The sequence below is a fragment of the Sturnira hondurensis genome, unplaced genomic scaffold (assembly GCF_014824575.4).
Source record: "Sturnira hondurensis isolate 20B ecotype Veracruz unplaced genomic scaffold, ASM1482457v3 Scaffold0020119, whole genome shotgun sequence".
Taxonomy (NCBI): domain Eukaryota; kingdom Metazoa; phylum Chordata; class Mammalia; order Chiroptera; family Phyllostomidae; genus Sturnira; species Sturnira hondurensis.
The window spans coordinates 158,138-302,316 of record NW_028092750.1 but is presented as its reverse complement, the minus strand read 5'-3'; the positions used below and the strand labels follow the sequence as shown (position 1 = coordinate 302,316).

General features: G+C 40.2%; 2 protein-coding genes and 2 pseudogenes across 8 annotated transcripts; 2 read left to right on the top strand and 2 right to left on the bottom strand.

Annotated features, from left to right (window-relative positions):
* Nucleotides 1-27,208: 27,208 nt before the first annotated feature.
* On the bottom strand, nt 27,209-37,603 carry LOC118975033 (ferritin light chain-like; annotated as a pseudogene).
* A 13,137-nt stretch (nt 37,604-50,740) lies between these two features.
* On the top strand, nt 50,741-102,806 carry ADAM28 (ADAM metallopeptidase domain 28). 6 transcript variants are annotated; one of them, XM_037028827.1, is made up of 20 exons: nt 50,742-50,901; nt 54,796-54,899; nt 60,587-60,663; nt 62,161-62,239; nt 63,383-63,459; nt 65,494-65,671; nt 68,429-68,500; nt 69,331-69,402; nt 74,122-74,291; nt 78,195-78,276; nt 79,507-79,637; nt 80,613-80,790; nt 82,114-82,203; nt 84,434-84,629; nt 94,687-94,789; nt 96,877-97,063; nt 97,686-97,766; nt 98,089-98,171; nt 101,708-101,787; nt 101,959-102,806. In XM_037028827.1, exons 1-20 carry the CDS (start codon nt 50,850-50,852, stop codon nt 102,129-102,131), a joined length of 2,265 nt encoding a protein of 754 aa, XP_036884722.1. In that variant the 5' UTR covers nt 50,742-50,849; the 3' UTR covers nt 102,132-102,806. The 6 variants fall into 6 exon arrangements, with proteins under 6 accessions (XP_036884727.1, XP_036884722.1, XP_036884726.1 ...); XM_037028828.1 differs by having other exon boundaries at nt 50,743-50,901; nt 96,904-97,063; XM_037028830.1 differs by having other exon boundaries at nt 50,743-50,901; nt 98,089-98,167; nt 101,959-101,986.
* Nucleotides 102,807-108,435: 5,629 nt separating this feature from the next.
* On the bottom strand, nt 108,436-109,650 carry LOC118975146 (annexin A2-like; annotated as a pseudogene).
* A 5,520-nt stretch (nt 109,651-115,170) lies between these two features.
* Nucleotides 115,171-131,583, top strand: ADAMDEC1 (ADAM like decysin 1). Of its 2 annotated transcripts, none has more exons than XM_037028848.1 (14): nt 115,171-115,313; nt 117,118-117,200; nt 118,376-118,449; nt 119,268-119,346; nt 120,873-120,949; nt 122,358-122,544; nt 122,770-122,832; nt 123,489-123,560; nt 123,842-124,011; nt 124,374-124,455; nt 125,152-125,282; nt 125,953-126,130; nt 129,242-129,327; nt 130,892-131,583. In XM_037028848.1, the coding sequence occupies exons 1-14, from the start codon at nt 115,226-115,228 to the stop codon at nt 130,896-130,898; spliced, it is 1,377 nt and encodes a 458-aa protein (XP_036884743.1). In that variant the 5' UTR covers nt 115,171-115,225; the 3' UTR covers nt 130,899-131,583. The 2 variants fall into 2 exon arrangements, with proteins under 2 accessions (XP_036884743.1, XP_036884741.1); XM_037028846.1 differs by having other exon boundaries at nt 115,172-115,313; nt 117,118-117,227.
* Nucleotides 131,584-144,179: the final 12,596 nt, after the last annotated feature.

Here is a 144,179-nt window from a genome sequence, read left to right as displayed (position 1 = left end):
CACACACACACACACACACATTCAGGAGAGAACGGGTTAAATGTGCTTCTTTTCTATCTCTTTTCATGCTTAGTTGGAGATGGCATGTGAAACTGATTCAACAGCCATCCTACCACTTTCAGGAGAAGGTGGACAAAGTTTCAAAGATGACAAGCCTGTATCCTGATACTTGTTGAGCTCCCAAACCCGTCCTGGAATTGCCTGCTTCCAGACTCCTCATCGTGTAAGGAAATGAATTGCCTGGAAATTATTATTAGTTGCTAACTATTCTATTAGTGAGCAAAAATATCTTAATGTGTCAACTTGGGCCCCGATGCTTATCACCTGCCAGCAGATGCTGTTGTCTGCTGGGTCCCTACCCATCCTGTCTCTCCTTCCTCCTGTCTAATGGGAGGAAGAGCCCTTGGCAAAATCAACTCAGTTATCTGTCAGAGTGCACCAGCTCGTCCCTGCTCCCGGAAACTGTTCCATCAATCCTCTGCGCTACCTAAACCTTTCATCCTTCTGCTTCATCTACCTCCTCTTCACGTCTACCTCCTCCACCCTATGGGTATGGGGATGGCCAAACACACAACACTGACACTGTACAGACAAGCCTGATAACCATTTATTAGTCACATCTACTCACGACCCAGAGGGGAAAGACAGCACTCGAGACTCATGGTCATAAGGGGTTGCACTCAGAACAGAGCAGACAGCCAGATGCTGTGGGAGGCAGGCTTTGTAGTATTGAGAGGGTGGCTGGACCCATGCTTCCGTAAAGGTGTGGCTGGCTTGCCTCAGTATTTCTGAGGGCTGGTAGGGAGCTCAAGCCCGCTGCTCAGAGACAAGGAGAGCTGTGCCTGGTGCCTGTGACAAGGAGGGCTGTTTGGCTAGGGAAGTTTATCCAAAAAACAAAGGTGAACGACATGGCATTTTTTCCTAGGAAGGTATAAATATAAACTTAAAATACATTATTCATAAATTTTAAACTTCTTTTATAATTGTGTAGATACTTTTATTCATTTAAGATTTACATATATATCACACATACAGTGCATTTTTATGATTATGCAATATTTACCCGAAGGCCAAAATTTACATATGCTACTTGTTTCTCGTGATATGCTTGTAATATATATATTTTCTTGTTTGAATATTACTATGGCTAGATCTTTACATGTATAAATCATATTTTTTTCCTTTGGATAAATTCTAAGAAATAGAAACTGTCAGAGTTTACAAAAAGCATTAACTACATACTTTCAATTGTCATACAAAAAGTTTATCCTGATTTGTACTGCTGAAAATGTTTTGGAAAGCACATTTCCAAGTACTTTTGATAACAGTACTTTAATTACACTATTTTAACTTACTCCAATGTGATTTGAAATTGCCATTTTTTAAATCTTCATTTCTCTATGTGTTGATTGGCTATTTATATTTCTTCTTTCATAAACTAACAATATTATTTCCCATTTTTTCTATGTAAGTGTTCAGATTACTTTCTAGTTGTATACTTATAGAATATTTTATTCTAAAAATACATTTTAATATTTCTCCATAATATATGTCTAGTAATAAAATATTGCTGGATAGGAGTATTTTTTCATTAAAATTACCTGGTTTTTCATGAGGAGAACTTTGTGTATAAATATGAACAATTTTTTTAATTTAGAGCAATTTTCCTCTTTTTTTCTTTATTATGCCATTTCCTCATTCCCTCCTTCTGAAATTTCTAATATGACTGTATTTGCTAGCCCTATTCTGTTAACTATATTTCTGATCATTTTCTTTTAACCTTATGTCTTTATTGTCTCACTCTGATTTTTCTAAGAAACTTATTAAATGTCCTGTAATTGATATTTTTTCTTCTAAGCAGTTCACTGCCTCCATTGCACTTTTTCTGATTGGCCATCATGTTGTAACTTTTTTGTTGTGAGTTTTCCCCTCCTTTTTAAATTTCATAGATGCAACGTCCTCTGAGATTGGTTTGAAAGCTAAATTCAAGATGTTCTAGAGTTTTCTTTATTTTCCGTAGCTATATTTCATAAGATGTATTTACTTACTGTTTTCTCCTCTGATTTATAGTGGCTTCCATTTACTAATTTTATAGAAATAAATCAAAGGTATTTTTATGTTATAGAGTTGAAATTGGGGCTTTTGGACATCACGCAGGCCTCAGTTTAAGACACTGATACTGTACAGGATGTGGAGGAGCTGAGACTTATTAGAGTTTAACATTGCCAGATCCTATGTCTGAGACCTTCGGAAGACAGAGGGCTGTGCCCCATGTAGGCAGGTTTGCCGCTGTGCTGAAACGCCTCTTGTACATGCTGTCGTTGTAGTCTAAGTGTGACTCGACCAGTGACCTCTTCTCTACCTTCATTAATGGCAAGTGGAATATTACCCCCATTTTATTTAGTTTGCTCTCAGCAGCTCATGGGGATAACTTCAAAAGAAGAGTCTCTACTTCCCCAGGTCAGTAGGATAGTAAACAGGCTTTTACTCTTTGCCCCCAGAGACTTCTCTCCCAGGGCCTTACTTTCCACAGGTGAAGAGGTGGCTGTAGTGCTGCTGGGGAGGGAGCTCCGGATCCTGCAAACAAAGACTTCTGTTACGTGGTGAACATCACGTTACTCAGTAATTGCCTCCATCCCTCCTCACCTGCAGGGCTATGTCAGATATTCTTATTTGATACCATTCAAAGTGTGGTCATGTTGCAGTTACTAGTCCCTCACTAGTCCTGTTTCTGGGGTCACTACACATTTCTCTCCTTACTGTATTCCATATAATTTTTAAGTATATTTAATTGATTATACTGCCACAGTTTTCCCAATTCCCCCCTCTATCCCCCCTCTGCCCTGTACCCCCCAGCCCTCCAGCATCCCCCTCCTTAGTTCATGTCCATGGGTTGTACCTAGAAGTTCCCTGTTTCCTATACCATTTTCCACCTCTCCTTGTTTTTTGGCTACCAGTTATACTTCTTCCCTGTACCTTTTCCCCCTGCTCTTCCCCTCCCTCTCCTTGCTGAAATCCCTCCATTGTTGTCCGTTTCTCTGGTTCTGTTCCTGTGCTGGTTGTTTGCTTAGTTTTCGCTTTCATTGTTTTTCTTTTCTCTAATGTTCATTTGTTGATAGTTGTGAGTTTGTGGTCATTTTACTATTCATATTTTTTATCTTCTTTTTCTAAGTCCCTTTAACATTTCATATAATAATGGCTTGGTGATGATGAACTCCTTTAACTTGACCTTATCTGGGACGCACTTTATCTGCCCTTCCATTCTACATGATAGCTTTCCTGGGTAGAGTAATTTTGGATGTAGTCCTTGCCTGGAATACTTCTTTCCAGCCTCTTCTTGCCTGCAAGGTTGCTTTTGAGTAATCAGCTGATAGCCTCATGGGAACTCCTTTGTGGGTAACTCTCTCCTTTCTTCTTGCTTCTTTTAGGATTTTCTCTTTGTCTTTAATCTTGGGTAACTCAATGATGATGTGCCTTGGTGTGTTCCTCTTTGGGTCCAACTTCTTTGGGACTGTCTGGACTTCCTGGACTTCCTGGAAGTCTATTTCCTTCACCAGATTTGGGAATTTTTCCTTCATTATTTGTTCAAATAAGTTTTCAATTTTTTGCTGTTGTTCTCCTTCTGGCACCCCTATAATTCGGATATTGGAACATTTCAGGTTGTCCTAGAGGTTCCTAAGCTTCTCTTCAGTTTTTTTTTTAATTCTTGTTTCTTTGTTCTGATCCAGTTGCATGTTTATTTCTTTGTTTTGTTCCAAATTGTTGCTTTGAATCCTGGTTTCCTTCCTGTTACTGTTGATTCCCTGAATATTTTGCTTTATTTAATTTTGGGTATCATTAATTTGTTCTTTCATTTTTTGACCAAGCTCAATCAGATTTATGAGCATTTTTATTTAAATGGGCTTTAAATTCTCCATCAGATATGTTGTCTATGTCCTCATCGCTTAGTTCTCTTTCTGAAGTTTGCTCTGTTCTTTCATTTGGGTCCTATTTCTTTGTCTTGGGGCACCTGATAAGTCGTAAGGGGATGAGGCCTTAGGTGTTTACCCGAGCAGGGAAACCCTCCTTGCTGTGCTGCTGTGCCGCCTGTAGGGGAGGGGCCAGAGAGGGAACAATGCAGCTTGCCTGCTCAGCTCTAGCCCACTTTCCAAGGAACCCTGGTGTGAGCCTGGGAGTTCCTCCCACCTGGGAAGCCCCTGCTGTAGTCCACAGTCAGCTCGGAGTCCCAGTTTCCCCATTCAGCCAGCCCCGCCCTCAGGTCCGCTGCCTCATTGTGGGTTCTCTCCCTCTGCTGTCTTGCTGGTCTGGTTGGGTTGGTCAACTGTTTCTTTAATTCTTTCATTGCCGAAGTTCCATGTAGTCTGATTTTTCTGGTGCTTCTGGTTGTTTATTTACTTTGCATTGGTTGTTATCCTCCTTTTGGTTGTTCGTGGAAGCAAAAGGTTTCTACCTATGCCTCCATCTTGGCTGAAACTCCATATTATTTGTTTAAAAGAAATTGAATAGGGAAGAATAGAGATGATTGTCTTCCTTTTATATTAAATATTCATTTTTTAAATTTTTGTTTATTTATATTTAGAGAGAGGGGAACAGAGAGAGAAATAGAGGGAAGAGAAACATTAATGTTTGGTTGCTTCTTGTGTCCCCCACCCCCCACAGGGGACCTGGCCACAACCCAGGCATGTGCCCTGACTGGGAATTAAATTGGTGACCCTCTGGTTCACAGGCCAGTGCTCAATCCACTGAGCCACACCAGCTGGGCCTATATTAAATAAATAAATCTCAACATTCTTTGCCCATAATTTCTTATCTGTAACTTATTTTTATCTACTTCCTGCCTAGAAATAGAAAACTAAAAATTCTGTGATTTTAATAGGTGTTATCTAAAAGAAAGGTCTTACTTCTTGTTCTGTATCATTCAGGATAGGATAGCTTATGCTGCAGTGACAAACAACCCTACAATCTTTGGACACTGAAGATCATTTCTCACTCATGCCGCTCGTGCTTGTGGGGCTGAGTTTCACACCACACCCTCACGTTGAGACCCAAGCTAGAGCAGCAGCTGTTATTTGAAGCTTCGGCCCCTGCAGCAGGGGGAGCGTGGAGACCTGGGGACATTCTATTGGCTCTATTAGTTTTCAGTGGGAAATAACACACGTCACTTCCGGTCACGTTTCATTAGCCAAAACGAGTCAGGGAAACACCATCTCGAGTGCACCACAAAGACGAGAGAGCTGGAATATTTATGGATAGTTCTAATAGCTACCACATTTTCTATCATTTTTAATCTTTTTTTAAATATATTTTACTGATTATACCATTACAGTTGTTCTATTCCCCCCTTCATTCCCCTCCCCCTGCACACTCCCTCCCCCACCNTTATCTGTCCTTCCATTCTAAATGAAAGTTTTGCTGGATAAAGCAATCTTGGCTGTAGGTCTTTGGATTTCATGACTTGGAATACTTCTTTCCAGCCCCTTCTTGCCTGTAAGGTCTCTTTTGAGAAATCAGCTGACAGTCTGATGTCACCTCCTTTGTAGGTGACTGTCCCCTTATCTCTTGCTGCTTCTAGGATTCTCTCCTTCATTTTAGTCTTGGCTAATGTAATTATGATGTGCCTTGGTGTGTTCCTTCTTTGGTCCAACTTCTTTGGGACTCTCTGAGCTTCCTGGATTTCCTGGAAGTCTGTTCCCTTTGCCAGACTGGGAAAGTTCTCCTTTATTATTTGTTCAAATAAGTGTTCCACTCGTGGCTGTTTCTTTCCCCCTTCTGGTACCCCTATAATCCGGATGTTGGAACGTTTAAAGATGTCCTGGAGGTTCCTAAACCTCTCCTCATTTTTTTGAATTCTCGTTTCTTCATTCCTTTCTGGTGGGATGTTTCGTTCTTCCTTCTGGTCCACCCCCTTGATTTGAGTCCCAGTTTCCTTTCCATCACTATTGGTTTCCTCTGCATTTCCCTTCGTTTCAATTAGTTTAGCCTTCATATGTTCCTCTAATTTGTGACTATAATCCACCAGTTCTGTTAGCATCCTGATAAACAGTATTTTGAATTGTGCTTCTGAGAGGCTGGCAATTTCTTGGTCGCTGAGAGTTATCGGCTCTGGGACTTTGAGTTCTTCTTGCACCATCTTTCGGGCTGTTCGTGCCTGTTCTGTAGCAGGATCGGAGCCCTAAGGTGTTCACTAGCACAGGGCAACTAAGTTGCTGGGTTGTGACGCTGTATGTGGGGGCGGGGTCAAAGAGGGACTATGGCGCCCCGTCTGTCGCCTGCCGCCTGCCTGCAGCCCTCACGGGTGCCGCAGCTGCCGTCACTGGGCCCACTCGTTTCGTCCCACTGCACGCGAGTGCACCACCGCCGTCAGCCCTCGCCCCCTGGGGCCTGCGTGGTCCGTCTCACTGTGCGCAAATGTGCGACCGCGGTCAGTCTGCCCCGCACCCCAGCTGGTTCCGTGCTGCCTGCGCTCGTAGGTCTGGGGATCTGTCCTGCCCGACCCTGCTTGCTGCTGGCTCCGCCCCTCTTACCGTCCCGTTAAACGGTTAGATGTAGTCGGTCTTCCATATAATTCAATTTTCTGTCCTTTGGTTGTGTCTTTGTTTTTCCAAACCTTTGTTGTATTCAAACTTGGTTGTGGGAGAAGGCACAGTGTTTCCACCTATGCCTCCATCTTGGCGGAAAAAATCTATCATTTTTAATCTTTAACACTATTGCCAACCAAAATTTTTTATGTTTTCCATGACACAAAATACCAATGGCCTTTTCCCCAGCTCATTGTTTATCGTATTTTTCTCCAACTTCTTCTCTTTTCGCAATGACCTAAGTGTAGTTGATCCTTGGATTTCATTCTGCTTTTGTTTTCCATTGTATCTCTTTGGTATGTCCTTGAGTGACCTTATAGTAACATTTACACATTCAGATATTGACCCAGTTTTTCATCGTTCATTTCCAGGAATTTGTGAGTTTTACATGTGATATGGGATATAAGGATGAATAAGATAAAATCCATACCTTGAGGAAAGTCAGGGATTAATTGAAATGGCAAACATCAGTTTCAGTAAAAATGTGCTGCGTATTTTAATAGATATATAATATATGTGTGACGTAAGAAATTGTAATTTTGGTGAATAGGATAGCTAAGTCATTTGAAATCTGACAATGTTTGAAGTTACTCTCATACAATTATGTTTAAAAAATAAACAGTAATGACTAAAGCTCTCAAATTTTGAATAAAATCTTCCACTTAATCACTTTCAGATGAAATTTTCTTTTTAAATATTTACATAAAAGAACTCTGGAGGAAAACTGTCATAAGAAGGAACTTCCAACAGGCAGGACATTTTTTTATTTAATAGTGCATGTGAATTTTTCCTGGTTAGGTTAATTTTTTCTTTATTTTCTCCAAATTGGTTAGAAAATATAAGAGCTAGTTCTGAATTCTTGAAGACCCAGCTTCGCCTCTTTATCTCTGTGTCAGGAGGAACACTACACACAGTAAAACCTTAAAAGTGTTTATGAAGTGAAATGAAATCAATTAATAGTCTCTCTTAAGAAAATTTGGCCTTGCCATCCTAGTCATTACCTGGAAGTTAAAAATCCATGTGGAATATAAATAGTAAGCAAGACAGAATGGAGCTGCTGTAGAGCACTAGGTTGGAGATTTGAGTCTACCAGTGGCTATGTTTTTGCAAATGACCTTTCCATGCTCTGGCTTGGTTTTCTAGCTTTACAATTTGTGGAATCATTGAGTTCAAGTAGCAGTTAGATAATGATACGGAGGAGTCCAAGGTTTTACTTTTTGTACCTTTGGATCCTGAGTATCTGAGCTAAGAGATATTCTAACACCCCAAACCCCTAACTTCCAAAGTGAGTTCCCGTATACTTGTAGTATTTTGAGGGAGTGTAACAGGGTGCAGCCAAGAGGGGGGCTCCAAATAGGGATTTGGAATGGGGTCCAGAACTCAAGGTGTCTAGGAAATATTAGGATATCCTCACCCCTTCCCCCACAGGTGTGAGTTGGGGGAAGGGACACATGAAGCAGGAACATGCAGGACTGTTTTGTACAGTCACAGCTTTGCAGCTAACCTCTGGCATGGTCATTTAACATATCTATAACCTTTAACTGGTTTCATAGATATGTTAAATAGCTGTGGCCATGCTCTGAGCCAGGGGGATGAAAGTGACTCCCCACCTAAGATGTAACTGGGGGCAGGTCCCCCGAGTTACAGCACCTGCGTGAGAGCTTGAAGATGATTGGCTCCACACCATGGGGCCACGCCTGCCCAGAGTCACTATGACAGCCCAGTAAAACTGGAAGGATATGAGAGTGCTGGCAAGTATAGCTGATTGTGGGAGGAGTCAGAAATGGGGCTGCAGAGGAGGACTGTCCAGGGGATTTAATCTCAGACTGGGCAGATATTGAGGAGAGAGAACCACACGGCTTTGCCAGAATGGGGACTCCCGCAGCTTTGGTGGAGAGAATAGAACCACGTGGTTTTGGCCCGAGTGGGGACCCCTGCAGCTCTGGTAGAGGAGGACCACGTGGCTTTGGGGTGCTCCCTTTGGCCCTGTGGCCTGGGGAGCAGGAGAGACTTTGCCTGGAAGAAGGGTGAAACGACTCTTGCCATTAGGCCATGAGAAGGTGCCACATGGCTTTAGATTAATTAGAAATCCTGCCTGGATGGTGACATAGCTGATGGTAACAGCAACCTGAAACACACGGGCGCCTACTTCTTTTCCTGAGTTACAGTACCCCAAATTAGGGCAGGGGGAGAAGGAAGGGCTGTGTGCCGCTGTGGGTATCCTAAAGGACTTTAATATTTTAATGAAGACATTAGGTCACTACTTTAAGTCTGTATAGCTTTAAGTAAAACATTTCCTTTCCTTTTCACAAATCTCTGGCATTGAGAGACATCTTTCCTATGGCGAGGAACAATCGAACCTAGTGGGGGGTCCTTTCGGTAATAGTATATTGTACCCCCCCCCGCCGCCTTGGTCCTGTGGGTGTGTTTCTGTAACAGGAGCATATATACAATTGTTACAGGCAGTATATAGAAGTCAGTCTGTACCAGTCTTGGAAAAGTATGCCTTTGAGTTAAATAGCCAAATAAATATAGTAAAAATAAATGTTTTTTCCATGAAACCTAGAAAATCATTGGCATCTCTCAAATTTAGTATGCTGTGGAGGAGAGTAAGAGGTACGGAGGAAGAATGGTTTGATTCCTTTCTGTTTCAGGACATGTAGAGTCTCTGAATTGTATATTCCCGTAAAATCAAAAATAAATTAATTGCAGTCTTATTAGTCCCTTAACACTCTGGAGAAACCCCTTATATAACAGACATGTGTTAAAATCATTTGCACTATAAAGGAAGTCATATTCAACTATCATCTGAAATTTAAGAAAAAATGTGTATTTGGAGAAAACGAATGACCCTGGGGGGTGCATCTGTTGGGCCTACATCTGGAAAGGGACTGTCCATTGCAAACATGAGACATCCCAATTCAGAGGCTACAGTCACGAGCTTAGTACTTGGAGAAAACGTGGGGCCTTCCGTGAGCAGGTGTGGTCCTACGTGACTCCGCAGGAAGGAGGTGTCTTCGTGTCCCATGTTACCCATCAGTCACTGCCACTCTCCCACTGGAAACTTTCGCCACAGTGATCTTCACCGTCGATGACTCAGCCATGGGCCTCGCTGTCTGGTAACGAAACGCTCTGTCATGATTGTCCTCACTAAATCACCCTACAGCATTTAATTAACACATTCAAGTCTGGATAGTCGTTTCTTAGGTGAGACAAGAGTCTAGCTTTTTAAATGCAAGTTTATTTTTTCTCTTTACATTTTTATCTTATTTTGGCAAAGAATGGATAAAAAATGAATGGCTTACAAGTTTGAGATTTGTTTGGAAAATAAAAGTAAAATGTAGCAAAGGATTCCTTAGGCTATGTTGTTTCATGACACACCTTAAAAATGGTAATATTCAAGTTGTTACCTTACAGCTACACTTACATAGCTGAAAATCTTTCTGTTTCAGATTCCCTAATTGGCTCTGAGTGCAATTTTTTTCCCAGTAAAACTTAGGAATCTTTCCATTAAATGAGTTTGAGTTTGGGACTCTGACTTCTCTTATTGTTCCTAAGGAAATTGCCAGGAAAGGTCACACATCAGCTTTTTAGAGTGAAAATAATGAATGGACATTTGAAATGAATAAGAAATTATTCTCACCCTCTGTCCCACCTATGCCACGTGTTTGCCTTGTGCCTCATTTCCCACCACTGGAAGCTCCCAGCTGAATAATCACATCTAAACTTGCTGAGCTAATTGAAGAAAGGTGCTATATAAACACAAGGTACTATTATTATGGTCATTTTCCCACGCCTTGGGCTTCCCCACCCACTTCCTCTGAATTTACAATGAGGTGGAAAGCATCGCTTGCTCCCAAAGGATGCAGACTGCAAGAGCAAGGCCTCTGGTGCCCTCTAGTGGCTTCCTCCAGATAGCCATCAACTGGCAAGGTCAAGGGAACAATTTCTTTGTCCTGAACATGCCAAGCCACTTTAAAGGGAATGGTACGTGACTGAAGCGCATATGACCTTTTCGATGAATATTTTTAAACAAATTATTTACACACATAAAAGTGCCAGACATTCTTCAGTATTTTTCAAAATAACATTAGCCTCTCTCCTGAATGGGAGAGGATAGGTACAACAAATATTTTTCTTGATAATCTAATCACTCAAGAAATTGTGAGGACAAATTTTTCTGTCCTCACAGGCTGCTTGGGAGACGACGCATGAGGGTGTGTGCAGGTACTGAGCAGATAGCTGGTTCTCTACAAATAGTTCCTGAGTGTGTCTCTTATCTCAGGTCTGATGCCATCAAGCTGGGTGGAGCAGACAGTGATTTGTCCTAACTCACCTATGATTTCTTCATTCCTTAAAGAAAAGCAATGAACCAAATGATTGGTTTTTAAACCTATCAATGGGTTTAATCGGCTGAGTCTCCTCTTATGGAGGAAGTATTCCTTACACGCCAAAGTACAGGAAACACGACAGTGGGAGCATCCGGCTTGGCCTCGCTGAGAAGGCAGACTTTTACCCTCCCCCTCTCCCTTCCTTCTCCTTCTCCATGAAACCCCTGACTCACCTTAGGGAAGCACAAAGCTCCAGGGAACACAGTTTTCAAAGCAGTGTACTAGTTATCACTACTGTTTACGTAGGTTTCAATCAAAACATTGTTAAAAACCTTATGTAGTTAATTTCCTTATAGGTGCTTACACTTTTAATTGTCCCATTGTTCTGTAATAAGCTTTTGGGTTTTCCTCACTTCAATCAATGGGTGCACAGAGGTAGGCAGTGAAGTAGAGGAGATAAACTTCCAAGGTTCCTTTCTATCTTCAGGCTTTGAAACTTTATGAGTTTACAAATAATAGGATTTAATCACACATAGTTGAATATCAGCCACTCAACTTGAGGTCAGATTCTGTTAGGGTAAAGAAGCTGGTTGAGACATAATCTAATTGACAACACTTTTGAAGGTTATAAACAGTTATATCATGAGGTAATTGGATGACACCAAAAATATATATGAGTGCTGAAATTCATGTGACAAAGTAGTTTGAATTTTATTGCTCTTTGGAGGAAAAGGGGACAAGTACATTATGCAGGAGTCAGAGAGAGGACCAGGTGAGCTGAGCTGATCCTGGAGCACATCTGACTTTGGCTAGACGGAGTGGGTCAGGGCTCAAGGAGGTCCCTGTAACAGAGTCCAGGCTCAGGAAGGAATGCACTGCGCCCAGGTTTGCAAGGCTGTGCAGTCTGCAGCCGGAGCAGCAGCTGGAGTCAGCAGCCCTGTGGCTGGACCTTGGCCTCACTCCTTAGTCAATGGAAGGACGTTTGTGAAGACACAAACAACGTCTGGCAGTAAAAGCAATCAGTTTCTTCTCTTAAAGTGATATGAAGAAAAAATTAATCTACTCTATTCCCATGTATACGTTACTTTTACCACGTAAAATGTTGGGATTATCACCACATATTTATGGTATGAATGCATGATTTATATTTGGAAATGTATTCAATTTTAACCTGTACCCTAAGCAGATAATTCATTTTTATATGGAAATTGGTGATGTTAGGAATTGGAATAATATTTTCAAGCCTGAGTGCATATAGCTCTGTGAAAACTTTCTCAGAGTCAGGTGGGCAGGTCTGGCAACTCTACCTGCTGGGTCGGCGCTGCCCCAAAACAGAGGGCACCCGTCCTCAGGTGTCAGCTCTTCCGAAGTGGAATTTGTGATGTTGGGAATCTAGCTTTTCAAAGGCAACAGGTGGAAGGTGACTAAAATAAAGGGCCCAGTGCCATCTGCAGGGAACAAGGGTCTGAGAGCTAAGAGGGAACATGGAAGTTGGGCTCAGAAATCCAGCAGAGATCCTGGCTTGTGAAGGGGTAGTAGAAGTCTACCACTCCACAACGAAGTGGATGGTTTTTCTCCTCTTACATTGCTATTTTTTAATTGTTTGGGTTTTTTTAATCTCTCAAACCGGCTCATGTGGTTTCTGGCCCTGGCCCGGGCTGAGGTGAAAACAGGAAAACGTCATCCCTCCTCCTCTGTTTCCCGCCAGGTCAGCGCTAGGAAGGGCTGGCCGCCAGGGGGTGTGGACTCGGGTCAGTTCCCGAGGGGGAGACTTACTGTTAATAAAGCACTGCGACCTAGGCTAAGAAAGGACATTGACAGAAAATTGATTAACTTGTTATCACACTAATTGGCCACATTTAAAAAAAGTAGGGTACTCTAAAAAAATACTGGAAAGGTGTTTGAAAATATTCACAAATGAGGAATATTTTAGTATACTTAAAATTTTTAAAAATGTGTTCAAATAAATAGGCAATAGGTTTTCCAGTGGGAAAGAGTATATAAATATGGGGAAAAAAGGACAGAGAATTATTGTTACGTAGAGATAATGTGCCTGTCAGGAACATGAGTAATGACAATTATCTAGAACCATTTAATCTAAATGAATAATTATAATACTTACACATGACAATTAGTACCTGTTGTCTGTCATGACAATAATGGTTATAATGTAAATAGAAAACATTCCATTTATAATATCAAAATAAATTAAAACATACATAAAATGAATATTTTAGAAAAAAGTTGAAAGGCACAATAAGAGAACACAATCGAGTGGGGGTATTATCTGTTGTCTTGCTGAAAAGCTCGTTTCTTCCGCCACCCCAGCCTTGGGGCGCCAGTGGTGAGGGACCACAGATTATTACTGTGTTCCAGTCACTAACTGCTCTTCAATCTGTGCATAGAACCGAGAAGTTTGGGCTTTAAAGGTGCTACGCTCTACCTTTGAGTTGTCCACCACTAGAAGAAGCGACCCGTTCACCTCCAGTCCCTTGATTTCTCCTGCCCTGCCTACTTTTCCCTTTGATGGGCCCTTTACTACCTGTGACCACAGACAGCCCAGGCCACAGGCAGTGCATGCCACTCGCTGGAGAGTTCCGGGCCTTACTTGTGCAGGAATTCTTCGCTGCTGTCAGCACTAACAAGGCCTGGTGATGGCGGTGAAATTTCACCAGCTTCCTGGGAAGGTGGGGAAAGGTTGTTGATTGCAATCATTTTCAGTGCTGATGTGTATCAGTTTAGTTGCAAACTCGCGAGTCTCATATGTGTTAAGAGTCCAACAGAACATCACTGTAAGCTAATGAAGGCCCCCCCCCCCCCCACCACCACCCGGCAGCGTCTGCCACCGCTGGGGCCCAGGTGGTATGTGTGACCGATGAGGGGCACGAATACCCACCGAACTGCTGCCACTGCAGCTGCTGGAAACTGGAAGGAGCCACAGCCTGTACTACTCCCTGCCAGTGTAATACTCATTTCCAGTCGCGGCCTGAGGAAGGCTGTGTTTGCTCAGCACGGAGGAAACCGTGCGACCACTACTCGAGCTCCGGCGGCTGCGGATGCGATGTTTCACCATCACAAGTCCTTCGCGGAGGCAGCGGCGCTTGCTCTGGGAGAGGGATTGCCGCTGGGCTGCAAACATAGGGCGAGAGTCAGTGAGGAGGGCAAGTCCTCTCTCGGGTATTTTCTTTCCGAAAAACATTTCAGTTCAGTATTTCCATTTCATTTTGTTTCCCCCCAAAACCTTAGGATCACATAATACATTTTGAAATTATTTGAAAAAAGTTATGATACTCAGTATTTCCATTTAGGAACAGAGTATGACTCAATTGATTCACACATTCATTTGTATTTTACAACAAAGGTCGCATGAATCTTATTTATGAATGTATAATTGGCATATAGTATCTGATTGGTTTTAGGTGTAAGTCATAGTGATTCAACATCTGTTTACATTCTAAAATGATTTTGTGATAAATCTAGTTACCATCTCTCAGCATCAAAGTTATGACAATATTATCAACTATATTCCCTCTGTTACACCTTACATCATCATGACTAATTTATTTTATAACTGAAAGATTGTATCTTAATCCTCTTCACCTGTTTTGCTGACACTCAGACTCCACTGTCTCTGGTGACCATGAGTTTGTCTCCTGTGTCTGTGAGTCCGCTTCTGTGTTTCTGTTCTGTTTGCTCTGTTTTTTAGATTCTACTATAAATGAAATCACGTGGTGTTTGTCTTTCTCTGATTTATTTCACTTAGTATAATACCCTCTAAGTCATCCATGTTGTCACAGATAGCAAGACTTCATTCTTTTTATGACTAATATTCTATTATATATGTGTGACATATATGTGTATCCTATATATATACGTATATACATTTTCACACCATTTCACCTATTTACTCTCGGCGATTGTAGATGATGCTGCCACCAACATAGGGATGCGTATCTCTTTGAAATGGTGCTTTTGTTGTCTGTGGACAAACACCCATTAGTGGAACCGGTAAATCATATGGTACATCATCAGCCAATGAACAACCGGTAAAACATCTGCACACTGCATCGGGGGCCCGCCACCCAGCAAAGTCTCTTTCTGTCCCCAATGACCCCCACCCTCTGGCTATCACCACACTGTTGTTTGTGTCGATGTGTTGAATATACGTTTCTTTAATTCCTTCACCTTCTCGTTGATGCAATTGCAAATGGAATTTTTAAAAAGTATTTCTTCTGATAGCTTGTTATTCATATATAGAAAAACAACTGATACCTGTACATTAATTTTATATTCTGGGACTTTATTGAATTCATTTATTAGGTCTAATGTTTTTTGTGTGTGAGTCTTTAGGTTTTCTATGTGCAGTATATGTCATCTGCAAATAGTGACAGTTTTACTTTTTTAAAAATTTGAATGCTTCTTTTTCTCTTGTCTGATTGCTGTGGCTAAGACTTCCAATAGTATTTTGAATAAAAGCAATGAGAGTGGGCATCATTGTCTTATTCTTGATCTTGGAAAGAAGTTTTAGTTTTTCACTGTTGAGTATAGTGTGGGCTTGTCCTATATGGCCTTTATTTTGTTGAGAAATGTTACTTCTACATCCACTGCATTGAGAGTTTTTATCGTCCAGGTTATTGATCAACATAGTTGTAAGATTTTGTACACATCTGCTTTAAATCAGACAGGGGGGAAAGGGTTAGAAACAAAAGCACACTCACACTCCGTTGCGTGTGTGCACACGTGTGTTTCATTCTGTTGCTGGTCTTTGTTTCATGTGTCGCATGTCTTTAGAGTCAGCCAGATGCACTCTCTTAACAGTTCTCGTGGGACAGGTCTCATGGCAAGGGATCCTAACCTTTCACTACCTGCAAATGGTTTAATCTCACCAATTTTGGAAGGATAATTTTCTTAGATACAGAATTCTTGGTTGACCTTCTATTTTTAGCACTTTTAACAGATCATTCCACTGCCTTTGGCCTTAATCGTATCTGATGAGAAATATCCTGTTCACATTAACTTTCTTCTACATGATGAGTCAAAACTGACTTTCTCCTTGCAGTATTCACTGTCTTGACCTTTGATAGTTTGACTACAATGTTTCTAGGTGTGGAACTCTTAAGTTTTTCCCAGTTGGTGTGTATTGAGTTGTTGGAGGTTTTTTTAATGTTCACATAGTGATTTTCATTGTGCTTGGGATATTTTTGACCATTATCCCTTCAACCAAATTTTATGCCCAATTATATTTCTCCTTTTCTTCTGGGGCTCCCGTTATGCACACTTGGTATGCTTTTTTGGGATCACACGTCTCTGAAACTCTAAATAGTCGGGCCATATAGTGACAATCGTCTGGGTGTGGGACTTTGGGGGGACTCCAAATCCACTGTGACTGTCCGGTAGCTGCTGGGCTGTCAGTTTGCACTGCTGCCACAAAGCTAAAGGCTGTGGGATCTCAACGCTTCCATGAAACTGAGGAGTGGGCATGGAATCTAGGCAAGTTAATGTCATAAAGATCCTGGTTCTCACTGACATTCATCTACTTTTCTGGAATAAAGCCTCTTTGGATTGTTACAAGCTTTTAGTTGATTTTCAGAGTTTTGAAAAAGTTGAATTTGACTTTTTGTTTTTTAACCAGTATTCTTGGTTAGACCAATTCTGCAACTCCAATAACGTTCCTGGCACAGATTTTTTAAAACAGCGGTTTTACTTTTTATAAGCTTTAGTGGATTTTTCCAAATTACTCCTCCTATCATTTGCAAATAAAGCAGGTTTTCCTTCTAAACTGTTTCTAAAGTCAATTCCAGAATAATATTCCACACTGTCTAAGCCAATGGAAGGCTATTTTTAGAATAATTAAAGAAGACAACTATGGGGATGAGGGGCAGGCTGGGTGAAGGGGGGCATAGAGGGGGGAGTTGGGACAACTATAATATCATAAACAGTAAGAATGTTAATATTATTCATTTCCTCAGGTAATGAATAAGAACTGACTTTCTGATTGGGTCTTAACTGAGCTAAGTCTGCCTACCAGGCCAGGTCCTTGGATTTGACATGAGCTGATGTAACAGAGCTTATGCTAATACATCATTATTGGCACACTGCACGGTTTTTATGAACAGTTTGGATTGCCTATCACATCTATTTGAGACCCAGTTCATACCATTTCAAGTGTGAGAGTCACTTGGAAGCTTAGAAAATAGCTATGTGGTCAATAAACAATCCTTTGCTATTAAAAAAATAATTAAGGAAGACAACTTTCAATGGTGAATCCTTTGAAGGCAGTAACATTCACATGGATTCACAAACTGAATTGGCTTAAAAAGTATTCTCATGTTATCAGTGCAGTCTTGTTTAACAAGCACCACATTCGGAGTTAGCTGAGTTCACATTCTGCCTCTGTCACTCACCGGTTGTGTGATCTTGAGCAAGTTCTAGAACTTCACTGAGACTCAGTTTTGTCCTGCTTAAGTGCATAGTAATAATAATGTCTTTCCTAAAGGCATAATGTGAGGGTTTTGAATATAATTTATTTAAAGCACAAGGCCTGACACAATGAAGATGCCCTCCAAATGGTAGTTATGTCTATCTGTACTGATTCCTAAGTAACCAAAGTAGGAGCAGAGGCACAGTAATTCTCATACCACTCATATTATATTGTACTGTTTTCAATTTTGTGAATTAATAGGCTGCAAGATTTTTAAGGAATAGAGTTTATGCATCCTCCATAGAACCCAGGCCTATGAGAAGTGTGGAAGAGTTATTCAGTAACATTTATTTCCCATTTTTTTACTGAGCACTTAGAGACAGAAAAGTAGTAATTCCTTGAGTGCTTAAATCTGCCTCGTCTTGGTGTTTCATAGGTTTGGTCACTAGGTGGCAGCAGTACACAGGGAAGGGCCCTGCCGAGCTGCTGCCTGGAAGCGGGCTGTAGCACACACCCTAATAAACACAGCCAGCTTGTTGGTTGTGCAGTTGCTGGTAATGGCCTGAATGACTGCCTAGTCATGTCACCAAGCATGTCACCAGGCATGCATTTCACAGCTGGCGCTGATGAAGCAAAGCCAGCTCCTCTCCTTAACTGCCCCTTCTGGCTTCTCAGCGTGACATTTTAAATCATCTTTTTAGTGGAAAAATGTTCCTGAATGAACAATGTCCTTCAAAAGTGCTCCCGTTGCATCTTGTATTACCTCCTACTTCAGCTCAAATCACCTTACCTTCTATCTGTTTCTGTAACTGTGTCGTGAATCCCTGGTAAGAATACATACATTTATTACCTTTAGCATTTTTCAATTGATGTTTATCGTCATTCTCCAAATTTAGTATTCTTTTTCTAGAGGAGATATAATCATTCAGAACATAATGGGACTAGCTGAAAGTTTTAGAACACCTTTCATATTGGAATAATTACAGGTCTACAAAAAAAGCTATGAAGAGCGTACAAAGGGACCTCACACATGATCCCAGTCAGGATATCCCGCTTCTCTTTGAAACGCTGATGGCCAACACCACTTCACGCGCAGGTGACAGAGTGGCGTGTTCACCAATAACTACTCCAGAGATGATCTTGCCTGTGAATGCATTGTGTAGGGTGGTTTAATCAGATACCATTTTCCAGGTGAAACTTTCTGTATCTAGTTCTGCCCAGAGAAATCAGAATTTGAAATTTACTTCTGCTTATTCAAGATTTCAAACCCAGTTGTTTTGTTACAGAACAGACTGGGGGATGGGGCTGGATGATAGAAAAGACCCCCCCTTTCTCAGGGGTTCCTCCCCCGCATTAGGTTTGCTTTGCCTGCCGCCAGGCAAAAGACGTCTTTCAATACCAGAGATCGGTGAAAAGAATTATTATTTATTTAAAAGTTCCACAGACTAAAGTTCTTTAGAATACCCGCAAACGCACACAGTCCTTCCTTCCCCCTCTGCCTGGTCTGGGGCACCGTATCTCAGGAAAGAAGTAGAAGTCCGAGATTCAGCCTCCATGGCTTGTTGGCACCATCCATGTGGCAAAGGGGAGCCCTTCCAAAGCCCTGTGGTCCTGACTCTCACCAAAGCCACATGGTCCCAACAAGACACCCAAGCCATGGGATCCCTCTTCTACGACGCCAAAGCCGCGTGGTCCCCCAAAAGAGGCCAAATGGCTTCTGCACCTTGATTTGAATCCCAGCGCCATCTTCTTCTGCAGCCTCCTCCCCCCACCCCACCCCCCCACGACTGGCCACAGCCGCCAGCATTCCGGGCAGGCGCGGCCCTGTGGTGTGGAGCGCATCATCTCCACGCTCTTCTGGATCCCGTTACAAATCCCTAGTTGGGGCTCCCCTCTTGGCTGCCCCCCGTTACAGTTTCTTATTATCATTTTGAGACTCCTTTCGGACCTGCCTATGTGCCTTTTACTCCCAAATCTCAAAGGATCTTTATATATTTACTACATACTGAAATCTTTATGAGTAGATGAAACAGACATTACTCTGTCAATGTCACATATTTTATAGATAATTAAGGAAGGTATTTTAAGGACAATTAGATGAACTATGTGAAAACTAAATAAACACAGGAATTTATATCTGATTAGTTTGCCTTAAGTTTACGGTTCTTTCTTCTTTACCTTGCTTGTTTTACCTCATAGAAATACAGTGAACGGTATTTTGTAAATGTGCCTTAGAAAGAGGTAAGAGTGAACTAGACCCTGAGGCTCTGAGCAGCATATAATCTGAAGGCTAGGGAGTTGAAGACACATTGTGCTTTTAAGAAAGACTTTATTATTGCTATGCACTTAAGCAGGACAAAACTGAGTCTTGGTGAAGTTCTAGAACTTGCTCAAGATCACACAACTGGTGAGCAACATAGACAGAATGTGGACTCAGACAGCTAACTCCGAATGTGGTGCGTTTTGAATAAGACTGCACCGATAACATGAGAATATTTTTTAAAAACAATACAGAGTCTGCAAATCCATGTGAATGTTACTGCCTTCAAAGGATTCACCACTGAAAGCTGTCTTTTTAATTATTTTTTTAACAGCAAAGGATTTATTGACCACAATTGCTGTTTTCTAAAACTTCCAAGTGATTCTCACACTTGAAACAATCTAAACTGTGTGCTACTTTATAGTTTTGAGTAAAATCCCTCAAGCTGGGCTATCCCTTATAAATATCCCTTTAGGAATTAGCGCTATACAGAATTTCTCCTTGCCCAACACTGACCCACACCCTCTGCAACATCTGGGGCCCTTCATCCCAGTGACAGGAAGCCCCACCACCCTGTTTTATGTGCAGGGGGAATGTGTCAGTTTCTAAGAGCACAAATGTGTGTCTGACTTCAGGAGAGACTACATCTGTGCTCAAATCCTGTTGTTAAGAATCTTTTCCTCTCTCTCTTTATCCTGGTTTCTTCAGTGTTGCGATCCTCCTCTGGCTCTGTGGGTCCTTCTGCTGACCCTCTCCCCGCAACCCAAGGCAGCTTCGGTATGTTACCTCGGGTGGCCAAATGGCTGCTGTGGTTCCAGTCTCAAAACATTGTATTACATCACCTAAGGATAAAGAGAGATCCTCTTCTGGAAGTACAAACAGAAGATCCCAGGCAAATCCTGGGATTTATCTTTTCTTTTTGTCCTGAATAGGATATTTGTTGGGACCCGCTCTGCCTGGTTTCAGGAGTTGTAACTGCCCCCCATGGCTAAGGCTGAGTGAGCGACCTCCGGACTGTGAGCCACGAAGGAGACAAAGCTTATCTCTGGCAGCAGCGCTGCTTCTGCTTCATCCATCTCTGCCCCCAACGCTTGGTCGGTTAGCCAACCCCTCAGAGGGGGGCAACCTAAGCCAGACACCATCACTTGGGGGGCCCTCAAGCAAGGACTCAGGGGGCTGCAGCAAAGAGAGGATGATGGGCCCTCGCACCCTGGCTATTCTGACATAGCCTGAGTCCCCATTTCCATCTGGAAGAAGCGCTTCCTGGCTCTAATCCACTTAAGCCTAAAAACCTATGACTGGGAAGGCAGTGCTGTCCTTTGCCGACTAGAGTGGGTTCCGGGGTGATCGGGCATAATAAAGGATTCACAAAGTCCTGTGAAGCCTGCTTTGCTAAGAGTGCTTTCATTCCTAAGATAAGGGTCCAAGCAGGAAATGAGTATGTCTCCCAAAGTTTCTGCAATCCCCTTTCTTGACAGACTCTGACTCAGATTAAGCCCTCAGATTTCATTGAAATGTTATCTATTGTTTGATCCTTGCCACCTGACATTGACTGATGGGCTTTTCCTGGATTCCTGTGTGTTATGAACCTAATAAAAGGCATTGATGAAGAGGTTCTTGGTCTTTCTCTTATGAGAGATTGACCACCTCTCCTCCCCAAACAGATCATGTCTTGGCAGTTTCACTTTCATCCGTGGTGGACAGGGGGACTTGCAGGCAAAGTTATTGTGACTATCTCTCAAAGTGCACAGAGCAAGAGATAGGATTTGCTTATTGGCACGAAGCCAACCAGGGCCATGCCTTCAGCTGAGAAGGAGCTGCCCCTTCCCAAGTGCCAGGCTGGAGAAAGGCAGCAGGGAGGGCTCTCCAAAGGCTTTTGGTGGAAGGCGAGGGAAACGGATTCCCGGTGGCAGTTGGGGAGTGATGTCCCCTGGACTGCACCGTTGTTTTCAGGCTTCCTCAGCGTACTATTTGTCAACTGTTAGTTTCTCATGTTTACCCATAGTTTGCTTCATCTCTTTGAATTGGAATATTTGGGGTGAGATTTATAATAATCGAGTTTTTCTGTAGGATCACAGCATTTATCAGGAATCACATCCGATATTACTTCCTGGCCACAACACTTACTTACCAAGTGACTTAGCCACGTTCTGGATTCTCTGAGTCCAAAGTCCTTCACCAAGAAAAGTAACAGACTGACAGCTGTCAGTGGGGAGGAGCTTGGGGCTAGGTGAGAAGGGTGAAGGGAATAAGCAAAAAAAAAACAAAAAAAAAACCCCAACAACAACAAAAAGACTCATGGACACAGACAACAGTACGGAGACTGCCAGAGGGAAGGGGGTGGGAGGAGGTAGAAGAAGGAAAAGAGGGGCTCTGGCTGGTGTAGCTCAGTGGATTGAGCACGGGCCTGTGAAGCAAAGGGCCACCGGTTCGGTTCCCAGTCAGGGCACATGACTGGGTTGCAAGCCAGGTCCCCAGTAGGGGACACATGAGAGGCAACCACACATTGATGTTTCTCTCCCACTCTTTCTCCTCTCCTTTCCCTCTCTCTAAAAATAAATAAAATATAAAAAAAGAAGGAAAAGGGGGATAAATGGTGATAAGCACACAACACAGTATGCAGATAATGAAAAAATAATAGTTCTAAAACTACTTAACTCCTGAGGCACTGAGATAGCACAGGGAAAGCACCTTGGTGAGGATTAACTTCCTTCTGTTTTGTGAGCTACCTGGGTAGGCCGCTCAGGTACCTCCTCTGCCTGAGTTCTAGCAGGGTTTGGCCCTGAAACATATCTTCCAGAAAGTTCTCTATCCACCTCATGCTGGTGTTCCCAATGACTTCGTCACCTCGATATGGTTTTATTCAAGGATTATATTGTCCTCCGCAGGAGCTTCGTGTAACTGGAGGAGTGGAGCCACCACCCACCATCTCTGCCCGACAGAGCAAGGAGGAGGGTAGCCTTTGGCCGGGCATCACTCCAGTCCTAACGAGTGATTGTTTCAATGGTTTTAATGGGACTTTGTGGAGTAAGAGAATGCCTAATGAGAGACTCGTTGTTCAGTGTTGTTTGTTTCCTGTTATCTTGGAGCCTGAGGAGGAAAATGTGGAAAACCAGGGTGTGAAGGAAATAACTAAAACTGCTCTTCATAGTAAGGTAGGGCCCTGCACCCAGAGAAGCAGATTCCCAGCAGGACAGTTTTGCCCTCAAAGGACATTTGTCAATACTGGATGTCACTGGTGAGGGGTGGTGGCATTGGCATCTGGTGGTGCAGTGCACAGCACAGCCCGGACGTGACAACAAGGACTTACCCGCCTCTGCTCAAGAGTGTCACTGTAGATGATGGGACAGAAACAAACTGTGGGGAGTTTTTCCCCTACAGTCTGTAAGATTGATGTGTGTCCTTCAGGAGGGGTGCGTGAGTCTGTTTGAGTAAACAGCTGTCTGCTGAATAATCTATGATATACTTGTTTATTCTCCAGATTATTCAGCATAAGTGAAATAAATCAGAGAAAGACAAATAACACATGATTGCATTTGTATGCGGAGTCTAATAAATAAAATAAACTGACAGACAAAATAGAAACACAGGCATGGATACATGGGACAGACCTACAGCTGTCAGAGGGGAAGGGATCCGCCAAAAGCTCACAGACTCCTAACCCAGGACACTGATAGCCTGCAGGAAAGGGGTGGGGTGGGCCAAGGGGGGGGGGCAGGGACAGAAAGAGACTGCTGGGTGACAGGCCCACGATGTCACCTGCAGATGATGTTTTACTGAGTTGTACGTTGGAACGTGTAACCCAGTGAATTCAGTAACTAAAAAGAAGTGAATCTATATAAATCACCAGGGTCAGGTCTGGAAAGGGTTTCCATTTGGAGTACCACTGCCTTCTTTAGGCCATTTTACAGGAAAGGTGGGGATCCAGATCAACACTTTTCTCTGTGCCTTTGCCCTCAAGAATTTCCAAGTGGGATGCGCACTGGGAGAAGCGTATTCTGAGAGGGGGCCGCGTGCGGTGGGGGAAGGGCCAGGCCACCTGCACTGCGGCCGGCGCAGCGGCTGTCGGTTTCACAGACGGGCACGACCTGGGCTGTGGACCGGGAAGCGCGGAGAGTCGTGGTTTACACCGCGCTGCGCCGTTAGCTGACTCGGTGCCCTTGCAGTCTAGCGGTGGGGCAAATTGAGGCACCAGATGAACATATAGGAGTTGTCCAGGGAAAAGTTATGGTTTTGGTTGTTTTGTCATTAGACTAATAGAAAAGCCCAGAGTTTATCCTTTCCTGGGTGGTCATTGTCTTTATTTATTCTAACCCTTCAATAAAATCTGATGTATTCATACATTTGTGTCTGGAAAACAAAGAAACTGACCTGCCTTTATTGCCCTTATTGACAAACAGTGGCTGAAGACAGGTCAGCAACAAGAGGGCAGCTCCGGAAGAACAGCCAGTGGGCAGAGCTGGCGGGGGGGGGGGGGGGGGGGGGGGGGGGGGGGGGGGGGGGGGGGCGGGGGGGGGCCCTCACGAGGCTGATGTGGTTCTCCGAGGTTTCTTTGTTTGGGCGTCTTATTCTCTGCACACTGCTCAGCTCGGTTGTATTTGTGTGTTTCATATGCGTGTGTGTACATATAAATATAGACATATATAAGTAAATATATGCATAATTTTCTGCAACACTCCTGTTGATGCCGGTCTCAGTATCGGATGCTACTCGTCTCCCCGAAGGCGTATATGCCTTTTCTGTTCTTGTTTTGGGGGCTGGCATTTTACCTGTTCTTCATATTGTTCTTGACTGTAGTTTGTTTCATGGCCTGACTTTCTACGTTACTCGTTTAGTGACTGCTCACGTTCCTCCTTGAGACCCAGCGAAAAATAAAAGTGGAGTCCTGCCGGGTGTTATGTAGCTAGGATAAGAGAAAGTAATAATTACGCTTCTGGATCCGTCCAAGGTTTGATGAGCGGAGTTGAAAATGGAGTCTGCCAGGAAAATGTGTGCTCATGGAGACCTGACAGACATTAGGGGAGAGGGAACCGTAAATATTTACATCTAAAGGACAAATCTGGGGTGCAACGGCTGCGGGCGGTATGCCGTCACACCTGGCCGGTTCCCACGTCACCTGGAGAAGGTTATAGAATATGTGTGCCTGGCCCCACCGCAGACCTCTCAGCGCGCACCATCCAAGAGCCTACAATTGGAAAAGCGTCTCAGGTGATTCTGATGATCCGTCAGGCGTGTGCTGCTGAGCTCAGCAGGCTTTGGGGGAAACGCTGCCTCGCAGGCTCCTCCACACTCGTGGGTCCTGCCGTATCTGCACACAGGCTCAGGGCGCCTGAGCGCTTGCTGGGGCCCAGCCTGATTCGTACCACGGGCTCTCCTGCACCCCTCGGGGGCCGGACCTCGTCGCTGTGTTTCTGGTTTTAGGCAGAATGCTGACCTAAGGCAGAGGACCCAGCAAGTTAGACAAGCCCTCGCCGTATTTCCCTTGGCTTATTCTAGTGGTCCAAAAAGAGAAGAGATTAATCTGTCAAACTTCCCACAATGGCAACTCTCTATTTTTTCCATAAAATATGCTCCATGAAGAAGGAGTGATTTCCAAGCCTGGGAAGTCTCTAACAATTGGCAGGTGCTGTGTTTTGTCGTTTTTGCTTATAATGAACTGCTTCTCCTGCATGGTTTGGCCCCTCCCATTGCTTCCTGCTAGAGACTGCAAAGTCGTCAGGATATCTGTAGTATGATTTTCAGGGTAATTGAGATAATTACACACAATGGGACCTCACTATTTAAAAAAAAACATCTTGCTTCCCAACCTGTATATAGTAAGTATTTTAATCTTCCATTCATGATTTCTTTTAGAAATTTAAACATCTTTATCTGCTTTTCTGTTTACTGCATTTTCCTAGTTTTTTTAAACTTTACTGTTATTGGGAATACTTTTCTGTTACTAAAGAATCAATTAGTGTGGTACTATATGACTTAAAAGTAATGTTTCCAAGGTCCTTTTGGCTCAGACACATTTAGTATTCTTCACTCAGGACCCTACTGTATATTAAGTATAGTTGGCACATATATTTAAATGTATGAACACAGAGCTTATCATTTGAAAATGTAAAAATAAAAGCCAGCATGGTAAAAATCAGGCTTCACTTAATTCATCATCAAGTGAACTCTGAAATGACATTCATATACTAATGTATATGAGTCAATAAGCAAAAATTTTACCTCCCTACACCTCAGAATCATATCTTCAGGGAGTAGTATAGAAAATGAAAACTATGTGAGCTTACAGTAGCAAGACTCCAAGGGTCCAGCAGAATTCTGTCCCTGCTGATTACCATATTCTGCCATGTAGAGTGCACCCCCATGTTATGTGTGCTTTACACACGGGACTATTATACCCATGGTATGTGAGCATTATACCCACAGATAATGTGCAACCTTCTTTTTCCTTCAAATATTTGGGGAAAAAATTGTGCATTGTGAATGGCAAAATATGGTAGGTCTCGAGGGTGGAGCCCTCAGGAGCAGAATTAGTGCCTTTACAACAATAAAAAATAAATACATAAAAAATAAAAGAGACCCGGGGAGCTTGTTCACACACCTTCTGCCATGTGGCGACACAGCCAGAAGTTTGCGACCTGAACCAGGGCCCTTCCCGGCCCCTGATCTATGACTTCCAGCCTCCAGAACCATGAGAAATAAGCTTTTGTTGCTTACAAGCTACCCTGTCTGTGGTCCTTTGTAATAGCAGCCTGCATGGAGTAAGATACTTGATACAGTGTTCAATATCCATTAGATTTATTATATCATGCCCTTGCTCTAATACCAGCCTTCAGTATTTGTTATCCATGTACTAAAATTAAAGTGACTCAGTTTGGTGTTCTCAGTAACTTTTGTGATCTGTCTATAATCACTCTTTCAAGCCTCATTTTCATCCAGTCTGGTCTACGAAACTCTGCCTCATGTAGTGTCCTTATTCCCAAGGAAAAGACCTTAGTTCAAGCATTTTCATGCTTTAGAAAGGCAACCAAACTTTGAAATATATAGATATAGATACAGATACAGATAGATATCTATATATCTGAGTTCTATTTAATCACCTACCACTCCATTTACATTGGACCCAAACCAAAACAACCTATTTTAAGCCCATCCCATTTTTTCAGCTTTTTACAGGCATTGTTTACCTTGCCAGGCACCTTTCTTTCTATGCTTATATCTTGTTATCTCGACCATGTTGAAAGTCCCTAAGTGCAGAAATGTGGAGGTCTGCCTTTTTGTTCTCTCTTATAGCACACACGCAGTGCCTCTCGCACCACGCTCAAGTAAGTGCTTAATGGATTAGTACACCAAACAAAGTCAACACAGGATACGTGCAGTTGGATGTCTAACTGATTGCTTATAAAAGCATTTTTTCAGTATGTGAAGAAAACAGGCTAGTATTTATTTCAGTCATTTTTTTTCAAAAAAGCATTATAGTTCCTATTTGTTCCAGGCATGGGAGGGGCTCCAGGCTGGTTAAAAGGCTGCGTAGTGGTTTCAGGGAGGGGCTCAGGCAGAAGCCAGACACCCGGGGTCGGGGGCAGAGGGGCCCTCAAAGGCCTCTGGGCTCCAAAGGCTCCTAGTTGTGACTAAGGGGGAGTCTTTCCCAGAAACATCACCCAACCCAACCTGCGGGCTGGGCAGCCTGGGGAGGTGAGTCAGGTGGCTGCCTAGAAGTTTCAACTTCTTGAAACTCATCAAGAAGTTGATGAGTTTCACTTGCTCATCCAAGACATGGTTCTCCAGGAAGTCACAGAGCTGAGGGTCTGTGTGGGCAGAACCCACGGCCTGCAGATCCACAGGGCCTGCTTCAGGTTCTTCTCCAGGACTACAGTGGCTTCCCTGGTATCACGGGTGTCACCCACTCATCATGGGATGGCTTCTGCTCGTCCTGGAAGAGGGCAGGGCACTGAGCTGGTTTTGCATCTTCAAGAGACACTGGGTGCCCTCCCACTTCTTCTGGGCCAACTCCAGGAGAAAGTGGCCCACACTCTCCAGAGCCAACATCTTGGCGGTTGAAATAGGAGCCCAGAGAGAGGTAAGTATATGAGGTCCGCATTTGCAGGGTGACCAGGTGGTTGACAGTGACCACCATCTCAGTGGAATAATTCTAATGAATTTGGAGCTCGTGGTTGCTCAGCAATAAGGAATTAAGTTCAAAAAACAGTGTTGGCTAGTGTAGGAGCCTAAGCATTGTGAGATGGTTGCAAAGATGGAGACTGGAAAAGAGGTTGGAAGGTGGTTGGAAGCTGGCAGAGGAGCCATCCTTGGTTCTGTTCTGTCCCAACACTGTTGAGATAGGAAGCAGATCTGAGGGACCACTGAAGATACTGAATCCCCAGTTAATTTTTTTCCATTTCCATAATATATTTGAACAACATCTGAGTTTCTTCATCAGTTAATTTTAATAATCCCCAATTTTAATTTGTCACGCACAATTCAAAGGTGTTAAATTGTAATTCTAGCTAAAAGTACTATATGATTTCACTCATATGTGGAATCTAATGAACAAACTGAACTTATGAGCAAATAGAGACAGACTCACAGACAGAGAGGAGGCGGACAGCTGTGGGAGGGGCTTAGGGAGTGGAGGGACAGAGCAGAAAGGAAAGAAGACTCAGGGGCAACAGTGTGGTGACTGCAGGGGGTGGGGATATAAAGGGAACAAATGGTAATGGAAAAATACATTGCCTATTAAATCTGCAAGTTTAAATGCTAAAGAAATAAATAAAATAAAGCAGTCTTCATTGAATAGCCCTATTTTTGGATTGAACTTTGGAAAGAAAAATATCTGTTTGTCCAAGAGCTTGAATTTTCCAGAATTGTAAAGAAGTTATAGTGCAGTCAAGTTGGTTTACCCAGGAGCCAAAAACTCGAAGGAACACATGTTTGGCAAATGAGTGGAATGTTAGATGATGGGTTTAAGTAATCACACAATAAATCTGTTGCTGAGTATTTCAGGATTTAGAAGTCTGCAGCTGAATGTGACTGGGATCAGGGGCCTAAGGGAATAAGCAGAGCTTGTAATGGTGGCCATTTATTCTGCATTTCTTCATATTGACCATGATCGTGAGCTCTTTTCCAATAGAAAATAGATGTCTGCTCTGTATAGATCTCTGCTCTATACCTAACTAAAAAGTAAAAAGCTGTTTCTTTCCAGGGTTATTCAGTAACCTCCTATAGTAACCAGCCAATCACTCACACATTCTGTCTTTAGAGTCAATTGCAGCCATGAAGCCATAGATCATGGCCAACCCAATAGATCAACCCCAAGACATAGATCTCTCACTTAATGTCCTGACCATCCCTGAGGTCACATTTTCCAAATATCTGGAACCCACCTAAATGTCCTGCGAGGACCAGACAGAAGTGTGAGGACCCGGCTTTTCCCTTCAGAATCTTCAGAAAGTCACGTCACATTTCTTTTTGTTTTACTTAAAATTCTCCCCCCACAAAAGAAACAAACAAGGAAAGAAAAACCCTCGTGGTTTTAATTAAAGAAACAAAAGCAAAATACAAATTTATAGTAGATCATTTGGAAACAAAAAAAGTAAGGAAAAAAAGAAAAGAAAGTTTCTCATATTTCCATCCATCTATAATGAACCTCTATTAAAAATGTTGTATTTTTAGTTATTTCTTAGACTACATAACATATCTTTATAAAATTTGGATCACACGGTACTATTTTATAATCTTTTAAATAAAACAACAGAATGTGAAATGTCATACCATGTCATACACTACCTGTCTTCTATAATAGCACTTACATGGTCTTGTAATATTCCACTATCTTGCTATTTTACATTTTAACTAATCTTTTAAGAATTAATATTTATGCCTCCATGTATAACTATTATAAATAATTCTGTAGTAAATAACTGTGCCTATTTTATGCTCCATTCATGGTAAGTTTTTATCATATTCACATTGCATCACACAGGTAAGTTCTTTACTCTCATTTATTTATTTTTCTGTGCATGTACTTTTCTTTTGAATTTAGGAGGAGTTTGCAAGCCTATTTTTAAATTTCCTTTAATATCCAAACACTTCATTGCAGATTATATTTTTCATCTCTAGAATATTTATTATTTTCGCTTTATTCCCCCCCAGAAAGGCCTGACCTAATTTCAGGATGTAAATACTTGAAATTGTTTTCTGTGCCTGTAAGTGTGCACAAGGGCTTGCACACTTGCAGGAGGGAGGAGAAGGGAGAGAGCAAGTGAGCAATGGAAGTGGATTGTTAAAAGAAGCTCTAACAGATTCATAAGAAACATTTTTTATATTGAAATCATAAGAAATGCTAGCATCTGAAATAAATTGAATGCTAAGAACAGGAAGTGCCTGAAAATGCAGGAATGAATACTCATCCGGTTATAATCTTTGGCATAAGGCAGGTTGGATGCAAAGAGCTGGAGGCCTGTTCTTCTAGGCACTCGATGGATAATAACAGCTAAGTCTTTACAACAAAAAGTTCTTTTCCACTTATATTAAAACCTATTTGAGAAAAACTTATGTTATCTCTCTCTCTTACTGCGAAATTGTGTTATAATTCATGCAGATTTTGATCTTGGTCTTCAGCTCCTGGCCAGAACTCCTAAACTCCAAGTAATGCCCTAGCTTTCAAGAGAAAAAGGAATATCTTTGGTTATAATATTTTTTGTCCCTAATTCACAAAATAACTTTAGAGCTGTAAAGGTGAAAGGAGCATCTGCTCTTGTTCACAGAAGTCCTTTCAACCTCACCTGAGTTTATGTTAATGAAATGACTTTTGGAAAAAGTCCTCCCCCATGTCTTGCCCTGTTCCTCTCTTCGGTTCGACTGTCCTTGAGTTGTCTCCTTTCAAATAAACTGGTAATAGTGAGCACAGCACTCTCCTGGGTTCTCTGAGTCAATCCAGCAAATCATTGAACCTGAGTAGTCATTTAAACAGCTCCACTTTACAGCTGGTTGATCAGAAGTAGGGGAACCTGACCTTGTGATTGTCACCTGAAATTGGAGCAGTCTTATTGGACAGGGCCCTTAACCTGTGGGATCGGCTAATTTCAGGGGTCAGAACCAATATGAACTGCCAGGCACCCAGTTAATGTTAGAGAATTGGTCAGTGTTGGAAAACCCTCTACACACATGGTGTTAGAATTATTGAATAGTGGAGAAACAGCTCTTTTCCTTTTCCTTTTGTATTACCACCAAAATGAAGTGTTCCAAATTTTGTTTTAATTATTGGAAAAATAGACACATGACTTTTCTTAGAAATTGAGAGAATCTCCAAATAGCCACCTCTGAGTCATATATTCATTTATTTATTTACTTAGTGCTAAGTTATTAACACACTTTGCAATAAAGACTAGATACTGAGCTGAGTACAAAGGATTGTGTTGTCATGAATATGGCCCATGGCAAATTAAATCTGAAAGTATTAGAGTGATCAACTAAGACATCTTGTTGAATTAGAGTATTGACACTATAGGACAAATTGGAATTCAGAAAAATGTTTATTTAAGTTCCTAAAAAATGGTTTAATTTTTTATCCATGAATCAATCATTTGTGCTTAGAATTGAAACACCAGGGCCAATTATTGGGTTGGCCAAAAAGTAACTTAGTTTTTTCCATAAAATAAAAGACACATTTTTCATTTTCACCAAAAACTTTATTGATTTGGATATTTTGGTTATGTTGGCTATCTCGGGCTACTGGCTTCTGATGTGGACCCCTCAGCTTGTGGGGTCCCAGACATTGTGGATGGGGGAGAGACATTCACACAGACTACTGAGTCCTGTGGAGGAAAAGGGACAGCATGGCTTTTTCTCTCAAGGGGAGCAAAAGCCAGGGCATGGCTTTTTCTCTCAAGGAGAGTAAAAGCCATGGCCCTTGCTGTGACCAGCCTTTATTGGGTTTCTCTGCACATTATATGATGGTCCTCATTTACTATGCACAGGTTGCTTTAAGTGGTTACCCTTTACAAACAAAGGAGCCAATGCCACTAATCACACCACAGAAGAGGGATATTTGTAAATGAAAAGGCAACACTTGTCCTTGGAAGTGTTGGATTTTAGCATGGATTTTAGGAAGTTATTTTGCAGTAAATGTTTGCCGTAAGTCCGGGTGAGGGAGTTTTTAGCAAAAGCAAGACTCAAAGCGGCCTAGGCATATTGCAGGCCTGATTCCCCATGGGAGAACCTATCCGTGGGTGTAGGTCCTGTGCATCTCTGAGTGGGAGCTGGGCCCATGCCACACAGAATGGTCTCCTACACCTTCTAGTGGGTAGAGGCCAGGGGTACTGTTAAACATCTTCCAATGCATAAGACAGCCCCACAGCAGAGAATTATTTGGCCAAAATATCAGTTGTACCAAGAAACTTCACAAACAACTTTTGACATGTTTGATCAGTCACAGCACCTTCTCCATACACTGCACAAATCCTTTTTGTGTTTCAGTTGTGGTTTTTACCTCTCTTGAAATAATAAAGCATAATATGCCAAAATGTTGCTTATTTTCTTCCATCTTCAATATTAAAAGAGCTGCACAAAAATTCACTAATTTTTGATAAGTTCTTTTTTAAAATTCACACTAATATGACATCTGTCACAATACAATCTTAAAAAAATTGTTTTGAGTAAAGTTAGAGACAACTATGACAACTAGAGCCATCATATGGGAAAAAACTAAGCAAACTTTTTGGCTCAACCCAATATCACATTGGTCTCGAAGGTAGCAAGATGACAATCAACAGAAATCTTACATGAAGTATTTTGTTCTTATTTTGATATCTTAACATTTGCTTAATTTGTAGACTCTATCTTTCCACAGTGCTGTAAATTCTGTCTTTCCTCTACTATCTGTGGGACAGGCAAATAACACACAGGCTGGGGCATAGGTAGGTTTACAGTTGTAAGTATGTGAAACATAGAGTTTAAGTATTTATTAATTATTGTATTATTTTCTCTGTAAATGACTACAAACCTACTTTTGCCCCACCCTGTATTAGTGTTCCCATTTGACAAAGGAAAAATGACTCCAGAATCTGGGAGTGAATTGTTCAAATCACCCAGCAAGCCCGTTGTAATTCCTGGATTAAAATATTGGTAGCTTGGCTTCCTAACTAACGCTTGGTCCCCCCCCCGCCCCACGACCTCCTCAACACACACACACATCCACACACAGAATCATGGCACAAACCTCCTCTCATGCTCAGTTCTCCCACTGCTTCTAATGACTTTGTAGGCTGTAAGCCCACTGCTAATTCTCGTAGTTAAATTTGCAGAGTATCATTGCATGTTCTGATTGATTCTGTTTAAGATATAAATACTGTAATAAAATACACTTATGATTTTTTCTAATGTATCATATCTCATGAAATATTTGCATGTAAAAGCTATACTCTTCCTACTTTGATTTTTCCTTTAATTTTTATTTTATATCATTATACTGTGAAAAGCTAAAGGGGAAAAGGGGTCAGTCACAGACAGAGAAAATTTGAATTTATATGTTAAGTGTAAGTGGCAATAAAAGGAAGGTCTATTTTGTGTGATATGATTTTCTAAATACATACTTATATTGGCCAAAGCTTAATTTTGTTTTTGATCCTTAGCTGGTGACAGTAAGCAGAACAATAGCTATTATACCATAGATCAATAAAATAACTCTATTTTTCCACCAGTAATTTTTTATGGCATTTGTTTATTACCTTCTTGCACAGGTTTAGGTATTCTAGCCAGAAATCAAGGTATATACAGTTTTAAATGTTGTCAGATATGTTGATTGTAACTGAGCTTCAATGAGTAACAACCATTCACCTTGTAGCTGAACATAACCTCTTAAAGGAGTGCTTCTTTTGTACAAAAATCGGGTTTAAATTTATTTTAAAATTTTCAGTTATAGTGGACATACATTATTATATTCATCTCAGGTGTACAACATGATGATTAGACATTTATATAACTTATGAAGTGCTCATTCTGATAAGCTCAATGGCAAAAATGCATTCATTCTTCTTCGTTCCCAGAAGCTAAGACATAGGCGCAGCAATTTACATTCAGTAGAAATCAACATATATGCACCAGTTATCCACACTCCAATAAGCATTATGGTGTAACTTAATCTCTTAAAGAATGTTCAGTCTACTGTACCACTCTTACTATAACTACTGCTATGGCTTATGCCAGGCACTGTTCTAAGTGCTTGATGTATATTAACTCATTGAGTTTTCACAACAAACTAGTGAGACAGGTACCATTATCACATCCAGATGGAAATTCAGGCTAAGAGAAGTCATATAAGTGGCATGTGGTGCAGCTGAAATGAGACACTTCCTTGGAAAGATAACTCACGTTAAAAAAACAACTTTCACTAGAGGCCTCAGGAGTGTTGGAGGCAGGAAGGACTGTAGGTATTCATTAGTGGAAGAAATCAGCGTCGGCTGTGTGTGGTCAGGGAATGTGTCTTGGTAAGCACAGGATCTTGACAGATAAAACCACTCTTTTAAGTACCCTGTGAACTTGGTAAAGCATGGTTGATTCAGACAATGCCAAGTCTCATTATTGTTACCTAACCACACATTTTCCATGTGAAACCACTCGGTCACTGCCCGTACTTTTTATCTATTTTGCTCCTTTAGAGACAACCTCTGTTCTGTAGTTTTGATGATTTCAAAGAAAACACAAAACATTTTAAACAGAAATCAAGATGGAACATATCAGGTTTGAATATGGGAAAATGGCTTGTAAGAATCCACTGTTTTTCCCCCTTCATTCTTTGTTAAGCCTCCAAATAAATCTGAAATGGCTTCACCTGTGTCCATGTTAGAGTGTGTATTGTTGGTGCCAGTAAATACTGAACAGTAGACTGAACTGTAACACCAGATCTTGATGCTGTAGACATAAGGCTCTTGATGGGACAGTGTTGGAAAAGGAAATGCTTGAAGCTCTCCAGATCTTTTTTCTCAAGGAGTTGGGCAATTTTTCCTGTAGGACAGCTTGTTTCCTTTTCTATAATTGAAGTATAATTGCTACACAGCTTTATATTAATTTCAAGTGTACAGCATAACTTGATATATGTACATATTGCAAAATGACTGCAATAAATTTATTTAAGGAGGAGAAAAAATAAGAATAAGAAATAGAAAGAGAAAAATGGAAAAGAGAAAAAAGGAAGAAAAGATAAGAAAGGATAAAAGAAAAATATAGGGTAAGAAAGAAGAGTAAAACAAAGATAATAAAAGAAAAAAGTAAAGTGGAAAAATAATAAAAAGCTAATAATAAAAGAAATGGATTTACAGTAATCTGACATGCAACTGTCATCCAAGAACTCACCAAATCAAATATCTAATGTGGCATGAATCCCTTTTACAATAACTATTATCCTCTTCCTTTAATGTATATCAAGATTTTTCAGTCCTATGAAAAAGAAAAAATAAAGAATATAATGAAAAAGAACAAAGTAGAATTTATCTCAGCAGAGCGTAGTGCCTGCCTGTCGGGCTCTGCCTTTGCATCCGCTCCCTTTGGTGTTGTCGGAAGATGCTGTCCACACCTAGCCCTCCACAGCCCATTTGAAGCTACAAGTAACCCATGGTTTGCGGCTGCCTGCCCTGGGCTAGGCTGCTCACAGATGGGGCCCTGTGAACATTCTGGCTCATCCAGTTAGTACTTATGTGATGTATGTCAACATGAGAGTATAACCCAGAGATGATGTTAATTGTCCTACAGGTTTTTACTGGGGCAAAATTAGTTTAACTTATAGGAAAGTACACTGGACACTTTTGCTACTCAACCTTATCAAGGTTCAACCTAGGCAAATTCACACTGCTTGCTTTGTTTTTAGTGCCAGACATCACTGTGGGAAGTATTGCTAATATGCTGATCCTACCGAAATATTGTCAGTCTCTACCTTGTTTCTGACCTGTAATTATCTTACTTAAATTTTGTGGTCTCCCTGTGGCATTGTCTAAAATGGCTATTTCATCCCTTTTCAACTTTCCTCAGGTATATACTCCCCCAGTTTAGCTTCTATGATAAGTGGCCTCCTCTCTGGTAATAAGAATGACCGGCTCCTTTCATTGGGGGTCCCTTTTGCTTCTTTACTTCTCCCCTACTTCTCTTTGGGCTGCACAAAATGCCTCCTGAAGATGATCTCAAGTGAATCCCATCTCCCACTCCTATGAAACCAGCTGAGTCTTTATACCCTCTCTGTCCGCCCTCTTTCCTCGTCCATTGCCTTGCTGCCTTCAGACATATTCAGGTCTCACCATCCCAATACAAATCTTCACCCTGCTGCTACCTTATATCATATGACACCTCCCTCTTTTCTGGATCTCAAATCTCCTAAGTGAGCAGAGCTTGCTCATTCCCCTTTTAGTATTTGACCTCTCGTTGTTTCTCTTTCCCTTCTCTCCTCAAACCTCATTTCCTATGACTTCTTATAATTCACCATTCCTATTTTTTTGCCACCAGCAGCTTCTTTGGTCTCTGCAACAATGACTAATCTGATTCTTGTCTGATTCTTGAGATTCTTAATAAATCTCACACTCTTTTACTGACTCCTTTTTCTGTCTTGTCTTCCAAGTATTTTTACTCTAAATTTATTTCCCAGCTATCTTTTCTTTTTTATAATTCTCCCTTAAGATTATCATCCATTCTCATAAATTCAAATTTGAAAAGCATGTAACCAGTCAACCCATGCAGTAAAAAATATCTCCTGAATATGCACAAATATGTTTTCTTTATTTGTATTTATTTTTGAATAATATTAGTATTTCATAAATAGTATGAAATGGATTACTGGGAATCACCCTATTTGATGGCACTGTATTCATTGAAAGAAATGGATTTACAGTAATCTGACATGCAACTGTTATCCAAGAACTTACCAAATCAAATATCTAATGTGGCATGAATCCCTTTTACAATAACTATTATACTCTTCCTTTAATGTAAATCAAGATTTGTCACCCTGACTGGTGTATTTGAGTGAATTGCACATGGGCCTGTGAAGCCTGTGCAGAGGTTCAATTCCCAGTTAGGGCACATGCCTGGGTTGTGGGCCAGGTCCCCAGCAGGGGACGCTCAAGAGGCAACCATGCATTGATGTTTCTCTCCCTCTCTCTCTCCCTCCCTTTCCCTCACTAAAAATAAATAAATAAAATCTTTTAAAAGAACTAAAAAGAAAGATTTGTCATATTTTTCATTCTAGGTTATAATGTTAAGTGACGGTAGGGATTGTGTTCCATTAATTTTTGTTTTATCTGTAGTCCCTAGAACATTGCCCATGTATAGGTAAACATTTACTACATTCACAAAGACATCCAGTTTTTGAGATTTAATTGAAAAAAGCCACTCCCAATGGAATGGCTAGTGGGAGGTTGCCGATAGAGAGATTAGAAAAAGCAGACTTTGCTCACTCATACTCCCCTGCCTCCTGCCAGCAAGATTCAGGCGTAACTGTGGTGACTTAATACAGGAAATGCATACAGTTCTACCCTATTTACCACCATGTGTTTCTTGTATTCCATCTTTTTTCTTTGTGATTGGCAAACTAAATATTTAGCTTAACAGTTTATTCTGGGAGTTCTTCCAGAAGTATCATGAGATAAGCCCACTTATGAAACTTGAGCAATTTCACTACATCATATTACTTGTAATAACAACAAGTAGTTAAAAAACAGAAACATTGATTCAGGACCAACGGAGTTTCATGGAATCATTTAGTTGAAACTATAATCGGGTCTGGAAGCACCTGGGGTCAGAGTTTGAGCCAAGAATTGTGGAACCATACATTTGAGGGAAACTGACTTCCAACTTTATAAATTTTCTTATAAAGCTTTAGTTACTTTTTTTGAACATTTTTATAGAACTCCAGCACTTTCCATTTTACTCGGAAGCGGAGTGTCTCAGCTCCAGGCCCCGGCTCTTATCTGACTCTCCCAGCCGCTTTTGCACTGTCTGCTCCGTGGTGCGACTGGCCTGACTCTAGCACCATGCCTGCAAGTAGGGGCAGGCCAAGACTGGCGATTTCTTTGTTTTTATTGCCAACATGTTTTGTATGTTCTCAGAGAATACTTAGTGGGTAATTGGATACTCTCCGTTCACTGTGGTGATAGGAATTATTTTTTAATACTGTCATTTGGTAAAAGTGAATGTGCTGGTGTGGGGCACTGCTTACACCAGCAGTGTGTAAAATTAGAAATAAGTTATAATTCTGATGAACAAAATTGAAACACAGTCATGGATGCATGGAACAGACTGACAGCTGTGGGGACAGAGGGACAGGATGAAAAAGGTGGAGAGACTAGCCAAAGAGCATATATGCAGGACCCATAGACACAGGCAGCAGTGTGTTGACTGCCAGGGGGCAGGGGGTCAGGCTTGGGTGGGGATGGGCAGTAGCGGATGGGGAAATCTGTCACAGTGTCAGCCATAGAAATGAAGGTAAAAAAATGAACAAGGTATAAGAAACCCTAGAGTATGAAGACACAATTTAAACCTTAAACAGTTCCAAAATTGATAGGTGGATCTTTGATTTTCTAGACTAACATGTGATATGTGGAACATTTTCTAGGGATTAAATAAGAAAAACACAATCCTTCTTGACTTTTATTGTTTCTTTTAACTTCTACAGTCACAACCAAACTCAGGGTTCACCACCAAACATTTACCCTGTGAGCTTAAGTCAAATTAAAGGAAGGTTTTTAGTAACAACACTTTGTAAAATTGTAAATAGCTATTTCAATGGAAGAAATTATTGTATTGAGATATCATTTAAAGTAATACTGGAAAAAACAGAACAGTTTAGGAAATGTTTAAATCCTGTGAGGGATTGATTGTAAGCCAGAAAGATGTTTTGCTTAATCTTTGTAACTATTCAGCAAGATGGAATATTTTAAGTGAAGATGCAAATGTGAATATATTGATATATCATTTATTTTTATATAACTATGAATTTTAATGTGTTCATATACAAATTTTATATAAATTATTTATTATAATATATTAACATAGAACATAATTTATATATAAGTATGTACTTACAAGTGTATACATTTTTATATAAATTTTATATATATATAAAAATTTACAAAGAAATAATACCACCATGACAAGTTTATTTTTAATCAACTTTCTATTCACAACTCTTTCTTTCTATTGTTTTGTGGAATCATAAAGAGTTAAATTAAGAAAAGTAAGAGAAAGCAGGCACTCAGAATTTTCTAGTGTGGCACAGTGGAAATATTCTTACAAAACAGAAATGTTTATAAATTGATTTGTCTCACCTGAGAGTAGGCCCTATAAAGGTAATAAGATGTGGAAAATATCTTGGTGACCCATTTATTTTCAACAGATATTTTACAATTGATTATAAATGGAAGGTATTCTTATTCCCAAATAATGCACCCAACTCTCTAAATAAACTCTTTTTTTAAAAAATATTTTATTTATTTATTTTTAGAGAGAGGGTAAGGAGAAAGAGAGGGAGAGATTTATCAATGTGTGGTTGCCCCTTGTGCATCCCCTACTGGGAATCTGGCCTGCAACCCAGGCATGTGCCCTGACTGGGAATTGAACTGGTGACCCTTTGGTTCACAGTCTGCACTCAATCCACTGAGCTACACCAGTCAAGGCTAAAGTTAACTTTTTATGTCTCTTTCTTTATAGAAAATTTTAAAGCTAGCTCCTAATAATACATTTTGGAAACTTAATAAAAGTTCACCAAAAATGTACGATTGACTTTCTCTGTATATTTATCCTATCAGACCCTCCAAACTCAGGTGGCAGTTCTATCTCTGCCTTCTCCTAGAAGCATCCACAGTGCTGAAACTAAAATTAAAAATCATCTCCTCCAGCTGTATTATTTTATAAATAAGAAAACTGAGATGAAGACAGGTAAGTGAATCACCTGAAGTCTCGCAGTCTGCTGCTCTGAGGGTAGAACCCAACTTGTCTTCAGGTCCAAATCTATTCCACTTTTCTGGCTTCCTCACTGTCCCTGGTGAACTTCTCAGGCTTTGAACATGACCAGATAATGTATTTGAGGAAGATGGTGTTCTAGAAAATGGGAGAAATGTCCCAGAACTGGCTCTGTGGCTTTGTTGAGAACTGGGTCTTCCTGCCAAAGGAAGCCAGTGTTGTAGGCTGGGGGAGGCCTGGCCTGACTCTGCCCTGGCTGGGTCATCTGAGGGGGTGACAGTCACAGCAGGGATGGGACGACCTCCTTGCCAGCACTACTGAAGCCCACCTGTGATTTCAGCAGGCAGTGCACACTCCAGGACGCTGATTTGAAATCAGACCTCCAAATGGACTTCAGAGGCTCAGCATCTTCTATATGAAAATCTGTGCCAAATTTTGTGGGGTTTTTTTGTTTGTTTTGTTTCATTTGCTTGGAGTCAAGTCTTCCAATTTTCCAAGGGTTTTCTGAACCAAAGAAGAGTTAAAAATTATTGTCCTAGGCTGTCAAAGGAAGTGAATCCTGCTATAAAACTGTGAAGTTGATACTTTCATCATTGGTATGTGCAGAGTATTACATTGCAGAATATTATTATATTCTGTAATATAATATTTTACCTTCATTAACAGTGCGCTGGTTAAGTCGACCCCTTCCATTTCAGGTACTCAATGTTCTCATGATCTTTTTCTCCCCCTTTGAAGCTTATCTTCAAGAAGAAAAATTAAAACTCTTTCTTCTCAACTGAGAGGTATGTGACCAATAAAGAGATTATGCTTCAGCTCTGCTGTTTAGCTGAGGCGGAGGTTTGTGGGGGTGTGAGAGGAGGCACTTGACATTCCTGGGCTCTCTGCCATTCTCTTCTTTCTGCCCACTGTAATGATTCGGGTGGAATGTAGTTCTGTTCCTGTGTGTTTGCACTGAACCTTCTAGGGAATATGAACTTTAGTCCATGGGTGCTAGGTAACATTTGTATCGTTATTCAGTTCTGGGAATTCTCTAAGTCCTCTCAATATTTGTGTTTGATGTTCCAATATTCATAACTGTGTTCTTAAGTTTCCACTCATAAGAGTTTAATTTTTTAATTTCCTTTTGATTTCTAAATTAATCGTGCTGTGATCTGAAAACTTAACCTGCACAAAACAGTACTTTTGAAAAATTTTTTTTTTAAAAGATTTTTATTTATTTATTTATTTTTAGAGGGGAAGGAGAGAGGGAGAGAAACATCAATGTATGGTTGCCTTTTTGTGCATCCCCTGCTGGTAGTTAGCCTGCAAGGAACCGGTTTGCAACCCAGGCATGTGCCCTGACTGGGAATCGAACTGCGATCGTCTGNCTGAAAACTTAACCTGCACAAAACAGTACTTTTGAAAATTTTTAATTCTTACTTTATTACCTAATATGTAGTCAGTTTTTGTCAATGTTTTGTGTGTGTTTGAAAACATTTGAAACTTTGTTTTGCGTATGAGTGTCCTATATATGTATTTTAGGTATTTTTCTGATTTTTTTGTTCAAATAATTTTTGTACACATAAGTTTTTGTTTGCACCTATCAATTACTGAATTGTGTTAAATCTTCTAAAATGATTATGAATTTTTCAATCTCTCCTTGTTTTGTCAATTTGGTCTCTCTGTGTTATTAGAAACATGAAATTAAAAACTTTTATATAACCTGATAGGTTGAAATCTTTATCAGTGTGTAGGGAATTTGTGTATCTCTAGAAACATGTGTTGCTTCAAAGACCGTTTGTCTGCTGTTGTGTCATCATTTGGCTTTGAGGTCTTACTATGTTTTCTCCATCTATTTTCACTTATTTTTCTATTCTTATGTTTTACTAACTTATGTTACAAGTTGCCTTTCATTAATATCACATAGTTAGATTTTTATTATTTATGACATACATGAATAATCTATTATTTCACACTTTTGTGATGACCAATGTATTTGTATCTATTTCTACTTTAACTCATGTGCTTACTCTTTTTCTTAAACAGCTTAAGAAACCTATCTTTACACCTACTTTCTTCTCAGCAACCTACAGCTATTATTTCACAATTTTTAGCTTCCATTATTATTTTTTCAAAATTTATTTTGTTTTGTCTTTTAACTTTATTTTTACAGCTGTACTGAGATATAATTGACATATAACATCATATAAGTTTAAGGTGACAATATGATGACTTGATACATATAATATTGTGAAGTGATTACCACCATGAGATTAGTTAACCCCTCCATCATCTCAAATAATTACAATTTTTGTCTTCTATGGAAAGAACATTTAAGATCTACACACAGCAATTTTCAACTATACAATGTGTCATTGTTAACTATAGTCTCCATTCTCTATATTAAATCCTCAAAATGTATTCATCTTGTAATTGGAAGTTGGTACCATTTGACCAACACCTCCCCAAGTTCCCTACCCCACCCTGGGCAAGAACCATTCTATTTTCTGTTGCCATGACCAGGCAAATAGAGGAACAAATCTGCACCAGATTTTGTGTTAAGCTTGAACATTCCTCCTTAGAAACTATTCTGCTGATTCAGAAGGTCACAGCTATGGGCAAGTGGTGATTGGCAGCTTCATCGCGACAATGTACCTGCTCATGCATAACATCTCATGCAGAGTTTTCTGGCAAAACATCAAATCACCCAGGTGACTCAGGCCCCCTACAGCCCAGATTCAGCACCTGTGACTTCTGGCTTTTCCCAAGACTTTTTTTCACCTTTGAAAAAAAAGAGATTTCAGATCATTCTTGAGACTCAGAAAAATATGATGGAGCAGCTGATGTTTCCTTATTTTTGGCCTTAGTGATTTATTCATTGTTGAAGTCAGGGCCTTGTAGTGTCCTACCACTATTGTGATGCTGTCTACTTCTCCCTTCAGACCTGTTAGTACTTGCTTTATATATAGGTGCTCTGTTTGGGTGTGTACATATTTGTAATTGTAGCCTCTTGATCAGTTAGTCCCCTTATCATTATATATGATGATACACTCTTGTTATACTTTTTGACTTAAGTTCTATCCTCTGTGATACAAATATAGCTATTCCTGCTCTCTTTTCCATTTTCATAGGATATCAGTTTTCATTATTTTTTTCCAGTCTATTTGTGTCCTTAAACCTGAAGTGAGGTTTCCAGAGACAGTGTATAGTTGGGCCTTTTTTTTTTAATTCCATTGAGCCACTCTATGTCTTTTCACTGGAGAACTTAATACATTTACGTTTAATACAATTGTTGATAGGGAAGGTCTTAGTATTGGCATTTTGTTTATGTTTTTCTGACTGATTTGTTGTTCCTTTCTCCCCCTCTTGCTGTCTTTCTTTCTGACTTGATGATTTTTTGCAGGGATATATTTGATTACTTTTTATTTTTCTTTTATATACTAATATGGGTTTTTGTTTTATAGTTACCACAAGGCTTATGTACGTCATCTTAAAACAGTCTATTTTAAGCTGATAATAACCCAACTTTGATCTCATACAAAAGCTTTTCACCTTTACTTATAGTCATGTTTTGTTTCTGATCACAAAATCTGAGACCATACCAGGAAAGGTGAGCTGTACGATCTCCCTGGATATGGGTAGAAGGAAAAAGAGTACAAGTGAATTGTTTGGTTTGCTGAGCTCATGGGAAATTTCCATTCAGTCTACATTCACTTACTATTTGTATGGTATGGAATGACAAGGTGTGAAAAATCACCTAAGCATATGCCACTTTCTTCTTTCTGAGATCTACTTTGTAATAACAGTTAAAATGACCAATATGTGAAGTACCAGGATTGTGATGTTTTGAACTCTTCCTAAAACTATCAATAGTTTTTATAAAATGTCTAAAAGATAGTTTTCAAAACTGTATTCTGAGAAACACTACCTTAAATAATGTGGTGGTATTGAAACCTGTCCTCAAATTTTTTGATGTTTCTTCCATGAAAAGGTATCTAATTCTGTCTTCTTAGTAACTTGATTCTAATGAATGAAGTGTGGTGTAAATGATACTGCATGGTTTTTGAGGCTGGGTATTAGCACACCTTCCACTTGGGTCTCTCTTTGGATGCTTGCTCTTAGAACTCATGGGAAAGTTCTGAGTGAAGGAATATCCAGACCATGTGGCGATACCCTATGAGAGTGGCCCAGCTGATGCCAGGCTTGCATCTCCGGCAGCAGCCAGAGCTAACCTCCAGACATGTGCAAGAATGAGCTTTTAGGTATTCCAAGACCCGGCCACTGTGAGGCTGCAATTGCCTGTGAGACCCAGCAAGAATTGGCTAGCGCAGGCAAATCGCAGCAATGTGTGAGATAGCAGCAGTTGTATGTGATCGTTGTGTAAGTATTAGAATGTGGAGTGGTATGCTATGCAGTGAAAGATAACCAGCACTTTTCCACCACAAATAACCCTGTTATCAAATATCTTCTAGCAATTCTGTATTCTCTCTTGGCATGTCATGAGGCACCATAATGTTTTAAAGTTTGTGATAAGTATTAGGGCAAACAAAGCCTATCTGTCATAGCATAACTGTGCATTCAGGGCATTAAATGAACACTTTTCAGTGGAAACAACTCTTAATAATTAAAAATATAATTTTTGCTTTTGTGGGACAACACCCAGCCCACTGAGCCACACCAGTCAGGGCTGACTAAAGGCTTTCGCTCCAAGACTTCAAGTTTCCTTTCTGAAACAGAACAAAAAAATCTCCATTACAAGAGTGGACTAGACATACCCCAGGGTGACAGACTATACAGATTATTAGTCTGGAACGGAGTAAAACTAAGGTTTCTTAGTTTTACTGAGCTCAAATTATCTACCTGATGTCTCCTGAATGCCCAATTCTGATCTAAAAGATCATATTTGCACAAAATGCCATCTGACATTTACTTCGAGCAAATGTTAGCAGGCTGAGACAAAGCTAGAGCAATGGCAAAGGGCACAGAACCATGACTCATGTGCACACAGGGCGTGTGAACACGGGAGCCATACACCATTCACTCTGAGATCGTGCTTTAGGGAGAAGTGATACAGAGAAGTACAAGTTAATTGTGACTCACTTTGTTATCTGGTAACAAGCACCTCCTCTGTGTGCAAATATGGCCTGTTCCATTTCTCTTTCCCACTCAGAAGTGGTGATGACAGATGGCTCTGGAGAAATTGGTTTTGTAAGATGAACCTTTAAATTGTATAGTGTTTTTTTGTTTCATTTTTGTTTTGTTTTACATTAACTTTACCTCCAAAGACAAGGCCCTCAAATCCCCTATTTATTTCACCGTCGAGGGGTGCCCATTTCTCTCAGTCTACACTGACAAGTCTCATGCCCTGGCCATGGTCTATTTCTGCCTAAATTAAAACATGAGAAATACTATAACTGAGAGTTTTGCAACACCAGCAAAAGCATGGGATTGAGAGACAGAGTACCGAATATATTTCCTGCTTTGGTATTAACTGACAGTGGGAATTTTTTAAAAAGTTACTTGGCCTTGCTGACCTCAGCTTTCTTACTAGGCAACTAAGTGGGTGTGGCTAGAAGGCCCACTAAGGATTCTTCCAAGCAGACTAGTCTGTAACTCAGATACTGGGAGCATTATGCAGCAGCTTTGCTGGGGTTAATAACAGTGTGGGCTTCATTCAGTTAGTTGAGGGCTTTAACAGAAGAAAGATCAACTCCCCTGAGAAAGAGGGTATTCCACCAATGGGTGGCCTCAGACTTGAGCTGCAACATGAACTCTTCTGGATTTTCAGCCTGCTGTCCCACCCTACACCTTTCAGACTTGCCTGCCTCCGCAATTTTGTGAGGCAATTCAGGGGTTACTTCAGAGTGTGGTGACTAAAGACAGGCATTAAATAGCCTTTGGGAAAGGGAATGTAAGCTGTAGGACTGGGCTCTAGACAAGCACTTGAGTTTGAGCAACAGGGTAGGTCTGAAGTCGTGCACAGCAGTCACGCCCGCTCCAGCTCTAGGTACCTTGGCACGAAGGAGCCAGTGTGAAAAAGTCAAACCAAGTTGATGTGAACTCAGAACCTTAGTGCCCTATGTGGGGCACTGTTACTGTCTAGGAAAGGCTCAGAGACTGTAAAAATAATTCTACATTATGGATGAGTTTCCACCCAGTGACAGGACAATTGCTAAAACAGGCCAATCAGAATCCAATTCCCTCTCGCATAATATCTCGAAAAGGCATGACATTCTCTCAACTACATAAACCTGTAGGAGTTGCTAAATGGTTCTGAAGGGGAAGGGTGCATAGAATATAACAGTTTTCCTGCTAATAGTGTGTTATATGGGCCAACATGAGTCACTAGAAGCTTATATATATATATATATATCTCAGAATTTTATAATAATTTTTGCTACAAAATTTTCTCAAAGTCTTTAAATTCATTCACTTGACAAAATTACCGAACATGTGCTAGGTGCCTACTCTGAAACAAATGCAGTTTAGATACACATCATTGAGTAATCACTTGCCCTAATGGAACTTACATCAAACTGGTGAGAGACGGACTATAAAAGTAAATAAATAAATATACAGAGGTGGGTCAAAGTAGGTTCAATTACCAGCCATCATTACCTAAAGGATTAATCCTAAGTAATAATATAAAGTAATAACAACAAGAATAATAAGACAAATAATACAACAATAAACAATAACACAAGAGTAAACTGTTTTCCACACTCACAACTGTAAGCCTCCTTTTGCCTACCCCAGTATATCATAGAACACTAGTATGTGACATGTGCAATGAAGAAAAACAGAACAGAAAGTTATAGGTTATGCTAGAGAAGAGAAAAATAGAAATTTCCAACCAGGTTACTTCTCACTGAGATGGTGGGCTTAGACCGAATGCTAGATAGAAATAGCTCAACCTTCAGGTAGGTATCTGAGGGAAGAGCATTTCAGGCAGGAGAAACAGTCAAAGCAAGTGCTGAGGCACGTGCACGCCTGACATAGTCAGGGCCTATGGAGGAATCTGGTGTAGCCAAGAGAGGAGAGTGAGCGGGAAGACAAGCTCAGCGAACCGAAGGGACGGACTGCTGAGTGCAGAGCATCGAGGTGCAGGTCCTGTACAGCTAGGAAGGTCATTGCAATACAGATGAAGTCGAGTTTAATGGAGATGGTGAAGATTTTCAGTCAGCCTGGATTTTCCTGTGTAGGCAGATCATAGGAGTAAACAGGAAACCTTTTTCTAGCCCTGATTGTAAATAAGAGGAATGCAATCTCCCTGTGGGAGTATCACTGTGAAATCAAAACATAGTAAGTCCAAGTGGATATAAACAGAATGCTTCCCAAGGACATGTAACTGCTCCCGGAGGTGTGTGTGCTGGGGTGTCTTACTTGCCTTCTATTTATTCCATCAGTGAGGCACAGATTCTAGCTCTAAGATTACGGGTATGGCTGAACACACACCTGTCACTGGAAAGGGGCCATCGACAACAGTTTATGTCACATATACTCATGGCCCAGGGTTGCAGAATGCTCGCGCCATGCCAAACAAAACACACAAGGGTTGCACTTGGGAACAGAGTGAATGACCAGGGCCTGTGGGAGGCAAACTTAGTAGCAGCAAGGGAGTGAGATGCCCCTGCTCCCCATGGGAGTGTGTACTTGGCTTGTTTGAGTAACTCTGCAGGTTAGCAGGAAACTGAAGCTCACTATTCAGAGATAAGCAGGACCTGTGATAAGGACAGGTGTGTGACTAGGGGACCTTACCGGTGGGAGCAGAGTAGGGAGAGAAATGTGTCATTAGGCCAGTGCAGGCCCCCTCAGTTTCCTGCAGATGTAAAGGCGCACATAACATTGGGTCTTAATTTAGTTCTTATACCAGGAAGAGAATAGGGGAGAGCGTACAGAAAAAGTGGGAATTATAACTCTAAGACTAGACAGAGGCCATCCTCATTCTCCCTGGAAGACAGAGTGCTCCACCAGCTGTTTTCTGCTAGTTAAGTACATTCGTCTTGTAAATGATGGATCAGTTTGATTGGATTGAATAAATCTCTGCTGATGTTACCTACTGCATTTAATGTAAATGTACAATGAAGAGAAAGACCACTTCATGTTACGAAGAACCTAATGGAATGTAGCATGTCTTAAGTACATAGCTAGTAATTCCTGGGCAAAGGGGTCATTGGCTAATAATAAAATTGACAACTAAGCAAGAAAGTAAAGTCTTATGTAAATATAGCACCTGAAAGGTGACAGAATCTCTCAGCTTTCCCGTGTAAAAATGTATTTAGCAAGCTTAAAAGCAAATAGCCTTCCTTCCTTTGTGTCCCACTAGCTACTTATCACAGGTGAGAACGTGATAAGTCAGAATAGGAAATCCTAAGTCTTTTTGTCTTGGCTTTAAAAGACAAACAACTCTTTTTCCTTTTTTTCTTCTAAGACTCAGCTGTTGAGGTCTTGTGGTTCAGAGGCTCTGCTTGTTTTTTGAAGAATGACCCTCTTCCAATTGTTGATTCAGTGTGCAGACATACATTCAATAGCTACTATTTTCTAAGCACTATGGTGGGGGCTTGGGGAGCGAGAAGGACTAACATGTATCTTACAGGAAAGCTCAGTTTAAGAAAAGGAATGCCAGTCAATAATTTTGGAATAGATTTATGTACTTTTGTCTTTATTTTTCATAATTTAGAAATTATACAAGTAATGCTAACTACTACTTAAAAATTCAGTTTTAAAAAGAAAAAGAAAGTGATAAAAGCATATCTTTCCAACATGAATAAAAAAAGTCCTCTCTAAGTATTTTGGAATTTTTTCTTGTTTTTGTACTTTACGCCGAATAGTTTTGACATTCTTATTTAATTTTGATCATTTTGTATATAACTTTATTGCTTTATTTTTGTCCTAATATTAATATGTAAAGCTTTCCCATAACATAAAAATTCATGTACGGGTAATTTTAAATGTTGGCTTAATATTTCATCAAGTAGGTATGTAATAGATTAAATACCCATCTTATTTTTGGATATTTAATTTTAGTTTTATCTTTTATACATAGTGTGCTTAACATATTGATACATGAAACTATTTTACATTTTAGATAATTTTTAGAATAATTCTCAGTGGTTGAGTTTTATATTCAAATATGAGCAATGCTTTAAGTTTTGAATGTGACAATGGCAAGCCTTTTTCTCCTGGAGGTGACTTTTGTTTGTGCCGTTACCCAAAATGGGGGCAGTTGTGTGATCATATAGTTTCAATTGTATACAAGTTTTCAGTACATATGGAGCAGAGACAAGGAATGGGTTCGGCCATGTTAAGACCTGAGTTTCTCAAACCCCACAACAAATCCCTTTAGGAGCACGGGAAGCGTTTGGTCCGTGTACCCCCCTGTAGTGCATCACCAGGTTCAGGGAAAAGGGGGCAGCACCTCAGTTGTCAGTGACTGATTCTAAAGCTGTCTTTGGATTGAAGGAGTGGTTCTTCCCTGTCCACTCCAGGAGCAAGTGTATGAGCATGACAGTTTATAAATGTTTAACTAAATAAAAACAAATATTAAGATCCTATACCCAATGGTCCCAAGATTAGTCACATATGGCCAAAAGGGTCTACGGTCTTTGGTTTCAATAACACTACTTTCTTAGAGCTGGGGTGAAGATTGTCACATGGTAGCATAAAGAAACGGCACATTTGAACCACCCAGTCAATGTCGTTCCCTTCACTCCCACTGAAGAACAGCTTGCTTGCATCCCCTTGGCCTGAGTGGGGCCAGGATGTGGTGACTGGATCACCCTTTCCTCCCACTTCCAGCCTTCCGTACTAATTATTACCACTCCCTCTCCTTCCAGATGACATTTTTTTAAGGAATCAAAATGGAAAGCAGAAAGAATAGTGGGAATTCTGGGCTGAAAAGAGACTTTTTGGTGAAGCTCTTTTGAGGAAAGAAAGCATCTTCCACATGAGCACTCCCTCTTCTGCCCTCGGTGAATACAGTAGTGGGAAGTAGCGCTCTAAGGGTCCTGGCTGTGCAACGGAGACACAGCGAAAGCATCCTGGTGCTCCAATAAAAACCCACCTCATTGTCTCCAGTTGTCTCTCATTCATATAATTCAGTGGTTCTAAGTAATCACATTTGAAGACATTTGGAAGGCTTTAAATGAAAGAAATACACAGAAAACACAGCAAGACAATTGTATTTTTGCATTCAGACCCCAACTATGCACCTTCGGGAACTACGCATAACTGGGCCCTTGTTCCCTGTCCTCTCACTCCCGTGTTTTAGGTCCATCTATTCCTAGAAGGGAGGGCCCACCTACCAGTAAAAAACAAAAAAGATGAATGTCTCCCCACCCTATTTATCTGTGTCTGTCATTCCAGTAGTTCCTTTTCTGAGGTGTGCACCCAGAGGAAAACCAGGAGAGAGTATCATACTGTACTACAGATCCTCAGCTCCAAGAAATGCCGCGCAGATCACCAACGAAAAGGCAGTACCAACCAAAAGACTAGATCCTCCCTGGTCCAATAATCTTTATTTATCTGCCTCCTGTTTGATTCTGTGGGATCCTTTCACGGTCAATCTCTCCCGGGCCTCATCCCTGAATGGTGTTCTCTTTCTGACAACCATTTCCCCGTGAACTAACTGCTCCTTGCAGGATGAGGCTAAGATCTGGACGCCCCCTGCTGGTGAACGCTAACACAAACGATCTTCACCCATCCCTGGAGTCCCCTGGACAGTTTTCTTTAAGCCTCTGGGCTCCAGTTTCCTCATATGTAATTCGGAGAGCTGAGACCTAATTCAAAAAAGTTTTTATTAGAATTAGTGACACTATATATCATGCACTTCAAATGGTATCAGGCATGTATACCATTATACACCATTATATCGGGGCGTGTGGGGGGCACTTTCCCAATATCTCAGAATCTATAACACAGGAATTACGCAATCTGAAATATGGGTTCAAAGCCGGAATGCACTTACCTGTCTCCAGATCATAATAAATACACACACTTATCAAGATGTTGAAGCTGTTATCTTATGATGGCTTATTGGGCTACAGCAATATGTCGAAAATACACTACTTTCGAGGGGGGAGAAGAAAAGGGAAACCACAGTTTACGGTAAAGGAATCTTCGCACCAGGAAGCAGCGAGAACTTCCAGCTGCAGGTGCCATCGTTTCAGGACAAAGCTTCCAGGTTGTGCAACACCTTCAGTAAACACTTCCTGAAGCGGAGACGAGAACGAGCCTGGGAGTTTCACTCTGTCTTACTTGGCAGGTGGCAGCAGAAGACCAAGGGGTGCTCGTCTGTTTGAGTGAGGCGGAAAGACACCGCACTCCTGGGGTCTTCCAGGATGTTGCAAGGCTTTCTGCTAGTGGCCACTTGCTTCCTGTCTTCGGCCCCAGGTAGGTGTCTAGCTCTTTTTAGATTCTATGAAACACAGCAGTGAGCTGCTTGCTTTTCCTCTTCTCCAAATATATTTGTTTAACAAATTTTAGTAACTAGTTGGGCAGGTTTTAATCTGCTGTGTTTTTCCTTTTTGGGGTGGGGATGAGCATTGACTGATATAAATAAGAGGCAAAGAGATGTCCTTAATCAATATTTACATATAGGATGTGAGAATATGGAAATCAAATGGAAGGTGTCATTCAGCATAATTTGAATAATGAATATGAATCTTGAGCCAAAAGGGAAATTCATCAAAGCTCATCTTGTCATTTTTAGAGCAGTAAAGAGTCAGTGGATTTGACTCTATTGCTGTGTGGACGGCTTTGGAGAGTATTTGCTGTTATTATTCAGGCCAGTTAGCAGTCCCTGTCCTTTTTAGTTCACATTTTCCTATTTAGTTTTTCATTTCCGGTGATAATAAGTATGACTAATTTAGAAATTAAGACTTGACCAATTTTATGTTCTAAAACACTGCATTATTACTTGATCAAAGTAATCCAGGTCAATGTCTGTTATACTAATCTTGTCAACAACTTTTAACTTCTTAACAAATAATAAACATAAAAATAATTATCTAATCCAAACCAAAACAACACATTTCTTTTTATTTTCATCTAGTTTTGCTAGTCCAAACTAATCCAGTATATGAGTTATGTGGGAAAGAGGAAGCAGGTATTAACAACAAATTAGTAGAAACACATTGTGTTACAGCTGGAATTTGTATATTCCCTGGATGGCAGTGAGTTGTGTTTGTTCCACAGGCTTCAGAATAATTAGCTTGTGTAGCGAGGGAGCATGGGCGGTAAGGATGGATGAGCCAGACAGCATCAAGGCCTGCTGCATCTCTCTAACTGCCGGGTAATTTATTACATCTCAGACCGCACTGGCTCCGGGGCCTTCCTGGGTTCGGGAACAAGAACAGCCATTAGAGGAAAGTCAGTCTGTTTTCTTTAGAGAATGTACTATGTTGCAAGAGTTTGGGAAGAGCTAGAAATCATTCATTTCAAACTGAAGAAAATGAGAGGTTGCCAAAGACTTTAAAAAAATATTCTGGTTTATGTTATTTATTTATTTAAAAGATTTTATTCATTTATCTTCAGAGGGAAAGGGAAGGAGAGAAGGAGAGAAATATCAATGTATAGTTGCCCCTCATGGGTCCCCTGCCGGGAACTGGCCCTCAACCCAGGCATGTGCCCTGACTGGGAATCCAACTGCGATCCTGTGCTTCACAGGCCCGTGCTCAATCCACCAAGCCACGCCCGCCAGGGCTGGTTTATGTTATTTATTGATTTATTTTGCTTGCTATTTGGAAATGCTCCACCCTCAAAGAGTTGAAAATAAATTTCTTCACTAATTTATATATTTCAACTCCACATTTGAGAGTCAGTTGGTAATTTCAGATTCTATGAAACATTAGAATTTACATACTGACTAGAAGCATGGAGATTGGTGTGTCTATCAAAGAAGACCTGTGTTGGTCAGATTGGCCCGTTCTTACCGCTTCTGAATGGGAATGTGTGTGTGTGTTATTATAGCTTTGTGCTTTTATAAAAAGAATGACTTGGGTGGGTATTATTTTATGACCCGAGGGCAGCTTAGATAATATTTCCTATCAGAATGTGTATTATGGATGAAAACAATTGTTTTCATACAGTATTTTTAAAAGGGTTACTCTGTTTGCAATGTTGGTGACTATATGGCTTTGGGAGCTTTGTATTAAAGGGACTAATTGCACTGAATGGACCCAGTCCACCAGCCAGCAAGGGCGCCTCGCGGTGCAGTGCTTGTCGGTATCACAGAGTCACAGGAGACTGTAGAGAACTGTGTTGGTATTGTTAGTTAACTTCTTGCAGGAGTAAGTTTCTTACCTCAGCATATTATTTTGAAATAATTGTGACAATTACAAAAATTTTCACTCAGTGCAAAGAAAATAATTGATTAAATGTGTTTTCTTAGGCTTTTGAAACTCAGCTATGACAATTGTTTATAACCAGTGTTATTATTTTATTTTATTCAAAATTAACTGTACGGAAATGAAAGGTGGCTGGTGATTCTCTCTGTAATAGCAAGTGCCTGAGGGAACTTGTGATGTTCTGGAGGTCTGACTATGTGATGAGACTTATTTTATCATGACAGATTAGAACTTTATCCAAATGATCATTACCTCTTTGAAGATATTAGAGTGGATTCTGTATTCATTGGCATAACATCATAGACTACTTGAACTGGCCGGAGAACATTTAATCTGCCCTCTGTCTTCAAATCATTAAAAACCCCAACTAAACCCAAAGTTAAGGTATTCTCATGTTGCTGCCATGGCTTTAAGTGTTTTTGAAATCTCAGGCCACTGAATGGAAAGCTGTTCCCTCAATTTAACAGCCCATTTTTGATCCAGTGGGTTTTTAGACCATTTAATCACTTTTTAAAAAATCTCAAAGTTAGACATAAATGGTTCTGAGTGATCAAATGAAATAAAGCTATCCTAAAATGATAAAAGAAAATTGACATCACTAGGAATTTTGAGAATGTCTGCTTTAGTTTGTAAAGAAAATTTTTTAAATAAATATTTATTTTTGGAGCCTATTGGGATAATTGTACAGTCATCCAAGGGAACTGACAAAAATACTCAATCCTACTTGTTAAAATGTCCACCATAGTAACATAAATTTCTTCTACCATAGAAAGTAGGTTTGAGCAGTGAGCCAGGCCACCCTTAGAAAACCTTCTAGTCTACACAGGGGGTCCGTCAGTCTTTGGATTGGGCCCTGGTTCCGGCTGCATCTGCATTCTCTGCATTCTCGTGGGTCCACAGTCTCTTCAGCAGCCAGAGAGCAGGTCCACTGACATTTCCTCTGGCTCCAGTCTGCACAGAACAGGTGCTGGACCATGCATCAGCTTTAGAAAAACTGGGTTTCCCTCAAAAATAGCTTCTGGATACAATGTTGAGATGAGAATCCAAGTGGCAGTTAGAAGGCTGGATGAGATAACTTTTCAATTCTCTTTTGATATAATAGTAGGCTCAGAAATTTCCTTCCTGACCAGTGACAGTGTTCTAATGGTCTGCTTCTCAAAATTTAAAAAATAGGTTTTACATATTATATGCAGGTTTGTCTGTACTGCAAAAAGCCAGCCCATTCTGTGGAGCTGGTATTGGAGCCTTTGTTTTGTTAGTGTGAAACACTGCTATTGGAAAACTCAAGAAAAATATATTAGAACCTGACACTGTGTAGTTTTGAGAGTGCTTCAACTCAACTTCTCTGCCAGAGACTTTTCGTAGAGGGCTCCTTTGCCTCCTGCCATCTCTGCCAGCTTCTCTCTACACTGCCTTCTCCATCCCTCTGCAGGGGATCCAAGACAGCAAAGAGAAGTGGGAAAATGCAAAAGAAATGTTCTCAGTAGGGCCGCCCTGGCTGGGGTGGCTCAGTGGATTGAGTGCTGGCCTTTGAACTGAAAGGTCCCTGGCTCAACTTCTGGGCACAAGCCAGGGTTGCAGGCCAGGTCCCCACCTGGTGGTGTGCAAGAGGCAGCCGATGGATGTTTCTGTCATACACTGAACTTTCTCTCCCTCTCTTTCTCCCTCCCTCCCCCTCTTTCCAAAAACAAATAAATAAAAATTAAAAAAATAAATGTTTTCAGTGGAGGAACATTTGAAGCTATTGGTTAAAATAAAGATTTGCAGGGAGGAGTGGGCAGTTGAGGACCTCTTTGGTGCCGGGCTTCAGCGCTCTCTGACGTGATGACTCCCTGCGTGTGGCTCCCTTCCTCAGAAGCACAGAGGGAGGGCCATTTCCAGCCAGCCTGCCACAGTTCTGCTCAGCTGAAGCTTCTCTCTGACTTCTTTTTTTCCCCAGTAACTTCTGTACAGGACTTCCCTGAAGGAAAGAAGTATGAAGTGGTTTACCCCAGAAGACTTCATCCAGTACGTGAAAGAGAAGCCAAGGAGCCAGACCAGCAGGTGCAGCTTTTGGTTTGGCAGAAATGACAAAAACTTGAAAAATGATATTTAACATATTAGTACAGATACACATATATACACACATTTATGTCTATTTTTGACCTACAATATGTTTATTAATCTTCACAAAAATGCAACACTCTGCCTTACTTTGCAGATTAAGGTTCTGACAAACTGTCTAAGGTCATACAGAGAGTAAAATTTAACATTTGCATGGTAATATGTAATTTATTCTGTGTATTCCCAAAGAAATTTGATGCAATTTATTAGCCATATATCTATAGACACACAGGCAAACAAAACCATCAACATTAAAACTAAAGTAGAAATAAAATATTGTGGATGAATGTGTGCATATATGAATATTAAATTAAGTACTATAATTAAACATGACATTTACCTTTGTCTTTTTTAAAAGGCAGGCAGCTATTCAAGTTTGTATAGATCTTGCTACTTAATGAAATGACACTTTCTCAGTCAACAGAGGAAAGAGGAAAGCTAGAACAATGATTCATTCAACAAGAAATTTCTAATTACCTACACCTGGAACTCTTCTGCGAGGAGCCAGGAAAATCCAATTAAATGAGACATAAATAATATCTTGCATCCATCTATTGTAAGATGTGACTCACTGGACAATGTCCCGCACCTTTTTTCACTGAAAATTGGGAGAACAATTTGAATACATGTCCAGTGTTTTTCATCAGTTATATAGTGCGTTCTTCACAACTGTAAAAATACATTTAAGCTCTGGAACAGTTTATTTTGATGAAAAACCACAAAGTAGTTATTGGCACATACTAGATGATCAATCAATTTGTTAAATGAGGAGATGGATGCAGTGGATACAATAGGCTTGATATTTATGGAAAATACCTATTTATCTGATAACTGGCTGTATGAAACGTAGGTGAAAGTATAGGGGATCTGAGGGCTTGTTTGTGTCCACGTCTTAGCTTTGTTCATTCTCCCTGGGTAAATTTAGGTACATTCGGACTTCAAATTCTTTGTCCGAAAATTGAGCTAATAATAGTCCTGTTTATCTTCTGTGGCAAAGCAAGGATGCAGTCATTACTCCCTGTTCAAGAAGATGCTATGATGCTAACCTACGTAACCCAACCATGTTCCACTTCAAGGCGCTTTGTGCTTGATGCTCTGCCTGGTTAAGCCATTTTTGTTGTCTTTCTGCTTCTCAACATAATCCCCTTTTTAGTCCTAAGTATTCTTAAGCCCTTTCGTTATAATGTGCTTGCATAACTGTACGTCCTTTCTTTTGGAGTTCTCACTACTTCAGATGCTCTCTCTGTGGGTGAAGCTCAGGTTGTCCTTCATTTCTCGGTGACAGATCCCTTTTCTGAAGCTCTGCTTTCACACGGTCAGAGTAATACCATTTGGTCTTGATGTTTTTTAATGTTGATTTTATTATAGTGGTGGTGAGTGTGTGTGTGTTTGAATGAGAGTGTGTATAATTTTCTCTTCTGGGCTTGAAATGCTGAGGGCAATAAAAACACATTTCCCATGTCTTTCTTCCACCTTCGTCTCTCAGTCTGTCCTGTACATTTAGCAAGCAAAAACACAGGATACCTACTTAAATTTGAATGCCTTTAAACAAGTTATGCTTTTGTATTATTATTATTCTCAAATATTGTACATGACATGCTAAAATTGCAAGTGTGTTCACTGTTTATCTGACATTCTAGTTTAACTGGTGACCTGAATCTTACCTGGCAATCATACCACACGGCTTCCGTTATCTCCCTGTGAATGCCCAGAGCTACACCAGAGACGTCTCTCTCTGATTCCAGCTCTTGTCCCATCTGCATAGAGAAGACCCCATGCTGCCGCACGTCTGATATTTCAGCCCTACCCTGTCAGGGCCACTGAGTTCTGCATATCACACTCGTCTGCCAAACCTAAGCCTAGTGACGCTCTTATCTGCCACACAGCAGGAATATGCTTTCCCCTGACTTAGAATGCTCTCTTTTTGCTCAGGTGCAGAGCATGACTTATAACAACACTGTCTTACAGATATAAGCTGAGGTCTTGGAAGCTATTTTTGTGGTTTCCTTATTGAGACTATTGTTCTTGTTTGTGTAAAAGAGTGATGAGCAATACTCGAAACCTCCAGAATTCATAATGCATGTGACCAAGGGGATCTCTGTATCTCGGGGGTGCAGCCTAACTCTCCATCTAGATTAATCAGGTCTCAAGGCCTCCTGGGCCCTTGTACTTATCATTAGACTGCTGTGCCCTGCCCTGTACTGGAGACCCAGGCACCAGTGTCACCTGTCCATGGTGCCATAGTCATGGCTCCATTTTTCTAACTTCAACACAACTGGCCATGACTTACCATTTGTTTTGGAATGAAATAATCTTTTGACAAACTTTCTGGAGGGCCCACTAAAAACCAGGATAGAACTTTGAATATTTTATTCATGATTGCACATTATATTCTTGATTGTATTTAAATGCATGGCATAGCAAAACTAAACAAGGATTTGAGTAAATGAGCAAATGGGTAAGTAGAGAAATGGACAAACGAATGAAGGAGTATAATTGGAGTGCATTTCCCACACAGGTACATAAACGTGTACTCAACAAATAATTAATCAAGTTCCCTGATATTGGGAACTTACCTTCCAAAGGTAGTCACTGTTCTTTCTAGAATTCAGCCTCTAGCTCACACACTTCCTTAGAGGCCAAAATCATCTTGCTGTTGGCTCACGCCATAAAATACAATGTGGCAGCATAATGCTTCCCCTTTTTAGGAATAATTTCAGGCTACCAGGGTTTGTGGAAGTCTTGGATTCTCTGTATGTTAGGGCAAGACTTGAATTAAGGGGGGTTTCCTTTGCTATTTGCTGTGTGGGCAGCTTCCTGTGTGCAGCATCCTGACTTTACAGCTCTGCTCCCTTTCAGGATCATGCAGGCCCATGGCCTTCCTAGTCCACTCTCTTAACCTTGCCCAAGGCATTGCTTTCTGGAGAAAATTTGAATATATTTACATCTCTGTGACCAGCTAAACGAATGCAATAGACTCCACATCATTTCCTTCTAGTGGATGTTCTACAAACCAAGGTGCATTTTTCCTCTCCTACCCCCTAGTTCGGAACCCAGAGAGAACACAGGCTGCACACACTTCTTATAAGCACGCATTGCTCTTCACCTTGGATCATACTTGGAAGCACAGTCATGCCCTCCCCCAGGGCACCCTGCTTCAGAGAAACTCTGGTTTTCTTCAGCGCTATTTCCTCTCATCTATAATCTCTATTCTAGTGTTGGCCAAACCTTCCACTCCAAAATCAATGGCTATTTTCTAAATCAGGCTTCAGGTAATATTTTTAGGTGATGATCCACTAAAACTCCATTGCTAATAGAAACAGATATCTGGAAGGCTTTTCTGGTTAGAAGTTCATATCTTGTATCCCCCCAGTATTTTCATTTTATCTACTCTTTCTTAAACCTGAATAATAAGTGATTATAGTGATTCCCTGTCAATTTTGTTTTTCACCCTTATAGCTTATTTTGGACCTGCTGTTATTTGTGAAAATGAACTAATTTATAGTGGCCTGAGTCCATCTAGGCCCACGCTGTATGATATTTATGGTCATGGACTTTTGACCCCAGCAAGGATGCCAATAATTGATCATTAAAAGGAAATAGGGGTTAACATAACTGACCTTGGAGATGGCAAACCTCTGTGTGGTACCCCTGACCTGATGAGTCTAATGCACTAGTAAGTGTCCCTTGATGAGCTCACATACTGTTCTGGCCAGCAGAGGGATGAGAGAAGAAAAGCTGGGCCTCGGGTGCAGCCGCGGGGTTGTTTTCAGTCATGTTGTCGGCTGTATGTAGATATCTTTAACAACAATGACCTGGCACTTCCCAGTGAATGTTCAGATGTTGGGTATAATCAGGCTAATAACCTAGTTTTATAGAACAAGGTCAAGACTAGGTACCCAACAAGATCTGCATAGTCTTCTATAGCTCCTTCTATATATAAGAGGTCTGTCTGGAAAAAGTCCAGCCATTGTTAATTTAACAAGAATGGTTTGTGCGACACTGATGTAACCTGGCAGCTAAGGAGAGGGGACTGGAACACACATGCATGAACAATGACAACTTCACTGTGCTAGTCAATGGGGGTGGTAGACACCCCTGAATGAGCATGTGCACTGTGTGGTTATTGCATTCAGAATGACTGAGTGACTAAATTCAAAATTTGAATCTGCATCAAATTTTGCATTAAGCTTGAAAATTCCTCCATGAAAACTACTCAGATGATTCAGAAGGCTTTCAGGGATGATGCAATGAGTGCAGCTCAAATAAAAGTGTGGTACAAATGTTTCAAACATGGTGGAGAGTCTGTTGAAAGTGATCCACGTTCTGGAAGGTCTGCAATGAGCAGAACCCCTGAGAACGCTGCATGTGTACAGGCTGCAATCAACAGAGATCGGTGACTGACAGTGTGAGAACTAGAAGCTGACCTGGAGACTTTGAAAAACTACTGTGTTCGAGATTTTGACTCATAATCTTGGCAGGAAACATATAGTGGCAAAATTTGTTCTGCAGCTTCTGCTACCAGAGCAGAAAGAACGTCATGCTGAAGTTGCTGATGACTTGATCCAAACCACCACCAATGAACCCGATTTCCTCATGAAGATCATTACTGGAGATGAATCATGGGTCTAAGGCTACGATCTGGAAATGAAAGCCCAGTCGTCCCAACGGACGTCTCCTGGTTCTCCACACCTGAAGAAGGTGCTGCAAAGTTGCAGCAAGATCAAGACCATCATAACTCTGTTTTTTGATTGGGAAGGTCCCCCCCACCACACTTTGAAGGGAACTGAGGCATCATTATTCTATGTAAAATGTTTCTTGTATCTTGCACTGCCTTCGATAAATGTCACTATTTTTCACAGTAAATGGCTGGCTACTTTCTGGACAGAACTCATATAAATCTAAACTTAAACCAGTTCTCCTATTTGACATGGTTTACTTGAGGTGATATTTTTTCTTTATTCCTGATGACTTCTTCCTACCTAAGGTATATATTCCTGTTATTTTGCCCATATTCTGACCTCCACTGAGCCTGAAGAAGATCTCACACTAAAAATTACCAGGGAGAACCTCAGGGGTCTGTGGGTCTACGTGTGTACCGTTCCTTTTTCTCAAACACCTTCCCCACCCGGCTTCATCTGGCTGACTCCTGTCTCAGCTTATACATTCCTTCTCCAGGAAAGCCTTTCCTTCCTTTAGGGTGTTAGACATCCTACATTGCTTCCATCTTTGTATTATTCATCATACAATGTAACTTATGTTTATTGTCTGTCTTTTTACATGATGGTATGTTTTATGGCAGCAGACACCATTGTTTGTTACTTCAAGTTAAATTTCCAGAACCAAGCCATATCTTTCAAATAACTAGCACCCAAATAATAATTGTAAACTGCATAGATGGATAAATGAATGGCTAGATGGGTAGATGGACAGATATACAGGTCTCAGAGATAATTTATCTATTTAGTTTGAATTGTTAAAAGAGGCAGCAGTAGACATTTAGCATTAAACAGACTACTGTTACAGAGAAACAGGCATTGCTTGCTAATTATTAAACAGATAGGCCTAGCAAAATGAATATTTGTGTGTGTGTTTAATTACCAGCAAATGTTTGTGCATTTTTGCAGGAAAAATTTGAAACTGAATTGAAATATGAAATGACAGTTAATGGAAAAATAGCAGTGCTTTATTTGAAAAAATCCAAGTAAGTGCCTTTACTTCTGATATAACCCTCACCAACAGCAAGTCAGCAAGTGGGAAGTGTGGTATGGAGTCTGTTGTTCCTATGGCTCACAGAATCCTCACAGACCTCAGTTAGGCAGCTTTGGCTCTCAACTGGCCCAGTGATATTTCTTCCTACTGAAGTTGTAGAGACACACTGGGTAAAACAACAGTTTACAAGTATTTTGATACTTCTAATAATAAAATGATGAATGAGGTGCAAGTAGACATACATATGATCAAACTCTATAAAGTAGCTATAGATTTTAACTGTTCCCCTACATTATTCCATTCTATTATTCTAGCACGGAAAGATTAGATTTTAAAACAACTTATAAGCATTTTTATTGGAAAAAATACCAAGACATATAAATTAAATAAACTCCAGGGCCAAAGAAGCAGTCCGTGGCAAAGCAAGAGCCAGGCTGTCTCGACTCCAACGCCAATGCCCCTTCCGCCCAGCTGCCCACTGACCTGGCTGTCTCTCTCGCATGTTACGCTGGGCTTACACTTTGTCACACTCTTCGTCCTGTTCATCAAAAGTTTACATTCCTTTTCAAATTTCATGGCCTTAACTCTCACCCAGATATGCATCATCTTTTATCTACATTGTTTCAAAAATAGCTTTTCCTAACCTGTGCTTTCAAGCTCTTTGAGTCCCTTAGTTGTTTTATAGAGGACAGCAAGATAGACAAACATACTATCACCTCCTGCAAAAAATCACAACTGATTGGAGTTCGAAAATAGTGTGGTGTAATGGAAACAATACAGGCTTGGGGTTAAGGCAAACCTAGATATAATGTTATGCCACTTGAATTATTTAATCTCATTTGAAAAATAAATAGAATAATATTTACCTTGTAGGATGGTTGAAAAGATTATATTAAATGACTCATGTAACAGGTCTAACCCAGTGAGCAGAATAGGTACGGCATTTAATACATATAAGTTACTTCCTTTTCTCTTTGCCCTACCTCTTTTAAAAATGCATTCAGGCTCCTATTTTCTAGTGGTGACTGAAAGAATTTTAAGAAGCTTGGCAGAATGATGGGCGGGCCCTAACTACCCAATGAGAGTTGATTTTCAATAAACTTGAATAGTCACTGGTAACTAAAGGGGCTAGGTGGAAACACAACTATCTTAAACTGGTGCGGAACATTGTTCTTTTCAGACTTTTTTTTTTTTTTTTTTTTACTCATTTTCCCTTTCTCGGTTTCTTTTCCTCCTCAAATCTCTCCTCGGACCAGCATGCACAGTCTGGTGGTGAGCAAGCAGACACTGTCCCATACCACTCATGAAGGTTCCTTCCCCCCTCTCTCTCTCTGTTTTAAGCATCCCTTTCATGCTGGAACTTGTCCTCAGACGTTTGGAGGAGTTCAGGAGTTAAAACTTGACTGCTCACCAGTGAAAACACTCCCTTTGATGACTGAACTTTGCAATCGGCATGAGTAATCATGACTTTCTTTTGATTTTTCTCCAGGGACCTCCTCGCACCAGGCTACACGGAAACACACTATAATTCCTCTGGAAAGGAGGTCACCACCAGCCCACAGATCATGGTACAATACAGTGTCCCAGGCTGAGTGTTAATTGGAATTTGACCTATACATCCAAATACAATGTCATTGCCAAACAAATAGGGAAAGGGAAGCAGCATTTATGGCATTAGTATTTTATTTAGTAGTCATTTCTTAATTGATCCTCCATCATTTGGAGAGTTTGAAAAAACAAAGTCACTCCTTGACAACCATGGTAACCCTTTCCAGCCTCAAAGTTGTCCCTATAGGACAACTATAGGAGAGTGGACAGAAGGAGCTTCTTATTTTCATTAGAAGATGGAAGAATCACATACATCTGGTGTTCCTAGTTAATGCCTGTCACCTCTCTAGATCACGTAATCTCTCAAACTCAAGATCATTTCCTCAATGGTAGAATTGTAAAATTCTGTATTTTCTTTAAATAATTTCCACTCTTCATGCTTATTCAGAGAAGACGACTCGGTGTGAAGTAACACAAAGGTATTTTAACATTGCCACCTTTTCAGAAGTCTGTTTTCTATCGGAAAGCCTTCACACAGTCTCTTCCATAAAATTCTGCAGTCACACATGGGTGTACATGGGCTAATACCTCATGTCCCCCAAAGTAGAAGGCTTTTCTTGACAGAAGAACATACATGTGAAATAGGGTTGGGGTTGGGCATTTTGCTCCAAATGGAGGCAGGGGGTGCAGTACTAATCCACTTTGTTGAAACTCTTGGGATAAATAAAGAAATATTAACAGAATCTGAACAACACACTCATTGGAAATAGCTCACAGTCATTAAAAAATTAATGAGCAATCAGTCGAGGAAAAGAATGAATGCCCAATGTCTGGGGCGCTCAGGTAAAACGGTGCGTGAACATATGTCTGTAAGTTGGTTTCTTCCAGACCCTTCACGCTGTTGTCCTTTCTCTGCAGACCATATTCACACCAATGTTTAGTTAACCCTTCGTAGACATTTGAGATCATTAACTAAATAGTAAAGATTTTAACCATTAAAAAAACTTTAAAATGCTTTCAATATCCCTAAGTTGACTGTTATTCAGCATAAAATGATTTAAAACATTATAGATCCTATTTCAAGATTTTAAGTTTAACTGTAGCACTGGGTCTAGAACACACATACACTCTCCCTTATAACCCCCCTTTCCTCTTCTCTTGAGGATGACTGTTATTACCAAGGGCACATCATTAACGCAAACTTCTCTGAAGCTAGCATCAGCACGTGTAGGGGTCTCAGGTAAGACTTCATGATGGTTTGTGTGTGTCTTTGGTGGTGCGTGTATGTGTGTGTTTAATAAAGCTAAAGAATATCAAATATACTTCATCATACCTAGATGAATGTGCATTCTAAGGGCTAAAAGTTCTGAGGTTTGAAGGAAACATGGCTCCTGTTGATAGCAGTTTATAAATGACATACCAGAACTGCTTTCTGAGTTGCTTTTGTTTGATTGTTTGCTTGTTTTCAAAATGGAGGTTTTGAGTCCCTGTTTTAAAGTCAGAACCTCTGGGATGAGAGCTCTTCTTCACCTTCTCTCTTCCCTCTACAGTCTCCAGGTTGACCTACCCATGCCTGTCATAGCCATTTTTTCTCTGTGTTAAGGGCTCCCTGGGTATCTGCCAACAGTAGGATATATAGGCTCCTGATGCCCAGACTTGATTATCTCATTTCCCCTTTCATATCTCCAAATCTCTTCTGTATCTGGATATTTCAGTGAAATCTCAATCAAGCTAATGACTTTCTCCAAAATCTGGTAACTTTCCAGTGTTCCTTATCTCGGTGAATTGTATGATTAACCCAACCACTTGCTCAATCCAGAAACCTAAGTTCTTGATGACTTATTGCCCATCAACTACCCATTTTCAATCCATTGTTTATATGTTCTAAATATTTTGTTTATATGTTCTAAATATTTTGAATATTTATATGTTCTAAATAGCTTGCCTTATTGTTTATATGTTCTAAATATTTTCTGAGATTATTCACTGCATTCTCTCTCTACTGCCACATCTCTATTCAAACAACTGTGATCTTTATGCAGACATTGCAATAAACCACCTAATTTATCTCTCCACATCTGTTAATTCTATGTATACTTAATCCAGTTGCCTGTCATATGTTCTTTTGCTTATTCTTCTTAGGAATTATCTGCTCTAATTACATATATTAGATATTTGTCACATGATTATGTTTTTGTGATTCAAATGTAACTGTTTACTCTACATCTGTCTTCATTATTTGATATAAGCTCTAATGAAGGAGAAACCATGACTCTTTTTTCCATCTGCCTTTAGTCTAATGCTTAATGAATGATGTTTGGTTGTTAAATTTTGGTTGAATGAAACTTAGCTTGGGGCTTCAGCAGAGAGAATTAAGATGAACTTGGTATTTTTCATTGATTATGTGCTTTACCTATTATATCCTTCCATTTTTATAACCATCCTATTGTAGATATTGTTATTTTTATTTTATGGATGGAAAAACTGTGAGTTTTTTGGATGTGAGTTTAAGTAACTTCCTGTGGTATCACTGCTAATAAGTGATAGAGACAGAGTTTTAATCTTTACTTATAAGACCCCCAAATCATTATGCTGAGTGAAATAAGCCAGGCAGTGAAAGACAAATACCATATGATATCACCGTTAACAGGGATCTAAACAAAACAAACAAGCAAGCAAAATATGACCAATGACACTCAATTACGGAACAGGCTGACAGGGTCCAGAGGGGAGAGGTGAGAAAATCATAGGGGAAAAGGGGATGGACTCACATGAACAAGTATAAAGGACACATGGACAATAACTAAGGGTGGGGGGCAGAAATGGGAGGGAGGTGGGGAGCATGGGGCGGGGAGCGGGCAGGGTTGGGAATATAAGACAGAAAGCTGTACTTGAACAAGAATTAAATTAAAAAATTATTTTAAAAAAAAGACCCCCAAATCTCTTTCATTTTCAGTACATCTTGAGTACAGAGGAGACAAGGGAATTGGAAAAGCACTGGACCAAGAGTCAGGAAATTTTAATCTAGTGCAAGCTCTGACATAGGTTAGCTATAAGATTGCAGTAGTCACTTGTTCCCTAAAGGCCCCATTTCCTCGTAGAGAAAATATAGTTTAGCTCTTCTCTATGGGGATCTTCAGCTGTAATGTTGCACTGCGCTCTGCTGCCATGAGCTTGGAATGTTTTTGCCATGTAAACTTTCTGGAGTCTCTCAAATATAGCACTCAGATGCAGAAATAATCCTTCAAGGGCCCTGGATTCTCATATTTTTCAGGGGCTACTTCAGTCAGGGAGATGAAATGTACTTCATTGAACCTTTAAGCCCCATGAACCTGGATGAACAGGAACATGTACTCTTCAAGCACGATCCTGAAGCAAAGAAGACTAATGTGACCTGTGGGATGATTGACTTGCCATGGGCACATGTGGCCCTACCTGCCACCAGTCTGGTTGTATGCATACCTTTCTTTTTTATTCAGAATGGCCCCATGCATCCTGTCCTGTCTGTCCTGAGTTCCAGTCTTAGCAACTGCACTTTACTGAAATTTTGTGGTCATTGTTGAAACTAGTTGGTTAGGGAGACATTAAAACCTTGTTGTACATTGATTGATTTATTTAGTAAATATTTATGAATCAGCTACTATGAGCAATGATGTGCTAGGGCTAAAAAAGAAGTGTAAGGTTGGTCCTCTAGAGCAGGCAGCTTTCACAATACTGCAACATACAATGGTGTCAAGTATTATTATTGCTTTGATATAAAATATCCTACAGTCTTTATGAGTGAACTCATTCAGCAAATCTTTCTTCTAGTACTGCTCTAAGTGCTGGGGATGTAGCAACAAACAAAATAAATATAGTATCTTACAGGATATGCCTACAGGAACTTAGAATGTGCTTTCATTTATGGAATTCAGCTTCCAGTCACAGAAGGGTTATCTCTTATAAAAGTTTGTAAACATTTGTCCATAAATAAATGTCTATAAACACTGGGCAGAATTGGTTTGAATAAAATAAAATTGTTGTTGGGTTCAACTGGCTGGGTATTTAAATGTTACCAGCCAGAAGAACCACTCGTCACTATATGAGTGTTGACCTTCATCTCTGTCTCACTTCTTTGTCAACCAGGTGCAAATAAGCATGTGCAAATAACCATGCCTCCATGACCTTGTTTTGTTTGTTTATTTATTTGTTTGTTAGTTTTGTGGTTTGTGATTTCCTCCTATCTCACTGGTGCTGTGCCTTCTCGGCTCTCCACTGGGTGGCCATAACTATTAGAGGCTCCTCCTACAACGCAGTCCTGGCTCTGTCCCATTCTTTGCATATCTACACATTCCTTCCAGGTAACCTTATCCTTCTATGTCTTATTTAAACAGGAGCTCTGCACTAATCATTATCAAATATATACCTCCAGCCATGGACTCTCCTTTGAAGGCCTGAATGTCAATAATTAACTGTCTACTTCATGCATCCATTGGAATGTCTAATTTCACAAACCTAGTGTGGTCAAAGTAGAACTATTGATTTCCAAACCCCCAACGAAACCTGCTTCTCCCTCGGTCTCCCCTGTCTCAATACACCCATTCATCATGTGCTCAGGACCAAATCCAGAAACCACCCTTGAATCCTGCTTTGTTCACCCCCCTTCACATGGTTTCCAATAGCCAGTGCCTCCACATAGTCCAGATCTTTCGCTTTGTTCCCTCTTCCCGACTGCCACACAGCACCATCCCTCTCACTGTACCCACTGCAATGTCCCCCACCCGACTTCCCACTCTCACTCCTGCCTCAGTAGGATCCACCTCCACACAATGGCTGGAGAGATTCTTTGATTCTGAATCACAACATGTCACTTTTCAGTTTAAAACCCTCTAATGGCTTCTCATTGCATTGAGTACAAAATCAAAACAAACAAATGAAAAAACAAAACAGAAAAAAACTTGACCCTGAGTTACAGACCTCTGTATGACTAGGGCCTCAACTACCTCTCTGATCTTCCCCACCTCATACTCATCATCCAGCAGGGACTGCCCTGACAGACACAAACTCTTGCTGTACTTTACCCATGCCAACATCGATTCACCTTGGAGTCTTTTTTGTGCATTTTTTTCTTTGCTGGAATTATCTTTCAATTTGTCTTCCTTTGACCTCCCTCATTTTCATTAATATGTCAGCTTCAGAGCCAGCACTTTAGAGCTTTTTCTAACCATCTATTCTGAAATGACTACCTTGCCATGCAATCTCACACCACACTGTTTAACCCTCCACACAGCACTAATGCCTGCTGGCCATCTTCGTGCTTATTTGTCTATTGTGAGCTCCCTAAGCACACCAAGCAGGTCTATTTCACTGCTGTATCTGCAGTGCCTAGAGCCTTGTTGCTGTACAGTAAGTACAAATAAATATATTGCTCCCATGGAGGGTGGGAGGTGAGTCTATCTCTCCTTAGAGAATACCTGAAAGTCTATCTTCTGTAACCTGTTCCTGTTAATGGTGGCTTATTTACCTCTTAAAAGGCAAGTACTTGTAGAAAAGCAAGATAATAAACTTTGATGATTTATTATTTAGTACAAATAATATCTGCTATTTTTTCAATGGGCCAATCCACTATCAAACATGTTATTTTGTTGTTGTTGTTGTTTTGTTTTATTTTATTTTGTGTTGTGGAGAGGAAGGCAAAATATAGGGAAGCTTGACATGTGGGAAAGAGACCCAGCTCTTCCAAAGAAGAGAAGAGCAGACTGGGCGCTGTGGTGCCTTTGGGCATTGCCCGTTGGTCACTGGTAAGGACGGAGTGTTCCCTGGACCAGGCACAGGAGGACACTAAACAGCAACTAAAACAACAACAGCAAACACTAGGAGGACAGTGAAGTCAGTTTGTTTCATAGCAGGACAGTGCAGCAGGTGCAGGGTTCAAACGCATCTGAAGACTTTGGTTTTAATTCAAGCACTCCTCTTTATTAGTTGTGTAATCACTTAAATTTTTAGTGTAATAAAAGGGTCTGGCTAGACCGTCACTTCTGGCTCTGTCGTTCTGAGACTTGCCTGTAGATGATTCTGGCTGATTAATTAGAATTAAAACAGTAATCCTGTCATCCTTTATTCCTAGATAACAACCAGTTGCCCACAAAAATCACATATTTCTGATAAAAGAACAACTTTTGCAGAGAAAGAATTTTTCTTAGTAATTTTTCTTTTTATATTTATTACAGAAATTAAATGATCGGAAGGTTCAGGAACAAAAGAAATACGTAGAATATTATTTGGTCCTGGACAATGGTGAGGTAAATGACACCAGATAAGTATATCTTTTATAACCCCTTTCTATGTAAATTATTATATGAGATATTAACTACGTGGATTAGTTATTAAAACATCAAGACTATGAGCTATTCTTTTTTATAAGTTGTTCTGAAACTATGACATTTGACTTAAATTAGACTAGCATGATTTCTTCTTTTCAGGAATGTACACAATCTGACATGGATACACTGAATTTTTTTGCTGTCTTAAGAACTCCAAACTTAGTTTCCAATTAAATTTCTTTGTCATTTTGATTTCTGTTAACTCAATAAATCATTGGTAAATTAGATTGTGCTCATAAGGGAGCATTAAATACGAAAGACCAATGAATGGAATCTTCTGAATAAGCACTTTTTTATAGTTTCCATTTCTTTTCTTCTTCATGAGAATGCATTTTCATATACTGAGTGTTCTAAACCTGAGAGTATGATTAAGTTATAATTCAGGCCCAAAAGTTTGACCTCACTTATCATACTAAATTCATTTACTGTTCATATTTTTCTAATGAATAAGCTATTCCTCGTGCTGATTCTGTCCAGTTTAGGAAATTATGTTATCTAACTGAAATGCATTTATAATAATTCGTTCACACTTTATACTGAGTTAGTTCTTTAGAAGACAAAACATCATCTTGACTCTTAAAGCACTTGAATTTAGAGAAATAAGGAAGCACTTGTTTCTAACCTCTAACTTTTATAACTAAGTGTGAATTATAACCAGTGATAAGTAAAATAAACAGAAGATGCCTTTTCACCTTCCCATTATGTTCTTTTCCATTAATGCCCATTTTTTTGTCTTGGTTGTCTTTTAGTTTAAAAAGTACAATCGAGATCCAGAGAAAATAAGAAACAGGGTGTTTGAGATGGTCAATTACGTCAATATGGTATGATATATTTTATTAAATGTGATTTTAACAATTTCCTAGGCAGGATCATTGGGTGTTGCCATGAATACCTATGAAGCAGGGACAGAAAGTCAATAGTCGTTAGACTAACACTGCTGACTGGCTCTTGAAGGGTGACCACAACTTTTACTAATTAATTAAATATTATTATTATTATATGACAGTTACATTTCTCACCTCCGTATCACACTGTTCACAGCTCATGAAGGTATAAACAGTGTCTGCCCAGTTTATGTTTCTCCAAAGCACAGTAAGAAAATGCTGGCAAACAAATCTCAGTGGAAAGCCAATCTAAGGAAGAAAGTAGAAGAACAAACAAAATAACGGAAGCTGTGGCATAGTAGCATCTTTTGATACCTTATATCATTTAGTCATCAAATAATGCCAAGAAATTATACTCTGAGAAGCAAAGTAACTTGTCTAAAATCACAAAGTTAGGAAAAAGTAGAGATAAAATTTGAACTCAGATTTTAAGCCCATTTTGATCACACAATTACTGATTCTGTCCTTTAAACCTGACTTTATCACCTAGTTTTCAAAATCTTTAAAAAGACTATTTCTACATCACTTCTATTTACATCTTCATGTTCAGTTTTATGTTAGTCGAACACACAGTTAGACTGCTTAGACGAAATGGAAAGGTCACTTTGTGGTGTCCTGAAGATCATCTAAGGCAGTGGTCCCTCATCTTTTTTGGCATCAGGAACTTTTTCCATGAACTAGGGTGGGGAGGATGGCTTTATAGCCTGCCACCAGATGCAACTGAACTGTCACTTGCTACTCACTGACAGGGTTTTGATATGCATCTGCAAGCAATTAATTTATTATGGTCTCTGTGCCATCAAACCTCACTGCTGATGATAATCTATTTGCAGCTGCTCCCCAGCACTAGCGTCACCGCCTCAGCTCCATCTCAGATCATCAGGCATTAGATTCTCACAAGGAGTGCGCATCCTAGATCCCTGGCATGTTCAGTTCACAGTAGGGTCGTGTTCCTGTGAGAATCTAATGCCACCTGCCCATCTGACAGGAGGCAGAGCTCAGACAGTAATGCAAGAGATGGGGAGCAGGTATAAATACAGGTGAAGCTTCACTTGCTCACCAGCTGTTCACCTGCTGTGTGGCCGGTTCCTAACAGACGACGACTGCTACAGATCTGTGGCCCGGGGGTTGGGGACCCCTGATCTAAGGATAGAAAGGAAATGAAGGTGGATTCAATGACCAGGATCAAATGTCAGCTTCTCACCACAAGGATTATGGTAACTCTTCTTAAGGAAACTCAGAACTTGGCTGTATTTACTGAGCATCTACTTTGTGCCAGGGACTTTTAGAGATTACATAAATAAAGTGGGGAACAAAACTGACAAATATCCTTTTCTTCAAGGAGTTTAATTTCTGTTCAAGGATACAAGTGTAAACAAGTTAAATGAAGAGTATGCTGGATGGTGGTAATTGTTATAAAGAAGAATAAAGTGAGAGAGAGAGAGATTGATTTGTCTCGGATAATAAGTTAACCAATGAAGGCCTCTCCAATAAGGTGACATTTGAGTAGAGACTTGAAGGAAGATATGGGAGGCGTGCAAAGCAAAACAAAGGACCTGAGTGCTGAATCTAGAATGTCTTGTTTAAGAACCAGAGGGAAGGCTCTTGTGGCTACAGTGTAGTAGGCTAGGGCGAGGGTGGGAGGAAATGACATCAGACAGGTAGCAGTGACCAAAATCTGAAAGACCTGTGTAAGGATTTAGTTATTCTCCACAAGTGAGGACATTGGAGACCCTGTGGTGTGGCATGTTTAGGTGGGTGTTCTTAAAATCTTATCTTGGCCATTGCGTTCGAAGTAAACTGAAGGGAAGCAAGGGCAGAAACAGGATGACATGGGGGAATTGTGCCATAATCCAGGCAAGAGAAAGTGGTGGTTTGAGAAAAAGCAGTGATAGTGGATTTATTGAGTCTAGCTGATTGCAAGATGGAGTCACGGGGTTTGTGAGCTGTGTGGGAGATGAGGATGAGAGAGAGAGAAGTCAAATGACATCAAGTGTTTTGACTTGAAGAACGGGAAGTGGTGAAAATGGTAGGGGCTAATGACTCAGAGGGTAGGTTAGGGTTTCCATTTTGGACATTGAGATTCCTTTTTGTACAAAGATTTCCAGGTAGAAGGGCTGGAAACATAAGATTGGAGTTCAGGGGCAAACCCTGAGTGGAGATATTAATCTATAAGTCTTCAGCACTTATAGATGGCAGAAGGCATAGGTCAGAAAGCTGTAGCTTGTGCGCCAAATCCAGGCTGCATTTTTTTTTTTTACAAAATAAAGTTTCATTGAAACACAACCACCTTCAATGTTCCCACATTGTCTGTGGCTGCCTTCCTGATACAATGCCAGAGGTGGTGAGTAGTTGCAACCCAGACAACATGGCCTCAAAGCTTAAGGTATTTTCTACCTGGACCTTTACAGAAAAAGTTTTCCCTCCCTGGTACAAGCTCACCAAGGGAGTGGGCATAGTTAAGTAGAAAAATGACCCCCAGGCAAATCCTTGAAGTACCTCTTGGCAGAGAGATCAGAGAGGAGGAAAAATTGACAGACATGGAGTAGGAGTGAACAGTGAGGTAGGAGAAAAAACAGGAGAGAGTTATTCTGGAAGCTACCTGAAACAAAAATCTATCACAGAAAAAATAACCAGAGATTTTAGATGCTCGGAGCACTGAGGATCTGCCTCTGGAACGAGCAAAGCAGAAGTTATTGGTCACCCGACTGACATAGTTTCTGTGGAGTGTAAAAGTAAAAGCATGATTAGAGTGGGTCCAGAGGGAATGAGAGAAATGAAATTAGAGACGGCAAATATGGAAAGTTCTTTCCAGAAGTTTTCCTATGAAGGGGAGCAGAAAAATGGAGCATAAGTTAGAAGGGGAAGGCTTATAAAGAGAAATTTTTTTACCCCCTCTCCCCCACTGCAAGTGCCAACATTTGCTGCCAATGTGAACAAGTCCACAGAAGGCTAAGCACTGACACCACCAGGAAGAGGGGAGACCTGCTGGAATACTGTCTTTGATCTGGGGAAAGGAGATGCAGTGCAAGAAGAAAAATGTTGCCCCTAGGCTCACAGACCAGTCATGCATATGCCTATCCTAAGCAGGGGCCTCTGGACTGGTTCACACAGTTGCAGGCCAGTGCCCAGATGGGTGGTAGGAGCTCTGTAAGTTCTCTGCTGGTTGCTTCTATATGGTCAGTGAATTTGAAAGCAGGGGCATCAACTTAAAGTGAGGATTTAAAAGAAAGTGTCAGAATTTCCAAGAAAGAGGAGTGGGTATGAAAAATACGTGCAGAGAATGAGTGAATTTTGGAAACTCAACCAGTTTTCTAGAGATTGGAAAAGCCCACGTGAGTTAGTGGTCCTGGCTTCAAAGTGAAGTGGTCCGTGTAGTGTGCTCCCCCTCTGTGTTCTGGGCATTGGTAAAGGACAGGCGGTTGGAAGGCTGAGGACAAAGTAGTTTAACCGGAATCACAGCTTTGTCAGGTGACTAAAATAAGACATGAAAGTAAAGGGAGGATTTTAATATTGTTAGATTTTTACTTCTCTCTCGGTGATAATTGCATTCCTCAATGCTTTTATTATTTTTCCAAACTATTTTTTTAAAAAAAGTAATTTGTTTGGGTTTCTTAGCAGAATGTTGCCTCATGAGAAAGCCTGTCACTGTCACATTATTTTCAGCTTTATTGAGATATAATTGGCATATAACTCTGTGTAAGTTTAAAGTGTTCCAACTATTGTATTGATACACTTACATATTGCAAAATGATTACCATCATAGGTTAGTTAACACTTCTACCCCATCAAATAATTGCTATTTCCTTCTCATGGAGAATGCATTTAAGCTCTGCTCCATCAGCAATTTTCAAGTATATTATATAATATAGTGGTAGTGTTATATTCTATGCTATGCGTTTGATACCCCAGAACTCATTCACAGTAAAACTGGAAGTTTGCATCCTTTGACCAGCACTGTAGTTTATAGTTTTATAAACCATAGAAGCTATTTAAACCTTTATCTTTAGAATTAGCATGTTGTCTCATAAGCTTAATTTTTTTTCCTTTAACCTTTAACAAAGGTTATTCTTTGTTCAGTGTGGAGTGTTTGAATTAGTCCAGGTGTCAGAATTCGAGGACCACTTGCTTCATTGAGACTCCCAGGTGTAGGGCTTTTTCACATAGCATGTTTCTTTTCCAAGGTCCAGATCAACACTAAGTCAACCTTGCTGAAGTCTGAAATATTATGACTCTCAGAACATTACAAAGTATTTGAGTAAAATACTTAAAATGAAGTTGTAATAATGATCTACTGATATGAAATTGCAAAGTATTTGAGTAAAATACTTAAAATGAAGTTGTAATAATGATCTACTGATATGAAATTGCATTTCTTGAGGTTGCAAGCAGGAAAGGTTTGTCTCAATAGGGCCTTTTATCCACCCAAAAGGAATCTATAGACCTGAAATATCCAAGGCTGCTTGTTTTGCTGAAGAATAAGGATGCTGTGCCTTCAGGAAAGAAATGGTAACTTGCATTTCGTGAGTATGTTTGGGAAGAAAGATTTTACAAAGTTGTCGTAAATAAGTTTGAAAATCTAAAGTGCATTGAGAATATTAAACAATAATATCACTGTTATAAGTTGACATTTTGCCATTTATTCTATCTAAACAGGTTTATAAAAAGCTGAATACTCATGTGGTCTTAGTGGGGATGGAAGTCTGGAATGAGGAGGACAAGATAGAGATAACCCCAAATGCAAGCTTCACCTTGAATAACTTTTGTAAGTGGAGGAGGAGTGTCCTCCCAAGAAGAAAGCAGCATGATATCGCTCAGTTAATTACGTACGTACAGAGTTCCCCCTTTGTACATTAGGCAGTTTTTAGCTTGAAGTTTTTCAAGGCCTGGACAACACAAGTGGTGCCGCAGGGCACAGGGTAAGAGGAAGTGGTTTACACATAGAAGGTTAAAAGTTTAAAACATATTGATTTGAGCCTTATGTTGAACATGCTCTTCTTTTTTTAAAAGAAGTTACTGATTGAGCAGTGATTCATAAGTTTGTCTGTTTGATTGGATGCACAGAAAAGAAAGACAGGTTTAGAGAATGGCAAGAGGGATTTCAATTTAGCATTTAAAAATAATTGATTAGCTTTAAGCACTAGTCAGGACAAACTTCTAGGATAGAAGAGACATTGAATACTATATTCTAATCATACACCTTTACTATACTGCTGAAATGACTCATTAAAAAACACAGGGGAACTAAATCTAAGAGTTGTAAATCATACAGAGCATATGCCTCAAAAGAAAAAAAGAAAATTTGGCTGGGTAGTTTGCAGCTATCTCATACAGAAGGAGGAAGCAAAAAATGACTTAAAATTCTGAATTTCACTTCCTAAGAAATGATGGCAGTCATGGGAAATAGTGGACTAGATTTTGTCAAAATTAATATTCTTTGCTGGTTACCTATTATGGCATCAGCTCACACCCTCCTGATTTACACTAAGTCTTCTTCACTTATATGGTTGGTAACTTGCCTTGTATGGCTGGAGTAGGGGACTGGTTGGTCATCTGTCTGCATAGATGCAGTTTTCATGCAGCTAACTCGCCCTGCCTTCAACATGACAGTCTCAGGTTTTTGGACATCTTAGAAGTGTCAGGATGGGCAGGGTAGGACAAAATGGCAGCTGAACTATAACCCAGAAAAGACAGCTGATGTCAAACCAGGGAGCCGAAAGGGCGGGCTTTGCCAAAACAGATATCCGCATAGCAACCTGAACCTGAGGAGAACCACCAATGCTATATTGCCGCTTTTTTTGAAGGGGACCAATCCCCAGCTCCCATGAAGAGAGCCAACCGAAATAAAACCCTGCCACATTCCCTGCTTGGGTGCAGCTTCTTCGGCCCCCACTCTGTGGACCAGAGAACCTCGCCACGCAAACCCCAATAAAGCTCTGTACTGCCTAATTTTGTGGCTGATTGGCGTTTCTTCCTCGGTGGGGCCTAAGAAAACCTTTCAAGAAGGTGACTAGCTTTCCCCAGAAGCATTCTAAGAGGCCCAGGAGAAAGCTTCAAGGCTTTGCTATGAAACAATTTCAGAAATCACAGTGTCATTGCTGGTTTGTTCCGTTGGTCAAACAAGTCACAGACCTATCCAGACTCATAGGCACTACACAGAATGTAAATACTGCAAAGCTGGCTCCTTGGCGGTTATCTCTGAAGAACAGCTGCCACAGTTCCTTCATTTGAAAAGATGGATTCCAGAATCAGGGGCCCACCAAAGGAAAGAGATCATTTTTGAAGTTCATCATTTTTCAAGATCTCGTACTAGGGAGTAGTAAGGGAACCCAATTCTTATAGACGGGCTCCAGGGCCATGCTCAAACTGTAGTGTACTCCTGCATCTGAAGTGGTCAGATGGGGAGGTACAAATTACAGACAAGGTGTCAGATGTATAGATAAAAAAATTGAAATACAATTTCAAAAGTAAATTTCTTTCTTTCTTGTTTTTAAAAGATTTTATTTACTTATTTTTAGAGAGAGGGGAAGGGAGGGAGAAAAACAAGGAGAGAAACATCAATGTGTGGTTGCCTCTTACATGTCCCCAACTGGGAACCTGGCTGGCAACCCAGTCATGTGCCCTGACTGGGAATCAAACCGGCGACCTCTTTGTTTGCCGACCAGTATTCAATCCACTGAGCTACACCAGCCAGGGCTCAAAAGCAAATTTCTTGAATAGACCAAAATAAACAATACAAGCACTAAAAATATATGATGGAAATAAATAATTGTCCATTCACTTGTAAATTGAAAGTTTTACCATTACCTGACAAATTAACAAAGTTACCTATAACTAGGTATAACCAGGTAGGAACCTTAGAGTCCAAATATATGGGACTCTAAAAAGAAGAACCAAAAGAAGATAAAAGAAGAACCAAAGAAGATATTCACTAAAAAGAAGAACCAAAGTAGATAATTCCATAATGGGGAAAGATTTTATTTTTATAAATGAGCTAGTAGTAAGATGATTGCAAACAAATGTAGACTCAAGTATTTTTACAATATAATTTTAAAAGAAGATTAAAACACTATACATTTTTGAAATATCATGTATGATGCAAAATGTCATTTCAAAATAACAAATATCTGAAAACTCCACAGTGAATATAAAGTGGAAGCTCTCTAATTTCCTCATTTTGTATGGCAAAATACTCTCCATTTTTTATGCCAATAACTGGAAAATATAGGTTCGACTCTTTCTGTAAACCCATCTACTAAATGAATTTTTTAAATGATGCATATTTGGAAAATTTATAGAGACAAGTCTGGGCCAGACTCTTGAACAGATAGCAGAAAAAGAGTAACAAATGAGGATCATGGATTCATTACAAGTTGAAAGCAAAAAAAAAAAAAAAAAGAATCCGAAACCAAAAAAAGAGATTAGAATTACTAAAACCCAAATATATCATCTCTATAAATAAATGCAGGTGGTTCGAATCCCTCTTCAATCGGACAAATATTTCAATAACATAAAGGGCTCGTTAATGCAAATTCTCTCCAAGTAGGCCCAAACTCCAAATACTACTATACCTAAAAACAGTCCTAAAGGAAAATAAAAGTAAATAACATATGTGACAATACTAGTATCAAAATAAGATATATAATATATATATATTTTAGATAGATATATCTAGTATATCTATCTAAATATATAGATAGATATATTTAAAGAGATAGATATATCTATCTCTAAGTATTTTAAATAGATAGACAGACTGGAAAAAATCTAAGCACTGTTCATATAATGAAAATGGTTTGCACAGCATCAGTGTAACCTGGCAGCCAAGGACAGTGGCCTGGAATGCACGTGTGTGAACAGTGACAACTTCACTGTACTAGACAGTGGGGGTGCCAGACACCGTTGAGAGAACGTATGTGCTGTGTGGCTGTCCCATTAAAGAGGACTGAGTAGAGCAGTGAATCTTCATCAGACTTTACGTGAAGCTTGAACATTCCTCCGCGGAAACCATTCGGATGATTTGGAAGGCCACAGCTGTGGGCAACTGGTGATTGGCAGCTTCATAACAACATGCCCAGTGTCATGCAGAGTTTTCTGGTGTAACATCAAATCACTCAGGTGACTCATCCCCTCGACTGCCAAGATTTGGTGCCCTGTGACTTCTGGCTTTTCCCAAAACTAAAATCATCTTTGAAAGGGAAGAAAATTTAGACTGTTGATGAGATTCAAGAAAATATAACAGGGCAGCTAATGGCAATTGGAAGAACAGTGTGAGGTCCCAAGGTACCTACTTTGAAGGGGATTGAGGCATCATGGTTCTATGTATAATGTTTCCTGTATCTTGTATTTTCTTCAATAACTGTCTCTATTTTTCATATTAAATGGCTGGATACTTTCTAGGCAGACCTTGTATATAAAGAAAAACATTTATGAGGATCATAAAACCTTTGATTTTCTGACAAGAGGTGAATTTGACAATGAAAATATAATAATATGAATGACATATATAAAATATTAGAAGTGATTGCATTCAGGTGCTTGGATTTAGGTGATATGATAACTATTGTCTAAGAAAAAATGCCTCATCAAATTAAAAAAAACTGGAGGAAATATTTATGAGTGATGATTTATAATGTGAGTATCTACATTAACCATTTAGAATTATGGATTAACTGTCTATAAAATAAAGCTTAGAACTGGAAGTTTTCCTATCAATTTCTTTCTTGCAGGACAGTAGGCTTTTCTGGAACAACTGTGGGCCTTGCCTTCATGCATACCATGTGCACTCCTTATTCTGTTGGCATCATTCAGGTTTGTTGGAAGATAAGCAATTGGTTTTATGTTCAAGCTTGTCAAAAGCTGTTTTCTGAATATGTTGAACAGATAGTATAGTTTTTCTCCTTCAGTTAGTTGGCATGTGGGTTAACATTGCTTGAATTTCAAATGTTGCATCAATCTCGCACACTCATAAGTGGCTCAGCACAATCATAAAGCATTATCTTGTTTATGGAGGTCATTCCAGAAGGGAAAGGAAACATTGAAGTTATGAAAATAATTATTTAAATGAAAATACCCTAAATTTGAAAGACTATTAAGGCAATCTGGAAAGTCTCTAAACACATTTCTTCTTCTCTTAATTTTTAAAATTTGTTTTTGTCTCCATGTGGGGAGCTCTTACTAGGTAACTGGGTTTACAAAATTTATTTCAACAATGAAACAAATTTGGTATGAAACAACATTGTGAATGGTAGGTACTAACTTTTCATCTTACATGGCACAGTGTTCCTTGTCTGAGTCTTATACTGTGCCTTATGAATCTCTCTATTTCATTCTTTGAAATGAAGTAGATAAGGGAAAGAGGTTTCTGTGCATGTGCATTATAAGCAGATTGGTCTCCCTACTGGGAAGTCGCAATCTGGAAGGATTTTCTGCTGTTGTTTTACTGCTCCTAGGTAACTTGGGCCCCCGGTCCAGCATCTCTAATCAGACACAACCTGGTAGTGAAGTTGGCTACTGGCGGGACTTCATGCAATGGGGCAAGTCTGGAATCCACCGATGTCTAGTCTTGGTAGTAATAGAGTTGAAAAAATACTAATGTATTAAAATTCTAAGTTAATGAACTTTTTTAAAGCTCCATTAGTTAAATATATCAGAGCCCTCCAACTGAACTAGAAGATATTAAAAAGAGAGCTGGAGAGGGAGGTAGATTATTTGTAAAATGTTTTTTTGATTTCTGGTCATTTTTGAAGAAATTTTGCCACTATCTCTCATAGCAGAAAACCACAAATATTTTTCTCATTATTTTTTATTCACAAGAACAAAGAACAGGTAATATGTTCTGTGCTGGGGATTTAGTACTGAAGTTTTGTAGGTGTGTGTGTGGAAAGAGAGAGAGGGAGAACAGACGGTGGGTGGGTGTGTTGGGTGCAGCTAAAATCAGTCTCTGTACTCCACTTGGCTACAGTAAGAGTATTTAATTATACCCTCAGTGATAATTCAGTCTGGGAACCAGAAGATCTGTTTTCCTGTTTTCACCCTTAGGACCACAGTGACAATGCACTTAGTGTTGCAGGGACAATGGCCCATGAGATGGGCCATAACTTTGGAATGTTCCATGACTCCTATCTTTGCCAGTGTCCAGAAAAAATATGTGTGATGGAAGGAGCACTAAGGTAAGGCTTTCTGGGAAGATGTTATTTTCCCCTGTTTTGGTTCCCTCTGGGCTATGCTACTGTTTTATATCATCTTCCACAACACGGCCAAGGTTTTAAATGATTCAGTAGCATAGTTGTGAATGTGTGCCTATATATACACCAAACCAACCCCGCCCCCATCTCTATGTTAACATGTTTTCATTATGAGATGTAATTTAAACACATTGTCTCTTTGGTGTTGGAGTGATACATCATTTTACCCTCATGTACAGAAAATCATGAGAATTCATCAAGTTTTCAGTAACTTCACATTAGGTAGTGATAAGGAAAAAGTTTGAGGAAAAAACCCAAAGAAGAAAGTTCTCACAGAAGTTTGAAGAGAGAATCTGTGAAAAGATATGACCCATTTCTGCCTTGCCTTATGCAAATACGCCAGGAATTTTATCTTTAAAAATTCCACAGTCCCTTTTCCACATCTATTTCCTCTTTTCTATTTCCTTCTCAGCTTGCGCAACTAGGGTTAGTCTCCCTTCCACAGAATAGCAGCTGGCTGTGTGCCAGCCACATTGTCTGCTGTTATCTCCTCCAGATACTAGTACATTTTTAAACTTCAGCTTTGTTAGTGGAATGAAGAAATTCCATCAATAGGAATTCCTCTGAAAGAAAGTAAATTCGTAGACATGTAAATATGTCAAATTGTACTACTTTTAGAACTTTACAATCAAAATAACCTAAGGCCAAATAAGATGATCTAGGTAAGTCAGAAGCACGTTTCTTTAAAGAGCACCCTGGATGCTATACTTGGAGATGTGACTGTGTTTGCTCATTTAGCTGGAGATGTTCGTCCCTCCCAGTGGTCTAATCCAGGCCTGTGAATACTTCCTTGATTTAGCAGTTGGTCAGTGGATTTAATTTGATCTTTTGGGACAGGTTTTCAGGGCACCACCCCCGGGGCCCCCTCTGTGCTCCTTTTCTCTTCCCTTCCTTTCACAGCATCGACATACCCACAGACTTCAGTTCCTGCAGCCGGGTCAGCTTTGCCCAGTTTTTTGAAGATAAGTTATCAGAGTGCCTCTTGAATGCCCCACTACCTTTGGACATCATATCCACCGCGCTCTGTGGGAACCAGCTGGTGGAGGAGGAAGAGGACTGTGACTGTGGGACTTCTGAGGTACGATCGAGTCTGTCCTACTGAAAGTCCAGTTTGTCCTTCAATCGCAAAGAAGAAAAGCTATAAGACTCTATAGTGTTTTTACAGTTCCAATCTGCATAATTTTACTAACCAATGTTACCCCAATACATACAATTAAAGATAAACCACTTTTGAGCCATATTTTAAAAAATGACATGGTGTGGTTCCCTATAAATTTGCGTGTTTCTCGTGATTTATATATATATTTATTTGTAAATCTTTGTCAGGCCAGCCTTTCTAATAATGAACAGTGCATCACTTAAAAGACTGTCTTGGGGCTCCTTCCCATCCGTGTTTTCTAAGTACAACACACCTGCCTGGGCTTTGTGCCCTCCTGCCTCCCTTTCTGTCCGAAGTACTGCACATTTCTCATGTGCCTATGAATTCCTGCACAGTTACTTTAGACACAGCACTGCGGCAGTGCTCACAGAGTGCAAGTAGCTTGCCCCAGGTCACCGAGCTGGTAAACGAAGGAGCCAAGATGTGCTTTCAGGTGTGCTGGCCCAGCAGTTCTGGACTCAGTGGGCACAGTTTGTCCCCTGGTGACTCAGGACTCGTTACCATTAGAAGACCCTTCCCTGACCCCACCTTGTTCCCGGAGGCATGGGCCACCCAGTACTCAGGGCTCTGCCTTTGCAGGAACTTCAAAACAGGATCACGCATTTATTCATCCAGTGGAAAAAGGAATCTTTCTCAGAGGATGTTTGTGTTTGCAATAAGGGCCAGGATTTTAACCCTAAATGTAATTCTAAATATATCATTCCTCATGGGGAATCTAAATAGCTACAAACAGTAGGGGGCCTGATTTCTCAAAAACAAACAAACAAAAAAGAGAACAAAACATATTGCTTTATGCAAAGTTAAAGTCAATGTCAAAACTGAATAAACTGTATATTTTTATTTTTAGTTACATGTTCTGAAGAGTAAATTTACTGCTGAATAGGTACAAAACTGATCAGTTAAACTAATGTTCTTTAGATAAATTTTATTTTTTAAAGCCTGTCCTTTGTCTTTCTTTTTGCTCTCATATTTTGAGTATTGTTATGGAAAGCTGGGTGAACTAATAATATACTCAAATTTTTGAAAAATGTAAGTAGAATTCAGAAAAATAATGCACCCTTGGTTGCTCTAAAATCTCAGTTTTTCTAACATTAATCTTGTGGGGGTTTTTTATTTTCCTGAAAATTATTTTGAGACCACACCAAAGTGAGATCTGTGTGATGAATAAATTATATCATGCATTGTGCTACAATTAAACCAAAAAGTAACTGGGCATCTGCAATTGTTTCCGGTATTTCTCAGGAATGTACCAACATTTGCTGCAATGCTGAAATGTGCAAAGTCAAGGCGGGATGGATGTGTGCATCCGGGGAGTGCTGTGAAGGATGTCAGGTGAAAGTCTTTTAGTCTATCTTCCCAGTTCTGATTGCCCTTTATTTTTCCACATTAAAACCTCAGGGCTGGTGATCAGTGAAAGAGATGAAGCAGCATTTTTCTGTTTCTAAAATAATGCTACCTACTGAGAGGTTTTTTTAGGCTCCGCCAAGAAAGAAATGCCAATTGGCCATAACGTAGGCAATGAAGAGCTTTATTGGGGTTTGTGTTCCCGGGCAAGGTTCTCCCAGTCTGCAGAGTCGGGCCGGGAGAAGTCACACCCGAGCAGGGAATGTAGTGGGGTTTTATTTTTATTGACTCCCCGTGGGAGCTGGGGATTGGTGCCCTCTGAACAAAGCAGCAGTACAGCATTGGTGGTCTCTTCCTTGGACTCAGGTTACTGTGAGGATGTCCTTCTTGGCAAAGTCCAGCCGGAGCTTCCTCCTATCCCCACCCACCCTAACACCTACCATTTACCAAGTCCTCACCAAGTGCTTGACAAGCATGGGCTATTTGATTCTCTAATAACCCTTCAAGGTAGATTGTATTACCTCATTTTACTTTTGAGGGGAAAGGGGCTCAGAACAGAAAATAAGCAAAACAATAGACTACTACGGTTCCAAAGCCAATAGTGTTGGCTCCTACCTCCCACTTCTTGAGACGCTATATGGCCTTCTTGGTGCAAATCTCATAATTCGTTATAAATCCCTTCAATAATGAGTTTGGTAGAAGCCATTAAAAAAATAATGTTGAGACTCCCATGTCTTTGATCTTTGAAGTTACTTCAGGGTGAAATTCATAAATGAGGATGCCCTGTCATTTTCTCTGTGAGGCTTTCTGACTTTTCCTTCCAGTTTGAATTCAGCATTTGATTTTCCATTTTTTATAGCAATTATTTATTTGGGTGTCTGTGTCCTTTGTTAGAATGACTCCTAAGGGCAAGGGTCATTCTTTGACCTCAAAGAATTTGCTGTTTGCTCAGGACCAATGGTATACATACCTGAAACCAATGAAAATATAATGCGTGATTGAATACCCAGGTATTATAGTGGTACATATCCTTCATGGAAATCTTTTCACTTACATTTTCACAATGAACTTGTAAGTTACATATTAGATGGAAACATGGATTTTCAGAGAGATTAAATCCATTTTCTAAGGTTACACATTTACCTGCTGGCAGAGCCAAGATTCAAAGCTGCATCTTCCAAATTTGCATCTTCCAAATCTGCATTCAGGCCAGTTCGGGCCACCTTTCCTACCGCACGCAGAAGAGAGGAGCAGCTGTGTGTGAGGAAGGAGTCAGGGAGACCTCATGGAACAGGAGCCTTTCAGACTACTCTGGAAATTAATGAGCAGATTTTAGAGAATCAACCAGAAGAGAACATTTTTCCAGATAAGGAGCTTGAGAGAAAGAACAAAGACAGCACAAAAGGAATAAGCATAGTGTAGAGATTGTCTGGCTGGAGTAACTTGGAGGGTCTCATGTGCTCCAGTTAGTTTGGATTTTATTCTGTCACCAGCATAACAATATTGAAAGTGTCTAGGTGACTTGAGAGCCTGCCTGCTCTCTCCAGCTTAGGGAAGAAACATGTCCTGTGTCCACACAGTAAAACCTTGTTTTACTAAGGTTTCTCTCAGAAAATAAGAGCAAGATTCACAGTACTAGATTGTAATGGAATTAACACATCAAATTAATATTTGGATATTTCTTCTTCATTATAAATTATTCCATAAGAAGTGAGTTGAAAAAATATCTGAAAAGAATTAAGAATTAGGAAATATGATGCCTGAGAACCTCTCAGAGTATGCTGACCTGATGCTGGTGAGCTTACCTTCCTTAATATGGGAGACCCACTTCACCAAAAAATCTCTGTGATTATGCATTGAAACCTCTTTGAAAGTTTTGACCAAGATGCACTCCACAAAGGGATAAATAACGTCCTTCTTTGCATCTCAGATGTTGCTTGGTTTTTGTCTGCATTTTTCTCTTTGGTATTTCTGTAATTTTTGCACTCCAAATCCAGAAATATTGATTGATTAAGGAATTAGGGCACTGGTCAAAGTTGATGAAAATGACATAATAAAAGATGGCTGTAGCTTATTCAGTGTAAGTTTAAATTGGAATACAATGATGCCCCTAATGACTTTGACAATAGAAGGACAGAGGGAAAATATCATTTGTTTCAATTGGAGATATATGGTAGGTGAGGTGAATAAAAGCCTCCTATCATTTTCCCCCCTGCAGATTAAAAAGGCTGGTGAAGTGTGCAGACCAGCAAAAGATGAGTGTGACCTGCCAGAAATGTGTGATGGTCAGTCCGCTCTTTGCCCTGATGACCGATTCCAAGTGAATGGCTTCCCTTGCCAGAATGGGAAGGGCTACTGCCTGATGGGGCGGTGCCCCACGCTGCAGGCACAGTGCTCCGAGCTCTGGGGACCAGGTAGGGGGCACACCCCAGTGCTGTTGGCGTGCCCACTTCTCTCCACGCACATGCCCAAAAGAAAATGAAACAAAAAAACACCACCTTATTCCAAGTGACAGCGTTGAATTGTGGCCCAAGTAGCTCTCTGTCTCGTTCTTCTTTCTTAGAAACTGTACCACTACATTTTAGGGCTTACGGGCAACTTGGGCTTGCTAGATTTAGCAGATAAAAGTAAGAATGGCCCAGTGAAATTTTAATATCAGATTAAAAATCTTTTATTGTATTTGTAGGTCTCATGCATTATTTGAGGCAAACTCATAGTAAAAGATATTTTTTTGTGTATCTGAGATTTAAATTTAACTGGGTTCTATTGTATTAAATTTAATACAATAAAAAATCTTTTATTGTATTTGTAGGTCTCATGCATTATTTGAGGCAAACTCATAGTAAAAAATATTTTTTGTGTATCTGAGATTTAAATTTAACTGGGTTCAGAAACACTTTATAATTCCTAAAAATATACAAGAGACAAGATTAAGGAAAGCAACAGTAATTATTGGCTCACACTACACCTAAGATAAAAGAAACCTGGGATATAAATGGACAAGTATTTAGAAAAATGCCCCTGTGTGTCAGGCAACGGTGGGCTGAGAGTCAGTGTGAGAAGCAAAGGTAGACACCACTAGTACATCAAGTGCAAATGTAGTAAAAAATACGAGTGGGAACAAGTTAATCTCCTACATCGGTTACATTGGCCATGCTGGGTTACAATTAATGCTTAGTGTTGAGGAGGATGTGGCAAAATGTCTTAGTTTAAACACTGGTAAGAGTGTTAATTAGCATAATCTTCTCAGAGAGAATTTGAGATATGCACACAGGGTGGCCAAGAGTGGGTTTACAGTTGTTTGCATGGAAAATAATACAATAATTAATAAGTAATAATACAAGAATAAATTCTGTGCCCTGGCCAGGTGTTCAGGTGGTTGAAGCATTGTCTTGTACACCAAAAGGTTGAGGGTTCCATTCCCAGCCAGGCAACATATCAGGGTTGTGGGTTTGAGCTGTGCTATGGGAGTCAACCAATCAATATTTCTCTCTCACATCCATGTCTGTCTCTGTCTCTTTCTCTCTCTTTAAAATCAATAAAAAGAACAGATCCTGTATGATGACTGAAAAAAAATAACAACTGTAAACCTCCTTTTGCCAACCCCTGTACACAACATGAAAAAAGTAATCCTTTTCCTAAAAGTTGTGCCCAGAAATATTTATTTACAAGTATTTCATCCATTATTTTTAAAAAATAATAGTGGATAATTGGGAAACTTCTCAAAGTTCAAGAATAAGGATTAGTCAAATAAATTATAGTGTATCAATCCAATGGATTTTTTATAGCTATGATATTATAGAATATTTAATACCTGGGGAAAGGACAAGTTAATTGGGAAACAGTAATTTATGAAGCAGTGTGATACCAGGTATACAGATGATACTTTCTGCAATATTAGCCATATTAACTCTGAAGTTTGGGAATAAGAATATGCTTTTTCCAGCATGGAGGAATCTAGAGGGTATGATGCTAAGTGAAATAAGCCAGTTAGAGAGAGACAAATACCATATGTTCTCACTTACATGTGGAATAAAATGAACAAAATAAACTAGCAAACAAAACAGAAACAGACTCATAGAGACAGAGAACATTCTGACAGTTGTCAGAGGGGAGGGGAGGTCGGGGGCTGGGTAAAAAGGGCGAAGGGACCAAGCAGTCCAGGTGGGTAGTTGCAGAAGAGCCACAGGGGTGCAGGGTACTGCACAGAGAATGTCATCAATAATGGGGAGATGACAGAGTACGGGCCAGGTTGGTGTCTGGGGCCCACTCTGTAGAGTGCACAGTTTGTTGGCCACTTTGCTGTGCATTTGAAAATGGTGCAGAATTTAAACTGTAGTTAATGTAAATGTTTTAACTACAGTTAATGTTTAACTACAGTAATGTTAATGTTTTAACTACAGTTTACTGAATGTAAACTGTAGTTAAAAAAGAATATGCTTTTTACAAATTATTAATGCCAAAATATTCAATCAATTTCCAGTGTAGATATTTTATATAGTAAGAAACTAATGCTACTATGATACAAATAATCAAGAAAATACGGTAGTAAACTAATTTCATCATCTTGAACATTGAGACATAAATTCCCTTAAAATTGTTTGAGTTTACAGATGTTTGTAAGAAGTTCAGTGATTTTTCTTAAAACCAGTGTAATGTCTTCATAGATTTTTAATTATTTTAACCTCTTGTTTTTTTAAAGACTAAATTCAAATTTTCCCTATAAATTATTGAAATTTAAGAGGGACATCTGACACGGAATAGGAGCATAAGTATTAGACTCAGAACTGAGTGGGCAATCTGGTTTTTCATCTCTCTCTGTGACTTTGTTAATATGATTCTCTATTTCCTCATTGGTAAAGTGGAAATGATAACAATGGTTAATATTTCTCAATCACTTACTAGTCATTATCCACTCTTCTCATTGGCTCATGTATATTAACTCATTTAATGCTCACAACCACCCTATGAGTTTGGTACTCTTACATATTCTCATTTTATAGCTGAGCAAACCATGAGGTTAAGGCACTTGCCCAAGATCACACAACTGCTCAGTCTTACTTAACACCTGAGCTGTTAAGCACCATGTCCTCTTGCTTAGCTGATGGGATTGGAAGGAGATTACATGAGAAATTAAATATGATGCTCATTACTGTTCCTGGCAAAACAGGAATCTGACCAAGCATAGCATGTCATTGTCACAGTAGAATCCGCAAGATAGCATTTCACCATCTGTCTGTTGGCTGTTAACATAAAGACTGCAGCTCTCCTGTCTAAATCTTCACAGCTACATAGATTTCTCTCAACTCTCAGCAAACCATCCAGATGTTTTCAAATAGTAAAATAGCCATTATTCAAAAATAGATTTAAAAAATTGTTTTTAACTCCAGTCAGCTCTCTTTTAATTTTCTTTTAAATTTATTTTTAGAAAGGAGAAGGGAGGGAGAAAGAGAGAAACATCGATGTGAGGTTGCCTCTCATACTCCCCCTACTGGGGACCTGGCACACAGTCCAGTCATATGCCCAGAATGGGAATAGAACCAGTGACCCTTTGGTTCTCAGGCTGGCACTCAATCCACTGAGCCACATCAGCCAGGGCTCCAGTCAGCTCTTGATATCAAGTTATTGCAGGCTTTATTTCTGAGAATTTCCAATGGGATTACATCATGCGTTGCATAATGACATTTCAGTCATTGATGAACCGCATATCCTAAGGTGGCTCCATAAGATTTTAATGCAGCTGAAAATTGTCTATTACATGCTGATGTCATAGCCATCATAATGTTTTAGCACAACACATCACTCACATGTGTGTGGTGATGCTGGTGTAAACACACCTACTGACCTTCCAGTTGTATAAAAAAGTATAGTAGCACATGCAGTTATGCACAGGACATAATACTGATGCTGGTAATGAATAATTACATCATTGGTTTATGCATTCACTATAGTATCCATCTCATCCTTATTTTAGTGTTCTCTTTCTGCTTTTAAGAAAAGTCTGCTGTACAACAGTCTGTCTCAGATATCTTGTGTCCACCATGTCTATGTAATGCATCATTTTCTCGTGTTATTGATTTACTCTCATGTGTTGTTCATCATGGCTCCTAAATGTACACAATCCACTGCTAATGTTGCCAGTAAGAGGCCACATCAAAGGACTGACCTGGAGATAGAAGTGAGTAAGGATGATGAAGGTGGGAAGTCAGATGATGAAGGTGGGAAGAAGGAGTTATTGCTCACCAGTTGGGCATGTCCCTTTCCACCATGGCAACTATCTCAAAGAACAAGAACAACATGATAGAAGTTGTTAAAAGAATCTGCTTCCTTGAAGGCAACAAGACTAACACAAATTTAGGAACAATATGATTTCAATACTATGTGAGATATAAAACTGAAAGCAAGAAATGATCAAACAAGACAAAACCTCATAGACACAGATGACAGCATGGTGGTTACCAGAGGGAAGGGGGGGTGGGAGATAGTAAAGGGGATTAAATATATGGTGATAGAAGATAATTTTACTTTGGGCGGTAAACGCATAATATGATATACAGATGATGTAGTATAGAATTCTGTAATTTAAACCCAAATAATCTTATTAACAAATGTTACTCCAACACATTTAATTAAAAAAAGAAAAATATTTAAAAAGGACTTATATTAGACATGGAGAAACTTCTAATGACCTGGATTGAAGAACAGACACAGAATTGTGCTCTTTTCATCTCTGTGACAATCATGTCCAAAGCAAAAAAATTGTTTGTGATGTTGAAATGATGTTGAATTTATGGCTAGTGCGGGTTGGTTTTAAATGATCCGAGAATTGTTATTCATTACATAATGTGAATGTGACTGGTGACTATGCAAGTTACTAATGTGAAAACAGCTAAAACTTTTTGAAAACTCTGGATAAGCTGATTGTGGAGGAAAATTACTTGACAGAGCAAATATTCAATATGGATGAAAGCTACCTACTTTGGAAATGGGTGCCTGAAATGATTTTCATCCATAAGGGGGCCAGTCAATGTCAGGTTTCAAGGTTCTAAGGACAGGATGACAGTCTTGGTTGGGGGCAGTGTTATAGGCTACAAATGGAAACCCACTGTGATCTGGCACAGGGGCTTGGAGCTTGTCAGCAAGCACACCCAGACAGTGAGCTACAGGAGCGATAGAAAGTCATGGATGACCCAACTCCTTGTCCAAGATCCCTTCCTGGATTGCTGTGCCAGTGATGTGGAGAAGTGCTGTTTGGAGCCTAGCATACCTTTCAAGATCTTGCTTAATGCTTATAAAGCTCCTGGACATCCTCCTTTTAGTGGTGGTCTTCATCCTGACAACAAAGTATGTTTCTCCTTCCAAACACCACCTCTTTGGTCCAAAGGTCAAGGAGGTGTAGCAGCCTCTAAGGCCTACTACTTGAGGAGGACCTTTGCCCAGGCTATTGCTGCAATGGAGGGAGACACCGAGGAGATGCTTAGAATTAAAGTATCTCTGACAGCATCAAGAATCTTCCTTGGGCTTGAGGTGATGTCACCAAGAAGGGTGTGAATGGCATCTGGAAAGAAGACACTCAAGAGGTTCGCCCATGACTTCACAGGATTTGCCAAGGATGAGGAGGCTGCAGCAGTCGAGACTGTGGTGGAGACGGCAGCCGGCAAATGCCTTCCGCGGGGCTGGGGGGCGGGCAGGATGACACTGAGGGGTGTGTGGAGGTGGCTCCTGGGGGACTGGCCAATGAAGGATCGTTGGAACTGGAATAGGAATGCATAGCTGGAGAAGAGGCAAGAGAAAAAACTGAGGGAGAAGGAAAAGAAGACCCCCCGCCCCCCAGGAACATTCACAGTGAAGGGTTTAGCAGAAGCTTTTGCAGATTTCAACGGGCTCCTGGGAAAGTCTGAAAACAGGGCTGCTACCACCGCAAGGTTTTTGTCAATAGAGAGGAATGAGTGCTTGTGGTGCATTGTCTGCTTACAAGCAAGTGTACGATGAGAAAGAGAAGCCATGCAAACCACCTTGGACGTATTTCTGAAAAGAGTGATAACTTCCTCAAGAAGTGCCTCTGGCAGGAGGTGTTCTGGGAGAAGGCACTGTTGTCATAGGAGATGACAGCTCCCTGTGTGTTGTTGCCATTGAACCACCCTCCTATGGGACAAAATGTGGAGGTGGGAGACAGTGATAGTGATGATCCTGACCCAAGTTTAAAAAAAAGATTTTAATAGAAAGTTCTAGAATAGCAATATATAGAAAAAAGTTTCTGTACAGCTATACAATAGTTTGTGTTTTAAGCTGTGTTATCATAAAATAGTTGAAAAGTTTGTAAAACAAAGTTACAATAAGCTGAGATTAATTTATTATTGAAGAAGGAAAAGTATTTTAAAATAGATTTAGTGTAGCCTAAGCACCGAGTGTTTACAAAGTCTATGGTGTTGTTCAGTCACGTCCTAGGCCTTCACACTCACTCCCCACCCACTGATGCCACCAGAGCCACTCCCGGTCCTGCAGCCTCCATCCATGGTAAGTGCCCTACACAGGCTCAGCATTTTTAGTTATTTATACTGTAATATTACTGTACCTTTTATTTATTTTATTTAATCTTTATTGTATTTTTTCATTACTATTTAGTCTCCTTAAATTCTTCCACAATCCTTCAACTCCCTATTTGCTCAATCCCTCCACCCCTTAACCTCATCCCCCAACTAGCTGTCATCTGCTCTCCATCTATGAGTCTATCTCTATGCTCCTTGTTAATTCAGTTTGTTCATTAGATTCCACATATGAGTGAAATCATATGGTAATTTTCTGTCTCTGACTGGGCTTATTTCACTTAGCATAATGTTCTCTAGGTCCATTTATACTATCACAAAGGGTAAAATTTTCTTTTTTATGGCAAGTAGTATTCCATTGTGTAAATATCCCATAGTTGTTTTACCTATTCGTCTACTGATGGACACTTGGGCTGCTTCCATATCTTAGTGATTGTAAATAACACTGCAATGAACATAGGGGTGCTTATGTTCTTTCAAAGTAGTGCTTCTGGTTCCTTCAGACATATTTTCAGAAGTGGGATTGCTGGGTCAAAAGGCAGATCCATTTTTAATGTTTTGAGGTATCTCCATACTGTTTTCCACAATGGCTACACCAATCTGCATTTCCACAGACAGTGTAAAAGGGTTCCCCTTTTTCCACATCCTCGCCAGCACTTGTTTGTTGCTTTAACAATGATAGTCATTCTGACAGGTGTGAGAAAAAATGGCACTGCATACATATTTATCAATAATCACTTTAAATGTTAAAGGACTTCCAGCCAAGATGGAGGTATAGGTAGATATACTTTGCTACTTTGTACAACCAAAAGAAGGACAACAACAAATTTAAAAACAAAAGACAACCAGAACTGCCAGAAAATCAAACTGTGTGGAAGTCCAGCAACCAAGGAGTTAAAAAAGAAACATTTATCCAGACTGGTAGGTAGGAGGGGCAGAGACAGGCAGCCAGGGTGGAGAGGACTCATGGCAAGCTGGCAGCTAGAGGACCAGGGCAAGCGAGGTGGCTGCTGGCAGACCCGGTGGTCCCACATTTGCATGTGAATAAACTGGGAGGAACAACTGGGGAGCAAGACAGACCATGCAACCCAGGGTTCCAGTGCAAGGAAATAAAGCCTCAAAACCTCTGACCGAAAAAAACTTGTGGGGGTTTAGTCAGCAGGAGTAACTCCCAGCCTCACAGGAGAGTTTGTTGGAGAGACCCACTGGCTTGTAGAAGGTACACAAACCTACCCACCTGGAAATCAGCAGTAGAAGAGCCCAATTTGCTTGTAGGTAACAAAGGAAGTGACTGAAAGTCAAGAGCTGAGCAAGCAGCTTTGTTCTCTCTCAGACCTCTCCCCCACATACATTGCCACAACACAGCAATGTAGGTTGCCCCGCCATAGCAAATACCTAAGGCTCCACCTCTTACTATGTAACAGGCATGCTGAGACAAACAATATGGTCCAAATGAAAAAAACAGATCAAAGCTCCAGAAAAAATACACCTAAGTGACAAAGAGATAGCTCACCCTATCCAATGCATGATTCAAAACACTGGTAATCAGGATGCTCAAACAATTGGTTGAGTATGGTCGCAAAATAGAGGAAAAAGTGAAGGCTATGAAAAGTGAAATAAATGGAAATGTATAGGGAACCAACAGTGAAGGGAAGGAAACCAGGACTCAAACAATTTGGAACAGAAGGAAGAAATAAACATTCGACCAGAACAGAATAAAGAAACAAGAATTCAAAAGAACGAGGAGAGGCTTAGGAACCTCTAGGACAACTTTAAGCATTCTAACAACAGAATCATAGGGGTGCCAGAAAGAGAAGAGGAAGAGCAGTAAATTGAAAACTTACTTGAAAAAATAATGAAGGAAAAATTCCCCAACCTGGCAAAGAAAATAGACTTCCAGGAAGTCCAGGAAGCTCAAATCCCAAAGAAGCTGGACCCAAGGAAGCACACGCCATGGCATATCATAATTATATTACTCAAAATTAAAGGTAGGGAGAGAATCGTAAATGCTACAAGAGAAAAGGAGACTGTTACCTACAAAGGAGTTCCCATAAGACTATCAGCTGATTTCTCAAAAGAAACCTTGCAGACAAGAAGGGGCTGGAAAGAAATATTCGAAGTCATGAAAGGCAAGGACCTACATCCAAAATTACTCTGTCCAGCAAAGCTCTCATTTAGAATGCAAGGGAAGATAATGTGCTTCCCAGGTAAGGTAAAGTTAAAGGAGTTCATCATTACCAAGCCCTTATTATATGAAATGTTACAGAGACTTAACTAAGAAAAAGAAGAAGATAAAAATGAACAATAAAATGACAACCAACTCACAACTATCAACAACCAAACCTAAAAAAACAAAAACAAAGATGAACTAAGCAAACAATTAGAACAAGAATAGATTCACAGAAATAGAGATCACATGGAGGGTTATCAGTGGGGAGGGAGAGGAGAAGAATGGAGGAAAAGGTACAGGGAATAAGTAGCATAAATGGTAGGCACAAAATAGATGGGGAGGTTAAGAATAGTATGGGAAATGGAGAAACCAAAAAACTTATGTGTACAACCCATGGACATGAGCTAAGGTGGGGGACTGATGATGGAAGGAGAGGTACAGCACAGAGGGGAATAAAGGAATAAAGGGGGGAAGGGATAACTGTAATAGCATAATCAATAGAATATATTTTTAGAAAATATAAATGGCTTAAATGTTCCAACCAAAAGGCACAGGTTAGCTGAATGGATAAGAAAGCAAGACCCATATATATGCTGCCTCCAAGAGACCCATCTCGGATTGAAAGATACACACAGACTAAAAGTAAAGAGATGGAAAAAAATATTTTGTACAAGCCCTGGCCGGTGTAGCTCAGTGGATTGAGCGCGGACCTGCAAACCAGAGTATCGCAGTTCGATTCCCAGTCAGGGCACATGCCTGGGTTGTAGTCCAGTTCCCTGCAGGCCAACTCCCAGCAGGGGATGCACAAAAGGCAACCATACATTGGTGTTTCTCTCCCTCTGTCCTTCCCCTCTAAAGATAAATAAATAAAATCTTAAAAAAAAAGAATATTTTGTACAAATGGAAAAGAAAAAAAAGCTGGGGTAGTAGTACTTATATTCAACAAAACAGCTTTCAAAAAAGAAAGGCAAGCCCTGGCTGGTGTAGCTCAATGGATTGAGCACGGGCCTGCAAACCACATGATCGCGGTTCAATTCCCAGTCAGGGCACATGCCTGGGCTGCAGGCCAGTTCCCAGCAGGGGACTCACAAGAGGCAACCATACATTGATGTTTCTCTCCTTCTCTCCTTCCTTTCCTCTCTAAAGATAAATAAATAAAATCCTTAAAAAATATTAAAAAAAAGAAAGGCAGTACATAATGAGAAAGGGAACAATCCAATGAGAAGACATGCACTTTTTTCATGTTTGGATACACAAATACTTACCCCTTACAATAGCGTACAATATTCAGCACATGTTGTACAGGGGTGTGGCCCTGGAGAGTAGGCTAGACCATACAGCTTAGGTGTATACCATCTAGGTTTGTGTAAGTGCACTCTGTGATGTCCCCACAATGACAAAATTGCCTAATGGTGCATTTCTCAGAATGCAACCCTGCCATTAAGCAATGGATGATTGTATGTTAAAACAGTATTTTTCGTGATGGTTTTTTTATTTTAATTTTCTATTACAGTTTACATTCAGCACTACATTGTATTAGTTTCAAGTGTACAGCTCAGTGGTCAGACAATCATGTAATTTACACAGTGATACCCCATTATTTCAAATACCCATTTGGCACCATACATAGTTATTATAATATTATTAACTATAGTTCCTATGCTGTTGGTTTTATATCCCATTAACCCTTTGCTGCATTAAACTTCCTTTCTCTTTTCTTTTCAAATATGTCCCTATTGATCATGCCTGGCCCAGGAGCTGAGGTTGCGGATATGTCATGTTACAGCAAGAACACAAATGGGTTACAGTATGGGTACTGCCGCAAAGTGGGCGACACCCACATTCCCTGTAAAGCAAAGTAAGTGGCCTTGTTGGTTGAACCTTCCTGCTCCACAGACTAGGGAACTTGCTCACATCCAGCCAGTGCTGATTTATTTCATTTGGAGAGAAAGTGAATTTAGACCTCATTCATGACTGTCACTAATTGACTACTAGTGCCACGTTTCTAGCGAGGCACTGAGTTAACAAGAGAAATAAGAATTGATCCCTCTTTTCAAGTCCTTCTTGGTAGATGTTTCAGATGACATCAAGTACAATCACTAGTAAGTAGAAGGGGTATTTGAGATGGAACATGCAGTGCGAATGAATAGGCCTGGTTGAAAATGTGCCCACTGATTTTCCAGGATATTTTAGGTGTTTTTCCATCTGATGTCTTTGATTATGAGTCTAGGGGCAGAAATATTTACTGAATTAGAGAAATAACCAATAAAATCCCTATACAGTTTTATTTAATTTAAACTTGCCATGAAATTATATAAAGAAAAAAGACAGTAAGAGAAAACATTGACAATTCACCTGAAGAATATTTTAATTTTTATAGTGATACTCTAGAAAAATCATAGAATATTACATTCAATGAATCTGAGTTTTCTATAAGATTTTTTGATTGTGCAATTTTAAAATGACATTAAAAAGTCAAATTATAATAAACTCCTTGTACCTGTTCCAAATTTTACATGTTTAAATTAATGTACAAGAGGTTAAACAAGATCAGCATTTCTCAAATTTTTCTATTAAACACTAATTTTATAGATGATTGATATCACACATATATACATACATGCATATACATATATACATACATATATGTGTGTATACACACATACACATATGTTTAGTTTTTCTAAACAAACTATATTTTGGCCATAATGTCATCTCTTCAGGCAGTTGGGCCTAAAAGATGGACCATCATATTCTGTGCTTTCCCTTTTTTAAAAATCAGAGTAGATTCAAAGGGGGGAAATAGATAAAAGGAAATGTTTGGGGGTGGGGAAGAGCGATATGTAGTATGAGAGGTAGTGAGTGGGAAAAGAGAGTAGGGTAGTTCCATTTTTCCTCTGCAGCATGTGTACCCACCACTGTCCCATGTCACCGTCTGTGTGCACTGAATAATTTCTGTCATTAGAGGCACAAGTATTCCTTCTCTCCACAGGCTGCTTTTCTAGTCACTTCTTCATAGTAACTGGCTGGAGTGAAGAGGGAGCCAGTAGTTCCCAGTACCCTAGAATCTTCACCTAAATGATTCAAGAAAAAAACCCTCTCAAGTTTGGGGAGAATGCATGCCTTTCTCTACTCCTCAATCATATTTATTAACAACCACCAAAGGCATCAGAAGAATGTGATTCTATCTGTATTCAGAATACTTTTTTCACAGACTTCTGCTGAATTCTGAGTAAAGCAATGGACCGCAGTTTTATTGGCATTGACTTTACCCTCCTTGACGGTACATGAAAGGCTTTACTGAGTGCCGAGCAGTCTCCTGCATTTGCAGGGAGATGGTTCTTTCAGTAACTCCACGTGATGCCTTGGAGGATCAACCAAGGCTCAGCTTTGTATTGACCCAACCTTAGTGGACAGAATTATTCTGCTGCAATTGATAAAAATAAATAAGGAACATTAGCTAAAATAAGATAGAAATTTATTTCCTAAGTGTCCTCCATTATGTTAGAACCCCATTCTTCTAACATTTTCTAGCTCCATCACACATATGACCTCCTCTCCCAAGTGTTTCTTTGGTCTATGTTGGCTTCCCCAGCCCCCGTGTCACTTTCCAATAGGCAAAAAGGAAATACCCCCCTAAAAAGTAAGGGTACCTTCAAGAATTTGTATTGTACTTAAGATTCTATTTCCTTGCTATTGGCTAAAACTTAGACAATTGGCCAAAATTAGCTGCATGGGAAACAGAAATGTGTTTTTGTGTTGTTGCTATAGCAACGATGTGCTTTTTTTCCCATATTCAGTGGTTCTATTACTGAAGAATAGGGGAAAATTGATATAAAGAACTAGAAGTTTCTGCTATGGGGAGAAAAACCATTAGTTAACTACTGATAGTCAGGGAGCTATCAACATGTGTATAAAACTGCAACTTGGATCCTGGCATTTCAGCTGCAGCAAATTTTGGCTTTTCCTCAGTGATGTCATGTGTGGGAAGTTGTTCTGTCAAGGTGGGTCAGATAATTTGCACCAGAAAGGATACATAATAACTTTCTCGACATGTAAAACATTTAACCCTGAAGACAAGAGTCAAGAAATAGGCATGGTAGCTGATGGAAGCAAGTGTGGAGATAAGAAGGTAAGGTGAAATTGTGATTTTTATTCAAAAATGTTTTTAAATTTTTTGTTTTGTTTTCAAGGCCTGTTCCATAGGAGCAGTTTTCAAAGCAGTACTTGTCATTCATTTATGCCTGCCTGCATTTATTCTTTCAGTATTACTTAATAGGTACCTATTATATGCTTGGCACAAGGTTGTTAAACTTCGGTAAATTTTATTTTCCTCAAACTGGTAGGTTTTCAATGAATGCTAGTCACTTGATAATAATAAAGAGATTAACAATACTATTTATTTTTACATGAATGATCATTTTAAATGCTACAGAACATGTGATATTAACATGCTTTTCATAATATCTTTGGTTGGAATGGGTACTTTGTACTATGTGCACTGACCCACGATGAATGAAGCACAGGCATTTTGAATGAAGTAAGGAAATCTTTAAGAGGATATTGTAAATACGTTATTATAAAAAGTATCTAGATCCCACCTTCCTATTTTCAAAAGAATGCTGTGATTTCCCTAATAAAGAGGTAAGTTTGATATTGGAAATAGTGGCTAATACTATAAAACTAAATCCCAAACGGACAGAAATTTGCAAAGCTAACACCCTTGGACCTTAGTCTCACATCATGTTTCTCAGGTGTGTATTAAAGCAGAGTGTGTGGACGTCGAGAGAGCCTACAAATCGACCAATTGCTCATCTCAGTGCAAAGGAAATGCTGTAAGTTTTGAAAACGTTTCCCCAAGCTTGTTCAATCTTACATAATTTTTAGGTCAGTTTTGATGATGTAAAAGAACGTTTCAGGGTGAAATGATTAAAATGATAAAGTTTGTCTAACCCCTCAGTAGTGCATTTGAGTGAAAAAGTTCTTCTGAGAACCTAGTCTATGTGAAATTCCTATCAGTAATTTGTTTTCATGTAGATGCTGGACAGACGCAGAACAGGGTTATTCTGTTGTCAGAATGGACTTGCGATGGGTGGGCAGGCCCTCGAGCCAGTAGACAGTCTAATGTGGAAACTGACAGGATCCTTGATTCCGCAGGTGTGTGACCACCAGCTCCAGTGTCGGTGTAAAGAGGGCTGGGCCCCTCCTCTCTGCAGGGACTTCTCCGTGGTGCTGTGTAGGTAACAGTTCTCGGCTACCTGAGAAATTGCTCTTCTTTTCCAAGCCTTTCTTTAGCGTAATGAAAGATTCTGTGGCCTCTCTTCTTTCCTCTTGAAATTCCTGTCCTGTAGATACTGAATCTGCAGTATTTATCTTCAAAGTCTCTATAACAGCTTTTAGAAAAAGATTTCATGTATTTATTTGTAGAGAGGCGGGCAGGGAGGGAGAAAGAGAGGGAGAGAAACATTAATGTGGGAAACATTAATTGGTTGCCTCTCGCACGTGCACCTACCTGAGTCTAAGCCCACAACCCCGGGCATGTGCTCTGACTGGGAATCAAACCAGTGACCTTTCACTGTGTGGGACAGCACTCAGCCTACTGGGCCACACCAGTCAGGACTCTTTAACAAGTTTTTTTTTTCTTTAAGATTTCATTTATTTTTAGAGGGGAAGGGCAGGAGAAAGGGAGAGAAATATCAATGTATGGTTGCCTCTCGTGCATCTCCTGCTGGGAACTGGCCTGCAACCCAGGCATGTGCCCTGACTGGGAATCGAACCATGATCATGTGGTTTGCAGGCCCACACTCAATCCACTGAGCTACACCAGCCAGGGCTCTTTAACAATTTTTAAACCTTATTTTCCACATTCTTGTGCATTTACTCTACATACAAAACAATTTCCTCAAATTTTATATTTGTAATATTTTAACTCCTCAAATTTTCTTGTTTTCTGAGTGTTCCATTTTCACGCCTGCCTTGACTTAATGTATAGATATAACATCCTCATAAAACTCTCTAAGAATATGACAGGTTTGTTTTGTAGGTTTAATTCTGTATTCTGAATTATCTCTATTTCTTTTGAGTTGGACTGTTGTGTTTTTTTACCTTGTCTCTTGTATTTCATTGTGTTGTTTTTCTTCAGGGTATGTGATCTTTTGTTGAACATGAAATTAGATTGCCTTGAACTAGCTCACATGGATTTTATCTGCATATGTGTGCGCTTGTTGTACCTACCAATAGCCTCTCCTGATGAGAGACCTGGCTATGAGCTCTGTCAGCAAGTAGACACATCTCCTTACAAGCCATCAGGGTAGGGGCAAGCCAGAGGGGGGATCCTCACCTCTTGTAGCCATGGTGAAGAGTACTTTGCCATGGGTGTAGCTGAGCAGACAGGGACCCATTCATGTGGCACCTTGGTGAATGACCTAACAATCAATGCAGGTTTTCATTTACAATATTCCAACCCTGGGGGGACCCAGAGCACTGACAATCAGAGTCCTGGTTTCCCACGAGACCTAGCACTTCCCTTGTTCCCCAAAAGGCTATAAGTCAAAACCAAGCTCAATAGTTCCCTATTTCCTTATCTTAAGCCAGTTGCACAAACAGTTCTCCAATCTCTCTGGAAGGTACCAAACTTGCCATCCTCACATAGGAGTTCCCTCCTTCAGGATCTGGGGTACATTGTCATCAGCCTCTGTGTTATAGTCCAGGAAAACACATGCTGTGTTACACTGGATCATGGTGAAATCCAGAAAAGGCACAAGTTCCAAGTGTCCGGATAGAGTCCAGGTTTGCAAGGCAACAGGTCAGTCAGTGTCCTGCAAGGCAGGATCCTTGATGGCAGCTACAGCAGGCATGATCAGAGTAGCAACATGTCATTCTTTTTCTTATTACACCAGGCCACATGGCTGAATAATCCCTACAAACTGCATAGCTGCTACTTCACTGCTGGTAGCATGGCTCCTTTCTTCCCTACAAGCTGCCTGCCCTTTGTTTTAAATTCTGACCCAGAGCCTCCTGAGTAATCTCATCTCTGACTCCTCCCACTATGAGCTACATTCGCCAGTTTTATGTATAGTTTGCATTCTCTCTGCTACCATTCCCAGTCAGGGCAAGAGTGACTCCATGATCTAGGGGGAACCACCTCCCCGGGCTAGTCAGGGGTCAGGATACAGTCTGAAAGTCACACCCACCTTGCCCCTAGACAGTAGCACAGCTATTAAACTAGCTACCAAAGCTACCAAGTTATCATTGTAATGTAAAGTATCATCAATTCCTATCATCTGCTCTGCCCCACCCCTCAGCCAAGGTTTGTGGAGGCTTTGGAGGCCCCGCAGTCTGCACCCCGTTTCACAAGGAGAGAGGTCTTCATTTCATTTGCTTCCCGAGAGCTGCTTTCCCTTTGCACTGAATCTCTCCTTGATGCTTTGTTCTCTCTCTGATTTAGTATGGGTGCCTGTCATTAGCCTCTGTGCTGCTTCTTGGGCTCTTGCGCCTCCCATTGCTTATAGAGAATTCTCTAGAAGGGCTTTGCTTTGAGGCAAGAGCCACTCTTCACTCTCGTTCTGTGTATGTAAGGGATGGGATGGGCCCAAATGAGTCATCTGTCCCACATTCAGATTCCCCGTTGGCTTCCCAAGGAAAAACAACATCTATTTCTGATGTTTGGGCCATAATTTACTCATTGACTGTCCACATTAAATCCTTTAACTTCCTGTATTTTTGTAATTCTTTTCTTTTTAATAGAGGGTGAAAAGCATCAGATATTTGAACTGACACTAATATCTTACCTAGAATTTTACTACTGCTGTCTGTGTGTACATGTGTTCACACTTGTGAACTTTTCTTGCATTTATACAAAAAATAATCTTTTGACTCTGTAATAAGAGAGTGGTAGCTGTTTGAATTGCTCTTCAAATTTGAACCTCCTGGTATTTGTGGCTTCTGATTATTATAAGAAAAAAACATTTGAAATAGCAACAGATTGAAGTTACATTTATTACTTGGGTAAGTCAGTACAGGGGAAAAAAACCACCATATAGACACAGGATATTTGTTTAAACCATTCCCCAATTCACAGGGTTGCATAATTTCTTTTCTGTCAATAATTTTTCCAATCAAAGCAAAAATCAGTAGAACACTTAGTTATGTCTCTGCCTATTTGTCTCATATCTCACGTTGTTATTTGCTACTGAGGGGGGTGTGATTTCAATACCGTTTCTTTCTATCTACTTTTTTTCAGAGTTGAGTTTCAAAAATATTCACTCCTTTTCTGCCACCCGCCTTACCTTCTATTCTCTCAAACCTCCCAGGCATTCATTTTCCAATGATTACAAACATCCTCCTTTCTCATACCGCTCACCAGTATTTGCTGTACGTACCTCATATGAAATGTTCCACATAGAGTTCCCCTTTTAAGACCATAGACATCTCTCTTCTACTGTATTTTGCTTTTTATGTGACCATACTACCTTTACACGTTTCTTTAAAAACCCTCTTTGGAAATTGACAAATTATCCGTTGGCTGCATTTCATAGATGAGAACATTTCAATATGCCCATAGAGTTCAGATTCTTAAGCATAAAAAGCTTAAGTATAAAGAGCTCAGATTCTTAAGTATAAAAAGCCAGAGAGTCTGTCTTTGCATTTATCCCTGTCTGTTGTCTTCCTTCCCCGCAGAACATTATTCATTTATGAGTTAATTTACTTAGACTCTTTCTTATTCTCTCCTATACATCTCATTGCATTTTCTCTTGACTTCCACCTGACACTGCAGCTTCCCATTGGATCTTCCCAATCTTGGCATTGGCCAGCATTTGCTACTGTCAGTGCTCTGGATTTTGGTCACTCTAACAGGTGGGTAGTGATATGTTGTTATTGTTTTAATGTGCAATTCCCAATAATAAATAATGTTGAACATTTTATATGCTTATTTGCCAGACATAGTCATACCTTCCATTTTGTTGCAACTAGAGATAATGTCACCATAGAACTTACACTGATGTGAGCTTTCTAATTTCTCTTCAGATGGTGAGTCTCTCTCTCACTCAGAGGGCCTCCCTCTTCCAACAGCAGCGTGTGGGACTTCATGCAACGGTGGCTCACAACCAAGGACACAGGGGCTGTCTGGGCGAACTTCTGCTTTCTTCTTGAAGCACAAATGGAGCAACAAAGAGGACCAGGGATCTGATTCAAAGTAAATGTAATGAGGAAAGAAGCCATGTTTAGCATGTTTACATGACAAAAATAAATCCAGTGATTTCCAGCAAATTGCTGGTAGGACACAGCTGCCTCTCTCTTTGGTCCCGGAAGAACTTAAGGAAATGGGAAGATCCCCTGGAGGACAGGGTGGGGTTGCTTCCTTTGCAGACTTCCTGTGTGGTGGGCTTGGAAAGGAAATCACCGGGTAGTTCTGCGACAGGGTAGAGGGGTAGACTCAGTTTCGCCTCAGTGGCTGCTTGCCAGCTTTGTCTTGTACACATGGCGCTGTCTGTGTATACTTGCAGCAATTGAAACTGCTCCTGGGGTCTGAGATTAAAGTCAGGGCTCTCCTGCCTTGGGGAGCCTGGGGAAGTGAGATTTACTAACCCCTGATAGTTGTTTTCTCACTGCAACCCCTCGAAACCAACGGGAGAAGTAACATCTAAACAGTTTGTCTTCCAATGCTGCTTCTCTGGGGGCAGAAGGTGACCCTTTCACCCAGAGCTGTCTGTGGGTGGTGAGTCATAGACTGGTTTCTGGTGTCTGAGGATTCCCACCCTGTGGGAGATTGATCAATTCCCCACTCCCTAAGCTTTTGCAGCTGACAGTATCTGAAACTGTCCTTCTCTCTATGTGCATTGCTTCATAGAGAAAGCGGTAGTGTTGTGTAAAAATGACCCAAACCAACCCAATAGGGAACAAACATCTTCAAAGAAAAACAATATGTTGTATTACAGATTCCAACCTATGCAGAAATATGACAAGAGAAGGGCCAAAAATAGCAAATATATGAAAAGGCACAAGGAAAGGTATTCCAAATATAAAACCAGAACAAGAAAACATAAAAAATGGATCCAAGGAAAAATAGTAGACACAAAAATGTAGTAGTTGACCACCATACTGTTATCTGTGTCTACGAGGTTTTGTTTGTTAGTCTTGTTGGTTCAGGGGGCTCAGGGGAGGTAGAAGAGGGTAAAGGGGGTCAAATATATGGTGACGGGAGATTTGACTTTAGGTGGTAAACACACAATGCAATATATAGATGATGTATTATGGAATTGTACACTTTATTCACCATGGCCACCTAATAAATTTAATAAAAATAAATAATTTTTTAAAAAGTAATACTTAAAATACAGACTAGAATAGAATGAATAGTAGAATAAATAGACTTAAAGAAGAAATCATTAAGTTGCATTGATCAAATAGAGAAAACTTTCCAGAAAGCCTTTAAAAAGTTTTATTTATATCCCAAGAAACATATTGGTATTTAATATTACTGTAAAGACAGAATTGAGTGTAAAAAAAATCAAACATACCATGCAAATACTTTATCAGGAAGCCAGTATGGCTATATAAATATTAGAAAAGTAGACTTTATGTAAGAAATACAACTGGAAATATAGTGGGACAGGCATCATAAAAACATAATAATCTTAAATGTTATACACCTAATAATAAAGCTTAAAAACATGTGAAACACATACTAGTAAACATTATGGGATAGATAGGTAAATTCACCTATAGCAGGTGATTAAACATACCTCTCTCAGGAACTAATGAATGACCAGGAAAAATGTTAACAGCGCAGCTGTAGAAGTCTTGAACAACACTATTAACTAGGCAACTAGTACAGTCTAATTAATGAAGAGTACTATATTCATAACCACAAAAAATATCCAATTTTAAATTTCTCAATTTTAAAGAGAACATGAATCCTTCACTAAAAGAAAAAATATGCTAATCAATGTGTCTCCGATATTTCAAGAAGCTGAAATGTTACAAAAATTTTTCCAGAACACAATAGAAATATACTAGACTTCCATTAAAATAAGGTATCTTGGAAAGTTTAAAATAATTGTCTATTAACTGGCACACTTCAAAATCTTATGAATTAATAGAAAATAAAATTAGGAGATGTTTTTAACTTAAAGATAATGAAATAAAAATATAAAAATTTCTTGGATAGTGCTGTGAAAATGTATATCTTTCTAATGCTTATGTTAGTTTAAAATCGATTACTTCAGATAATAAAAGATAAAAATAAACAAAATAAGGAAAATGAAGTACACACAGAAAATATGAGGATTGAAAACAACAAATCCATAATTTGATCATTTGAAAGGGAAACGTAAATTGATAAACCTTTACCAAAAGACATCAAGTATAATGAGAAAGTGGAAATGACTGACACTGGGAATGAGAGAGAGAGCATGGCAGGTCCCTTAGACTCTGCAAGGACAGTAACAAAGTAGGGTGAGACTTTGTGGTAAAACAAATTCAGCAGCTTAGATAAAATAGAAAGTTTCTTTAAAAATAATTTAATCAGAAAGACGAAGTAGGTGTATCAGTTTTCTATTTCTCATACCAAGTACAACTAAAAACCCTTTATAAAAATATATATATGGTCTGGCACAAATAACACCCCTTTTTATTACAAAATCAAAAATATGTAGTTCTGTAACATAACAATGTCACACTCAAGCACTCCATATGACATTTTAGGTGAAATGTTCAAATTAAAACTATAAATTATTACACCCATGTTATTGCCCTACCAACCACACTCAAGCAGGCATTCTGCTGCACTCTGTCATGGTAAGATGGAAAACTGGAGAGAAGACTGGACATGTAAGACCTCAGGATGCAAAGAAGGACATAGTAGTGAGTACCCTGAGTGGTTTGGTTTTTTTTCTTTCTTTCTTCTTTCTCTCTCCTTCCTTCCTTCTCTCCCTCCCTCCCTCCTTCCTTCCTTCCTTCCTTTCCTCCTTTTTTCCCTTTCTCTCCTTTTTTCCTTATTTTCTCTTCCTTCCTTTCTTCTTCCTCCTCCTCTGTCTCTCTCTCTCTCTCTCTCTCTCTCTCTCTCTCTCTCTCTCTTTCTTTCTTTTCTTTCTCTTTCTGTACAGATTGAACCTGAAGAATCCATCAACCTGGAAATAGCAATGGACAGAGATAAGAAAAGCCCCAACAAAAAAGTCTGTTCCCTTTAGCCAAAGGACCAGGAACAAAACAGACCAGAAAAACAAAACTTTTAAACAATACATGCTTTACTCCAGCCCAACACTACAGAAATACTTGTGGCTGCACTCCTACTACCCTTTGCTGGCAAAGGCTGCCTGGAAGGTCTAGATTTCTACACTTGCAGGGTTGTCCCAGGCCTGCTCCCCCCACACGCTGGGGACGTGTCCGATAGGACCGAGGGCTGGGCCTTCCATGCAACTAGGCAGTAATGAACATGACAGCCCCCTTCCTCTCCTCTCAGTAGAAACGAGTTAGACAGGCTTGGAAGTTTGTTAGACAGCAATAGATAAGTAGGACCATATATAGATTCAGTAAGATTACTGATGAAAAGAAGAGGCAAGGAAAAATGAACAGAGTATTCAGGGCAATGCTAAATTTAGATCGGGAAGGAAAGCAGATGTGTTGATTAGATGGATCTGGTTAGGTGCAGGTTACCGTCAGAGGTTGTAGCTTTGGTTTGGGACAGTGTCCTCCCAGTTACCTAGTAACATTATTGAAAACAAATAACAAACCAAATCTTAATTTTAATTTATTTAAAATTTAATTATATGTGGATAAGGATGTGTTATAAATCAAGTATTATAATTTATCTAATTATCTTTATTTTATACCCAATGAGAAAAATTGATCACTCTCTATGGCAATTAAATAGTATATTCTATAAAAATTCAAATATCAAATATGATAAGATCCTAGTAGTTTTTCTGGCCCTTTTCTTTTTTGGACCTCTCCTTGCCTTGCTTCAGGCTCTCTGTATCAGTTATAAATACTTTCCCAAGGAAAATGAAATACACATTTAGCCTTCTTATATTGCAACTGCAAAATTGTTCATAGGAACAGTCAATTGAGGAAACATGTTGGCAGGATTTAATATATTTCTTTCTTGAAATTAATATTTGTTTTATCAGAAGTGCTAACCTTAGGGATGCTTAACTCATAATGTTTCTTCCACAAATAATTCTAGATAAAATACACAAATTCAAAATGAATTTATAGGTATTCTATATACTTATAACAAACTTTTGTAGTATAAGCCTTTAGAATAACAGCCTAAACAGTGCAGTGACTCCTAGCAAAAGTTTTTTTAATAAAGAACGGAGATTACATAAGAGCTTATGTTTAAAATGCAGCCTTTATTGCATAAATAAGATTGTAGCAATCACAGTTTTACAACAACAAAAAATAAGCTCCCCACAAGCCAAATGTTTTGAACTGTTGAGGTTGTATCTGTAGGGTAAATGGAAGCAGTCTGGCTTCCTCATCCAGGTGTCTGGGTGACTAAGGGAAGCAGTTTTCCCATAACCTTGAATGGGCCTGATAAGTAGGGTTACCATAGCCTTGACACCGGGTCAGATAAACGGTTCCCATAACATAAAGTGGGCTTGCATGAGCAAAATCATGCTACGTTATGTAATTTTTTGGCTTGAGGCCAGCTTTGTTTGTCTCTAGTACTTAAGCAAGTAGGGACTTCTCACTAGAGATGACTTGCAACTTGCAGCATGCGTGGCTCGCCCACCTGTGAATAAAAGCATGTCAAGCATCCCCACAGCTCCACACATTCTCTAACAGCCTGCCTGAATCGAGAATGGACCACCAAGCCTTGACCAACTGCAACACAGTATTCAAAATAAATATATGGACATGTGTGGATAGATATAAACATATATAAAAGCTTATAAAATTTTTATAGAGGTATAACATAAATATATGTGTTTAGAAAAATGTACAAAATTTATAATGAGAGAGCTTAATGAATTTTCACGACATATATCCCATGTAACTACCACATCCATCAAGAAAACTGTAGCATTATCAGTGCCCTGGAAGCTTCTGTAGTCTCTCCTTGCAGTCCTTACATTCCCTGCCTCCCAAAGCCACGATGTGATATCTAAAATTATAGCTGAATTTTGCCAGTTTGGGAATGTATTTCAGTAGAATCATAGGGTCTTTCTTTTTTAATATATATGTGAAACTTGTGCAGGATTCTGCATGTAGCAGCTGGTATACTTTCTTTTTTTTGTATTTTTAGTTATTTTTCTTATTATTGTTTAAGTACAGTCGTCTCCATTTTTACACCCTCCCCTCCTCCCATCCCCACACCCCACCCTTGAACCTACCCCCTTTGGTTTTGTCCATGTGTCCTTTGTACATGCTCCTTGATGTCCCTTCCCCTATTATTCCTCTCTACCCTCCTCTCTGGTTACTGTCAGTTTGTCCTTTATTTCGACGTCTCTGGTTGTATTTTGCTGTACCTTCACTGCAGCTTTACCGACATGTGCCTTTTCCTCAGGCAGGCAGTTAGCTGCCAAGCCCATCCCCTCAATGTAATCGGGGGCTGCGCTGATCAGAAACTGGGTTTTAATCTGGAAAGGCTGGAGTAGTTTTTGTTTGCCTTTACTAATAGAGTTCAGTCTTTCATGGATCCCAACTTATCATGGGGAGTTTATCAACTTCCCTCCGTCTTGGGGAACCCTTGATTCCAGTTTTTGTCTTTGTAGCAGTGTGAGACTGCTGAGAACTCTGCTCAGCTTTTACCCTGTTCACTAGAACCTAAGAATTCCTGAATGCCTGAAGGGAAGTGTGGAGGGGAATGTCAAGCTCACCTCTGTGTACTTCCTTTCTGTCAGAAATCTTGGACATTCCAGACCTTGTTGCCTCAGCTGCAGTACTCTAAATGCCTTGTAATAGTTGTTACACACACATTGTTGCCCTCTAGCTCACTAAGACATCACTAGGGGACTGCTCTGGTATAACCAGTCCGCCACAGCTGGAAGTATTTCTTAGCTGACACCCAAAATACCCGCTCTTACCCAACTCTACATTCTCTTTTTCCTTAGGCATTGTTCTACTCACTGTTCCGTGAATTTTCTTCACAGTTCTAAGTATTCGATCTCACATCCCCACACTCTTATACAAAGTCTAGAAAATAAAAGTGTAAACATTCCTAAATATTTGTTGAATGACTTAGCATACCCTACTGAATCCTTGTACTGAAATATTAGAGACATTCATTCACCCACAAACGTACCTTTTACCTTCAGTCTCTCCCACATCTGTAGTACCATCCATCGTAAGTGAAATCTGATTCCCCAGGCAATGGCCGTGTTAACTTTCACCCGTTTTAGGGGTATTTCTTACGTACTTCACATGTTTTTCAGGAAAACGACTTGCTTGCCAAAGATGGTTTTATTTATTTATTTTTGGTTCTAAAGTAAAATTTCAGCTTATATATCTGTTTACAAGACAGTGTTTCACATCATAGCTTTCACTTCCAATTCCTTGGAACGTTCATTTCTTTGGCTGAAAGAAGAGACTAGAGGGGAAAGCCAGGCAAGGTTCTGGCAACTGAAAGAAGGTCGGGGTAGGAGCAATGCTAACATCTTCCTCCCAGGGATGGGACAGGAGGCTACTAGTTGCAAGCTGATTTTCTAGAACTCTTAGCTGCAAGTATAGGAGCACCACTCCTGGATGCTTGTGCCACCTCGGGCCTCAGTTACTCCCAGCACACAGGCATAGCGGGGCTCTCTGGGAGTCACCCTTGGTGTTTTGCCAGATGTAATAGTACAGGGACTTGCCAAACTTTTTCTGGAATTCAGACTTGATTTTCAACACATCCACTTCTCTGCAGGGCGTCATGATTCTGATCAAGATCTTGTCGCATGTCTCCTGCTCTCATGAAGTTGTACAGTCAGCAAAATACAGGGGCTTCTTCTGGATATACTGCACCAGGTGCAGGAAAGCATTTTCTAGGTCTCCCTTGCTTTCCTTCTTGATGCTCTCCAGTGTGTCATGAGGGCTGGAGCTCTTGGGCTGGAGCTCTTTGGTTCAAATACTTTCTGCAAGTGACACGTGCTCCATCTGGTCATGATGCTAATCCAGTGGGGAATACCACTTCCTTTCCTCTCTACTCCAGCACCAAAGAGATCCTGGGCATCTTGGTCCAGCAGTTCATAATCAATGACAGAGCCATCTTTGCTCTTCCATTTTGGGGGAGGGCCACCATTAGCCTGTGGAAGTCACCAGATGTGTCAGAAATAATGTCCTTCTCCAAATCTGTCTCACATCCCTTGTAGACTCTGTTAATTTCCTGCAGCTTCTGGTTGGTCTTTGAGCAGATGATCTCAGTGAGTCCCCAGATCTTTCTGGAAGCCTTCAGCTCAAAGCATCATACTGAGCAGGTGTTTTCAATAGGCCCCAAATCACCATCTCCAGGTGGCCACACAATAATGACTTCAGTGCTGATGCAAATTCCTTTTTGGCCCTTCTCTGGTAGGTGAGGGCAATATCCTATTCATTGCTGCAGTCAGTCAAAATGTTGACAATGGTGAACTCATCCACATCCTTGTTCTTCATGGTTGTTTCAATGTTAAAATCATACCAGTCAGCATCAAAGTTACTATAGGCTTTGACTGACCCATACACATTTAGGGGTGTCCAGTAATTACCCTCAAAGCTGAGCCTGCATAGAATTTTGTGAACAATTGACATTTTGAAAGAAGCTGGGCTGGGTGCTGAGAAGTATGAGTGTCTCCAGATGCCAAGCACCTAAAGATGGTTTTAAAACTATTTCTTGCCCTGGCTGGTGTGGCTCAGTGGATTGAGTGTGGGCCTGTGAACCACACAATCATGGTTTGATTCCCAGTCAGGGCACATGCCTGGGTTGCAGGCCAGTTCTTAGCAGGGGACTCATGAGAGACAACCATACATTGATATTTCTCTCCCTCTCTCCTTCCCTTCCTCTCTAAATATAAATAAAATCTTTAAAAAATGAAGAAACATTAATATAGCTATCTAAACTAACTTGCACTACTTCAGAAACTCAAATAAAAAATTAAAAAAACCTATTTCTTTTCCATTTCTATTTCCTTTGAGTTTCATGTTGTTCAGCTATCAATTTCTATTCTTACTCATCTTTGATACTGAACAACTTTATGATATCTAACAAACACAGATTAAAGCTGTGTGACATAGATGCTCACTAATTTCATTCCTTTTCTTCTGGATCATATGGCTGGACTATGGTCCCAATCTTTCTCACAGTTAAATGTGACAATATGAGTGAGTTCTGGCCAATGGAATTCCAAGGATGCAATGTCATCATTTCCAAATCTAGTCCCATAAATGCCTCACTCTTTCTCTTGCTCCATCTTTAGGCTGGATGTTGATTTCCATGATAACATTGAAAGTTACATGTTAAATTTGACAGAACTTCCAGTGTCCTGTGCCTCTGAATGACCATGTGGTGCAATGCCCTGACTGCATTATAAAGAAACCATATTGTGTGTATAGGCAATGAGATTTGGAATTAATAGGTTATTACGCCTTAATAAATACCCTTCAATTACTATTTTTAACAGAATTACCTTTAATCCATATCATGTTACTTTTATATATTGATAAATTCTTCTGTCATTTTAGAAATTTTAGGGTTTAAGGACCCCTCCCTGTAAAGAAATACTAGCATTACAGTTCTTGGACCTCACCACAAGACAACTTTAATTCTAATGGTAACAGCCTTACCATCATTTCCAAAAATTTAGGTACCTAATCCAGTCTCTAATATGAAACTCATACACCTAATGATTTCTGTGATTTATAACCTTAGTTACTTCATCAATACTGATTAAATAATTTGTTTAACTCTCTTTAACGTGTATTACCCTGTTCAATACTTATTCTACACTCTCTCTTCTCATCTCAACCCTCTTACCCAACGTGCTAATTCCTATCTTCTTATGTTCTTGGAATAGGCTTTTTAATAAAGGCAATTGAAATCATCATGGACTCCCCCGTGGTAACATGTACTTGAAGCGCTGATATCAAACACGGCTTCTCCTACCTTCATAACTTAGGAGACATGTATGGTAGAGCCTCTAGCAGGGCTGTCCCAGCTGCAGCCTGCAGGCTGCACGTGGCCCAGGATGGCTATGAGAGCTGCCCAACAGAAAATTGTAAATTTACTTAAAACTTTTTTTTTGCTCACGAGTCTTCATTAGTGTTTGTGTATTTAATGTGTACCCTAGGACAACTCTCCTTTTTCCAGTGTGGCCCAGACAGGCCAAAGGTTGGACACCCCTGCATTTGAAGTAAGCCATTTAACCTCTTTGAGTCATCTGTGAGATAGGAATCATAATGTTTGAACCATTTAGATCTGTTATTTTGACCAAATAATAAAATGTATATAAACATTTTTATTTTAAAGAATTATTGTAATTTTTGTCCATGTTGCTATTTGAGTTTAATTTTTAGTTAGATACTAAATGTCTGCCATGAATCATAAAATATACTTTGTTAGGAAACATTCCTGAATGTTAAGTTGTAAGTTTTATGAGAACAAAATTCTCTGTGGTCAGAATGTTGGTCGCGATTCCTTAGTTTTATGATCATAAGTTAAGTCCTATGTTTAGTCAATCCTTGAATATTGTACTCGTAAGGGTCCATATATATGCCATTCCTCATTTCCTCCAGATGCGTCAAGTAAATAATCTTTTCACTGTTATTTGTACAGTCTGAATTTATGAGTTGGTATTCAACTATCCAATAAACAGAATCAGTATTGCAGGAAGATAGTTTAATTTACAAATTCCTTTCATGGTACAAATGTTGAATGAACATGTTTGAACATCTGCTACCTTCAAGGTGCTGTGCTCCTGAAGGGTACACCAGGTGATGCATCTCCTGCCTCGAAGGGGAATAACTAAAGTGCAGCTCCTGTCAACTGGCCAAGCTGGAAGATGTCATACAGTTGCTCGAGCTGTACCTTAGGCTTGACTCCAGATTTCTCTCTCTCCCCAGTCACAAAGTCAGATGATTTTATGAGCCACATAGTTCACAGATATTTACTTTCTTCTTTAAAGCCTTTAACATTTTTCTCTCCATAACTTGACTCCTGCATATTTCACAAACTTAGATCATATCCCTAGTGTTTTATGTTATATTTAAGTTGTGGCAAATGCATTGCAGTTCCACAAACACACCCATGACTTTGTTCATATATATTACAGTTTTCTCTCACCAGAATACCCATTCCTCTATTTCTTTTCCAGCTAATATTATTTGACTTTTTCTACTCACCAAATGTTATACTTCTAAAATCTACCTGAATACAATGCACAAACCTCAATCATAATGCCTACCATTTATATACATTGTATCTGTTTATGGATTCATTCCCACCATTAGACTTACTATAGGAATATCTCAGTAGTAGGGGTAGTATCAGGATCATTTTGGCATGCCCAGAAGTGATATTAATTTAATATAGTAACAAGCAAATAGTAAATCAAAATTAATATAATCTCAATAAACATTTAACTTATCTTGCAATATGGGTTGCACATTTAATCAGCAAAATAAATTTCAGTTTAGTAGACTGAAAGCAGAATTTTTGACAGCACATAGTTTTTATTGATGATGGTTTTGAAACCTATCCTGGAATTTTTATGCAACTTTTAAGTTAAATTTTTATCTGTTCTTTATTTTTTGATTGGGGCAACATATGTTAAGTTGCAATGGATAGATAAAGTTTCCTTCTAATCCTGGCTCACTTCCCCCACTGACACTGAGTTTAACAAAATACTAGAGAGAATGTGAGCTTGTGTAGATCTCCATTGTTCCAGGGCTCTGGTGGGATGATGAGTGGACACTTGAAAAAAGTGCCTCTGCATTACCTGCATTCCTGGACTTCTATGTACCTTTCTGGTACTCAATCTCTTCTCTTTTCTGTTTTAATCAGAACTTTCCATTAGGAAAAAAAGCAGTGTGGATTTGAATAATGAAAGGCAATTTTATCCTAAAGCTATCTCTCTGTGGAGTTTTGATTTAGGAAAGCCCAACCCAGCCCCACCTGTCTCTTCCCCAGCCCTGGGCCCATTCTCCATGCCAGCTGAGAGGTTTATGGTGAGCACAAAGCAGCTCCTGCCCGCCTGGGACTGGTGATTAAGAGCTCAGAATAATGAAATCTGCACAGTTGAAATTTGACTGTTGGTGATAGTTACTATGCAACTCTTAACATTTCTGTTTTGTTTCTGTTAATAATATAAAATACTCGGTTTTTCTTTCAGAGTGAAGTCTTCAAATATACCAAAATTTGTTCCACTAGTATTTTTAATGAACAGGTTAAAGTGTTTCTTAATGCTCAGATTATATGCTTTTCTAAAGGATGAGAAACTTCAGCGGTTGTGCAGTAGCATTGCTCAAACTTTCTACATGAACAGCTGCACGGAGCTAAAAGTATAATGCCAATCTGTGGGCCTTAGATTTTTGCCTTTAAGCAGATTGCTCACCACGCCTTGATTAAAATAGCAAATGTAACAAGAAACACAGCAGAAATGATGGTAAGAGGCAGCATATTCCGATGGTAGGTTGATTCAGAGCAGTTAGGAGATGCTTCATGAGGTGCCTTAGACAAATGATGAACGTTTTTCTGCCCACCCTCCATAATATCTGAAACTCAAATGTTAGAAGAGACTCACGCTTCATCTGAGTCCAAACAGTGTCTCTATACTAAGGTGCTCCTCTCTGGAGCAAGCAGAAATATCTTGAGTTTCATCAGCCACAGTGCCCCTGAACTATTGAACTACGGTTGTGATAGAGGAAGTGAATGTGTGTGACACTTTCTGAGAGCCTCTTAACAGAGGAACAAAACACAATTAAGCCCATTATCTGAAGGACAGCAGGTAGAGATGAGGTACTGCCATTTGGAGAGGAGATCAAGGCAGCTATGATCACATCTAAGTCACTCTTCGCCAATAGGAGAACGACAAGGATCAGAACAAAAAAAAAATACACAGCCACAGAGAGGTAACTGTAGACCTTGCAATCAGATGCTAACAAACTTTCAAATTAACAGTGAAAATAAGCTCAGCAGTTGAAGATAGATTTTTAGACTGGGAAAAATCTCAAAATGGAAATTAATTTGGTGCTAAATCTCTAAGAAGTACCAGGTCAATATATGAGAATACCAAGGACCTCAAAGTGATGTTTTAAAAAATCTTTTTAAACTAAGTAATATAATTTCTAGTAACTTATCCAAGAAATATATATATACAAAAACATGCATAACATATGCACACAAGGCAATATTCTAAAGCCATTAAAATAACATCTTAATACTCAATATTATGTCATAATACTATGCAAAAGATACAGGTTCCTAGCACCCTGCATATAGTAAGTACCAAAGTCTATAAAACTTGCTTTTCTTTTATTTCTCTCCATTAGTGCATAGAAGAGAGGTAAAAATAAATGATCAAACATTAACAGCAGTCATGTTTTGATGTTGGGCCACTGGATGATCAATATTTTTCCCTCAATATACTCTTTTGATATTTATGACCGTGAATATGTATTTAACCAGAAAAATATTGTTATTTTCCTGCAGTAGAATTCACAGTGCACTTCAAACGTACCTCATAGGCAGTGTAAGTTGAGGCTAACACTGACAAGAGAGTTACATTTGCACATTCTTTGCAGTTTTACATGTATACGTGCATGCATGCATGTGCATTATCTTAATTTTAGAAGATATGTGTGAATTTTATAAGAAGCTTGAGGTAAGTATTGTTATCATCATCCCATTTTCATAGAAAAGGAGACTGAGGGCCAGGACTATCATGTTCTAGCTTGTACAACTTAGTCTGGTACTTGTTTTATAAGTTTTGTGTTTTCTGCACCAGCTTCTCACAATAGGTAGAGACTGCCGATATACTTTCTAAATTTGTAGGCCAGTTTCTGTAAGGTCACTGAGGAACGAGAGTGATGGTTCAGTTTGACGAGTACGCAAATATGCACAGGGGCATCCGAGTCTCAGGTGGTACTTTTCCACCATCGTAGGAGCAGCAGGACAAACAGCTGCCACAGTGCTTCCCGAAGAGGCTGTGACCACACGCATAAACACTTCTCCTGAACGCGGAACACTCTCCCGATGTTGACTCTGAAACTTCTTGGCGATTTCCCAACGCCATTATGAAACGTACCCCAATCTCATAAATAAGGTTTGAGGCTCATATCTCATGTTTCAATCTATAAAGAGAGGTCAGGGAAGATAAATAGCCGGGGAAACCACGTCTTCATGCTGTGTGGGACATTTCAGCTCCCCACTGTCACCACCATGTCTTTGGTCCTGCTTTCTGCACTCTGGCTCATTGTGCAAACTGAAGGTAAGCACTCATGTATTGACATTTTATACAAAATTGTTTTTTTAATGCATTGTTGAAGTACTTTTAAGAAAATGACATGATCCTATGACCCAAAGGTCACTACTGTTTGCATTTTGGTATATGTACTCAATTTATAAAAACTGTGCTCATCATCTAGATGTTATGATTGGCAAAATAATTTAATTAGGATGTCTCTGAAATTTCATTTCTCATTCAATAACTGTACAAGTTCTATTGTTTTGTTTTCTAAAACACATATCCCCAAATGATAGCAGAAAAGTAACTTCAGACAAGAATTCAAGAATTTCCTAACCATCTTCAAGGTTATCTCGAATGACATTGATATTTCTACCCCATAAAAAAATAGTCATTTCTCTAAAGCCACAATTTATCCAAATGCTGCACTGGGGTGGATGACAAGGAAGACTCTAAAGTAAAATTAGAGTTAAGTTAGACATAACTGTGTTATTAGCAACATTAGAGATTCATTGACCAACTGATCAGTTAGTACTAGATATTAAAATTCACTCTACTTTCAATCCCACAACCCTTTCCACAGATGGAATTTATATTCTCTTTTGATAAAGACCCTTTAGTAATATATTTTTAAATTCCCTTTTTCATATGTAATGAGTTCTTCTAAGGATAGCATCACAGCAGAACTTTGGGAGTTGACTAGCAGAGATGTTATGAATTAATACTTCCCTTCAGGCTGTCTCCATCTCCAGGTATAGAATTGCTTGGCATCTCTAAGGTCACACTGACTGCCAGCCACACTGAGTGAGAATCTATCTCTAAGCATAGACACTTGTCTGTGAAAATGAGAACATTTAAAAATAACACTGACCTTATATTGATGATTGAAGAAATAAAGAAAAAATGGGTAAAGGTATGCTTGCCAGCTTCCTAGACTGGTATTAAATAATTTTAGATACACTATGCTACTTAATTTTTACACCAACCTCTACTTTAGGTAAGTAAACTGATAGAAATCAACGTGACTTTTACAAGGTTATCCAGCTAGGATGTAAAACCACATATTTTGGCTCCAATATCGGTTATTATCCTACTGTATGCAAGCACAATAGAAGATTGTCTGTGTAACGAAATTCCAAGTGAATCAAGAACATTCAGTCTACATACAATTTTTCTTCTGGCTCTCTGGCTCTTTAAAATTATTCCACCAGAGAATAACAAGAACTTTATTTCCTGTGACATCTAAAGTCTTGGAGGCCAATGCTAATGAGGGAAAGAACATAATGGCTAACTGTTGCACTGACAAATAAAATCACTGTCAGCAGAGTCTTTCTTAAAATTGAAGGAGTATCTGTCTGTGAAGATTTGATTTTTGGAGGGGTAGTCACAGGTTGCACCACAGCGAGCAAAAGACATAAAAATAGAAGAAACCTCTGAGAACATTAAAAGAAAAATCCATAAATTTGGACAGGAAAATAGAAAAATTTGGACAGGAGAATCTGGATACTACAGGTAGAATTCCCAGCTCCCATAAACTTTGTTCTAATCCCAAATCTACTTTTTTGGGGCCTCATGACCCACCTTGAGGGATTTACACACATTAAGAGATTATCCAAACAACTGTTTCCAGAATCGGGGTGGGGGAAGTGAGAGGGAAAGAAAAGTTCTTTGTTATCAAGTTTCAAGTACTTGGAGGAACTCCTTTTGAATGCTTACTTTCTCAATTGGAATTCAGTCTTCAATGCCGTTTAACAAAACAAGCAAAACAAAACCAACACAAAATCCTTTCAATGTTTTTTTTTTATCACTGTTATCTCTCTCTTTCTAGCAATAGCCACGAGGCAAACACCTGAAATAGAACTGTATAAAATAGTCCATCCTAAAAAACTACACATTTTACACAAAAGAGAGGTACGGATAGAGACCCACAGTAATAAGGTAAGCGGTGTGAATGATTGCGGAGTTTTTCAATCATCTGAAGAGACAATAAAGAGCCTTTTTATTAATGCAGTTGATGTCGTTAGTCAACATCTAATGGTTTGTTATCGAAGCCCTTATGTACACCGCGCCTTTGTCCAGGAGAAAATTCCAGATTTCTCAGAATGCTTTCACAATTGAGTAGCAGCAAGGGAGTTAACTGCCTCACACGGTCAGAAAGAATAAAACTGCTTAGGCATTTCTCCAAGTTTCTGTGAGGGAAAAAAGGTGCCCAGGAAAGGCAGCCATTTTTTAAATATGTTCCTTGCCAATTTCCCCAGACTCATGTCCTTACCTTCACCCTCTTCCCCCACGAAATTGCCTTTTTTTTCCCTGACTGTTTTGTCTGTAGTGGAGAAATCAACATTGTCTCATGAATTAGCAAGATTTTTAAGGTTTACTAAGGACATTAACTCTTTGACTATTTCATTGTTGCAAACATTTCCTTTATTTTATAATTTGACTTTATTTAATTCTTAGTAGGTTTTGGTTGATTTTCTTTAGTATATTTAGTTTGATTTTAATGTAATAAAAGCATATGCCTTATTATTAACCCATTAGTGATCCATTAATTAGTCCCTATCTCACATAACAGAGTTAGTTTAACCTGTATTATTATTGCGTTATCGTGCTTTTTGGAAATTCATTTAAATATACAATTTATATTTAATTTTACATGTTATAAGGCATAAGAGAGCTACTTTTACCTTACATGCATTGGCAATTACCAAAATATAAATTAATATCATTATATCATTAAGTTAAAAAAGATTTTATTGTTGTTCTATTACAGTTACCCCAATTTTCCCCCTTTGCCCTCTTCTGCCCAGCCCATCCCCAACTCCCACAGTCAGTCCCCACACCGTTGTGCATGTCCATGAGTCTTTCGTACTTGTTCTTTGACAAATCTCTTCTCCTTCTTTCCACTGTTATCTGCCCTCCACCCCCCAGTTGCTATCAGACTGTTCCACGTTTCCATGCCTCTGGTTCTGTTGTTCTCCTTAGTGTGTTTTTGTTCATTAGGTTCCTCTCATAGCTGAGATCTTATGGTATTTGTCTTTCATCCACTGGCTTGTTTCACTCAGCATAATATTCTCTAAATTTTTAAGGAAAGATATGAACCTGAACTTCAGTATCGGATTATTTTAAATGGGGAAGTCATTCTCTGCCTACAAAAAACCAAGTAAGTTGTACTTTCTGTAATTTAAGTCACTGGATTGTATTAAGAGAATGTGGCAAAATAGATCTTGAGATTCTGTTTAGTGTGATTTGAGATAAAGGACAAGAAGTATATTGAGTTTTAGATGTTTCAGATACATTTGTGCTAATGCTATCTCGGACATGTTGATGTTTCCTAGGAGAGATTATGTGCAAAGTGTAAAACAAAGAGAGCTGCACAAAGTAATGACTTTCTTCCTTGATGCTTCTTGGAATTTACTGAAATACTTTTCTACACAGATAAACTGAGATCTTTGATGTGACCTTCCATTACTTTTATGAGAACATATGTCCAAGGCTTCTTCAGGGATGCGGCTCCAGTGAGCTCTGCAGCAGCCGAGAACATTCTTTGGGGATGCGAGGGTCCCCAGAGACCCTCTGGTTCTATTGTGCTCCTTTGTTTTTGTTCACTAGGTTCCTCTTATAGCTGAGAGCATATGGTATTCATCTTTCATCAACTGTCACATTTGTGACCCGGCACAGAAGCCTGGGAGGATGCATCCTTTGTGTGAAGAACCTCCAAATAACCCTTTCTGAACATAGAGAACATGCAGTTAAAGGGCAGCTGAGGGCATTTCCTCCCTCAGATCTAACAGGGGTAGCTAAGGCTTTGATTTGCTTCAGCAGCAGAGTTTCAGCGCTGGGAAAAGATCAGTGGGTGTCAGAAATGCTGATGCCTTCTTGCCGTAGACAATGTCACTCCTTTAGTGCTGGAGCTCATGGCAGGAAAATTAGCCTTTATTAGCACAGTGGGTGAATCATGCAACTTTCTGCTCACTGCAGGTATCTCCTGGGGCCCAACTACACCGAAACCTATTACTCTCCTGAGGGAGAAGAGGTCACCACAAGCCCTCAGAACATGGTAGGTTCTGAATGCTTCCAGGGACTCTCTATGGATCCGCCACTTAGTTATAAGATTCTTGAATCCAAGGACAACTTAAAAGACTTGAAGAACTTGAAAGCCAGGTGCTTACCTATTCCATGAGATAAGGCAAAAAAAGCATAGTCCGCATTTTTAAGAGGTCGGAGTACTAGGAGGCTTCCAATGTTGCATTTTGTGAAGCAACCCAAAGGCTACTTTTCTTCTAGACCACCTTATCATAGGTTAGAAATAACCTATTTATTATATTCTAATAATACATGCACACATCCTGAGGTCAACAATAGAATATCAATTATTTAATTAATGTAAATTTATATCTGGTTAAACTACCACCCAACAGATAATGCCAAAGCCTAGATGTCAGACAGAGAATCAAAGCCAAAGGAAGGATAGAAAGAACACTTAGTCATGGAGTGTTATCAAACTAAGCGAGTTTCTCAGAGCCACCCCCACCCACCAGGGCACCCTAAACAAGTACGTTTCTAAAAAAGTACAGATAGGACTTCTGCCACAAAGGGCTCTTCGTTTCCCAATCACACATAGATATGAGATAGCTCTCATCTCATAGATATCCAGAATTTTGCTAACATTGACCTCCAAGGAAATGATCTAATAAATTAATTCATGCTCAAGTGCAGTGGCTGATGCTTTCATGTAGTACCTTTTCCAAGTCTCCTATGAGAAAATGTTACAATAACAAGGTTTCTTCCAAAGGAAAGAAAAACACAAATGGAATTTCAACCCTGAGACAAGTCAGTTTATTTTGAACAAGAGGTTATTCATTAGCTTTCTTAGATCATTCTATACAAGCAACCCCCTATTTTTCTTATATGGATCATCAAACATGTCTGAATGTTTAGCCTTAGATAAATTCTCTGGAATTTTTTTCTAATTTTTTTATTTAATTATTTTTCAAGTACAGTTTTCTGTCTATTACTCCCATCCCATCCCATCCCCTGGAATTTTGATAATGGTAAAAAAATTCCACTAACACACCATTTAATATATGGTAAGCGGGGCCAATTAATATGAGGGGCTCAGGAGAGGTTGTGCAGCCTCCTTAGGACTATAGAATCTAGAAAAATGCGTACCCCCTTTTATTGATGTGGTATACACAGTGTCTTAGGGACTCAGCAAAGGGAGCCAAATCCTTACAAGTTGTACCTCAACTCTGAGAGTTCCCTAGATTGCAGCAGAGCTAACTACTTCCCAAATGCAGCGTCCATCCACTTTTACCACCAGCGTGCTGAGGTTCAGCCTCCCCGGACTTCTGTTTCTTGCCCATTAGTGTCAGGAAGATAGCGCCGTTGTCCAGTACAGAGAGTGCGCAGGGTCAGTGGTGGGACAGTTCCTACAGCCCCGGAGGTTCTCACTGGTTTTGTTTCTGGGAAGTGGTCTGGCCACAGTCACTACTCAAAGGCCTGTCCTACAGATTCAAGATAGCAGCTTCCACCACCACTGTGTTACATTTCTTCTTGCAGTTCATATATTTTTTCCAACCTTAGGAACATTGCTACTACAAAGGACACATCCTGAATGAAAAGGATTCAGTGGCCAGCATTAGTACTTGCAGTGGGTTGAGGTGAGATCTGTTCCCCGAAATACTAAACGTCAAGCATCATTTTGTTACACAGAATGAGTCTTTGGTACATCATGTCTTACAGTGTCTGTTAAATTCTCTCCATCTATAAAATGCTGAGTATGTGTAGTTAAAGTGAACAATAAGAGATCACCCTTGCAATCATTTTACAATCTGCTGATCTAGTAGAAGTTAGTCCTATTTAAGAAGTTAGAAATATTTACTTTGATACTTATAAACCATAGTGCTTGGTAGAGTGTAGTTTTCATTATGATGACTTTATATAGGAAATAATGTTTATTGCCAGTAAACAAAAGTCACACTTGAACATGGGTTTTCTACATGCCTTTACCACTGGTGCACACCTGCTCCAGAATGACTCTATAAGTAAAATTTTATCAATAAAACAATGAAAATGTTTCCTTAAAAAAAAAAGAAGTTAGAAATATTTAAACCAGACTCTACACTCTGGGCCTTGATGGCATCTGGATCCATTTCCACATTTATCCATCCTATTCCCTAAAATATTCTGTCTCATTTTCCTAAAGATTCTACCCTGCAATTGTCATGCTGAAACATACTTTTAAAAAGTGTATGTGTGTGGTGTTTCTCCTTAAAAGGGTAATTTTTATCAATTGGAAAAAATTTGAAAAGTAAGAAAAATGCAAGTAAGAAAATAAGAAAGTACCCACCATAAAGTTTTTCCTAGGTGTGATTACTATTACTAATGTTTTATCATGTTTGCATCTTTTATGCAGATGGACAAATATATCTTTTACATGGTTGAAATATAAAATAAAATAAACATAATTGTTCTTCCAACATGGTCCATACCATGTGACATAAAAAGCCTTTTCCCTCATTATGAGATACCTTCATAGATGAACTTTTGAATTGCTATGTACACTTTTAATATTCCATCATATGGATTTGACTTTAAATTTCTGAATGATTTTTATTATGATAAAGTAGAATTCTTCAAACTATCAGTTCCAGAATCTTCCTCTAGATAATCCGCTCAGCATTTTCCCTTCTCTGGGGTTCTTGGGATCTGGATGCTCCTTTACTTCACTCTCCATTCATGTTCCTAAGACCTGCCAAGAAGTATATGCTACATGTATAAACAAATGATGGACAAGTTTTATTGAGCTCCCCATGTCAATTCCAAATCCTTTGGGGTAGCTTCATTTTAGTCATTCTTGTTCACAACTCTCTGGGTAAATGATACAGGCTTCATTTTAGTATTGACATATGTTGATTATCACTTAAATTGGCAAAAGTTAGCCAAAAGCCTATGAAAAAATACTGTATGTATGAGCTTGGGGTAGAGGGAAAGGTGTCAATCCTTTCTGGTCAGTACCTGTGACTCAGTGGCAGAGAATCCTCCAATATGAGTCTCCGTGTCTCACAGGGGGTACTTCACACATCAGAATCAAAGGTACATGATAAAGCCTCTGAAACACACAGACCAAGAAGAACATGCTGTCTTCACATATAACTGGGAGGAGCTGGACCCAGCTAATCACACCTGTGGTGTGAAAAATGTTGGCAGAAAACACAGCATCACCCGCACCACTAGGTCTCTCAGCAGCCCAGAGGTGAGTGTGGCTTCTTGTGTCATCCTCCACTTCAATCATCTCTGTGATGACAGTGCCATGGACTGTCGTGCTCAGCAGTGACAGGGGTAGGGAGAGTAAATAACTGTACCTTATTTACTTACGTGTCAATTTAATTTCCCTCTGAGGAAAAAAATACCTTTGTAAGCTTTTCACACTTTTAGCATAAAGGTAATTATTGACAGTGTTCTTTCGCTCTTTGTAAAGCAAGAAGAATTTCTTCGGGCTGCAAGATACGTTGATCTCTTTCTGGTGCTGGATAATGCCTTTGTGAGTATGAAACTTAACTTGTCAAGTTAAGTCAACCTTTAAGATTTCTTACCAGCAAACACAAATAATAAACCTTTCTGGCTGAAAATGCAGAGCCCGCCCTCCTGACTGTCTGACCTGTTCTACCCATCTTGCCAGCAACGGTGTTCCCTCACCCTCTTTGATGTCCACCTGCTACCAAAACATTTAGTTATTAGAAGTACACAAAATTAATGAAAAACAAAAATGACAAACGCCCTAGCTGGTGTAGCTCAGTGAACTGAGTGCAGGCCTGCGAACCACACGATCACAGTTCGATTCCCAGTCAGAGCACATGCCTGGGTTGCAGGCCAGTTCCCAGCAGGGGGTGCACAAGAGGCAGCCATAGATTGATATTTCTCTCCCTCTCTCCTTCCCTCCCCCTCTAAAGATAAATAAATAAAATATTAAAAAAATAAAAATAAAAATTTATATGAATGCCTAATTTTTCTCTCACCAAAAAAGTCTTACATTTAAAATACAATTTGTTGAAACATGGAATTTTATATAAGGTAGACATGGAATGAACAGAGATTTATGTACTTTAAAATGTATGATTTTGCTTAAAACATCAACTAAATTAGCTTTCTCACTGTAGTTTGGGTTCTTAATTATACTTTGCATTTTGTACTTCACAGTACAACACGTATCAGGGGAATCTAACATTGATAAGAAGCTTCCTGTTTGAAGTGATGAATCTGCTCAATGTGGTAAGACACAGCCGCAGTCTCTCCTATGGTCTCACCAAATAAGGAGTTGGGAGGGCCACGTGGTTTAAGGTCAGCAACAGTTCTGAGAAATTTAGCAGACAAGAATCAACATTAAGTTGATTTTTTGTTATAGTAAAATCATATGTACTATAGCAAAAGCAACTTGTAGAATTCCTGCTTTCAAAATGGGATACATTTATCCACTGCTTGTGGTCAGCAAAGGATCTAAAACACTAAAGAAATCTCAAAACCATTTATGAAGCAAAATGCTCTTCCCACAGATTTATAACACCATAGACATTCAAGTGGCCTTGGTAGGTATGGAAATCTGGTCTGACGGCGATAAGATAAAGGTAGAACCCAACTCAGGCGTCACCTTTACCAACTTTCTGAATTGGCACCGTTCCAACATGGGGAAAATGAAGCCCCACGATCATGCTCAGCTCCTCAGGTAAGCCGCACTGGCCAGGGCCAGGTGAGGGCAGGCAGAGCAGATGGTTATCCCAAAGGGTTCTTGGAAGACTTGACTGTTCAGTTATGTGTCCCCGGTCGGTTGCCAGAGAGCCTGTAGTTCTACCATTAGCAATTCACCTGTGAGGGTGTTGAAGACCTGTCAGATTACTAAAACAGGTTCTCGGACGGGGGACAACCATCGACAGCCATCATAGTGCTATGGAATGCCATACGGTTTTCAGGGACCTAGTGAATGTAATAAATAGGGTAGGGCAACAAGGAAAACCAAAAACATGATTCACAAAAGCAAATTGTTCCAGAGATTCAGATTGTGACAATGTACCTTTAACTTTCACACAGTGGACGTGCCTTCGCCCATACACGTGCAGGAGTGGCAGCCGCAAATTCCCTGTGTTCCCCATCTTCAGTTGCTGTTATTGAGGTTTGAGAACATACAGCAAGTCTTCTCTGTGGTTCTATATCCTCTATGAAGACCAGCATAATGCCTTATATATAGTTTGTACAATGAGCATTTGCTGAGTCAGTAAATAGAAGTAGAAAAAAAAAACTACTGGCAGACCATTACATCGAAGGTTCCTTGGATTACAGAATTGAATATTTCCTTACCTCGGTTCTCCCAGAAGGCTTAACTCTTCAGCTGGCATTAGGGAGTAAGAGGTTGGGAGGGAAAGGGAATCCAGGTGTCCTCTGTGGCCTGAGCCAACTTCAAATTAATCACCCTCAATATCAATGGCCAGAGAGATAGACAAGCTGCATGCTGGTATGATGTGGCCAAACACTACTGATGTCAATAGTTTTGGGAAGCCTTTGAGTACATAGTATGGCATCTTTTGGGACTTCTTACAATGAATGTATTTACCTGCATATAATCATGGTTTACTGAGACAGTATTATTAGTTCAGCAGATATTTATTAAATTCTGACTCAATGGTTGATTTGTAGGAACCAATAATTCCAAGTGTTGATTCAACATTTTATAATAACAAATGACAGGGAAAGGAACTTCACAACTAATTATTTTTACTTGTCAAACTATTATTTTAATTCTGAACATTGACAGCAATTAAGAATGAACTGAATAAAAAGAAGAAATAATAGACATTTCTATTTTTTCAAGGCTAACGGAAAGAATAATGTGGCGCTTGTAGCAGTGATGTCACATGAGTTGGGTCATGCCCTTGGTATGCCTGACGTTCCATACACCACTACATGTTCCTCTGGGAGCTGTGTGATGAATAAGTATCTAAGGTGAGACCTTGCCAACTGCAGGTTCAATTCCCACACAGGGCACATACCTAGGTCCTGGGTTCAACTGCGTCCAGGGGCAAGTACAAGAGGCAACCGATTGATGTTTCTCTCTCACATCAATGTTCTCCCTCCCTTTCTCTGTCTTTCTCCTCCTTCCTGTCTCTCTAAAAAAAATCAATAAATATATCCTCAGGTGAAGATTAAAAAAAGAAATCAGATGTAGTCTCTATAGCTGGATGGGCATTTTTTATCAAGAGTTGTGTATCCCATTAATTCACCCTCCAACCTCTTGATGTATACTTGATGTGAACATTGTATGTAAGTTTTACCAGGTATTAGAGCTCATTATTTAAGATTTATAAATATACCAAGGTAGATAATAAGGATGGTGACTATGTTATTTTAACTTTAAATAATATATTTTCTAGAATTATGGACCTAATTAAGATGATGACAACTACCCCCCCCACCACCAATCAATCAATTCATTTTTCTGTGCTGTATGATTGATCACACCACCACCCTCCACATATAACACAGCATAGCCCTAAACAGATAGTAAATTTGGAATTTCCATGGAACCAGGCAATATTTTTAGATAAGTCATATTCTCACGTTCATTTATCACAGTATATCATGGTATTTTTTTTTATTTTTCTTCTGGTTACAGTTCAAAATTCCCAAAGGATTTCAGCACATCCTCCCGCTCACATTTTGAAAAATACCTTTTATCTGCAAAACCGAAGTGCCTGCTGCAAGCCCCGATTCCTAAAGATATACTCACAATCCCAGAGTGTGGGAACCAGCTTCTGGAAGTGGGGGAACAATGCGACTGTGGCTCTCCTAAGGTATGGAAATGTCCACGGTTAGAAACTTTACTATACAATGATTGCAGCAACAACTGCTTTCTTTCTTTTTCCTTTTTTAACAGAATGCTTTTCAAAAAAATTTCTAAAGACAAGCTTGGCATCATTGTAAAAAGTGGACTTGCACTTATGTCAGTACTGACTTTAGGCATTTTTTGAAAGGCATTTCAAAAGCCGGATACAGTTTTGATGGAATCATATGAAGTTCACTGTAAAGATAGTAATCATTAATTATAATATGTCGCATGAGCTTTCCTGAGACATTAGTCAGAAACCCAATGCCCCACAAAATCGCAACTGATCACCAGTTGAACAATCACAAGCACAGGTCTAGATGTCCACTCCACAGAGCATTAGCTGACTTTCTCTCATCCCGCTAGTATATAAACCAAACATTAAATACAATGGAGAAAGAAAAGGACATAAACCTGTAGAAAATGGGCTACTAATATTGAAAATCCAAGATAATGACTGAGTCTGCTGATGTCTATAAAATCTGATGCGTTCAAGGAGTCTCCAATAGACTGTTTGCTAGTGATCCCATATTAGATTTCTGAAAGAGAGCGTTATGTTTTCTTAGTGATCTTTTACTTTAAAGACTAAAAGTTGAGTTACCATTTGAAGAAATTTTCCACGTGTCAGTCTACAGAATGCATATATATGTGTAATATACATACACACGTGCATCATCTCCTTTATTACTCACAACAAACCTATAAACCAGGTTTTGTGATGATCCCAAACTAAAGAAGCAGTGAGACTAAGAAAAGCTGAGTAACTAGTTCCAAGGATACGAATCTAGTAATCAGTGAAGCCCATTGCAACCCAAGATTTTCCCATTACTTTAAGAGGCTCTATTAAAAAGGAGCCTCTTTTAACAATCAGGTTGGTGCAGCTCAGTGGATTGAGCACAGGCCTATAAACCAAAGGGTCACCAGTTCCATTCCCAGTCAGGGCACATTCCCGGGTTGTGGGCCAGGTCCTCGGTAGGGGGTGCATGAGAAGCAAACATACATTGATGTTTCTCTCCCTCTTTCTCCTCCCCTTCCCCTCTCTCTAAAATAAATAAAGTCTTTAAAAACAATAAAATAAAAAGGAGAAGTCATATGTTCTCTCTCTGTGCTTCAGTTTATTTATTCAGAAATTCTAAAGCTGGTGAATTATATTGGATCACATGGTGTGACTTAATTATTTATAAACATTGCAAATATCTTATTAATTATAATGAGATTTGGAATTAAAAATTATTTAAAACTTTATAAATGTTAGATTTGCATTTATATCATTCTTACTTGCTTACACCCCCATATGGTTTCTAAGGTGGAAGACCACTGATATTGTTCATAATTCTAGATGCTTCTAATTTCAGCAGGTAAATGGTATACATAATATATAGACCTATATATACACATATGTGTAGTATAGTATCCTTTAGAAAATAATCCTGTTTCCGAAGATCTGATGTGCCATTTTGTTCTTTCTTCAGTGTATATATTTGGGTGTTTTCTAGGTTTTGAATGTAATCAATCTATCTGGCTGAATATCATGACACAAGCATCATGCTATTTTAGTCATTGTAACTATACAATGCATTTTAATATCTTTATTAGTAATTCTCTTCATATATATGCAGAATTTGCATAGCAATTCATTAATGTTTATTTTTCCATATAACTCTTGGCATTTTTTGTCAATTTGCCCACAAATATGGTTGAAATTCACATTGAAATGTATTAAATTCATATTTCACTCTGAAGGCCACTGGCATTTTCACAACATTGAGTACTGTCTTCAAAGACAATTTGCCTTGAAAGTTTCTCAGGAACATTGTATGTAAAGTACTCCATGTAATTCTGACACATTTTGAAGGTTTTATTCTGAAGTATTTTCTATTTTTTTGCTACCGATATGTGTAATGTTTTCTTTATTTTAGGATTTAATTATTATTACTTTTTATGTTATTGGATTATCTCAAACAGCTATCTTAGTGACTCACCCAATATGTTTAGAGTTGATCCTATACTTTCAGCCAGGTCAAGAATTTTATCACATAAAATAATGAAAATGTGATATATACTAACCACATATTATACTCTCATATATTTTCTTATCTCATAGCATTTATTATTCAGAAAAATATAAACTGTAAATAATCTTTGCCTCATTATTTATTGAATATATTTTTGCTATTAATCAGATAGATTTTCTTCATCATGGTGATACATAATTTTGTTCATGGTGTACTTATAATATTCCTAAACAATTCAGTAATGGCTACTGAATTTTTACCAACTAGCTGTTGCCGTCCATCACAGTAACAGTTGTTTCTGTCCCCGGTTTCTTGACGTGGTGGATCACGTCACTGTGTTCTGTGCAGTTGAAATACTGTCACATTTTGGGGAGAAGACAACTCCACATGGTTGTGAGAAAGAGTTATTATATTAATAAAGTGGTACTTTATGAATGATTTATTCAGTTTTTGCATTTATATTCATAAATGACAGCAGTGTGTGTATCCATTACCAGGTCTCATGATCAGAATTATGCATTCTTGGTATAACAAATTGAAGACTGAATATTTTTTCTCTGTCTTCAGTATAGCATAGAAATATTCTCCCCGGACATTTAGAATTAATTTACATGATATCATCTAGGACAAATTTATCTGTGGTGATTCTTGGATAATTCAGTTTTTTGTCTTTTCAAGCAGTAGTTTTCATTTAATATTTTTATTTTAATTGTTGTTCAAGTACAGTTTTCTGCCTTTTACTCCGATCCCAGCCCATCCCCCCAGCCCTCCCCGCCTCCCTGCCATTTCCACTCCCCCCTCTAGTTTTTGTCCGTGTGTCCTTTATACTTGTTCCTGTGAACCCTTCCCCTTTTCCCCTGAGATTCCCTCCCCTCTCCCCTCTGGTCCCTGTCAGCCTGTTCTCTATCTCTGTGTCTTTGGTTTATTAATTTTCCTTGGTTATTTCCACTATCACTTGTGTAGCAGAGTAATTCAGGGTAAAAGGTGAAATTTCCTTGCCATTTTGTACGAGAATTTCACAGGGAAAATGCTGACCCCACTTGCCCTCTGTGTGTGCTTTGAAGGAATGCTCCCAGCCCTGCTGTGAGGCCACTACCTGCAAGTTCAAGCCCAGCGCTGACTGTGCACAGTGGATTCTGAACCACACAACGTGAGCCCTTTCTTTTCTTTCTTTGTCCTCAGATGTCTTCTCACTTTGATTTCATTTTTGAGAATGGTGTGACTTTGGGCTTTGGAATACAGTAAAACATAATTTATTTTACATTTTAAAAATCACTCAGTTTCAGAAAGAAAAAAACATCATTATAAACATAACTAACTCAGGACTGTGTGTATACTAACATACTAATGACAAAATGGCTACTTTGTCATCTGTGACTAGAACTGCTGAAACAAGTGCTAAAAATTATATATATTTTTGTTAGGTAGTGATGAGTTTAATGTTAGCTAAAAGAACAGAAGTTCATTTTTTTAAAGCCTTGATTGATACTTAAATTTTATTCTAGGTTAAGAGCTGATAGTTGTCATTTGCAAAGTAGTCAGGAAATGAGTAGCATTTAAAAACATATTATAAGATGTAATAATTTTATTTCTTTAAATTTTATGTTTTATTGAGGAATATCTGATGCACAATGTCACGTGAGTTTCAGGCCTACAACATCGTGACCCAGCGTTTATATGTTCTGCCACCTGGTCACACAGCAGGGCTAGTCTGTCATTCTCCAAAGTCATCACCACATTACTGACCCTAGTCCGGGTGCTACACACTATCTCCTGTGACTTATTTATTTCACAACCAGTATTTATTTTATATAAGGTTATGAAATAACCAAACAAACAAAACAAAATGGAAACAGACTCATGGATAAAAAACGATGGTTGCCTGAGAGGAGGAGGATGGGAAATGGATGAAAAAGATTTTATTCCTTTCAAAGTGCATCAAGAAACTATGATCCATGTATCACTGTTGTGTTTTATGCAATACTATGAGAGTTGGGTGAGGGAACCCACTAGCTCTGGATATAGTGATTTTGTCAGTGGAGAAACAGTCTCTGAATCTAAAAATGGTAATAACAACAACAAAAAAGCGTAAATAAGAGAAAGAGGCTGAATAAATTGTATGAAAGAAGTTATCCATGCTACCCTTTCATGGATCTTTTCTGGAATTGACACCGGAGAGATTGCGAGACTAATGGGCTCAGGCCCCATCGATGGCCACTTTCTCAGGGAAGGGCTGGCAAGGTAGTAGATGAGGAACAGCACTCTGGTCATGAGGGGCCACCTGCCACACCTGCCGAAACCCTGCTGCGAGCCACTCTGCAGGACATCCCGGACACCGGGCCCACCTTATAATCACGTCAGACACTGGAGCATAGCGCCCCTAAAAACGTCCATTCAACACTTTAGGGGCTTGGGACGGGAGGTGGCCATGTCCCATGACTGGGCCAGATGGCCAATTTAGTAACAGGGAAAGAAAATTGAACTTGGACTCAGAAAATGTCAATTCTTTTCTTAGTTCTGCCCAAAATGAGCTATGGGATGTTAAGCCAAGCAATGTAATTAGTTTTTCTCACCTGTAAAGTAGAATGAATAATCTTGTCCCTCAGTAGGGTTGTTAGTATCATTTAAACTCTATAAATGTTCATTATCATGATTGTATAATATTTTAACATTTATACTAACCATGGCTTCCAAACTGTTTATCTTTTAATCAGCGAGTGAATAAAAAAATCAGCTTCATTGAAGATGCTTCTTGCCTTCTTGCCGGGACAAGAATCTAGAAATCTGAACACACCAGGATTCTTGTGTATTATCACTTTACACTTAGATATATTTTGCTTTTTATTTGTCATTATCCTTTCTGTATTTTTTACCAGTCTAGCTCACTGGTAAATAGATGTACTCAAAGAAGCTGCCTCTTTTCCAAGACCTGATCTTTAATGTGTTTTTAAGGATCACAAAGCCACTGTTTAGCTCTGCTCTTTGAAAAACTAAGAAATTAGCTCTTGATAAAACACCTGGAATGCACCACCAAACCAGTCGGAGTCAATCCAGGACTGTAAAAGTAGAGGTAACTTGTACTTTAACTCCACTTTCATCTTCTTAGTTACAGCCCTTGAGAAAAATATCGAGACTTGAGGAGTAAAACCTTTCATTCGTGTGTCATCTATTCCTCCTCTGACTTCCACTTGCTCTTCCAAGTGTGGTATTTTCCTCCATCATGTCAAGATTCATTAAATATAAATATCTTTATTCTATCATGCATAATCCTTTCACCATCACAGATAATGTTAATTCTGAGAAGTCTCCTTGCTTACATTTAAATTCAGCTATCAAGGAATGGTTTATTCATCTATTGATTTAATGAGCCATAATGTCAATGAATAAAGACACAACTTTTTGAGGCTTTTCTGCGTGGTCATTTTCTAACACGAATAGGTTCAGGCTTTGTTGCAGTTCTGTGTTGGGTGTTAAAGCCTCACGTTATTAGACAAGTGTCCCTCTGGTCATATGACAGTATTGCCACAGAGAGCCAGGCATCGCCTTATGTCCTGTTGCCCTTTCATGCTCCAGGTGAAAGAACCTGAGGCCAGTCACCCAAGAGGACTGGACTGCTCTCTGAGGTTTCTTTATCTACATGCTTTTAAATAATTACTCAAAACAATTACTGAAATTCCCACTGATGCCTGTGCTGGGCCATCAGGGGCATGGACAAACCTCTAAAGCTCGGGCTTTGAAAGGGACAGCCTTTCAGAAACCACCGACCGCCCCCTGCCCCTTCGTTTCCTTGCTGTTATTGGTGCCGCGGCTGGAGCCCAGTCAGAAGGCACCGCTGGCCAGGCCACAGCCCCAGGGCACGGCTCACAGCCTGGCCAACTGATTCTTCCAAGGAAACAGAAGTTTCTTTAAGCGTATTTTCCCTCTTGTACCTCAAGATCATGTAGAGGCTTCTTGTAGTAAAACTGCCGAGTGGCTGGGACCATAGCCAACAGTGTGCTGCAGACAGCTAGCACAGGCTTGTTCATGCCACTTGTTAAATTCTCAGGAATGTCGGGAACTGGTTGTCAAACACGACCATTACCAAAAACCAACCTGCATGAATGTGTGATTAAATACATTATATTAACACCTGTATTAGTCGCATTTATCCAGAGAAACAGAAAATATACATTTATTTATATGATGGATGTGAGAGTGATCGATTATAAGAAATTAGCTCATGTGATGAAGAAGACTGAGAGTTCCCCCAATCTGACAGCCGCAAACCCAGACCCCAGAGAGCGAACGGTGTAACTCAGTCCAAAGGCAGGAGAGGAGGTGAGATGTGGCAGCTCAAGCAGCCGGAAGGGAGAAGGAGTGAATTCCCTCCTGTCTTTTGCTCTCCTTAGGCCCCAGCCTTCCCTGCGGCCTTGAGTGACGGTGCCACAAGGCAGAATGGGGGGCAGGGTGACTGGTGGGGGGTGTGCAGGATCTGGAGATGAGGAAGGACAGTTACCCAGTAGACACTGTACGAGGTCCTTGTCGTATATCATCTTCTTTAATTTTCTTCACACTCATTTCGGTTTAGCCATGTTTCAGTCTTGCAGATGATAATGTTAACATTCAGAAAGACTGACCCAATGTCACAGAGCAAACAAATGGATGACTGGAGCCTGCCCCAGACCTGGTCCTCTCTTTCTAGGAAAGTACACAGACGTTGCAGGACTTGAGAATTATATTTAATCTTCGTACATTTTAGAAACTAGTAAGAAAAACTAACAGCTAAAAATCATAATAAGAAAATTGTCCACATGTTTAAATAGTCATAGCACCAAATCATCTTGCTAGAGTGTTGTACAAATTAAGAAAGATGAAATAGCAGCATGTAAAATATTTCATTGCAGACAATGGTGACTAATTAAACTTTCTTCCCCATGAAGAGGCGACCAAGGAAGTAGATACGAAAGGGAGCTCATACCCAAGCAGCTTGAAAGGCTCTAAAGTAGTTTTCTTCCCTCAGAAATCAGGGAAGAAAGGTAGGTTACAGTTCCTGTTTCTTCCAACCCTCTTGCTCCCGGGACGGGCAGGAAAGGGTGTGACGCGAGCAGGAGCGGGTGGGCCCGAGAGTGCTCCCTGCAGCCCTCTCCTCGACAGAAGGCACCCAGCGTGCGGTTACATAGAAGCCAGGTCCAGGGCTCTCTGGAAGCTTTTATGTCATCATAACCAACAAAGAGAAAATAGATTTGACCTGCTCTTAATGTCCTATCATAATTTTTTAAAATGTGGCTACTTTCTTGGTCTAGAAAAAAACTGAAGAAAGAATCCGTATGTTTAATAACTAGGACCAGATGAAGGACTGATCTAATCAAGCTTAGATGTCCCTGAAGGTAAGGGACATGATCTGTGAGGTGTGTGTGCATGTGTGCGAGTGTGTGCATGTGTGTGCCCATACACTTCCTCAGGGATTCCATCCAAACACAGAAGCAGCCATACAAAGGACTTTGGGGAACAAGCTGTCCTCGGAGGTTAGAGTGAGCAGGGATTCTGGGTATGATGGGAGCAGAGTTCAATCAGCCAGGAAAAGAACGTAAGAGCCTCAGGGTCCGGGCGTGGGCGGTGGCATGACTGCGAAGATTTTACGGATCAAAAAGATTTTCTGTGGATGGCGGTGAATGAAGAGGCTCTGAAGTACAACGCGGGGAGAGTGAAGAGAGTTGGCTGATTCCAAGCGGCACTTAGTGGTTGAGGCTCAAGGAGTCGGCAACAAGAGAAGAGGCCTTGATGAGGGAAGTTGTAGAGTGTATTTCTGGAAAAGGTAGTGCAGACCAGGACTGTGACTATAAGAAGCCTATGTTTGTAAGGGAGTATTTGTATGGAAAGTGTGGTTTAGAAGATGATATTCAAGGTTTGAGATTAAGGCCGTTAAAACCAAGTGAGAGCTACCTATGAGAGGGCATGTTGGAGAGGGTTCCACTGGCTGCCGAGACTCCAGAATAAATGACAAAAAGTGTGGAAGCAAAGCTGCATTTTAAGGGAGGTGCTCTCAGGCAGGCATTCTGGAATCTTGTGCAGAAGACACCTCTGAACCAGATCTTCTTCTGATAACTGCCTTTAGACCGGAGGTTGGAGGGTACAAGGGCAGTCACAGGTCCAGCACCTTAACAACCAGCACATAGCTTGGCACCAACCAAGCACTGAGAAGGAAGGGAGGGAGGGAGGAAGGGGGGAAAGAAAGAGAGAGAGAAAGTACGACAGAAACAGAAACAGGGTGAAAGGGAGTGAAAACAAACAATGTGATAATGGGAAAAGAGAGTTGTACACAGTGCCTAGGGAAAGCTAGGGTCTGGGAAGAAACAAACTCCTCCGAACAGCACTTACAAGTCCTTCAGACTCTGAAACAATCTATAGGAAAAAGAAAGAAAGATAAAAAAAAACCGTGATTACTGAACAGCACTTACAAATCCTTCAGACTCTGAAATAATCTATAGGAAAAAAAAAGAAAGATAAAAAAACCCCGTGATTACTGAGCTTCACTGAGAGTGGGGCAGAGTTCTCAAGGCACTCAAGTGGAAGGGGGAGAGCAGTTTGTGTGATGCGCGTCCCTCTGGCCTGAATCTGTGTTTCGTTTTAGAGAGATGCCCTCTGCTGGCAGAGGCCACATCCAACAAGGAGAACGAGGGGCAATAAAAACGCTTTCACATTAATAAATACAACATGGGTAGCTTTGACGATGTGTAAAGAAGTGCAATGATCCTTGAAAACGAACTAGTTTAGACTCCTGCTGAAGAGTGATTCGCGTCTACGAGAGAGCCACGGTTATCCCGAGATGCTGTCCTCTTGTCCCTCCGCCCTTCCTTCTTTCATTCCCAAAAGCATGTTCTCAGCCCTTGTATTCTCTCTGGGGCCGTTCCAAGTTAGAAGTTCACCTATGACCTTGACTCAGTTGGTCCCCGCTGAACTAGCCTGGGCTTGGGTGGACCTTTTTTCCGAGGCAACCTTCAGGATTCTGAGGACCCCAGTGGACATCTCAACCCGCCCGCCTGGCTTTCATCTCGAATGCAGCATCTGTCACTGAATTCTACTTCTGTCTCCCTCAAAGAGGTTCCTTTACCAACACATGTTTCAGGGAGCCGTGAACCCTCGGGATCGGTCCTTGCGTTGCCTCTCTCTCTTGTGATCATACATATAGTCGACAAATTCCAAGAGAGAAACGGAGGCAGACAAACAGAGGGTCAGAAAAAGCTCACCAGAGTAGAAGAGGTAAGAGAAGAGAGAAAACATGGGGGGCGGGATTTTAAAAATCTTCTTTCCTCAATAGAAGGATCAAGAAATATTCTTCCCAGGCCAGTACCATTCTGTTTCAGGGAACTATAAAATCGTTCTAAATTTTGACCACTAAATATCGAAATATTTAGCAAACTATTAGGGACTGACAGTTTTTCAGCTTTGTTCATCAAAGCTGAAAAACTTTTTCATTTCTGAAATCACATTAACTTGGATTTTGGTATCTTCATGGACAAGTGACAGCGATCAAGAAAAAATAAATTCGAAGAGGAAGCAAGTCCCCCCCCCCGCCCTTGGGGAAAAGAAGTGATGTTTCCTCAGCTTCAACATTTCATGGGATATATGAACGCAGTGAGAAATTCAGATGAAGGGTAGGTAATGAGTTTTCTGTAGGCAGATGAAGAGAAGCCAAGAGGGGGAATCAAGGTTTAAAAGGTCAGCACTGTCCAGCCAGGCGGTCAGATCACCTTTACAGAGATTACTTACGGGTAACAGAATCTATCACATCAGAAAAACAAGCCCACAACTCTTCAAGGGTTCCGAAGAGGGGCCCTGCCTGTGTCCTGTGCCCCGGCCTGGGCTCACTCTCCAGGGGACCCGCCACGCCAGCTCCGCAGGCACTCACCCCTCCGCTCTTACAAGCAGATCTTGCATAACGGAAAGTAAAAGCGTCTGTCTCGGGTTCCCTTAGCAGCACTAAGGACAGTGTTTTTCCCAGAAACAAACTCTACTGAATACGTGTTAACAGCGAGAGATAAACAGCAGTGTCAGACAGGAACATCAGCAGTCCTCTTCCTAAAACGCAGCAATCTGCTGTGTGCAGAAACTCTGGCCCTAAGGACTGGGGCACCTTTCTGCACCCCTCTCGGCCTCTCCCCTTCCTTTATTTCAATGTTTCCATTCTATTCCATTTAAATGACTATTAACCGCTCTTCTTCAATTTTGATCCCCGTTCATCCCCATAAACCCCATCTCTGAACCTCCCGCTAAGTTCTCAGGAAAGCCATTTACTTCCCAGCAGGAGGCTCTCTCCCTGGACAGAACACCTGCGACTAGGGGCTGAGTGTGCTGGTGACGGTGGCGGGGACGGAACACAGATTTCTCAGCCCAGCCAGCCCGGTGCCACAGAGCAGGGTGCACTGGGTGCCCCAAGGTGCACCAGGTGCCCCTGACTGAGCTGGAGACCCCCTGGAGCTAGCGCTTCTCGCCTCTCTCCGTCTCTGTGTCTCTGTCTACTTTTCTCCAGCATCAGAGGGACCGTGACAAGTGAGCTGCTGTTGAGCAGAGTAGAGGAGTCAGGGATGAGGGACTGGTGGGTTTTAGTGTGGAGTCTAGAGTTTAGAGAGGGGCTCAGGCAGGTCTGTTTGTTTTTGACAAATAAAGGGCTTCGAGCGCCCACGTGTGGCCAGAATGGGTACAGCAGCAGAGCCATGTCTAAATCCTCTGCTGACCTTGTAAAACCTCAGTGCTAACACAGCCCAATGACAATGCCTTTACTGTGGGCCTCGGGCTGTGTTGCTTGAATGGTACGTGACAACGGCAGAGAGAAGAAAACAGGTTCTACAGAGAGATGACTTAGGGCCTGTCCCTGAACCAGGTTCCTACTCACAGTCTCTACAACCAGCCCAACCTGCTTTTCCTGCAGGTGGTCTTAACAAAATTGACCCTCTTGGGTTGAAAGCTGCATCCCTCACCAACTTTATCTATTTGTCTCAATAGAAATAACTTAGTTCCACTTTTGATTTGGAACTAATTTTGGGACTTGGAGTTTGTAAGGACCCTTTTTCTTATTCGTTTAACACCCCGCTAGTTTTCCACTGGAAAGGAGTCTTTGAAGAAGCTGGAGGACAGAGGAGCATGGTTTGGACCAGCCTCCTTGGGACACTGCTACTATCACACACACACACACACACACACACACACACACACACGTGCCCCCGGCTGAGTGGCACCGAATTACCTGCGATGGCTGTTGATAGTGTTTGTAGGTTCCACGCAGCCGCCCCCTAACGCCTATGCAGGGAGGCGTTGACCCCAGGTGTGTCATCCACGGTCGGGAACACAAAAGGAACTGCCAAATACTGAAGAGATTCCCGTTTCTTCTCCAGGGATGTTAAGAGTAGGAAAAAAACCTGGATTCGAAGAAGCAGTGGACTGGCTTGAGACTGTTGTGGCAGGTCACTTGCTCCAGAGAGACATATGACAAAGCCTTCAAACATCCAGATCTCGTCTCCAGGCCCTGGAGGTAACCTCTGCATTCAGTCAGAAGGCACCTGCAGCCTGGTCAGGCAGATGCCCCATTCCCCACACACTGCTCTTTCTGGTTGTGCATTTCCCACAGGACTGCTAGTCCCAATGGAACTTGTCACATCCTGAAGACTCCAGTGGCTATTCCTAAACCAGTTTGCACACCATTATTCTGTCTGGACGTGGCCTGTGTGCCCTGTTTCACACCCTGATGGCTTGCTCTTTCCCAGTCCTGCTTGGCGGTGACTCTGCTATCACACGCCTTCCAGCTGAACCAGGCTGCATCACCGTCACGCTCTTCCCCATCCTCCAAGTCAGGGGCTTCCCCTGGGCTTTCTTAGACCACAGTGTCCACCCAGTAACTGCCTTTAGAGAATGGACCTTGCAGCTCTCACCCTGGAGAAGGCTGTCTCCATGGGGGGAGATGTTTTCGTTTGTTGGTAATTGATCATTTAAAGGTGTTATAACTTTCTGCTTCATTTTATTATTGTTTACTTCTTTGATTAGGACAATGTTTATTCCTTTGTGGAATAAATAGAGGTACAGAAAAGACTGTAAATTTGGGGAACATGCACTCAAGTCCTGGAAAGATGACAGGCCACCTTTCATTTCTTTTGGGGCACAGTGTGCACAGCCCCCCTAGTTACAAAGATAGCCCCCACCAAAGGATGTGATGGTCTTGGCCACAATGAGGGCCCCGGCATGAAGTCCAGAGATCTATGAAAAATTGAGGACTAATTCACTCTTCTAGGAAAGAAAACTATGTACAATGTTCAGTGGTAAAGAACTCTCTAGGAACGTGAGGACCACAGGCAGACAAAAGCTTCTGCTGACCACTTCAACAGGAAGCTCTCAGGGCCTGTGGCCAAGGTTGGGGTGGTCATCTTCCCAAGATGGTCAGCAGGTTCGTTTTGCTGCGTTTGCTGAGCTGCTGTGGGCCAACTACCAGAAAAGCAGGTTCTGTTACAGACAGCAGAGAAAACCCCTTGTGTCCCGTCTGACTGTCTCAAAGGTCTGAATGAAAGAAGGGTACAGCCTCTGATGTCCATCAGCCAATACCCGGTGCCCACCACCATCCTTCACTGTCCTAAGCCCCGCTGGCCTCAGAGAGCTCTATTGTTTTCTGAAGTATCAACCAGCAGGGGCATTGGCACTTGGTTGGCCCCCTCCAGAGTTCAAGTCTGTGTATGGGAAGCCTAACAAGGCAGACGTCTGGGAAACTGGAAAGCAGTGACCAGAGCTGTGGGACTTACTGGCACCTGCAAATAGCACGTGGTTAGTTACCACATTTCATTGATGCTAGAGGTAACATCCTTTCACATTTTAAGATTGATGAACTACAGACACTACTTGTAGTAAGCAAATATATATATGGGCACTACATACAAGCGTGCATGTATATACATTTGATGAGCTGGTGTTTTCTTTTTTCTCTTCACTGACTGTTTATTAAGTCAGTGCTGTACTTAATTGCATGCCACATGTCATTGGGGGAAATGAACTCATTACCATGTCAATTCATGACACTCAGTGGGCCTTGAAGGTGATCAGGCCCTGCTCTTTTGCATTAAGAAAAACATAGTAGGCTCTGGCAGGTGGGGCTCAGTGAACTGAGTACCAACCTGAGAACTGAAGGGTTGCTGGTTTGATTCCCAGTCAGGGCACATGCCTGGGTTGAGGGCCAGGTCTCTGCTTGGGGGCAGCTGATCCCTGTATCTCTCACACATTGCTGTTTTTTTCTGCCTCTCTTTCTCTCTAATAAAGTGAATAAACAAAATCTTAAAAAAATAAAAAAAGGGAAGAAAAAGAAAACCACAGTAGGTTTCTATTTGATGAGGCAATTGTGACCCCTGCTGTCCAGAGTGAGGAACTTGCTGCAGTTACCCGCTGGCCTTTCCTACAGAAAAAAGACACACGTTGCTAGAACATGAACACTTCTCGTAGGAAATGAGCAAATCATAGTTCACTTTTTCCTGAACTTTGAAATTCCAGAATTTGCTAGGTAGAGTTTTGTGTGGAAATGCTGTGAGCAGCCCAAAACAGGAGACGTGGTCACAAGTGACTGAGTGACCACTAGGAGGACAAATATTTGCAGTCATCTACTGATCCTTTGGGCATATCAGTAGCACTTTTCTCTGTCCCTTTGGCCCTACTTTAAAAGTACAAATATATTGAGGTATAATTTACATACAATACAGTACACTTACTGTAAGGGACCAGTTCGTGAATTTCACAAGCACCACCACCACAGTGAAAATACAGAACACCTTCATTTCAGTACCCATGCCTGCACTCTACTCCAGGCAGCGCCTCCTACCCCCAACCTAAGTCCCTTGGGATTGACCACCTGCTCTCACTGTGCATTGTTTGTGTTTTCTAGTTTCAAGTAAAGGGAATCTTATGGTGTCTATTCTTTGTGCCCAGGGTCTTTTACTCAGCGTAATGTGTGAGAGATTCATCTATCATTCTACTTAACATGATGAGTAACTACTCATTCCCAAACTTAGTGGCATGAAACATTTTTGTATGCTCCTTGCCTTGGTCGGTCAGGATTTCATCAGGGCACCATCACTGAGACCCCAGTGATGCCTGGGGTCTCAGCTGAAAAGACGGAGAGGGGCCTAATGTCTGGGGGCCACAGCAGCTAAGGCAGTGCCATCATGGTCTGGAGGTTGGTGCTGGCTAGTGGCAGCAATCCCAAAGGTACCTTGGACTGGGACACTGATATGTGGCTTCTCCCCAGATGCGTGGCCTCAGAGTTATGAGAATTAGTGCCTGGAGGGGCAGGCATATAAAGCATGTGCCCCTGGACCAGGCAGAAGCTGTGTGTCCTTTCCTGACCTAGTCACAAATGTCATATGACACCACTTAGGGTGCTTTGTTTTGCTTGCGAGTGCACCACGATGTCACTCCAGATTCACAAGAAGGTCCAACAAACACTGTGGAAAAGAATCTGCGAATATATTTTAAAACTGCCTCCCCTACTTCATCGTGTGCACTGACAGCTCTCTGTTTGTTAACTCACTCAGTAGCGTGCTATCCTGGGTCTGTAGCATGGTTTGTGTGAGTCATGTTACCACTCATGGGGATTAAGGCAGTTTCCAGTCTGTGGTGATTCTGGGTATCACTGCAGGGAACATGTGGGCACAAGTGTTTGGACATGTGGCTTCCTTTCTCAGGGTGAGTACCAAGAGTGCCATTACTAGGTCATGGCAGTGTACATGCAACTGTAGAAGAAACCGATACAATGTTTTCTAGAATATTATCATGTCAGATCTCCATCAATCATATGTGAGAATCTGAGTTATTTTGGTGTTCACCTACATTTAGCATTGCCCTCTAACTATTTTGCCCTCTAAATATTAATAGCATCGCCCTCTTGTGTACAGAAAAACACTAGTGTTGTCTCCCTTCGTTGTTCTGCTTTACTTCCATACGGAACACCTCACTTCTGATGCTGCTGGCCACCAATTCTGTGGCACCAGCAGGATGTCCTACAGTTCAACTCACACTCCCTAGACAGAACGTCGAGTCCCACAGGTTAAGGGCTTGGTCCCACTAGATTGTCCTGCTTCAGATGCCAATGGCAGAGAGCAGGTCCCCAGATCATCCAAAATCTCTGTCCAGCTTGGCTACCAGTCGGGGGTTCCCATGACCTCCTGCCCCTCGGATGTGATTATTTTCTGGAACAGCTCACAGAACCAGGGAAACACATACACTTAGTGGTTTATTAAAGGACATGACAAAGGACACAGGTGAAGGCAGAGATCCGTGGGACAGGTCTGGGAGGGCCCCGAGTGCTGGAGCCGCTGTCACTGCGGAGCTGGGGCGCGGCGCCCGCCTGGTGCGTAGAGGCGCCCACCAACCGGAAGCTCTCTGAACCGCCCTGCAGCTGGGATTCTGTGGAGGCTTCCTCACGGAGGCACGGCCTGCTAGTCGCTCCATTTCCATCCCATGTCGGCTCTCTGCAGGACAGTGGGACGGGGCTAAAATTCCCAAGCTCCTAATCATACTTTGGTCTTTCTGGCGGCCAGCCTCTGTCCAGGAGCCCGCCTCGTTAGAACAAAAGATCCACCTCGTTAGAACCAAAGATGCTCCCGGGGGTCAAAGACCAAACACAGGACAAGAGAGGCTTGTATCCCTTAGGAAAGTGCGGGAGTTTTAATTAAGTCCTGTGCCAGGAACTCAAGGTCAGACATACATGTATGTAACTCATTTTCTCCTTTCTATACTCCAATCCATCATCCCAGAAAGGCTTATGATTAAAAAATAAGTCTAACACAATATTTCTGTGTTTAAAACCTTTGTGGCTATTGCGTTCAGAATGAAAAAACATATTTTTACTCTGGCAAACAGACCTCTACACAATCCATCTTTACCTTACTGGGTAGCCTTGTCTGGTGGCACAGACCCACCTCCCCAGGCCCGCCCACCCTGTCACACTGTTAAACACATCTCCACTGAGTGCCCAGCTCCAAGAACCTTCCAGAAGTTTGGATGTGAGTTGACTTCATCTAAATTATTTTAAAACAATTTTATTATGATTCCTGAAACAATCTACCAGACAGTTCACACCTGTGGGCAAATTTCATCATTACATCAATATCAATTATACGTATAATATTCATATAATTTTTGTCCTGTTTAAGTGAGTATAGTTGACCCTTGAACAACATTGGTTTGAACTGTGTGCATTCAATTACACGTGGAGTTTTTTCAGTACATTCCTATACTGTTTCTGATCCATGGTAGGGAGTCTGCAGAAGCTAATGATTAATTGATCACTGCAATTTCACACAGAGGACTTGTGCATCCTTGGAGTTTTGTATGCCTGGTGGCGGGGGTGGTCCTGGAACCAACCCCTCTGCATACTTAGGAAAAACCTAGGTAGTTAACTTTAGGGAAAGTCAAAAGTATAAGACCACATATTGTTAAAAAATTAACGAATTGCTTGACGGAGTGAATGCTCAGGCTACACGTTTCATTTCACCATGAGGTAGTAGGGTTACTTTTAAGCTGGAACTAAAATAGCATGATCTGAGATAAGGAAAATCGCTGAGGGCCCTTACCCCCATCCTCAGCTTTCTCTTCATGAGGAGACAGCCTTGGCTGTGGGGAGGTTATGGCACAGGTCTGAGGGCCATGCGGAGCCTCTGGCCAGGATTAATGAAGTGCTGCAAGTCTGGGCACATAGAGATCAAGTTCTGCTAGAAGGTACAAGTGTGGGAGAAGGCAATGGGCACACTGTGGAGATGCTATCACCTTCCTATTTCCAGAAGAAAGGCATGACGGATATCCAACTTTTGGAAATAATGATATGATTTTGGCTCCTAGTATTTGATGGTCTGGCTTAGCTCATGGTTGCAAGTGACCCTGGGGCTTTTAAGCAGCCTTGTGTTAGCTATACACTATAGACACAGAGAGGCTTGAATTTTAGAGAAAACTTGGAGTGGAATTTTTTTCAGTCACAATACATTTATAATGTTTATCATCTATTCTGTAAACTGAGTCCTGATAAATTAATTTTCTTAATCTACCACTCACTGACTCCCAATAAAGTTATGATACATTAATTTTCTTAATAAAGTTATGATAAATTAGTATTCTTAATCTACTACTTATTGAGTCCCAACAGTGAACAAGGTCTGGGAATAAACCCTGCAGGGAATATGTGACTGTTAGCCACAGCCTGTCTTCAAAGAGCTTGTGCCTATTTCGAGGATAAGGTGGAACTTTTACTAATACTTCCTGGCATCGCTAGTGCTTGAGAGCAGTCATAGGAGGAAGACAAGGAACTTCAGCCAGATCACCCCACTGAGCTATAAACACACTTGCTAAATACCTGAGGCTACCCTGCATCTAGTCTGAAAACACAAGCTGAGAAAACTCATTCAAAGTTTCTCATACAGACTGCCGGACAGAGTGTTAGGCGTGAGGGAGAGGAAGGAACAGTGGTTCTCTGGTGGGTGACAGAAATTTCTTGAAGAATGTGGCATGAGATGTGTGGGTTCAGGAAAGGCAGACGGAGGGAGCCCCTCACCCTAGAAGGGGATGTATTATCTTTGTCAAATTGGAAGCGAAGGGTGGCATGAAACGAAGAAGATGATTAAGACACAAAAGACTGACTAGTACACTCTACGTTCTGTTCAGTCAACCCTGAAAAGGGTGTTTCAGCTGAACCTGGAGGAAGATGAAAGGCAAGCCAGATGTGTGGGAGAGCTCACACAGGGAGCTGACTGAAGGGGCAGGGACGCCAAGAACTGAACAGGCCAACCAAGCAAGTAATCTATTTCCACTCTTTTGTGTTAGTAATCTTAAAATATTTTGCAAAAACTATCTGGACATAAAAAGTTATTTCTCCTTACATTTGGCCATCCCTGCTACTAGGATACCCTCTTCAGAAAGGCAGAAGAAGGAAGAGTCTCAGACATTCATTGCTAATACTTACTCAGTTTCTTAAAAAGAAAATATAAGCTTTAAGGACAATATCAT

Coding starts and splice junctions, on each gene's coding strand:
- ADAM28 (XM_037028827.1), top strand. CDS start 50,850: ATGTTGCAAGGCTTTCTGCTAGTGGCCACTTGCTTCCTGTCTTCGGCC. Junction 54,900..60,586: donor CCAAGGAGCCAGACCAGCAG/GTGCAGCTTTTG, acceptor GCATTTTTGCAG/GAAAAATTTGAAACTGAATT. Junction 68,501..69,330: donor TGGTCCTGGACAATGGTGAG/GTAAATGACACC, acceptor GTTGTCTTTTAG/TTTAAAAAGTACAATCGAGA.
- ADAMDEC1 (XM_037028846.1), top strand. CDS start 115,226: ATGCTGTGTGGGACATTTCAGCTCCCCACTGTCACCACCATGTCTTTG. Junction 118,450..119,267: donor CTCTGCCTACAAAAAACCAA/GTAAGTTGTACT, acceptor TGCTCACTGCAG/GTATCTCCTGGGGCCCAACT. Junction 124,012..124,373: donor GATCATGCTCAGCTCCTCAG/GTAAGCCGCACT, acceptor ACTTTCACACAG/TGGACGTGCCTTCGCCCATA.